The 144,179-nt window shown below is 42.0% G+C and overlaps 5 protein-coding genes and 1 pseudogene across 5 annotated transcripts; all 6 read right to left on the bottom strand.

Moving 5' to 3' along the window:
• LOC132820287 (lysozyme g-like) overlaps positions 1-12,226 on the bottom strand; it is a 14,705-nt pseudogene extending 2,479 nt beyond the window's left edge.
• A 13,323-nt stretch (positions 12,227-25,549) lies between these two features.
• LOC132820093 (lysozyme g-like) lies at positions 25,550-36,955 on the bottom strand. Its single transcript, XM_060832013.1, has 5 exons — positions 36,899-36,955; positions 34,552-34,638; positions 32,296-32,492; positions 28,847-28,985; positions 25,550-25,879 (listed from the first exon to the last, which is right to left on the bottom strand). Exons 1-5 carry the CDS (start codon positions 36,912-36,914, stop codon positions 25,746-25,748), a joined length of 573 nt encoding a protein of 190 aa, XP_060687996.1. The 5' UTR covers positions 36,915-36,955; the 3' UTR covers positions 25,550-25,745.
• A 13,334-nt stretch (positions 36,956-50,289) lies between these two features.
• LOC132820092 (lysozyme g-like) lies at positions 50,290-61,695 on the bottom strand. Its single transcript, XM_060832012.1, has 5 exons — positions 61,639-61,695; positions 59,292-59,378; positions 57,036-57,232; positions 53,587-53,725; positions 50,290-50,619 (listed from the first exon to the last, which is right to left on the bottom strand). Exons 1-5 carry the CDS (start codon positions 61,652-61,654, stop codon positions 50,486-50,488), a joined length of 573 nt encoding a protein of 190 aa, XP_060687995.1. The 5' UTR covers positions 61,655-61,695; the 3' UTR covers positions 50,290-50,485.
• Positions 61,696-75,031: 13,336 nt separating this feature from the next.
• On the bottom strand, positions 75,032-86,840 carry LOC132820091 (lysozyme g-like). The gene is made up of 5 exons (XM_060832011.1): positions 86,777-86,840; positions 84,034-84,120; positions 81,778-81,974; positions 78,329-78,467; positions 75,032-75,361 (listed from the first exon to the last, which is right to left on the bottom strand). The coding sequence occupies exons 1-5, from the start codon at positions 86,790-86,792 to the stop codon at positions 75,228-75,230; spliced, it is 573 nt and encodes a 190-aa protein (XP_060687994.1). The 5' UTR covers positions 86,793-86,840; the 3' UTR covers positions 75,032-75,227.
• Positions 86,841-101,470: 14,630 nt separating this feature from the next.
• Positions 101,471-119,006, bottom strand: LOC132820090 (lysozyme g-like). The gene is made up of 5 exons (XM_060832010.1): positions 118,950-119,006; positions 116,604-116,690; positions 108,225-108,421; positions 104,742-104,880; positions 101,471-101,770 (listed from the first exon to the last, which is right to left on the bottom strand). The coding sequence occupies exons 1-5, from the start codon at positions 118,963-118,965 to the stop codon at positions 101,637-101,639; spliced, it is 573 nt and encodes a 190-aa protein (XP_060687993.1). The 5' UTR covers positions 118,966-119,006; the 3' UTR covers positions 101,471-101,636.
• Positions 119,007-132,343: 13,337 nt separating this feature from the next.
• LOC132820089 (lysozyme g-like) lies at positions 132,344-143,756 on the bottom strand. Its single transcript, XM_060832009.1, has 5 exons — positions 143,693-143,756; positions 141,346-141,432; positions 139,090-139,286; positions 135,641-135,779; positions 132,344-132,673 (listed from the first exon to the last, which is right to left on the bottom strand). Exons 1-5 carry the CDS (start codon positions 143,706-143,708, stop codon positions 132,540-132,542), a joined length of 573 nt encoding a protein of 190 aa, XP_060687992.1. The 5' UTR covers positions 143,709-143,756; the 3' UTR covers positions 132,344-132,539.
• Between the last annotated feature and the right edge of the window lie 423 nt (positions 143,757-144,179).

Below are 144,179 nucleotides of genomic sequence, written 5' to 3'. Positions count from 1 at the left end.
TCATCATTCCTTCTTCAGTGCTGACACCAGGAATGAATGACTAGAAGTAAAATGCCATTGAAAACAGTAACTCCAAACCTACCCGCCTGCTGGTAACAATGCACGAAGGATCTTTTTCAACATTTTACCAACATGCCTCTGCTCACCTCACAGGGTGAAACTAAAATGAGTCACGACCTATGAAGTGAATTAAGAGAAAATGAGAAAATCAAGAAGGAATCCTGCTTAGTTCTTCTGATATCTTGCAACTTAAAAGCACTTTTGCACGTTGTATATTTAAATGCCTCTGCGTTTCCAATATGAGGGTACAGCTAGCTGGATTGTAATATGCAAAATTCAATATATGAATCTATGCTTATATTTTCAAATGACTTCAACCCAAGAATGATCCTGATCTGTGGGCTGATGCCTTGTATAATTGTAATTAGGACATGGTATTTAATGATCTACTCATTCCTCTAGAATATCCATTTTGAAAAGAAATAAACTATTCCTTACTCTTTTCACATCAATGAAACACTTTCCTCTGTGTAACTCCATACCTTAGCCTCATGAATGCCCCAGAATCAAGGAACAACTTGCACGTTTTGTCTTTGGTGTGTGGAAGGGCACTGCATCATTGTCATACCCAATCACTGCTTTCACACCAATTTTCCCCCTCCATGGTTTAGCAGAAACAGAAAATCTACCATCGAACCTAGCTCGTAGCTGGGTTTGAGGAGGAAACAATAAAGACTGCAGATGCTGGAAGCCAGCTGAAGGATTCCTGATGAAGTATTGACATTCCTGCTCCTCAGATGCTTTCTGACCTGCTGTGTGCACTCATAGCTGGGTTTATAATGGATTACATGATCAGGGAGTCACTGGTTATTGAAGGAGGAATATGGAGTCGGAGGTCACAATCCGATCAACCATGGTCCATCTGAATGCCCAGACTCTTCTAGAAAGGCTGAATAGCCTAACTCTGTTCCTAATATCTGTGTATTTATGTAGATCTGCTTTACAGGGTTTTGTAAAGTGACTTGCTGCCTACCTGCATGAGACCAAAAGCATTTCCGTTGTCTCCCCATCCATTTATTAAGACATTGCCACCACGGGATTCCCGGGAGATGAGAGCACCAATTATGGCTGGATCGATCTGGTTGGCACAGGCAACTTTATCGATCAAAGTCTTGTACTTGTTCACTCTGTTCAAATCCATGCTCATCATCTTATGAGAGGCAGCAACACCTGAAAAAGAAATTCAACCAAAAATCCAATGCACTGCACTTGGCATAAACCTGTGTGTTGTGTGCTGTAACCATCAGACACAGAAAACTTACGTCTCTGTTAATTAAAACTAAACGTCCAGAAAAATTTGCCTCACCTCGTAATCTGTTAACAGTGTGAGGGAGTGAAAGATACCTCCTAATTTCCAATATGTAAAGAAAGATAACTTATTTTCCGAATGGAAGATTAGATTCCCTACAGTATGGAAACAGGCCATTTGGCCCAACAAGTGCACACCGACCCTCTGAAAACTAACCCACCCAGACCCATTTCTCTCTGACTAATGCACTTAACACTATTGTCAATTTAGCATGGTCAATCCACCCTAATCTGCACGTCTTTGGACTGTGGAAGGTTGCCAGGGTTGGAAGATTTGAGCTACAGGGAGAGACTGAACAGGCTGGGGCTGCTTTCATTGGAGCGTCGGAGACTGAGGGGTGACCTTATGGAGGTTTACAAAATTATGAGGGGCATGGATAAGGCAGCACCATGGCACAGTGGTTAGCGCTGCTGTCTCACAGCGCCTGAGACCCGGGTTCAATTCCCGACTCAGGCGACTGACTGTGTGGAGTTTGCACGTTCTCCCCGTGTCTGCGTGGGTTTCCTCCGGGTGCTCCGGTTTCCTCCCACAGTCCAAAGATGTGCGGGTCAGGTGAATTGGCCATGCTAAATTGCCCTTAGTGTTAGGTAGGGAGTAAATGTAGGAGTATGGGTGGGTTGCGCTTCGGCGGGTCGGTGTGGACTTGTTGGGCCGAAGGGCCTGTTTCCACACTGTAAATAATCTAATCTAAATAGGCAAAGTATTTTCCCTGGGGTCGGGGAGTGTAGAACTAAAGGTCATAGGTTTAGGGTGTGAGAGCAAAGATATAAAAGACACCTAAGGGGCAACTTTTTCATGCAGAGGGTGGTACGTGTATGGAATGAGATGCCAGAGGATGTGGTGGAGGTGGTCCAATTGCAACATTTAAGAGGCATCTAGATGGGTATATGAATAGGAAGGGTTTGGAGGGATATGGTCGGGTGCTGGCAGGTGTGACAAGATTGGGTTGGGATATCTGGTCGGCATAAACAGGTTGGACTGAAGGGTCTGTTTCCATGCTGTACGTCTCTATGACTCTATGACTCTATGAAGGAAACTGGACTACCCAGAGGAATCCCATACAGATACACAGGAAATGTGTGAACTCCACACAGACAGAGTGGAATTGAACATTGAACAGTTTCTGGCTCTGTGAGGTTGCAGTGCTAACCACTGAACCACCTTGCAGTCCTGAAATAAACAGCACTATTAAAAATCTGAACATTTTTTCGCCTAACTGAACACAACCTATTAACATTCTGTTCCAATAAGACAACTATTAGATGTTACATTAACTTAATTTCATGTCCACAGAGTCTCTGGGTTCTCTGATGTCTTCAGTCTTCCATCTGCTGATCTCCCTAGGTGTTCCACTTTCTGTTTGCTGTGAGTATGAGTTACAAGAAAAGGTTCCTTTTGATATAGTGTGTCTCCTAATTTCTTTGAGAGCAAGATTTTAGATGGGCAGTTAGGTCTCCGGCTCTGTAGTAGTTGCTCTGCTGTTCGTGGCAGTTGCTCAATTTTCAAAAGGCCTGTGTTTTTTATACCCCCAACATCATTCCTTCTCATTGGTCCAATGTCATTAAAACAATAACTTCAAACTCAATTGAGTTTTAGTATCCTGGGCATAATTTGAAGTCATTGGCTAAATTTGAATCATTGTCAAAACAGTAACCAAAACTCGGGTATCACTTTAACAGCCAATTGTTTCATGAAACTATTTTGGAACAGCCCGTGTCCCAGCCTTTCCATTCGGGCAGCTAAGCCTGCACTTTAAGTTTTCTTCAATCTTCAGAAAACACATGCTTTCAACGTGACAATTAAAACTGACCCCACCATCCCAAATAAATGATTGGAAATTGTACTCTTTTCGTCCAGTTCTCTGGCTTCTTATAAATTTGTTCATGGATGTCAGAGAGTCATAGAGATGTACAACATGGAAACAGACACTTTGGTCCAACCCATCCATGCCAACCAGATATCCCAACCCAATCTAGTCCCACCTGCCTGCACCCAGCCAATATCCCTCCAAAACTTTCTTATTCATATACCCATCCAAATGCCTCTTAAATGTTGCAATTGTACTAGCCTCCACCACATCTTCTGGCAGCTCATTCCATACATGTACCACCCTGCACATGAAAACGTTGACCCTTAGGTCTCTGTTATATCTTTCCCCTCTCACCCTAAACCTATACCCTCTAGTTCTGCACTCCCCGACCCCAGGGAAAATACTTTGCCTATTTATCCTTTCCATGCCCCTCATAATTTTGTAAACCTCGATAAGGTCACCCCTCAGCCTCTGACGCTCCAGGGAAAACAGCCCCAGCCTATTCAGCCTCTCCCTGTAGCTCAGATCCTCCAACCCTGGCAACATCCTTGTAAATCTTTTCTGAACCCTTTCAAGTTTCACATCTTTCTGTTCGGAAGAAGGAGACCAGAATTGCACACAATATTCCAACAGTGGCCTAACTAATGTCCTGAACAGCCGCAATATGACCTCCCAACTCCTGTACTTTGGGGTGACACAGTGGCTCAATGGTTAGCACAGCTGCCTCACCACACCAGCGTCCCAGGTTCGATTCCAGTCTTGGGCAACTGTCTGTGTGGAGTTTACACATTCTCCCTGTGTCTGTGTGGGTTTCCACCGGGTGCTCCGGTTTCCTCCCACAGTCACAAAGATGTGCAGATCAGATGAATTGGCCATGTTAAATTTCCCATAGTGTTAGGTGCATTAGTCAGAGGGAAATGGGTCTGGTGGGTTACTTTTCAGAGGGTCGATGTGGACTGGTTGGGCCGCAGAGCCTGTTTCCACACTGTAGGGAATCTAATCTAATACTCTGACTAATAGAGGAATGCATACCAAACGCCTTCTTCACTATCCTATCTACCTGCGACTCCAATTTCAAGGAACTATGAACTGCACTACAAGGTCTCTTTGTTCAGCAACACTCCCTAGGACCTTACCATTAGGTGTATAAGTCCTGCTGAGATTCGCTTTCCCAAAATGCAGCACCTCGCAGTTATCTGAATTAAACTCCATCTGCCACTTCTCAGCTCATTGGCCCACCTGGTCCAGATCCTGTTGTAATCTGAGGTAACCCTCTTCACTGTCCACTACACCTCCAATTTTGGTGTCATCTGCAAACTTACTAACTGTACCTCTTATGCTCGCATCCAAATCATTTATGTAAATAACAATAAGTAAAGGACCCAGCACCGTATCCATGTAGCACTCCACTGGTCACAGGCCTCCAGTCTGAAAAACATCCCTCCATCTCCACCCTCTGTCTTCTACCTTTGAGCCAGTTCTGTATCCAAACAGCTAGTTCTTGATTACATGTCCAATGATATTACCCTCCCCTTAATGTGATTGAAGGTTCAGACAGCTCTCAGTCATTCACCACGCATTCTTTTGTGTCTGACTCTGGTGGAGATGTGAAGGCATAAAAATGTAGCCAAGTCCCAATCCAACCTCTGTCCAAATCATATCTGACTACCGGTTATCTTCTTACTACAAAGGACACATTTATTCCTCATCAACAATGAACATATTAAGGACTAGTTTTTGGGGAACAGGGAGTTTGGGATCCTGGAGATTACATTAGAGTACAGTATTTTAAGATAAACAGCTAATAAAGCACAGACTATGTTGTTTGCCACCACCTTTAAGGATTTGGTCAGGATTTGAAAGGTTAGAGTACCCAATGCCAAGCCCAGGTGTCTATGGTTATCTGACTTGTCTCTCAATACAGACACAGAAAGTGCTGGAGAAACTCAGCAGGTCTGGTACCAATTTTTTTAGATTAGATTAGATTACTTACAGTGTGGAAACAGGCCCTTCGGCCCAACAAGTCTACACCGACCCATCGAAGTGCAACCCACCCATACCCCTACATTTACCCTTTACCTAACACTACGGGCAATTTAGCACGGCCAATTCACCTGACCCGCACATCTTTGGACTGTGGGAGGAAACCGGAGCACCCGGAGGAAACCCACGCAGACACGGGGCGAACGTGCAAACTCCCCACAGTCAGTCGCCTGAGTCGGGAATTGAACCCAGGTCTCAGGCGCTGTGAGGCAGCAGTGCTAACCACTGTGCCACCGTGCCGCCCGCCTTTCTGAAGAGAAAGCAGAATTAATGTTTTGGCGACAGTAACTCTTCTTCAGAATTGAAAGGGCTGGAAATAGTGAGAAAAAAATGAGCAGATTGTTCCTCTGGCTTTTCGTTGGATGAGTGACAGGCCCACAATCCTCTGGACAGAGTTGATGCATTCCACAAAGGACTCATCCAGTCTGTTTTTGATCTTGCCAATGTAAAGGAGACCACATTATGAGTAGCAATTGCAGTATATTAGACAAAAGGAAGTGTAAGTAAAACACTGCTTCACCTTTTGACAGTGAGGAAGGAGGAGGTGAAAGGCCACACATTAAACACATGCAAAAACGTAAAACGTTGTTTGTGTTGCATTTCATTGGAATGCTATGGCCGGCCCAGGACAGAAATGTTAAAGTCTGAGTGAAGATTTGTAGCTCGGATGTCGGTTGTTGTGGTTTTGTTCGCCGAGCTGGAAGTTTTTGCTGCAAACGTTTCGTCCCCTGGCTAGGAGGCATCATTAGTGCTGTGGGAGCCTCCTGTGAAGCGCTGCTTTGATGTTTCTTCCGGTAATTATAGTGGTTTGTTCTTGCCGCTTCCGGGTGTCAGTTTCAGCTGTCCGTTGTAGTGGTTTGTATATGGGGTCCAGGTCGATGTGTCTGTTGATGGAGTTTGTGGATGAATGCCATGCTTCTAGGAATTCCCTGGCTGTTCTCTGTCTGGCTTGCCCTATGATAGTAGTGTTTTCCCAGTCGAATTCATGTTGCTGGTTGTCTGAGTGTATGGCTACTAGGGATAGCTGGTCGTGTCGTTTTGTGGCTAGCTGATGTTCATGGATGAGGATTGTTAGCTGTCTTCCTGTTTGTCCTATATAGTGTTTTGTGCAGTCCCTGCATGGTATCTTGTAAACTATGTTAGTTTGGCTCGTGCTGGGTATTGGGTCCTTTGTTCTAGTAAGTTGTTGTCTGAGCGTGGATGTTGGCTTGTGTGCCGTTATGAGTGCTAAGGGTCGCAGTAGAGTGGCTGTCAGTTCTGAGACACTCCTGACGTATGGTAGTGTGGCTAGTCCTTTTGGTTGTGGCATGTCCTCGTACCTCGGTCTATCTCTTAGGCATCTAGTGATAAAGTTGCGTGGGTATCCGTTTTTGGCGAATACCTTGTATAGGTGTTCCTCTTCCTCTTTTCGCAGTTCTGGTGTACTGCGCAAAAAAACGGCACTAAAAGAAAAAATGGCCAAACTAACACACAAAAAGGAGGACACTACAACACACACCTGGGTTAAAAACCTCTCCCACAGACAGCTCACAGACATGGAAAGAACTATACTTGCCAAGGGACTTAAATACAACCACAGGGATGCCAACACAGCAGACTTCCTAGCAGCTCTAGAATGCACACTCAGGAACAATGGACTGACAGAAGAGACACAACAAACAGTGAGACAAACGGTCGTACCTATGATGATAAGAAAACGACAAACACATAACGTCAACACCAAGGAGAGGGAAGCACTGAAAGCACTGAAAAATGACAAGAACATAATCATACTACCGGCAGATAAGGCAGAATGACGGTCATCCTAGATAAATCAGACTACATCAATAAAGCACAACAACTACTTGCAGACACCAACACCTACCAAATGAAGGATTCCGACCCCACACCACAACTCACCAATAGAATAAACAACACACTAAGGAATCTACAAAAAAACGGACAGATAACCAAAGCGGACCTACAAAGAATGAAACCTGAAAGCAACAACACCCCCAGATTCTATGGACTACCCAAAGTACACAAACCAGACATCCCACTGAGACCCATAGTATCACTACCAGGGATACCAGCATACAAACTGGCCAAAGAACTACAACAAAAACTGAAACACCTGGTCAGCGGATCCAAACACTTCATACAATCAACACAGGAATTCTTGGACATCATCAGGAATACACACATAGACAAAGAAGAAACCATGATCTCATTCGACGTGACGGCACTGTTCACTTCAATTGACAAAACCCTAGCCAGAGAAACTATAGCCAACCTACTGGACATACATAACAGAACACAGGAGGCCGAACCTATCAACAAGGACGGCATACTGAAACTACTGGACCTATGCCCCACCACACACTTTACATTCAACAATCAGATATACGAACAAATCAACGGAACACCCATGGGGTCACCAATCTCGGGACTCATAGCAGAGGCAGTTATGCAAAGGTTAGAACATACAGCCCTACCACAAATCCAACCCAAACTCTGGATCAGATATGTAGATGACACCTTTGTAATCATCAAAAAACACAGAAATACAAAAAACACACCGGATCATCAACGCCACACTCACAGGAATCCGATTCACGATAGAAGAGGAAAAGGATAGCCAACTCCCGTTCCTAGACGTGTTAGTAGAGAGAACACCTAACGGAGAATTCACCACAAGGGTACACAGGAAACCAACACACACAGACCAAGTCCTAAACTATGAAAGTAACCACCCCAACACACACAAACGAAGCTGCATCAGGACACTATTCAAAAGAGCCACAACACACTGCAGTACACCAGAACTGCGAAAAGAGGAAGAGGAACACCTATACAAGGTATTCGCCAAAAACGGATACCCACGCAACTTTATCACCAGATGCCTAAGAGATAGACCACGGAACGAGGACATGCCACAACCAAAAGGACTAGCCACACTACCATACGTCAGGAGCGTCTCAGAACTGACAGCCAGACTACTGCGACCCTTAGCACTCATAACGGCACACAAGCCAACATCCACGCTCAGACAACAACTTACTAGGACAAAGGACCCAATACCCAGCACGAGCCAAACTAACGTAGTTTACAAGATACCATGCAGGGACTGCACAAAACACTATATAGGACAAACAGGAAGACAGCTAACAATCCGCATCCATGAACATCAGCTAGCCACAAAACGACACGACCAGCTATCCCTAGTAGCCATACACTCAGACAACCAGCAACATGAATTCGACTGGGAAAACACTACTATCATAGGGCAAGCCAGACAGAGAACAGGCAGGAAATTCCTAGAAGCATGGTATTCAACCACAAACTCCATCAACAGACACATCGACCTGGACCCCATATACAAACCACTACAACGGACAGCTGAAACTGACACCCGAAGCGGCAAGAACAAACCACTATAAATACCGGAAGAAACATCAAAGCAGCGCTTCACAGGAGGCTCCCACTGCACTGATGATGTCTCCTAGCCAGGGGACGAAACGTTTGCAGCAAAAACTTCCAGCTCGGCGAACAGAACCACAACAACAGAAATGTTAGCCTGGCAACAAAGTGGTTTATTGTAGTGGTAATACAACTGGAAGGCCTGAGTCAGTCTTATCTCTCAATGTAGATTAGATTCCCCTACAGTGTGGAAACAGACCCTTCAGCCCAACAATTCCACAAAGACCCTCTGAAGAATAACCCACCCAGTCCCATTTCCCTTTGACTAATGCACCTAATGCCATAGGCAATTTAGCATGGCCAATTCACCTGACCTGCACATCTTTGGACTGCAGGAGGAAACTTGAACACCCAAAGGAAACCCACGCAGATGTGGAGAGAATATGTAAACTCCACACAGACAGTCGCCTGAGGCTGAAATCGAACCAGGGAACCCTGGTGCTGTAAGGCAACAGTGCTAACCACTGAGCCACCATGTAAATGATAGTGCTGTGGGTAAGGGATAATGGTCAGATTGTGAGCCCATGCATCATCTCATTAAAACTATGTTCAAAAGAATTCCTGATAGGACCAACATAATTTTCCAATAAAGGTCTCAATTTTGAATGCAAATTGCAGAATGAGTAAAACTTGATAAAACAACTGTGAATGGGAATTCACTTTCAAAGTATCCCTATACATTGCAGATGCATACCAATCATGGAAATGTTAAGTTATGTTGATTCCTCACCTGTTACACTCAGCTTGTCCTGTTTTGCTGTTTTATCAGAAGCACCAGTTGTATCAACCTTTGTGATATCACCATAGATGGAGGTATCTAGCACAATGAAGACAAAATGGCTGAGTTATGGAAAAGTGGCAAACACCAAGCAAATGCAGCAGTAGTGCCCATAATGTATCCTCTGATCCTGAGTGAGGTGAAGGCTAAAGCAGCTTCTGGGGAGTATTTGACCCAGGAGTGCTCCCCACATTGAGGTAACTGACTCTAGTCAAGCAGAAGAAACATCTCCATTCTCAGTGGAGATACAGTCTCACTGAAGTGTTACAGCACAGAAGGAAGTGACTTGGCCCATTGTGCCTGCTCCAGTTCTATTACTTAATGCCAATTTCCTTCCCATTCGCCATATTCCTGCGCAGCTTCACAATCCAAATAATCACCCCTTGAATGCTGCAATTGAACCTGCCTCCACCACACTTCCAGACAGTGCATTTCATACCCTAACTACAAACTATGTGACAAAGATTTTTCTGAAATTGTTTGCGCAGCACTGTAGATCGATGCCGTCTCACTCCTTGTATGCACAGGAACAGCTTCTCTCTATCTTATGTCCTGTCTGCTCTATATGACATTCTGTATATCAACTTTCATTAAAAATTCAAAGATTAACAATTAGTAGAGCTATGAGGGAAGAGCCAGGGAGTGGCATTATTTATTAAATGTTGCCTTTAAAATATAACTTTTAATCAGTACAAGTGAACTCCAGGATGTTTCAAATATTGGATGGAAAATTAAGGTTACCCTGATTGTTGGACAAAGGGGATGCAATTCATGACAAGACCCCTCCAAGTTGTCCCTGTGTGCAGTTGGGGAAGCTTTGGTTACTGACCAGAGGTACAGCAGCCTGTTCCTCTTCAAGGCAATGGGGTTGGGGGTGGTGGGCGATTGTTAGAGGAGATTCCGTGCTGGAGGAAGTTGGGTTGCTAGCTCTGACATCCCTAGTGGTGACTCGCTTTACCTCAAAAATCCTTACTCCCTGGATTATCACTGGGAGGTTACCTCCCTTTGTTGCTGGTGCCTCGATCGTAATGGAGAAATGGGGTGGGGTCAACCTATATTGACACGTTGTCTGTAATTGGACTTTTAATCATGGAAATTGCCTATCCACCTATGTTCCTGTCCTTTTCCAACTGTGTCATTGTTAAGATGCCCCAATCTGTGTTGTCGTGGGAAGGGACAATGAACCAACATGGCTGCCAGATCCATCTCAGCTCCTGTTGCCTATAAACTTCAGGGCTATGGGATGCACAGACCGTCAGATAAAGCAGACAGATCAACTGCCAACATAATGTCATGTGATCTAAAGAGGCTGGACTGGTGCAATCACTGCTGAAAATGTGTTGCTGGTTAAAGCACAAATTCCTTAGATGCTGCCTAACCTGCTGTGCTTTAACCAGCAACACATTTTCAGCATGTGATCTCCAGCATCTGCAGACCTCATTTTTTACTGGTGCAATCACTGGGCAATCTTGGCACTTATCTATAGTGGCAAATGTATGGGGGTTAGCGAGGGTGGCATAAACTCAATTAACCAATCCCTCAGCGATGGGATTAGATTTGCTGATATGCATGCCATAAATGCAGCCTACAGACTGTAGGCTTTCCCAAAATGTCATATATTCTTTCATCCATTTGTGCAACAGTTTCAGAAACTTGTAGATTTATTCCAAAAACTGTGAATCACTGTATTGTATCAAAGAGCATCATTTAAATCACTGCCATGATTATTGATTGTGTAAATTGTACATAACATCATTGAGCAACTGTTACTGCAACATCCAGTGCTGCAAACTTTCAATCTTCCACACTTGCACATGCATTTCTTTTCACACAAATGTTGTGACCAGTGTAGCATAATGAGACTATACAACTAGTTACCCAATGTTCTCCTTTACCATACCAAATAAAGTTGGAATGATAAGTGCAAAAGTATAGGACAGCATGAAACTGGCGAGTGCTTAATACTCTCTGACTGGCTCAGTAAAGAGAACAAAGAAATGAGCTAACATCCTGAGTTCCCTTTGTTTCCTCCTCATCATTTCATGCCTCCTGTCCATATCCCAAATGTTTTTCCTTCTGTATTACAGATTATAGGGGCATTTGAAGTAGCTTTGCTTCTGGCTAACGTTCCCTGCCCCTCTGTATCTGTCGGGGCAGAGGAGGGAACTACAGTGTGACTGTTAGCGTAGAGCAATGCCATGAGGAGTGACACCTTTGGAGGAGAAGGGGACCTTTGGAGGGGAAAGGGACTTTTGAGTCTGCTGGGCAATTGACTTCAGCCAGAATTGTTGTTATTGGAGTAAATTCTTTCATCAGTTTCATAGCTATGAGAGTACAGAAACAGTACTTACTCCTTGTAAAACATTATTTCCCGCCATCTTAAAATTACATTTTAATGTTAACTTTCAAATTAATGCATAGAAAATGGCATTAAAAGCAAAAGTACAGGAACAAGGCATTTGATCTGTCTGTTCTATCCTCGCATTTAAGATTCTCAATGCTTGCCTCCTTAAGACGGGTTACATCTGAAACATCGACTTCTCCACCTCCGGCTGCTGGCTTGCTGTGTTCTTGCAGCCCCCTACCTGTCTATCCTACAATTCTTGAACTTACTGATCAGAATATGCTACCCATTGCATATTTTGACTCTTAACATTAATTTGAAAAATGAATGCCTAACGGAATATCAGAAGAAATACTCACCAATTACTGTGCACATTGCTGCTGTCACACAGGAAATCAAATGAGCTGGGCTGTGGCTGGAAGTTACACAAATACAAGATGTGTGATCAGAATGGAATGCTCTTGGAAATTATTCAGAATCTTTTCATACTGAAGTTCTCCCCTATTTTTAAAGAAAGATTTACAGTGAAGTGTGAAGAGCAGTAACTTACCAATTCCATCAAATATGATAGTTGTGGCAGGAGGGGTGATGTGTGCTGGGCTGAACACCAATCAATCTAGGATGAACACATTTCTAGTAAATGTTTGCAACTTGAGACCTTTAGATCCGTGTCGAGAAGCTGGATTTTGAGCTTCAGACGTTGCACAACATTAGAGAAGGGGATAGTTAGCTAGACCCTTTACTTCAGAAAGCCTACACACCTCTGGGTAATTTAAATTCAAATTTGGTCTGTGGTTATGGACCAGTGTGGGGTTAGGGCAGCTGACTGCAAGTGGGGTAGATATGGAATGCAGGGAGTCACATGTGAAGAGTCTTCACCTCACAATTGTCCAGCAGGTACCAGGTTCCTACAAGCTGTATGGATGAGATGGAGATTGCAGGAAGGATGAGCAAACTGACCAGTTCACCATGATGCAGGGTGCCATTCAAAAGTGTAAAGGAATCGGGAATGTAGTAGTGGTAAGGAAAAGTCTAATTGTATAATTTGGCGTCTAAGCCCTTTTGATGTAGTGATGAGCATGTGTTCCAAAGGCCTTGTTGCTTGTCAAGTGTCAGGGTTAAGGAAATTTCCTGATGACTGGAGAAGAACTTTGATTGAGGTGGACAAAGGATCCACTGGTTGTTATAGGCATTGATACCAATGACATTGATAAGACTAGAAAGGAGGTTCTGCTGAAAGAATTTCAACACTTAGGAACTAAATTCGAAAGCAGTGCCTCCAAGTTAATAATTTTCAGATTACTGCCTGAGGTTTGGACATCCTGTCATAGGGTAAATAAAGTCAAGGCTTTAAATGTCTGGCTCAAAAGCTTGGCAGGGGTGGAATGGGTTTCAGTTCATGAGGCAATAGCAGTACAGATGTAGAATGGAACTTTTCTGGTTGGATGAGTTTCACTTAAACTGTTTTGGGACTAGTGACCTGTCTGAATTGAATAATTAGAGTATTAGAGAAGGCTTTAAAATAACCAGGTGGAGGATAGGTCTTGGTAGAATATTACAAAGAGAAAGACGTGGCAGAATTCCAAGGCAGCTATTTAGATAATGTTCCCAGAGTGGGATTGCAAGAGACAGAAGATACAAACAAAAGTAACAAATAGGGTCAAAATTAAAAAAAAATAAATGGCAAAAAGACAAACTTAATGACTGTTTTCTCAAATAAATGAATTAATGGCACAAATGAGAGGTTGATTTCTATGATCTTGTAGCTGTTATATAGAAATGGTAATGAGGAGCTCAAAGCTGAGAATTAAATATTTCGGGGAAGGTGGCATTTGAAAAGGACAAGAGAAAGGAACACGTGTTGGGTGGCTTTGTTAGGACAAGTTGGAATAAGTATGATAACAATAAATTGTCTTTGATTGAAGGTGTAGAATATATATAGGTGGAGGTAAGTACAAACGAGCAGAGGAAGGCACTTGTGGGAGCAACTATTGGCTCCCTAACAGCAGCTATTCTGTAGGACTGAAAATAAATCAGGTGATAATGCAAGACATAATAAAGGGAGTACATTAATCAGAGTGATTTCAATCTTCATATAAATTAGGAAAATCAAATTGGCAGAGGTAACAACGAGGAAAAACTCACAGAGTCTATTCTGAGAACAATAGATTAGATTAGATTCCCTAGAGTGTGGCAACAGGCCTTTCAGCCCAACCAGTCCTCATCGACCCTCCAAAGAGAAACCCACCCAGACCCATTTTCCCTCTGACTAATGCATCTAACACTATGGGCAATTTAGCATGGCCAATCCACCTGACCTGCACACCTTTGGACTGTGGGAGGAAACCAGAACACCAGGAGGAAACCCACAGACACGGGGAGAACGTGCAAACTCCACACAGACAGTTGCCCAAGGCAGGAATTGAACCTGGGACGCTGGTCCTGTGAGGCAGCAGTGCTAGCCACAGTGCCACCCATAATATATTGTGGAATAGCTAGCAGTCAACCTATTTGGAATCTCATAATGTGACAAGTTTAATAAATGATCTCAGAGTAAAGAATTCCCTCAGAACCCGTGACTATAAATTGTGTCACATGCTATTTAGTTTGACAGTGAGAAACATTGGTCAGAAACAACTGTGCTAAACTTAAATAAGGGAAATTACAAAAAAATGGGGGCAGAGCTGGCAGAAGCAGACTGAGAAATGACTTTAGAGGAAAAGTAGTTGAGGATCAATGGCAGCCATCTTTTTCCAAAAATGGTAAAAAGGCAAACTAAAGGCTGTTTCCTCAAATGGATATAGTATTCGGAATAAAATGAATTCATGGCACAAATGGCGGTTGATGTGCTCAATGTTAGAAATTTATAACTTGTTAATTTTAATTTAAAATGAGAAAATATTTGTCACTTACTGTAAAATGTAATTTTCTGTTAAAGCCCACTTGTGCAGCTATTGGAATAATCAAATCCTTACAGTGTGGAAACAGGCCATTTGGCCCAACAAGTCCACACCGACTCTTGAAAGAGCATCCAACTCAGACTTAGCCCCATAACCTATCCCTGTGTTTCCCTTGGCTAATTCACCAAGCCTGCACACCATGGACAACTCAGCCTGGCCCATCCACCTCACCTGCACACCCCTGGACTGTGGGAGAAAACCAGAGCACCTGGAAGAAACCCATGCAGACACAGGGAGAATGTGCAAACTCCAAACAGGCTGGAATCGAACCTGGCTCCCTACTGCTGTCAGGCCTTCCAGCCTCTGGCAACTCTCTGTGTGAAGATTGTACATACTCCCCATGTCTGCATGTGTTTTCTCCAGCTGCTCCAGTTACTCCCACAGTCCAAAGATGTGCAGGTCAGGTGGATAGGCCATGCTGAGTTGCCCATGGTGTGCAGGCTCAATGAATTAGCTGTGGGAAATATAGGGATGTGGTGAGGGGCTACGTCTGGGTGGGATTTCAGAGACTCAGTGTCGACCTGTTGGGCCAAATGGCTTGTTTCATACTGGAGGAATTCTCTGACAATATCAAATTAATGCACATTTATTAGAAAAAATGGCATTTTAAAACTTGAAAGTAAAACCAGTAACTATGTGCTAAGTGGATGTGCCAATCTGAGTTCAATATATTCACATTTGTATGTGGGGTTTCTGTTTGCAGTACTTGTGAAGTTCAAGTCTTTTGGATGTTGCTATCTGGATATTGCTTAAGTTTCAAAGATGCAGAGCGGACTGCAGAATATGAATTATGTGTAATGTATGTTTGGAAAGTATATGAGACTGAAAGCTGTTGGTTTGCTCGCTGAACTGGTGGGCTTGTTTTCAGATGTTTCGTCATCATGCTCGGTAATATCATCAGTGAGCCTCCAGTGAAGCATTGGTGTACTGTCCCATTTGCTATATGGGTCTTGGTTTGTTGTGGTGCGTGATATCATTCCCAGTTCTGTTTATGAGAGGTCAGTAAAAGAGGGTCAAATCTATACATTTGTTTTTTTTTATAGATATTTTTATTAGAAATTTAACATTTTAACAAATTTACAAAAATAAACAAAACTCTCAAGTACAAACATTAATATAGAAGTAAATCTTAAATATACAATCATCAAAATTTGACAAAAGAAAAATACTGAAAGAGAAAAAACAAAACTCAATTAACTACTAATCTAACCTACAATTAGCCAGAGTGTGTAATTGAGTCACTTACATCTTTCAAATAAGAGAAAATGAGAGAAAACAAATAGAGGTGGGGGTCTAAAAACCCCCCAACGATTAACATAGAAGTTGGATATTAAAATACTTGCTCGGAATGTGTTAACATCATATATAACAAAACCCGTATTCATATGGGATTCCTCTCCCAAGGGGCCCCGGACCAGCCATATCTGTAATCTCAATTAGATAAAAGCCCTTGTTAGGATAGCCAAAATATCTATGTAAAAGGGCTGCCATATTTTATAAAAAAATAATTCGGTCTTTCGGTGCACCATATTTATAAGGAAGTCAAGGGGAGTACATTCCATGATTAATCTATGCCAATTTGAAAATCCAGGGGAACCTTCAACCACCCAGTTTACCAAAATATTTTTCCTTATATGGAAAGAGAGAACAGAAAATAATCTCTTCCTATTTGACATTCCAGGTGTACCACTTTGCCGACTGATCAACCATAATTATCCAGGTAAATCCGAGACCCCCCGGGAGGGGAGACCCTATCTAAAACATCCCGAGCAAAGAGCATATAGAATTTACAAAAATAAAGGTTCTCTAATACACTCATAACAGTATGATAAAAAGGAAACTATTTCTCAATAATAAAAAAAATTATAAAACATATTTGAATGGAGATTATCCCCCTTGTTCCCAGGGGGTATCACTTCTTTTCCAACAGTCCATCATATCCTCCCCCTACCAGTGCCCCACCCTTGACCCAGGCGCTCCTTAATAGGATGAGGAGAATTCAGATATAATACCGAGCTAGAGTTAACAGTGAGCATCCCACCCCCCCCCCCCCACCCACACCTAAGTATATTTGGTAGTATCAATACCATGTATAAACATATATAACTATAGAATTACAACTTCAACAAATTATAATTAAATATAATAATATAAAATAGCAAGGGAAAATAACCCCGCTCCTAGAGGCAAAACTAAAATAGAATAAGGTAACCACCTCTCCCCACCAACCTTAACTAAACCCCCCGGTTTATATATATACATATATACACATACATGCATACACATATATATATACATACACACATACATACGTATAATAATAAAATTTTTAAAAAAACCCTAAGGGGGATGGAGAAAATCGTTAAATGGAGAGCAAATAAGTAATTCCCTCTTCCCCCCCCCCGAGATAATAATAAACAGTAAGATAGGAAAAAGAAAAAAAGTCGGGGGGATATAAATCGGAGTGGGGAAAAGGCAAGCCAACATACATTGTCTGTTACAATTTATTTAAGAGAGTCCAAAAATTCCTTAGCCTTTTCTGGCAATCTAAAATTATACCTGGATCCTTCGTGGTTAAAACATAACGTCGCTGGGTAGCGTAAGGTGTATTGAATATTTGAGTCCCTTAAACACTTCTTCACCTCATCGAACGTCTTCCTCCTTTGGGCCAAAGCCGGGGAGAAGTCCTGAAATAACATGATCTTGGATCCTTTATAGATCATGGCTTTAGGATCTTTTCCAAGATTTCTAGAGGCATCTAGGAGTATCTGCCTCTCCCTATAGCTCTGCAGCCGGAACAGGACCGGGCGTGGGCGCTGGTTCGAGCCAGGCCCGCGTATTGCAACCCGGTAGGCCCATTCTACCCACACCTGGCCTGATCCACCCTCCAGATCCAAAAATTGTGGCAACCACTGCTCCAGGAATGCTGTGAGCTGGCCTTTCTCTTCCCGTTCGGGTCGGGAAGGCCCAGCAAACGAATATTTTTCGACGACCTCGATTATCGAGGGCGTCGATGTAATTCTCTAAGGTCCGGACTCGTTGTTCGAGAGTCTGGACCTGGTCGGCAGCCGATTGAGCTGCGGTCTCCGAGGTCGCGGCCTTTAACTCCGCCCCTCCGACTCGGCGCTCCAGTTCCTGAATGTCTCGGCCGTGCTTCTGCAGTGCGGCCGAGAGCGATTCCCAGCGATGTCGGGACTCCTCGATGAAGGCATCGATCTTCGCATCCAGCTTGGTAATCATCTCTACAAGGCTTGTTTCCATCGGTAAGTCCCCCGGGGCGGCTGTGGATGCCTCTGCTGCAGCTGGAGAGAGAGAAGGTAGGGGAGGGGTCCCTGCTTTCTGAGAGCTGTGGGCTCTCCTCCCTTTAGTCATTTTTCCTAAGAGATTAGATTATTTAAATTTAATACTAACACTACCAAACAACTAATTATATTAAATAAGAGCTATTTTAGATAATTTGGTGAGTGTGGTGGGGGTGGGAGATCCACTTTGCCCAAGTCTTGGAAGGAGCACTATAGGCTCAGACTTGCTGAGTTGCCGCCATCTTGAATCTCCTATACATTTGTTAATGGACTTCCGGTTTGAATGCCAGGCTTTTTGGAGTTCCCATGCATGTCTCTGTTTGGCCTGTCTTAGGATGGATGTATTGTCCCAGCTGAACTGGTGTCCCTCTTTATCTGTGTGTATGGATGACAATGATAGTTGACCATGTCTTTTGGAGGCTAGTTGGTGTTTGTGTAACCTGGTGGCTGGTTTCTGCCGGTTTGTCAAATGTAATGTTTGGTGCAGTCCTTGCAGGGTATTTTGTATATCACGTTCATTTTGCTGGCTGTGGGTACGGGGTCCTTTAACTTCATGAGGAATTGTCTAAGTATGCTAACTCACAAACCTACTACCACACTGAAACAACTACTGATGAATTTCAAGGACCCCTATACCCACAGCCAGCATAACGAACTCAATAAACAAAATACCCTGCAAGGAATGCACCAAACATTACATTGGACAAACCAGCAGGAAACCAGCCACCAGGATACACGAACACCAACTAGCCACGAAATGACATGACCAACTATCACAGGTTTCCATAAACACAGACGAAGAGCTACACCAGTTCGACTGGGACAATACATCCTGGGAAAAGCTAAACAAAGGCAAGGGTAGGAATTCCTAGAGGCCTGACATTCAAACCGGAACTCCATTGACAAACGCATAGATTTGAATCTCTTTAACCAACTTCTCAGAAACAGAACCGGAAATGATATCACCCACCACAACAAACAAGGACCCATAAGTAGCAAGTGGGACAGAACACCAATGCTTCACTGGAGGCTCACTGATGATATTACCTAGTATGGTAATGAAACATCTGAGAACAAACCCACCAGCTTAGCGAGCAAATTAACAACCTGATCCACCTCCTGAGCTACAAATCTTCTCCCAAATCTCAAACTTTTGAGAGACTTTGTAAGTATAAGCACAGAGTGAAAAACTGAAAAGATTTTGCTGAACTTCTATAGAACAGTTTGATCTTATTCTCACTGGGCTTTCTACTTCAGAGGCTTTAGTGAGGGTTTAGAAGGGTTTCACTGGAATAGCTCCAGGGATGAGGGATTACAAATAAACTGGAGTTGCCTCTGCTTTGAGCCAAGAATCCTGAGGGTTTCTAAAGAAGGCTTACTGGACTCGGTTTTCTCTCCACTGATGCTGCCAGACCTGCTGAGTTTCTCCAGCACTTTCTGTTTGTGTTTGAGAGTAGAATAGATTTCATTGTATATTGAAGCTGAGCCTGCAGTTTAAAAGGATTTTAATTTATGCATTCAAACTGTACAGCGAATTAGGAGTGAATGTTCCTATTTTTGTCAAATGGTGCTTAACTGGCTTTCTATATTAAGTAAATGCCTGTGTATTGACTCAGCTTGGAAACTGCTTAAATTCTTCCCCTTCACAGGACTATCTCCCAGGATTAGCTGCTGTTTTCTGTGAATGTTATGACCAGATAATACAATAGAGTAAGATGTCATCAGCATCAGCAAAATGTGCATTCCAATCATTCCTTTCTTGTTATTGTTGTTAATGTTTCGCATCAGATCTGAGAGATAATGCTATCCAGGATCTGGAACTCTCCTAGTGTCACTTTATTGCTCAACCCACAGCCGAAAAAAAAGTTGGATTATCTCGTCATTTTTACATTCTTGTTTGTTGCATCTATGCTGTCAGCATCACAATAGGAAATATGCTGCAAAATGTATTTCTTTGGTTGTCAAGCACTTTAGGACACGTGGAGGTCAAGAAAGATGCAAAAAAAATGAAATATTTTCTTTCAGATATGTAAGAAAGATTTAGAATAAGAATATAGGAGTAGGAGTAGGCCACTCGGCCCATCGAGCTTCCTCCACCATTCAACATGATCATGGATCATTAACCAAATCAGGACTCTGTTCCTACTTTCTCCCCATATCCTCAGAAATTTGTGGAGGATAGTCTCAGGGAAGGGAATGTCGAATTTCTAAGCCAAAAGTAAGAGGTGGCCTGTGCCTTAAAATGAATTCAGGTAGAGTGCCTGGGTTCTGATGGGATCGATCCCAGAATGTTGAGGGAAGCAAGAGAACTAATTGGTGGAGCATTGAAAGACATCTTTGTATCCTCTTTGGCCACAAGTGAATCCCAGAGGACTGGAGAATAGACCATAGAACATAGGAGCCACAATTAGACCATTCAGTACATCGAGTCTTCTCCACCATTCAATCATGGCTGATAAGTTTCTCAAACCCATTCTCTCACCTTCTCCCCATAACCTTTGATCCCATTGATAATAAAAACCTATCTATCTCTGTTTTAAATATATCAGTGACCTGGCCTCCAGCCTTCTGTGGTAGTGAATTCCACAGATTCACCACCCTCTGGCTGAAGAAGTTTCTCCTCATTTCTGTTCAAAAGCTGTGCCGTTGGGTCCTAGTCTCTCCTGCCAATGGAAACATCTTCCCAATGTCCACTCTGTCCAGGCCATTCAGCATTCTGTAAGTTTCAATTAGATCCCTCCTCATCCCACTAAATTTCATCCAATTTTTACCCAGAGTCTTCATCCAGGGACCCGGGTTTGATCCAGTATCGGGTGACAGTGTGTGTGGAGTTTCCACGTTCTTCCTGAGCACGCATTGGTTTCCTCGGGATTTTCTGGTTTTCTCCCTCATTCAAAGGTGTGCAGGTCAGGTGAATTGGCCTTGGTAAATTGCCTGTAGTGTTCAGGGGTGTGTAGGTTAGGTGCATTAAAGAGGGGAAATGTAGAGTAATGGCAGGGAACAGGTCTGGTTGGGTTACACTTTGGAGGGTCGGTATGGACTTGTTGGGCCAAGTGGCCTGTTTCCACACTAGGGATTCTATGATTCAATGATATGTTAAGCCTTTCATCCCTGGGTCATTCTCATGAATCTCCTCTGCACCTGCGTCAGGGCTAGTGCATCCTGTCTGAGAGATGGGATCCTAAATTACTCACAAAACTCTAAATGTGGTCTGACCAGAGCCTTTCAAAGCCTTAGACGTACATCCATGCTTTACATTTTAGTCCTCTTGAAATAAATGCTAACATTGCATTGGCCTTTCTAAACTCAACCTGCAAGTTTACCTTAATAGAATCCTGGACCAGGACTCCCAAGTCCCTTTGCACTTCACATTTCTGAATTTTATCCCCATTTAGAAAATAGTCTATGCCCCTATTCTTCCGACCAAACTGCATGACCTCCCACTTTCCCATATTATATTCCATAGTTAATGTTGTTTCATTGTTTAAGAAAGATAGCAGGGATAATCCTGGAAATTACAGGCCTATAAGGCCCATGCTGCTGGTGTGGAAATTATTGGAAAAGATTCTCAGGAACAAGATCTATACACATTTAGAAGCAAGTTGACTTATTGATGATGGACAGCATGGTTTTGTGTGGGGGAGGTCATGCCTCACCAAATTGATTGAGTTTGTTTGAGGAAGTGACAGAGATGATTGATGAGGGAAAAGCAGTTGATGTTGTTCACATGGACTTCACTAAAGCCTTTGACAAGGTTCCTCATGGCAGACTAGGACAGAAGGTGAAGTCAAATGATCTTGGAGTGAGCTGGCAAGATGGCTTCATCACAGGAGACAGAGGGTAGCGGTGGAAAAATGCATTTTGGAATGGAGTGTTGTGACTCCAGGATCAGTGCTGGGATCTCTGCTGTTCATTGTGCACATAAATAATTTGGAGGAAAACATAGCTGGTCGAATTAGGAAGTTGTGGATGATACAAAGATTGGTGGAGTTGCTGATAGTGAGCAAGATTGGGCAGAAAAATGGCAGATGGAGTATAATCCAGAGAAATGTGAGGTGATGCATTTTAGAAGGCCAAGTAGAGGTGGAAATTGTATAGTGAATACCAGAACCCTTAGAAGTATTGAAATAAGACATAAGACACAGGAGCAGAAAATAGGCTACCGAGTCTGCTCTACTTTTCAACCATGGCCGTGAAGTTTCTCAACCCCATTTTCCTGCTTTCTCCTGTAACCCTTGATCCTTTTGACAACCAAGAACCTATCTGTTTCTGTTTTAAATGTACTCAATGACCTGGCCTCCACAACTTTCTGTGATAGTGAATTCCTTTGATTCACCACCCTCTGCCTGAGAAAGATTCTCCTCAACTCCATTCTAAAAGGTCTTCACTTTAAGGCTGTGCCCTCTGGTCCTCATCTCTCCTCCCAATTGAAACATCTTTCCAACATCCATTCTGTCCAGGCCATGCAATAGTCTGAAAGTTTCAATTAGATCCCACCTCATCCTCCTAAACTCCATCATATATCGATGCAGAGTCCTCAAAAGTTCCTCATATGTTAAGCTTTTCATTCCTGGGACCATTCTCACACACCTTCTCTGAACATGGTCCATGGCCAGTACATGCTTCCTGAGATATGGAGCACAAAACTGCACACGATACTCCAATTGTGATCTGACCAGAGCCTTATAGAGCCTCGGAAGCAGATCTCTGCTTTTGTAGTCAGGTCTTCGCAAACTAAATGCCAGCATTGTATTTGCCTTCCTAACTAATGACTCAATCTGCAGGTTTACCTTGAGAGAATCCTGGACTAGAACTGAAAATGTGTTGCTGGAAAAACGCAGCAGGTCAGGCAGCATCCAAGGAGCAGGAGAGTCTACGTTTCGGGCATGAGCCCTTCTTCAGGAATGAGGAAAGTGTGTCCAGCAGGCTAAGATAAAAGGTAGGGAGGAGGGACTTGGGGGAGGGGCGTTGGAAATGCGATAGGTGGAAGGAGGTCAAGGTGAGTCACCTATCGAATTTCCAACGCCCCTCCCCCAAGTCCCTCCTCCCTACCTTTTATCTTAGCCTGCTGGACACACTTTCCTCATTCCTGAAGAAGGGCTCATGACTGAAACATTGACTCTCTTCTCCTTGAATGCTGCCTGACCTGCTGCGCTTTTCCAGCAACACATTTTCAGCTCTGATCTCCAGCATCTGCAGTCCTCACTTTCTCCTGGACTAGAACTCCCAAGTTTCTTTGCACTTCAGATGTCTGAATTTCTTCCCCCATTTGAAAATAGCCCATGCTCCTACTCTTCTTATCAAAGTACACGGCCTCACACTTTCCCGTGTTGTACTCCATCTACCATTTCTTTGCCCACTCTCCTAACCTGTCCAAATCCTTCAGCAGCCTCCCCATCTCCTCAATATTACCTGTCCCTCTACCTATCTTTGTATTGCCTATAAAATTACCTAGAATGCCCTCAGTCATAGAGTCATAGAATCATAGAGATGTACAGCATGGAAACAGACCCTTCGGTCCAACCCGTCCATGCCGACCAGGTATCCGAACCCAAACTAATCCCACCTGCCAGCATCCAGCCCATATCGCTCCAACCCCTTCCTGTTCATATACTCATCCAGATATTTTTTAAATGTTGCAATTGTACCAGCCTCCACCACATCCTCTGGCAGCTCTTTCCTACATGTACCACCCTCTGTGTGAAAAAGTTGCCCCGTAGGTCTCGTTTATATCTTTCACCTCTCACCCCAAACCTATGCTCTCTAGTTCTGGACTCCCCCAACCCAGGGAAAAGACTTTGTCTGTTTATCCTATCCATGCCCCTCATAATTTTGTAAACCTCTATAAGGTCACCCCTCAGCCTCCGATGCTCCAGGGAAAATAGCCCCAACCTGTTCAGCCTTTCCCTATAGCTCAAATCCTCCAACCCTGGCAACGTCCTTGTCAATCTTTTTTGAATCCTCAAGTTTCACAACATCTTTCCAACAGGAAGGAGACCAGAATTGCATGCAATACTCCAACAGTGGCCAAACCAATGTCCTGTACAGCCACAACATGACCTCCCAACACCTGTACTCAACACTCTGAACAATAAAGGAAAGCATACCAAACGCCTTCTTCACTATCCTATCCACCTGTGACTCCACTTTCAAGGAGCTATGAACCTGCATTCCAAGGTCCCTTTGTTCAGCAACAATCCCTAGGACCTTACCATTAAGTGTATAAGTCCTGCTAAGATTTGCTTTCCCAAAACACAGCACCTTGCATTTATCTGAATTAAACTCTATCTGCTACTTCTCAGCCCATTGGCCCATCTGGTCCAGACCCCTGTAGTAATCTAAGGTAACCCTCTTCGATTTTCACTACACCTCCAATTTTGGTGTCATCTGCAAACTTACTAACTGTACCTCTTATGCTCGCATCCTAATCATTTATGTAAATGACGAAAAATAGAGGGCCCAGCACCGATCCCAGTCCCTTCATCTAGATCATTAGTGGATAGAGTGAAAGATTGTGGTCTCAACACTGATCCTTGCAGAACACCACAGTTTGCCATCCATATGTCAGAGGGATCTCAGTGTGCAGGTCTACAGATCACTGAAGTCAGCAGTGCAGATAGATAAGATAGTAAACAAGGCCTATGGCATGTTTCCCTTCATTGGGAGTATAAGGATAGGCAAGTTATTCTGCGGTTTTATAGAACTTTAGTTAAGCCACACTTGGAATATTGCATACAGTTCTGGTTACAACAGTACCAGAAGAACATGGACGCTTTGGTATGGGGATTTTAGCTATGAGGAAAGATTGGATAGACTGGGTTTGTTTTCACTGGAATGCAGCAAGTTGAGGGGTGAGCTGATAGAAGTTTGTAAGATTGTAAATGGCATGGATAGAATGGAAAGAATGAGGCATTTTCCCAGGGTGGAGGTGTCAATTACTAGGGGAAATAGGTTCAAGGTATGGGAGAAAGGAGCTTCAAAGAGATGTGCAAGGCACATTTTTCACACACAGAGTGGTGAGTGCCTAGAATGCACTGTCAGAGGAGGTGGTGGAAGCAGACACAACAGCAGCATTCCAGAAGCACCTGGATGAATACATGAATAGGAAGGGAATAGAGGGAAATGGGATCCTGTAAATGAAAACAGTTATAGTATGAAAGGACAAAATGTGTCAGCACAGGCTTGGAGGGCTGAAGGGCCTGTTCCTGTGCCGTATTGCTCTTAGTTCTTTGACCTGTACGATTGAGTTATCCATAAACTCGATGCATAATGGAGCATCTCTCGATTTTCTGTCTCACCAATTGGCTTGGCCCAGATTGACATGAAGTCTAGATGTATCTGGGCAAATTCAACCTTGAGCTAACTTAACAAATAGTAGAAAGTGCGAATCTAAGTGGTTTTGACATAATCTCTTGCTTTTAAATAATCCCTACTCCTTTCAGCCCAATTTGCATGGACATCACTAATGAAAATTACAAGTGTACTTTTTATGTTTGATGTCTATATTTATTACCAATGCATTTTAGGTGATTACATCTCTTTGAGATCCAAGTTTAATTGACTTTACTTAATAATACTGTATGAGGATTAAAAAGTATTCTGATGTTTTATAGACTGCAATGTTAAGGGAATTATTGCCAGAGATAGACCAGTATCAATGGAAAGAAAAATGTTGATGAATTAATATCCATTACTCTTCAGCCATTGGGCTCTTGCAGTCACATCATTAGCATAATCATCTCCAGTGGTACCAATATCCATTCTTTCATAAGTGTGAACATTTCTTGTCCCAGCATTATATGCTGAAATCCCACCTGTAATATAGGGACAAGAACATGCATTTACTGCAATAACAACATGCATTCAATAGCATTATAGTGAAATGTCTTGTAGTGCTTTGTGGGAGATATTATCAAGCAAAATTAAACTCATCAGGGTTGGAAGGTTTGAGTGATAGGGAGTATAGGCTGGGGCTATTTTCTCTGGAGGGTCAGAGGCTGAGGGTTGACCTTATAGAAGTTTATAAAATCATGAGGGACACAGATAGAGTAAATAGTCAAGGTCTTTTTAAGAGGGTGGGGAGTCCAACAAAAGAGGGCATTGGTTAAAATAAGAGGGGAAAGATTTAAAAGGGACCTCAGGGAAAAATAAATTTCACACACAAGGTGATACCATGTATGGAATGAACTGCTGCAGGAAGTGGTGCAGGCTGGTACAATTACAGCACTTGAAGGCATCTGGATGGGTATATGAATAGGAAGGGTTTGGAGAGATATGGGCCAAAAACTGCAAAATGGGATTAAATTAATGTAGGACATCCAGTTGGCATAGATGAGCTGGACTGAAGAGTCTGTACCTCTCGATGACTGTTTATATATATATATATAGAGGAAAGATACTACAATTATCATGGTCAATTTAAATCTGCATCTTGTCTAGATAAATCAGATGAATAAGGGTAACACTGAAGCAAGTTTGTTGAGATCAAGGATCATTTCTTAAACCAATACATTGCACAACTGCTGTATGACTGTATGACTCTATTTTAGATCTAATAATGTTTAATGAGGTAGCTTTAATTAAAGGTTAAGAATAATCTAAAGAATAGCAAACAGTACAAGGCAAAACTACAAATTCACCTTGAAGGTGAGCAACTTAGGTCTCAATACAGTGTTCTCAATTTAAATAAACACAATCAAAAAGTTATGAAGAAAGAGTTATCTAAAGTGGGTTGCTAAATAAGAGGGAAATCAATGGATGAGCAATGGCAGATATTTAAACAGTTATTTCATTATGCTGAACAAAAATTTATCCTGGTCAAAAAGAAGGACTTAATGAGAAGGAAGAACTACTCGTGATTAACAAAGCCAGTCCAGGAGAGCAGCCAATCAAAGACATGCAACATGGCAACGAATTGCGGTAGGCTGAAGGATTGGGCTTCTTCTTTGAGAAAACAGCAGTAGATGACTGAAAAGCAGGGGAGAATTCATTACGAAGGTAAACTGTTAATAAAATAACAGCAAGTAGTAAGAGCTTCTCCAGGTATATACAAAGAAAGAGATTAGCTAAAGTAAGTGTGGGATTTGCAAGATGCAATTTGGGGTTAATAACAGGGAAATGGAAAGTAATTAAGACCAAGATTTCAGATTGGTTTTCCCAATAGCAGATATTACAAATATCCCAAAGTAACACACAAGCAAAACGCCAATATTACAAAAGGTTTTATAACAGTCTTTATCATGTAAGAAGAAGTATTTGATGAATTAATGGTACTAAAGGTGGACAAGTCACGAAGACTTGAAGCCCGCTTCTAAGAGTTTCAAAGGAAGTGCCGGTAGAGATAGTGGAAGGAAGATTTCAGAACTCACTGGTTTTTGGGAGGACTTTAGCAGACTGACAAACTGTTAATGTAACACCTCTGTTCAAGAAGGGAGGGAAATAGAAAGCAGGAAACAATAGGCTACCCAAACAATATCTGTCATTGGGACAATGTTACAATCCATTATTAAGGAAGAAATAGTATGGCATTGAGAAAAGCATAATGCAACCAGAGTCACCATAGTTCTGTTAAAAGAAAATCATATTTGACAACTATCTTTGGGCTCTTTGAGGAGTTGATCAAGGTGAATCGCTCAATGTGATGCATTTGGATTTCCAGAAGGCATTTTTGAAGATGTCACATAAAAGTTTATTGCAAAGGTAGAAGCTCACAAAATTGGGGTAATGGATTAAGCATTGGGTAACACGAAGGAAAAAAGAGAGTTGAGATTAATGGGTCTTTTTCAGGTTGGAAAGATGTAACACTTGGAGTGTCATGAGGATCAGTCCTTAGGCCTCAATTATTTACTGTCTGTATGCTAATGTGGAAGAGGACACAGACTGTCATAAATCCATGTTGACTGATAATACAAGGAGGGCATGATGAAAATGTGAGTTGTCTGCAAGGAGATTTGAATGGGTTGAGTGAATGTCTATAAAGATGGTATTGAATGTGGGGAGGTGTGAGGTCATGCACTGTGAAGGAAGAATAACAAAGCACAGTATCACTAAAGAAAGTTCAGCTCAGAGGGATCTGATTTTCCCTGTGCATGAAATACAAATAGTTGCGTGCAGATTCAACAAGTAGTTAAGAAGGCAAATGGAATTTTGACCTTTGTTTCTTGGTGGTTGGAGTTTAATGGTAAGTTTTACTACAACAATACAGGCTCTTTGTTCTGGCCACACCTGTACTACTGTGTTCAGTTTTGGTCACCCGTTTTTACGCAAAGGAGATAATGCAACAGCGCCTCAATTAGTTGATTCTTGGTATGAATAATTGATATTGCAAGAACAGCCAAGCAGATGAGGCCTCTGTTCATTGGTATTTAGAAGAATAACGAGTAATTTTATAGACAGATTTCAAATTCGGAGGGGCCCTGATAGGCTGGATGTCATGAAGATGTTTCTGCTAGTTAGTGAATCACAAACTAGGTGACATAGTTACAGAACAGCAGAACACGCATTAAAACTGAGAAGCGAAGGAATTCCTTTCCGCCAGAGAGTGTGAATGTCTGAAATTCTCTACCCCAGGGGTATGTTAAAGCTAGACTATTGAAAATATAGGAGGGAGTTGATACATAACAGCATTTGAGACATAAGGCAGATCAAAATGGTGGGGCAGACTTGGGGAGATGAATGGCTTACTTATGACCTTAAGCAGTACATACATCTTTAATGTTGGAATGAATTCTTATTGATAAATTCCTTGCTATCGGACTATATGTAAACGAAAAGTCTCAAACCTTTGAGCTGCTGTTCTTTGGTCCAAGTTGGGAACTTTGCTGCTATTGATTTAATCATGTCTATCAGTATCTCAGTAGCCTGTTGTAGGTGCTCCACGCTGTCCCACTCTCCAACTATTCTGTGCCACCTTTTGTCAACCTGAAATAAACATTACATTTCTTTTCCATGCACAGAGATCTTAGAGCAATGAGAATATATTCAAACATAAATATCAGGATGATTTCAATGTTGTATTCTGGATTTCATTGTATTCTTGCATGAGATGTGGATGTCACTGACATGGTCAATATTTGTTGATTTTAAACAGAGTCTGCACCAGGCCATTTCCAAGGGCAATTGAGAGTCATTGCTCAGATCTGGAGTTTCTTGTAAGTTCGACATACATTTTCCTACCCGAAAGGACACTCGTGAATCAGATGGGTTTTTTTTATTGACATTCAACAACATCAGGAGGTGATGGCCTAATGATATTATCACTGGATTACTCATCCAGAGACTCAATGCTCTAGGGACCAGGATTTAAATCCTACCATAGCAGATGGTGGAATTTGAATTCACTTTATAAAAAAAAATCTGGAATTAAAAGTCTAATGATAACTGTGAATTGGTTGTTGGAAAACCTCATCTGGTTCACTAGTTTCCTTTAAGGAAGGAAACTATCATCCTTACCTGGGAGTTGCTGAGAGATAAATGATAGGCGTGTGGGTGTGGGGAGAAAGTAGCATAGAGTACAATAGTGAGTGGGGGAGGGGATGAAGGTGATAGGTCGAGGTGTGGGGGGGAAGGGGGAGTGAATAGGTGGAAAGGAAGATAGGCAGGTAGAACAAGTCATGGGGACAGTGCTGAGCTGGAAGTTTGGAATGGCCTACATGTGACTACAGACCCACAGCAAGGTGGTTAGTTCTCAACTGTCCTCTGGGCAATAAGTAGCTGTCAATGCCCTCATCCTGTGAATGATTGAAGAGAAAAAAAACAACAGTTTCATGTCCATCATTAACACCTTAATTCCAGATTTGTTATTGAATTGAGATTCCACCATGTGTCATGACAAGGCCCCAGAAAATTATTTGTTTCTGCCTCAGAAGTGCAGTAACAATGCTGAAGGGCAAGGCCTTCCCTAAATGTTGCAGGACAATTGGAACTTTCAAGACTGGATTGATGGAATTCTGTTATGTAAGTGATACAGAGATAATGCTGAGATATAGATCTGTCACAATCTCATTGAATGTGGAAAACTGACTAGATTGAATGGCTTACTCATGTCGTTGATATTTCTGTCATGCAGGCTGTCACTGAAGGACTGACCTTTGCCTGATGGTTTATGATTTTGCTGTGTGTTGATCAGTTTTTTAAACTGGTGTCACTACCTCCCTGGCTCCAAAACAGAGGCGAAGTGGTTACATCTCAGGATCTGAGATGGAATTAAATTAAATTCTAAAATTCTAACTGAAGAATCCACAACATTTGAAAGAGTACTTCGATTGATTAAAAAAATCAATTTATTGCAATAATCTTTAAATCCTTGTAAGAAAATGCATCTGTACTCATAGTCCCACTTTGGAGAATTAACAATCCCTTGGAGCTGTCAATCAAACTCTGAACTGACAAAGATCCCACTGAGATAATGATAGGTTACAAAATGCAGCTTTAATCCTGCAATGATAATCCCCAGGCTTATGTCAACAGGCAGAATGAAATGGCAAGCATTGTTCTTTTTAATGCTATGGAGTTGCCTTTTTCAAAAATTTAAATAGCAAAGATTTAAATGTCCTGACACATTGACAACATTTTTTCAGATCCTCTGTTCCAAATTCTCAGACTTGCGTTGCCACCTACTCTCCCTGCAATCAGCCCTACCCCAGCTCAGGGTCATACTGTCCCAAACCTGCAAAAGACCTCTGCTGTTCTTTATCCCGAGAAGGTTCCACACACTCAACAACGCTTCTTCTCTAGCTCGCCTCCTGACTTCCTTTAACAGCTCCACTCTACTTGACAAATTCAATGCGTTTATTTCCCTTTTATTCCTATCAATGTTACCTTCAACTCTCCCAAAAGAGCAATTTCTCTCTCTCAAGAGTTACATGATGTTTCCCAAAAGAGACATGGGACCATTTCTAAAGGGGTGCTTGGTCTAGTTTGTCTGCAAAAATGAATCCATTAATATTTATCTCTAACATCAACTTAAAATATACTTCCTTCACTATTCGTGTGCCATTGATGACACATATCAATAACTCAATAAGTCTTCTTCAACAATATATCTTTACCATCTAGAAAGACAAGGACAGATACAAGTGATACAAGCACCAGCATGTTCCCCTTCAAAGTCACAGATCTTTCTGACTTAGAATTATATTACCATTCCTTAACAGTTGCAGTGTGAAAATCTTGGCTCTCCCTTGCTAATAGTATTGTGGGTGCAACCACAGTCCGAGGAATGCACCTTTTCATCATTCCTTCTTCAGTGCTGACACCAGGAATGAATGACTAGAAATAAAATGCCATTGAAAACAGTAACTCTAAACCTACTCGCCTGCTGGTAACAATGCAAGAAGGATCTTTTTCAGCATTTTACCAATATGCCTCTGCTCACCTCTCAGGGTGAAACTAAAATGAGCCATGACCTATGAAGTGAATTAAGAGATAATGAGAAAATCAAGAAGGAATCCTGCTTAGTTTTTCTGATATCTTGCAACTTAAAAGCCCTTTTGCACGTTGTATATTTAAATGCATCTGCGTTTCCAATATGAGGGTACAGCTAGCTGGATTGTAATATGCAAGAATCAATATATGAATCTATGCTTATATTTTCAAATGACTTCAACCCAAGAATGATCCTGATCTGTGGGCTGATGCCTTGTATAATTGTAATTAGGGCATGGTATTTAATGATCTACTCATTCCTCTAGAATATCCACTTTGAAAAGAAATAAACTATTTCTTACTCTTTTCACATCAATGAAACACTTTCCTCTGTGTAACTCCATACCTTAGCCTCATGAATGCCCCAGAATCAAGGAACAACTTGCATGTTTTGTCTTTGGTGTGTGGAAGGGCACTGCATCATTGTCATACCCAATCACTGCTTTCACACCAATTTTCCCCCTCCATGGTTTAGCAGAAACAGAAAATCTACCATCGAACCTAGCTCGCAGCTGGGTTTGAGGAGGAAACAATAAAGACTGCAGATGCTGGAAGCCAGCTGAAGGATTCCTGATGAAGTATTGACATTCCTGCTCCTCAGATGCTGTCTGACCTGCTGGGTGCACTCATAGCTGGGTTTGTAATGATCAGGGAGTCACTGGTTATTGAAGGAGGAATATGGAGTTGGAGGTCACAATCCGATCAACCATGGTACAGAAAGGCTGAATAGCCTAACTCTGTTCCTAATATCTGTGTATTTATGTAGATCTGCTTGCAGGGTTTCGTAAAGTGACTTGCTGCCTACCTGCATGAGACCAAAACCATTTTCGTTGTCTCCCCATCCATTTACTAAGGCATTGCCACCACGGGATTCCCGGGAGATGATAGCACCAATTATGGCTGGATCGATCTGCTTGGCACAGGCAACTTTATCAATCAAAGTCTTGTACTTGTTCACTCTGTTCAAATCCATGCTCATCATCTTATGAGAGGCAGCAACACCTGAAAAAGAAATTCAAATAAAAATCTAATGCACTGCACTTGGCATTAACATGTGTGTTGTGTGCTGTAACCACCAGACAGAGAAATAGAACCTCTCTGTTAATTAAAACTAAACGTCCAGAAAAATTTGCCTCACCTCGTAATCCGTTAACAGTGTGAAGGAGTGAAAGATACCTCCTAATTTCCAATATGTAAAGAAAGATAACTTATTTTCCGAATGGAAGATTAGATTCCCTACAGTATGGAAACAGGCCATTTGGCCCAACAAGTGCACACCGACCCTCTGAAAACTAACCTACCCAGACCCATTTCTCTCTGACTAATGCACTTAACACTATTGTCAATTTAGCATGGTCAATCCACCCTAATCTGCACATCTTTGGACTTTGGAGGATTTGAGCTATAGGGAGATGCTGAACAGACTGGGCTGCTTTCATTGGAGCGTCGGAGACTGAGGGGTGACCTTACGGAGGTTTACAAAATTATGTGGGGCATGAATAGGGTAAATAGGCAAAGTATTTTCCCTGGGGTCGGGTAGTGCAGAACTAGAGGGCATGGATTTAGGGTGTGAGGGGAAAGATATAAAAGAGACCTAAGGGGCAACTTTTTCATGCGGAGGGTGCTACGTGAATAGAATGAGCTGCCAGAGGAAGTGGTGGAGGCTGGTACAATTGCAACATTTAAGAGGCATCTGGATGGGTATATGAATAGGAAGCGTTTGGAGGGATATGGGCTGTGTGCTGGCAGGTGGGACTAGATTGGGTTGGGATATCTGGTCGGCATGGACAGGATGGACTGAAGGGTCTGTTTCCGTGCTGTACATCTCTTTGACTCTATGACTCTATGAAGGAAACTGGACTACCCAGAGGAATCCCATGCAGACACACAGAAAATGTGTGAACTCCACACAGACAGAGTGGAATTGAACATTGCTCTCTGGCTCTGTGAGGTTGCAGTGCTAACCACTGAACCACCTTGCAGTTCTGAAATAAACAGCACTATTAAAAACTGAACATTGTTTTGCCTAACTGAACACAACCTATTAACATTCTGTTCCAATAAGACAACTATTAGATGTTACATTAACTTAATTTCATGTCCACAGAGTCTCTGGGTTCTCTGATGTCTTCAGTCTTCCATGTGCTGATCTCCCTAGGTGTTTCACTTTCTGTTTGCTGTGAGTATGAGTTACAAGAAAAGGTTCCTTTTGATATAGTGTGTCTCCTAATTTCTTTGAGAGCATGATTTTAGATGGGCAGTTAGGTCTCCGGCTCTGTAGTAGTTGCTCTGCTGTTCGTGGCAGTTGCTCAATTTTCAAAAGGCCTGTGTTTTTTATACCCCCAACATCATTCCTTCTCATTGATCCAATGTCATTAAAATAATAAATTCAAACTCAATTGAGTTTTAGTATCCTGGGCATAATTTGAAGTCATTGGCTAAATTTGAATCATTGTCAAAACAGTAACCAAAACTCGGGTATCACTTTAACAGCCAATTGTTTCATGAAACTATTTTGGAACAGCCCGTGTCCCAGCCTTTCCATTCGGGCAGCTAAGCCTGCACTTTAAGTTTGCTTCAATATTCAGAAAATACATGCTTTCAACGTGACAATTAAAACTGACCCCACCATCCCAAATAAATGATTGGAAATTGTACTCTTTTTGTCCAGTTCTCTGGCTTCTTATAAATTTGTTCATGGATTTCAGAGAGTCATAGAGATGTACAACATGGAAACAGACACTTTGGTCCAACCCTCCTGGTGCAGTGAGGCAACAGTGCTAACCACTGAGCCACCATGCCACCATGTAAAGGATAGTGCTGTGGGTAAGGGATAAAGGTCAGATTGTGAGCCCAAGCATCATCTCATTAAAACTATGTTCAAAAGAATTCCTGATAGGACCAACATAATTTTCCAATAAAGGTCTCAATTTTGAATGCAAATTGCAGAATGAGTAAAACTTGATAAAACAACTGTGAATGGGAATTCACTTTCAAAGTATCCCTATACATTGCAGATGCATACCAATCATGGAAATGTTAAGTTATGTTGATTCCTCACCTGTTACACTCAGCTTGTCCTGTTTTGCTGTTTTATCAGAAGCACCAGTTGTATCAACCTTTGTGATATCACCATAGATGGAGGTATCTAGCACAATGAAGATAAAATGGCTGAGTTATGGAAAAGTGGCAAACACCAAGCAAATGCAGCAGTAGTGCCCATAATGTATCCTCTGATCCTGAGTGAGGTGAAGGCTAAAGCAGCTTCTGGGGAGTATTTGACCCAGGAGTGCTCCCCACATTGAGGTAACTGACTCTAGTCAAGCAGAAGAAACATCTCCATTCTCAGTGGAGATACAGTCTCACTGAAGTGTTACAGCACAGAAGGAAGTGACTTGGCCCATTGTGCCTGCTCCAGTTCTATTACTTAATGCCAATTTCCTTCCCTTTCACCATATTCCTGCGCAGCTTCACAATCCAAATAATCACCCCTTGAATGCTGCAATTGAACCTGCCTCCACCACACTTCCAGACAGTGCATTTCATACCCTAACTACAAACTATGTGACAAAGATTTTTCTGAAATTGTTTGCGCAGCACTGTAGATCGATGCCGTCTCACTCCTTGTATGCACAGGAACAGCTTCTCTCTATCTTATGTCCTGTCTGCTCTATATGACATTCTGTATATCACCTTTCATTAAAAATTCAAAGATTAACAATTAGTAGAGCTATGAGGGAAGAGCCAGGGAGTGGCATTATTTATTAAATGTTGCTTTTAAAATATAAGTTTTAATCAGTACAAGTGAACTCTAGAATGTTTCAAATATTGGATGGAAAATTAAGGTTACCCTGATTTTTGGACAAAGGGGTTGCAATTCATGACAAGACCCCTCCAAGTTGTCCCCGTGTGCAGTTGGGGAAGCTTTGGTTACTGACCAGAGGTACAGCAGCCTGTTCCTCTTCAAGGCAATGGGGTTGGGGGTGGTGGGCGATTGTTAGAGGGGATTCTGCGCTGGAGGAAGTTGGGTTGCTAGCTCTGACATCCCTAGTGGTGACTCACTTTACCTCAAAAATCCTTAATCCCTGGATTATCACTGGGAGGTTACCTCCCTTTATTCCTGGTGCCTCGATCATAAAGGAGAAATGGGGTGGGGTCAACCTATATTGACACATCGTCTGTAATTGGATTTTTAATCATGGAAATTACCTATCCACCTATGTTCCTGTCCTTTTCCAACTGTGTCATTGTTAAGATGCCCCAATCTGTGTTGTCGTGGGAAGGGACAATGAACCAACATGGCTGCCAGATCCATCTCAGCTCCTGTTGCCTATAAACATCAGGGCTATGGGATGCACAGACCGTCAGATAAAGCAGACAGATCAACTGCCAATATAATGTCTTGTGATCTAAAGAGGCTGCACTGCCATGATTATTGATTGTGTAAATTGGACATAACATCATTGAGCAACTGTTACTGCAACATCCAGTGCTACAAACTTTCAATCTTCCACACTTGTTTGCATTTCTTTTCACACAAATGTTGTGACCAGTGTAGCATAATGAGACTATACAACTAGTTACGCAATATTCTCCTTTACCATACCAAATAAAGTTGGAATGATAAGTGCAAAAGTATAGGACAGCATGAAACTGGCGAGTGCTTAATACTCTCTGACTGGCTCAGTAAAGAGAACAAAGAAATGAGCTAACATCCTGAGTTCCCTTTGTTTCCTCCTCATCATTTCATGCCTCCTGTCCATATCCCAAAGTTTTTCCTTCTGTATTACCGATTATAGGGGCATTTGAAGTAGCTTTGCTTCTGGCTAACGTTCCCTGCCCCTCTGTATCTGTCGGGGCAGAGGAGGGAACTACAGTGTGACTGTTAGCGTAGAGCAATGCCATGAGGAGTGACACCTTTGGAGGAGAAGGGGACCTTTGGAGGGGAAAGGGACTTTTGACTCTGCTGGGCAATTGATTTCAGCCAGAATTGTTGTTATTGGAGTAAATTCTTTCATCAGTTTCATAGCTATGAGAGTACAGAAACAGTACTTACTCCTTGTAAAACATTATTTCCCGCCATCTTAAAATTACATTTTAATGTTAACTTTCAAATTAATGCATAGAAAATGGCATTAAAAGCAAAAGTACAGGAACAAGGCATTTGATCTGTCTGTTCTATCCCCGCATTTAAGATTCTCAATGCTTGCCTCCTTAAGACGGGTTACATCTGAAACATCGACTTCTCCACCTCCGGCTGCTGGCTTGCTGTGTTCTTGCAGCCCCCTACCTGTCTATCCTACAATTCTTGAACTTACTGATCAGAATATGCTACCCATTGCATATTTTGACTCTTAACATTAATTTGAAATATGAATGCCTAACGGAATATCAGAAGAAATACTCACCAATTACTGTGCACATTGCTGCTGTCACATAGGAAATCAAATGAACTGGGCTGTGGCTGGAAGTTACACAAATACCGGATATGTCATCAGAATAGAATGCTCTTGGTAATTATTCAGAATCTTTTCACACTGAAGTTCCCCCCTATTTTTAAAGAAAGATTTACAGTAAAGTGTGAAGAGCAGTAACTTACCAATTCCATCAAATATGATAGTTGTGGCAGGAGGGGTGATGTGTGCTGGGCTGAATACCAATCGATCGAGGCTGAACACATTTCTAGTAAATGTTTGCAACTTGAGACCTTTAGATCCGTGTCGAGAAGCTGGATTTTGAGCTTCAGACGTTGCACAACATTAGAGAAGGGGATAGTTAGCTAGACCCTTTACTTCAGAAAGCCTACACACCTCTGGGTAATTTAAATTCAAATTTGGTCTGTGGTTATGGACCAGTGTGGGGTTAGGGCAGCTGACTGCAAGTGGGGTAGATATGGAATGCAGGGAGTCACATGTGAAGAGTCTTCACCTCACAATTGTCCAGCAGGTACCAGGTTCCTACAAGCTGTATGGATGAGATGGAGATTGCAGGAAGGATGAGCAAACTGACCAGTTCACCATGATGCAGGGTGCCATTCAAAAGGCTAAAGGAATCAGGAATGGAGTAGTGGTAAGGAAAAGTCTAATTGTATAATTTGGCGTCTAAGCCCTTTTGATGTAGTGATGAGCATGTGTTCCAAAGGCCTTGTTGCTTGTCAAGTGTCAGGGTTAAGGAAATTTCCTGATGACTGGAGAAGAACTTTGATTGAGGTGGACAAAGGATCCACTGGTTGTTATAGACATTGATACCAATGACATTGATAAGACTAGAAAGGAGGTTCTGCTGAAAGAATTTCAACACTTAGGAACTAAATTCGAAAGCAGTGCCTCCAAGTTAATAATTTTCAGATTACTGCCTGAGGTTTGGACATCCTGTCATAGGGTAAATAAAGTCAAGGCTTTAAATGTCTGGCTCAAAAGCTTGGCAGGGGTGGAATGGGTTTCAGTTCATGAGGCAATAGCAGTACAGGTGTACAATGGAACTTTTCTGATTGGATGAGTTTCACTTAAACTGTTTTGGGACTAGTGACCTGTCTGAATTGAATAATTAGAGTATTAGAGAAGGCTTTAAAATAACCAGGTGGAGGATAGGTATTGGTAGAATATTACAAAGAGAAAGACGTGGCAGAATTCCAAGGCAGCTATTTAGATAATGTTCCCAGAGTGGGATTGCAAGAGACAGAAGATACAAACAAAAGTAACAAATAGGGTCAAAATTTAAAAAAAATAAATGGCAAAAAGGCAAACTTAATGGCTGCTTTCTCAAATAAATGAATTAATGGCACAAATGAGAGGTTGATTTCTATGATCTTGTAGCTGTTATATAGAAATGGTAATGAGGAGCTCAAAGCTGAGAACTAAATATTTCGGGGAGGGTGGCATTTCAAAAGGACAAGAGAAAGGAACACGTGTTGGGTGGCTTTGTTAGGACAAGTTGGAATAAGTATGATAACAATAAATTGTCTTTGATTGAAGGTTTAGAATATATATAGGTGGAGGTAAGTACAAACGAGCAGAGGAAGGCACTTGTGGGAGCAACTATTGGCTCCCTAACAGCAGCTATTCTGTAGGACTGAAAATAAATCAGGTGATAATGCAAGACATAATAAAGGGAGTACATTAATCAGAGTGATTTCAATCTCCATATAAATTAGGAAAATCAAATTGGCAGAGGTAACAACGAGGAAAAACTCACAGAGTCTATTCTGAGAACAATAGATTAGATTAGATTCCCTAGAGTGTGGCAACAGGCCTTTCAGCCCAACCAGTCCTCATCGACCCTCCAAAGAGAAACCCACCCAGACCCATTTTCCCTCTGACTAATGCATCTAACACTATGGGCAATTTAGCATGGCCAATCCACCTGACCTGCACACCTTTGGACTGTGGGAGGAAACCAGAACACCAGGAGGAAACCCATGCAGACACGGGGAGAACGTGCAAACTCCACACAGACAGTTGCCCAAGGCAGGAATTGAACCTGGGACGCTGGTCCTGTGAGGCAGCAGTGCTAGCCACAGTGCCACCCATAATATATTGTGGAATAGCTAGCAGTCAACCTAGTTGGAATCTCATAATGTGACAAGTTTATTAAATGATCTCAGAGTAAAGAATTCCCTCAGAACCCGTGACTATAAATTGTGTCACATGCTATTTAGTTTGACAGTGAGAAACATTGGTCAGAAACAACTGTGCTAAACTTAAATAAGGGAAATTACAAAAAAATGGGGGCAGAGCTGCCAGGAGCAGACTGAGAAATGACTTTAGAGGAAAAGTAGTTGAGGATCAATGGCCGCAATCTTTTTCCAAAACTGGTAAAAAGGCAAACCTAAAGGCTGTTTCCTCAAAGGGATATAGTATTCGGAATAAAATGAATTCATGGCACAAATGGCGGTTGATGTGCTCAATGTTAGAAATTTATAACTTGTTAATTTTAATTTAAAATGAGAAAATATTTGTCACTTACTGTAAAATGTAATTTTCTGTTAAAGCCCACTTGTGCAGCTATTGGAATAATCAAATCCTTACAGTGTGGAAACAGGCCCTTTGGCCCAACAAGTCCACACCGACTCTTGAAAGAGCATCCAACTCAGACTTAGCCCCATAACCTATCCCTGTGTTTCCCATGGCTAATTCACCAAGCCTGCACACCATGGACAACTCAGCCTGGCCCATCCACCTCACCAGCACACCCCTGGACTGTGGGAGAAAACCAGAGCACCTGGAAGAAACCCATGCGGACACAGGGAGAATGTGCAAACTCCAAACAGGCTGGAATCGAACCTGGCTCCCTACTGCTGTCAGGCCTTCCAGCCTCTGGCAACTCTCTGTGTGAAGTTTGTACATACTCCCCATGTCTGCATGTGTTTTCTCCAGCTGCTCCAGTTACTCCCACAGTCCAAAGATGTGCAGGTCAGGTGGATAGGCCATGCTGAGTTGCCCATGGTGTGCAGGCTCAATGAATTAGCTGTGGGAAATATAGGGATGTGGTGAGGGGCTAAGTCTGGGTGGGATTTCAGAGACTCAGTGTCGACCTGTTGGGCCAAATGGCTTGTTTCATACTGGAGGAATTCTCTGACAATAACAAATTAATGCACATTTATCAGAAAAAATGGCATTTTAGAACTTGAAAGTGAAACCAGTAACTATGTGCTAAGTGGATGTGCCAATCTGAGTTCAATATATTCACATTTGTATGTGGGGTTTCTGTTTGCAGTACTTGTGTAGTTCAAGTCTTTTGGATGTTGCTATCTGGATATTGCTTAAATTTCAAAGATGCAGAGCGGACTGCAGAATATGAATTATGTGTAATGTATGTTTGGAAAGTATATGAGACTGAAAGCTGTTGGTTTGCTCGCTGAACTGGTGGGCTTGTTTTCAGATGTTTCGTCATCATGCTCGGTAATATCATCAGTGAGCCTCCAGTGAAGCATTGGTGTACTGTCCCATTTGCTATATGGGTCTTGGTTTGTTGTGGTGCGTGATATCATTCCCAGTTCTGTTTATGAGAGATCAGTAAAAGAGGGTCAAATCTATGCATTTGTTTTTTTTTATAGATATTTTTATTAGAAATTTAACATTTTAACAAATTTACAAAAATAAACAAAACTCTCAAGTACAAACATTAATATAGAAGTAAATCTTAAATATACAATCATCAAAATTTGACAAAAGAAAAATACTGAAAGAGAAAAAACAAAACTCAATTAACTACTAATCTAACCTACAATTAGCCAGAGTGTGTAATTGAGTCACTTACATCTTTCAAATAAGAGAAAATGAGAGAAAACAAATAGAGGTGGGGGTCTAAAAACCCCCCAACGATTAACATAGAAGTTGGATATTAAAATACTTGCTCGGAATGTGTTAACATCATATATAACAAAACCCGTATTCATATGGGATTCCTCTCCCAAGGGGCCCCGGACCAGCCATATCTGTAATCTCAATTAGATAAAAGCCCTTGTTAGGATAGCCAAAATATCTATGTAAAAGGGCTGCCATATTTTATAAAAAAATAATTCGGTCTTTCGGTGCACCATATTTATAAGGAAGTCAAGGGGAGTACATTCCATGATTAATCTATGCCAATTTGAAAATCCAGGGGAACCTTCAACCACCCAGTTTACCAAAATATTTTTCCTTATATGCAAAGAGAGAACAGAAAATAATCTCTTCCTATTTGACATTCCAGGTGTACCACTTTGCCGACTGATCAACCATAATTATCCAGGTAAATCCGAGACCCCCCGGGAGGGGAGACCCTATCTAAAACATCCCGAGCAAAGAGCATATAGAATTTACAAAAATAAAGGTTCTCTAATACACTCATAACAGTATGATAAAAAGGAAACTATTTCTCAATAATAAAAAAAATTATAAAACATATTTGAATGGAGATTATCCCCCTTGTTCCCAGGGGGTATCACTTCTTTTCCAACAGTCCATCATATCCTCTCCCAACCAGTGCCCCACCCTTGACCCAGGCGCTCCTTAATAGGATGAGGAGAATTCAGATATAATACCGAGCTAGAGTTAACAGTGAGCATCCCACCCCCCCACCCCCCACCCACACCTAAGTATATTTGGTAGTATCAATACCATGTATAAACATATATAACTATAGAATTACAACTTCAACAAATTACAATTAAATATAATAATATAAAATAGCAAGGGAAAATAACCCCGCTCCTAGAGGCAAAACTAAAATAGAATAAGGTAACCACCTCTCCCCACCAACCTTAACTAAACCCCCCGGTTTATATATATACATATATACACATACATGCATACACATATATATATACATACACACATACATACGTATAATAATAAAATTTTAAAAAAACCCTAAGGGGGATGGAGAAAATCGTTAAATGGAGAGCAAATAAGTAATTCCCTCTTCCCCCCCCCCCGAGATAATAATAAACAGTAAGATAGGAAAAAGAAAAAAAGTCGGGGGGATATAAATCGGAGTGGGGAAAAGGCAAGCCAACATACATTGTCTGTTACAATTTATTTAAGAGAGTCCAAAAATTCCTTAGCCTTTTCTGGCAATCTAAAATTATACCTGGATCCTTCGTGGTTAAAACATAACGTCGCTGGGTAGCGTAAGGTGTATTGAATATTTGAGTCCCTTAAACACTTCTTCACCTCATCGAACGTCTTCCTCCTTTGGGCCAAAGCCGGGGAGAAGTCCTGAAATAACATGATCTTGGATCCTTTATAGATCATGGCTTTAGGATCTTTTCCAAGATTTCTAGAGGCATCTAGGAGTATCTGCCTCTCCCTATAGCTCTGCAGCCGGAACAGGACCGGGCGTGGGCGCTGGTTCGAGCCAGGCCCGCGTATTGCAACCCGGTAGGCCCATTCTACCCACACCTGGCCTGATCCACCCTCCAGATCCAAAAATTGTGGCAACCACTGCTCCAGGAATGCTGTGAGCTGGCCTTTCTCTTCCCGTTCGGGTCGGGAAGGCCCAGCAAACGAATATTTTTCGACGACCTCGATTATCGAGGGCGTCGATGTAATTCTCTAAGGTCCGGACTCGTTGTTCGAGAGTCTGGACCTGGTCGGCAGCCGATTGAGCTGCGGTCTCCGAGGTCGCGGCCTTTAACTCAGCCCCTCCGACTCGGCGCTCCAGTTCCTGAATGTCTCGGCCGTGCATCTGCAGTGCGGCCGAGAGCGATTCTCAGCGATGTTGGGACTCCTCGATGAAGGCATCGATCTTCGCATCCAGCTTGGTAATCATCTCTACAAGGCTTGTTTCCATCGGTAAGTCCCCCGGGGCGGCTGTGGATGCCTCTGCTGCAGCTGGAGAGAGAGAAGGTAGGGGAGGGGTCCCTGCTTTCTGAGAGCTGTGGGCTCTCCTCCCTTTAGTCATTTTTCCTAAGAGATTAGATTATTTAAATTTAATACTAACACTACCAAACAACTAATTATATTAAATAAGAGCTATTTTAGATAATTTGGTGAGTGTGGTGGGGGTGGGAGATCCACTTTGCCCAAGTCTTGGAAGGAGCACTATAGGCTCAGACTTGCTGAGTCGCCGCCATCTTGAATCTCCTATACATTTGTTAATGGACTTCCGGTTTGAATGCCAGGCTTTTCGGAGTTCCCATGCATGTCTCTGTTTGGCCTGTCTTAGGATGGATGTATTGTCCCAGCTGAACTGGTGTCCCTCTTTATCTGTGTGTATGGATGACAATGATAGTTGACCATGTCTTTTGGAGGCTAGTTGGTGTTTGTGTAACCTGGTGGCTGGTTTCTGCCGGTTTGTCAAATGTAATGTTTGGTGCAGTCCTTGCAGGGTATTTTGTATATCACGTTCATTTTGCTGGCTGTGGGTACGGGGTCCTTTAACTTCATGAGGAATTGTCTAAGTATGCTAACTCACAAACCTACTACCACACTGAAACAACTACTGATGAATTTCAAGGACCCCTATACCCACAGCCAGCATAACGAACTCAATAAACAAAATACCCTGCAAGGAATGCACCAAACATTACATTGGACAAACCAGCAGGAAACCAGCCACCAGGATACACGAACACCAACTAGCCACGAAATGACATGACCAACTATCACAGGTTTCCATAAACACAGACGAAGAGCTACACCAGTTCGACTGGGACAATACATCCTGGGAAAAGCTAAACAAAGGCAAGGGTAGGAATTCCTAGAGGCCTGACATTCAAACCGGAACTCCATTGACAAACGCATAGATTTGAATCTCTTTAACCAACTTCTCAGAAACAGAACCGGAAATGATATCACCCACCACAACAAACAAGGACCCATAAGTAGCAAGTGGGACAGAACACCAATGCTTCACTGGAGGCTCACTGATGATATTACCTAGTATGGTAATGAAACATCTGAGAACAAACCCACCAGCTTAGCGAGCAAATTAACAACCTGATCCACCTCCTGAGCTACAAATCTTCTCCAAAATCTCAAACTTTTGAGAGACTTCATAAGTATAAGCACAGAGTGAAAAACTGAAAAGATTTTGCTGAACTTCTATAGAACAGTTTGATCTTATTCTCACTGGGCTTTCTACTTCAGAGGCTTTAGTGAGGGTTTAGAAGGGTTTCACTGGAATAGCTCCAGGGATGAGGGATTACAAATAAACTGGAGTTGCCTCTGCTTTGAGCCAAGAATCCTGAGGGTTTCTAAAGAAGGCTTACTGGACTCGGTTTTCTCTCCACTGATGCTGCCAGACCTGCTGAGTTTCTCCAGCACTTTCTGTTTGTGTTTGAGAGTAGAATAGATTTCATTGTATATTGAAGCTGAGCCTGCAGTTTAAAAGGATTTTAATTTATGCATTCAAACTGTACAGCGAATTAGGAGTGAATGTTCCTATTTTTGTCAAATGGTGCTTAACTGGCTTTCTATATTAAGTAAATGCCTGTGTATTGACTCAGCTTGGAAACTGCTTAAATTCTTCCCCTTCACAGGACTATCTCCCAGGATTAGCTGCTGTTTTCTGTGAATGTTATGACCAGATAATACAATAGAGTAAGATGTCATCAGCATCAGCAAAATGTGCATTCCAATCATTCCTTTCTTGTTATTGTTGTTAATGTTTCGCATCAGATCTGAGAGATAATGCTATCCAGGATCTGGAACTCTCCTAGTGTCACTTTATTGCTCAACCCACAGCCGAAAAAAAAGTTGGATTATCTCGTCATTTTTACATTCTTGTTTGTTGCATCTATGCTGTCAGCATCACAATAGGAAATATGCTGCAAAATGTATTTCTTTGGTTGTCAAGCACTTTAGGACACGTGGAGGTCAAGAAAGATGCAAAAAAAATGAAATATTTTCTTTCAGATATGTAAGAAAGATTTAGAATAAGAATATAGGAGTAGGAGTAGGCCACTCGGCCCATCGAGCTTCCTCCACCATTCAACATGATCATGGATCATTAACCAAATCAGGACTCTGTTCCTACTTTCTCCCCATATCCTCAGAAATTTGTGGAGGATAGTCTCAGGGAAGGGAATGTCGAATTTCTAAGCCAAAAGTAAGAGGTGGCCTGTGCCTTAAAATGAATTCAGGTAGAGTGCCTGGGTTCTGATGGGATCGATCCCAGAATGTTGAGGGAAGCAAGAGAACTAATTGGTGGAGCATTGAAAGACATCTTTGTATCCTCTTTGGCCACAAGTGAATCCCAGAGGACTGGAGAATAGACCATAGAACATAGGAGCCACAATTAGACCATTCAGTACATCGAGTCTTCTCCACCATTCAATCATGGCTGATAAGTTTCTCAAACCCATTCTCTCACCTTCTCCCCATAACCTTTGATCCCATTGATAATAAAAACCTATCTATCTCTGTTTTAAATATATCAGTGACCTGGCCTCCAGCCTTCTGTGGTAGTGAATTCCACAGATTCACCACCCTCTGGCTGAAGAAGTTTCTCCTCATTTCTGTTCAAAAGCTGTGCCGTTGGGTCCTAGTCTCTCCTGCCAATGGAAACATCTTCCCAATGTCCACTCTGTCCAGGCCATTCAGCATTCTGTAAGTTTCAATTAGATCCCTCCTCATCCCACTAAATTTCATCCAATTTTTACCCAGAGTCTTCATCCAGGGACCCGGGTTTGATCCAGTATCGGGTGACAGTGTGTGTGGAGTTTCCACGTTCTTCCTGAGCACGCATTGGTTTCCTCGGGATTTTCTGGTTTTCTCCCTCATTCAAAGGTGTGCAGGTCAGGTGAATTGGCCTTGGTAAATTGCCTGTAGTGTTCAGGGGTGTGTAGGTTAGGTGCATTAAAGAGGGGAAATGTAGAGTAATGGCAGGGAACAGGTCTGGTTGGGTTACACTTTGGAGGGTCGGTATGGACTTGTTGGGCCAAGTGGCCTGTTTCCACACTAGGGATTCTATGATTCAATGATATGTTAAGCCTTTCATCCCTGGGTCATTCTCATGAATCTCCTCTGCACCTGCGTCAGGGCTAGTGCATCCTGTCTGAGAGATGGGATCCTAAATTACTCACAAAACTCTAAATGTGGTCTGACCAGAGCCTTTCAAAGCCTTAGACGTACATCCATGCTTTACATTTTAGTCCTCTTGAAATAAATGCTAACATTGCATTGGCCTTTCTAAACTCAACCTGCAAGTTTACCTTAATAGAATCCTGGACCAGGACTCCCAAGTCCCTTTGCACTTCACATTTCTGAATTTTATCCCCATTTAGAAAATAGTCTATGCCCCTATTCTTCCGACCAAACTGCATGACCTCCCACTTTCCCATATTATATTCCATAGTTAATGTTGTTTCATTGTTTAAGAAAGATAGCAGGGATAATCCTGGAAATTACAGGCCTATAAGGCCCATGCTGCTGGTGTGGAAATTATTGGAAAAGATTCTCAGGAACAAGATCTATACACATTTAGAAGCAAGTTGACTTATTGATGATGGACAGCATGGTTTTGTGTGGGGGAGGTCATGCCTCACCAAATTGATTGAGTTTGTTTGAGGAAGTGACAGAGATGATTGATGAGGGAAAAGCAGTTGATGTTGTTCACATGGACTTCACTAAAGCCTTTGACAAGGTTCCTCATGGCAGACTAGGACAGAAGGTGAAGTCAAATGATCTTGGAGTGAGCTGGCAAGATGGCTTCATCACAGGAGACAGAGGGTAGCGGTGGAAAAATGCATTTTGGAATGGAGTGTTGTGACTCCAGGATCAGTGCTGGGATCTCTGCTGTTCATTGTGCACATAAATAATTTGGAGGAAAACATAGCTGGTCGAATTAGGAAGTTGTGGATGATACAAAGATTGGTGGAGTTGCTGATAGTGAGCAAGATTGGGCAGAAAAATGGCAGATGGAGTATAATCCAGAGAAATGTGAGGTGATGCATTTTAGAAGGCCAAGTAGAGGTGGAAATTGTATAGTGAATACCAGAACCCTTAGAAGTATTGAAATAAGACATAAGACACAGGAGCAGAAAATAGGCTACCGAGTCTGCTCTACTTTTCAACCATGGCCGTGAAGTTTCTCAACCCCATTTTCCTGCTTTCTCCTGTAACCCTTGATCCTTTTGACAACCAAGAACCTATCTGTTTCTGTTTTAAATGTACTCAATGACCTGGCCTCCACAACTTTCTGTGATAGTGAATTCCTTTGATTCACCACCCTCTGCCTGAGAAAGATTCTCCTCAACTCCATTCTAAAAGGTCTTCACTTTAAGGCTGTGCCCTCTGGTCCTCATCTCTCCTCCCAATTGAAACATCTTTCCAACATCCATTCTGTCCAGGCCATGCAATAGTCTGAAAGTTTCAATTAGATCCCACCTCATCCTCCTAAACTCCATCATATATCGATGCAGAGTCCTCAAAAGTTCCTCATATGTTAAGCTTTTCATTCCTGGGACCATTCTCACACACCTTCTCTGAACATGGTCCATGGCCAGTACATGCTTCCTGAGATATGGAGCACAAAACTGCACACGATACTCCAATTGTGATCTGACCAGAGCCTTATAGAGCCTCGGAAGCAGATCTCTGCTTTTGTAGTCAGGTCTTCGCAAACTAAATGCCAGCATTGTATTTGCCTTCCTAACTAATGACTCAATCTGCAGGTTTACCTTGAGAGAATCCTGGACTAGAACTGAAAATGTGTTGCTGGAAAAACGCAGCAGGTCAGGCAGCATCCAAGGAGCAGGAGAGTCTACGTTTCGGGCATGAGCCCTTCTTCAGGAATGAGGAAAGTGTGTCCAGCAGGCTAAGATAAAAGGTAGGGAGGAGGGACTTGGGGGAGGGGCGTTGGAAATGCGATAGGTGGAAGGAGGTCAAGGTGAGTCACCTATCGAATTTCCAACGCCCCTCCCCCAAGTCCCTCCTCCCTACCTTTTATCTTAGCCTGCTGGACACACTTTCCTCATTCCTGAAGAAGGGCTCATGACTGAAACATTGACTCTCTTCTCCTTGAATGCTGCCTGACCTGCTGCGCTTTTCCAGCAACACATTTTCAGCTCTGATCTCCAGCATCTGCAGTCCTCACTTTCTCCTGGACTAGAACTCCCAAGTTTCTTTGCACTTCAGATGTCTGAATTTCTTCCCCCATTTGAAAATAGCCCATGCTCCTACTCTTCTTATCAAAGTACACGGCCTCACACTTTCCCGTGTTGTACTCCATCTACCATTTCTTTGCCCACTCTCCTAACCTGTCCAAATCCTTCAGCAGCCTCCCCATCTCCTCAATATTACCTGTCCCTCTACCTATCTTTGTATTGCCTACAAAATTACCTAGAATGCCCTCAGTCATAGAGTCATAGAATCATAGAGATGTACAGCATGGAAACAGACCCTTCGGTCCAACCCGTCCATGCCGACCAGGTATCCGAACCCAAACTAATCCCACCTGCCAGCATCCAGCCCATATCGCTCCAACCCCTTCCTGTTCATATACTCATCCAGATATTTTTTAAATGTTGCAATTGTACCAGCCTCCACCACATCCTCTGGCAGCTCTTTCCTACATGTACCACCCTCTGTGTGAAAAAGTTGCCCCGTAGGTCTCGTTTATATCTTTCACCTCTCACCCCAAACCTATGCTCTCTAGTTCTGGACTCCCCCAACCCAGGGAAAAGACTTTGTCTGTTTATCCTATCCATGCCCCTCATAATTTTGTAAACCTCTATAAGGTCACCCCTCAGCCTCCGATGCTCCAGGGAAAATAGCCCCAACCTGTTCAGCCTTTCCCTATAGCTCAAATCCTCCAACCCTGGCAACGTCCTTGTCAATCTTTTTTGAATCCTCAAGTTTCACAACATCTTTCCAACAGGAAGGAGACCAGAATTGCATGCAATACTCCAACAGTGGCCAAACCAATGTCCTGTACAGCCACAACATGACCTCCCAACACCTGTACTCAACACTCTGAACAATAAAGGAAAGCATACCAAACGCCTTCTTCACTATCCTATCCACCTGTGACTCCACTTTCAAGGAGCTATGAACCTGCATTCCAAGGTCCCTTTGTTCAGCAACAATCCCTAGGACCTTACCATTAAGTGTATAAGTCCTGCTAAGATTTGCTTTCCCAAAACACAGCACCTTGCATTTATCTGAATTAAACTCTATCTGCTACTTCTCAGCCCATTGGCCCATCTGGTCCAGACCCCTGTAGTAATCTAAGGTAACCCTCTTCGATTTTCACTACACCTCCAATTTTGGTGTCATCTGCAAACTTACTAACTGTACCTCTTATGCTCGCATCCTAATCATTTATGTAAATGACGAAAAATAGAGGGCCCAGCACCGATCCCAGTCCCTTCATCTAGATCATTAGTGGATAGAGTGAAAGATTGTGGTCTCAACACTGATCCTTGCAGAACACCACAGTTTGCCATCCATATGTCAGAGGGATCTCAGTGTGCAGGTCTACAGATCACTGAAGTCAGCAGTGCAGATAGATAAGATAGTAAACAAGGCCTATGGCATGTTTCCCTTCATTGGGAGTATAAGGATAGGCAAGTTATTCTGCGGTTTTATAGAACTTTAGTTAAGCCACACTTGGAATATTGCATACAGTTCTGGTTACAACAGTACCAGAAGAACATGGACGCTTTGGTATGGGGATTTTAGCTATGAGGAAAGATTGGATAGACTGGGTTTGTTTTCACTGGAATGCAGCAAGTTGAGGGGTGAGCTGATAGAAGTTTGTAAGATTGTAAATGGCATGGATAGAATGGAAAGAATGAGGCATTTTCCCAGGGTGGAGGTGTCAATTACTAGGGGAAATAGGTTCAAGGTATGGGAGAAAGGAGCTTCAAAGAGATGTGCAAGGCACATTTTTCACACACAGAGTGGTGAGTGCCTAGAATGCACTGTCAGAGGAGGTGGTGGAAGCAGACACAACAGCAGCATTCCAGAAGCACCTGGATGAATACATGAATAGGAAGGGAATAGAGGGAAATGGGATCCTGTAAATGAAAACAGTTATAGTATGAAAGGACAAAATGTGTCAGCACAGGCTTGGAGGGCTGAAGGGCCTGTTCCTGTGCCGTATTGCTCTTAGTTCTTTGACCTGTACGATTGAGTTATCCATAAACTCGATGCATAATGGAGCATCTCTCGATTTTCTGTCTCACCAATTGGCTTGGCCCAGATTGACATGAAGTCTAGATGTATCTGGGCAAATTCAACCTTGAGCTAACTTAACAAATAGTAGAAAGTGCGAATCTAAGTGGTTTTGACATAATCTCTTGCTTTTAAATAATCCCTACTCCTTTCAGCCCAATTTGCATGGACATCACTAATGAAAATTACAAGTGTACTTTTTATGTTTGATGTCTATATTTATTACCAATGCATTTTAGGTGATTACATCTCTTTGAGATCCAAGTTTAATTGACTTTACTTAATAATACTGTATGAGGATTAAAAAGTATTCTGATGTTTTATAGACTGCAATGTTAAGGGAATTATTGCCAGAGATAGACCAGTATCAATGGAAAGAAAAATGTTGATGAATTAATATCCATTACTCTTCAGCCATTGGGCTCTTGCAGTCACATCATTAGCATAATCATCTCCAGTGGTACCAATATCCATTCTTTCATAAGTGTGAACATTTCTTGTCCCAGCATTATATGCTGAAATCCCACCTGTAATATAGGGACAAGAACATGCATTTACTGCAATAACAACATGCATTCAATAGCATTATAGTGAAATGTCTTGTAGTGCTTTGTGGGAGATATTATCAAGCAAAATTAAACTCATCAGGGTTGGAAGGTTTGAGTGATAGGGAGTATAGGCTGGGGCTATTTTCTCTGGAGGGTCAGAGGCTGAGGGTTGACCTTATAGAAGTTTATAAAATCATGAGGGACACAGATAGAGTAAATAGTCAAGGTCTTTTTAAGAGGGTGGGGAGTCCAACAAAAGAGGGCATTGGTTAAAATAAGAGGGGAAAGATTTAAAAGGGACCTCAGGGAAAAATAAATTTCACACACAAGGTGATACCATGTATGGAATGAACTGCTGCAGGAAGTGGTGCAGGCTGGTACAATTACAGCACTTGAAGGCATCTGGATGGGTATATGAATAGGAAGGGTTTGGAGAGATATGGGCCAAAAACTGCAAAATGGGATTAAATTAATGTAGGACATCCAGTTGGCATAGATGAGCTGGACTGAAGAGTCTGTACCTCTCGATGACTGTTTATATATATATATATAGAGGAAAGATACTACAATTATCATGGTCAATTTAAATCTGCATCTTGTCTAGATAAATCAGATGAATAAGGGTAACACTGAAGCAAGTTTGTTGAGATCAAGGATCATTTCTTAAACCAATACATTGCACAACTGCTGTATGACTGTATGACTCTATTTTAGATCTAATAATGTTTAATGAGGTAGCTTTAATTAAAGGTTAAGAATAATCTAAAGAATAGCAAACAGTACAAGGCAAAACTACAAATTCACCTTGAAGGTGAGCAACTTAGGTCTCAATACAGTGTTCTCAATTTAAATAAACACAATCAAAAAGTTATGAAGAAAGAGTTATCTAAAGTGGGTTGCTAAATAAGAGGGAAATCAATGGATGAGCAATGGCAGATATTTAAACAGTTATTTCATTATGCTGAACAAAAATTTATCCTGGTCAAAAAGAAGGACTTAATGAGAAGGAAGAACTACTCGTGATTAACAAAGCCAGTCCAGGAGAGCAGCCAATCAAAGACATGCAACATGGCAACGAATTGCGGTAGGCTGAAGGATTGGGCTTCTTCTTTGAGAAAACAGCAGTAGATGACTGAAAAGCAGGGGAGAATTCATTACGAAGGTAAACTGTTAATAAAATAACAGCAAGTAGTAAGAGCTTCTCCAGGTATATACAAAGAAAGAGATTAGCTAAAGTAAGTGTGGGATTTGCAAGATGCAATTTGGGGTTAATAACAGGGAAATGGAAAGTAATTAAGACCAAGATTTCAGATTGGTTTTCCCAATAGCAGATATTACAAATATCCCAAAGTAACACACAAGCAAAACGCCAATATTACAAAAGGTTTTATAACAGTCTTTATCATGTAAGAAGAAGTATTTGATGAATTAATGGTACTAAAGGTGGACAAGTCACGAAGACTTGAAGCCCGCTTCTAAGAGTTTCAAAGGAAGTGCCGGTAGAGATAGTGGAAGGAAGATTTCAGAACTCACTGGTTTTTGGGAGGACTTTAGCAGACTGACAAACTGTTAATGTAACACCTCTGTTCAAGAAGGGAGGGAAATAGAAAGCAGGAAACAATAGGCTACCCAAACAATATCTGTCATTGGGACAATGTTACAATCCATTATTAAGGAAGAAATAGTATGGCATTGAGAAAAGCATAATGCAACCAGAGTCACCATAGTTCTGTTAAAAGAAAATCATATTTGACAACTATCTTTGGGCTCTTTGAGGAGTTGATCAAGGTGAATCGCTCAATGTGATGCATTTGGATTTCCAGAAGGCATTTTTGAAGATGTCACATAAAAGTTTATTGCAAAGGTAGAAGCTCACAAAATTGGGGTAATGGATTAAGCATTGGGTAACACGAAGGAAAAAAGAGAGTTGAGATTAATGGGTCTTTTTCAGGTTGGAAAGATGTAACACTTGGAGTGTCATGAGGATCAGTCCTTAGGCCTCAATTATTTACTGTCTGTATGCTAATGTGGAAGAGGACACAGACTGTCATAAATCCATGTTGACTGATAATACAAGGAGGGCATGATGAAAATGTGAGTTGTCTGCAAGGAGATTTGAATGGGTTGAGTGAATGTCTATAAAGATGGTATTGAATGTGGGGAGGTGTGAGGTCATGCACTGTGAAGGAAGAATAACAAAGCACAGTATCACTAAAGAAAGTTCAGCTCAGAGGGATCTGATTTTCCCTGTGCATGAAATACAAATAGTTGCGTGCAGATTCAACAAGTAGTTAAGAAGGCAAATGGAATTTTGACCTTTGTTTCTTGGTGGTTGGAGTTTAATGGTAAGTTTTACTACAACAATACAGGCTCTTTGTTCTGGCCACACCTGTACTACTGTGTTCAGTTTTGGTCACCCGTTTTTACGCAAAGGAGATAATGCAACAGCGCCTCAATTAGTTGATTCTTGGTATGAATAATTGATATTGCAAGAACAGCCAAGCAGATGAGGCCTCTGTTCATTGGTATTTAGAAGAATAACGAGTAATTTTATAGACAGATTTCAAATTCGGAGGGGCCCTGATAGGCTGGATGTCATGAAGATGTTTCTGCTAGTTAGTGAATCACAAACTAGGTGACATAGTTACAGAACAGCAGAACACGCATTAAAACTGAGAAGCGAAGGAATTCCTTTCCGCCAGAGAGTGTGAATGTCTGAAATTCTCTACCCCAGGGGTATGTTAAAGCTAGACTATTGAAAATATAGGAGGGAGTTGATACATAACAGCATTTGAGACATAAGGCAGATCAAAATGGTGGGGCAGACTTGGGGAGATGAATGGCTTACTTATGACCTTAAGCAGTACATACATCTTTAATGTTGGAATGAATTCTTATTGATAAATTCCTTGCTATCGGACTATATGTAAACGAAAAGTCTCAAACCTTTGAGCTGCTGTTCTTTGGTCCAAGTTGGGAACTTTGCTGCTATTGATTTAATCATGTCTATCAGTATCTCAGTAGCCTGTTGTAGGTGCTCCACGCTGTCCCACTCTCCAACTATTCTGTGCCACCTTTTGTCAACCTGAAATAAACATTACATTTCTTTTCCATGCACAGAGATCTTAGAGCAATGAGAATATATTCAAACATAAATATCAGGATGATTTCAATGTTGTATTCTGGATTTCATTGTATTCTTGCATGAGATGTGGATGTCACTGACATGGTCAATATTTGTTGATTTTAAACAGAGTCTGCACCAGGCCATTTCCAAGGGCAATTGAGAGTCATTGCTCAGATCTGGAGTTTCTTGTAAGTTCGACATACATTTTCCTACCCGAAAGGACACTCGTGAATCAGATGGGTTTTTTTTATTGACATTCAACAACATCAGGAGGTGATGGCCTAATGATATTATCACTGGATTACTCATCCAGAGACTCAATGCTCTAGGGACCAGGATTTAAATCCTACCATAGCAGATGGTGGAATTTGAATTCACTTTATAAAAAAAAATCTGGAATTAAAAGTCTAATGATAACTGTGAATTGGTTGTTGGAAAACCTCATCTGGTTCACTAGTTTCCTTTAAGGAAGGAAACTATCATCCTTACCTGGGAGTTGCTGAGAGATAAATGATAGGCGTGTGGGTGTGGGGAGAAAGTAGCATAGAGTACAATAGTGAGTGGGGGAGGGGATGAAGGTGATAGGTCGAGGTGTGGGGGGGAAGGGGGAGTGAATAGGTGGAAAGGAAGATAGGCAGGTAGAACAAGTCATGGGGACAGTGCTGAGCTGGAAGTTTGGAATGGCCTACATGTGACTACAGACCCACAGCAAGGTGGTTAGTTCTCAACTGTCCTCTGGGCAATAAGTAGCTGTCAATGCCCTCATCCTGTGAATGATTGAAGAGAAAAAAAACAACAGTTTCATGTCCATCATTAACACCTTAATTCCAGATTTGTTATTGAATTGAGATTCCACCATGTGTCATGACAAGGCCCCAGAAAATTATTTGTTTCTGCCTCAGAAGTGCAGTAACAATGCTGAAGGGCAAGGCCTTCCCTAAATGTTGCAGGACAATTGGAACTTTCAAGACTGGATTGATGGAATTCTGTTATGTAAGTGATACAGAGATAATGCTGAGATATAGATCTGTCACAATCTCATTGAATGTGGAAAACTGACTAGATTGAATGGCTTACTCATGTCGTTGATATTTCTGTCATGCAGGCTGTCACTGAAGGACTGACCTTTGCCTGATGGTTTATGATTTTGCTGTGTGTTGATCAGTTTTTTAAACTGGTGTCACTACCTCCCTGGCTCCAAAACAGAGGCGAAGTGGTTACATCTCAGGATCTGAGATGGAATTAAATTAAATTCTAAAATTCTAACTGAAGAATCCACAACATTTGAAAGAGTACTTCGATTGATTAAAAAAATCAATTTATTGCAATAATCTTTAAATCCTTGTAAGAAAATGCATCTGTACTCATAGTCCCACTTTGGAGAATTAACAATCCCTTGGAGCTGTCAATCAAACTCTGAACTGACAAAGATCCCACTGAGATAATGATAGGTTACAAAATGCAGCTTTAATCCTGCAATGATAATCCCCAGGCTTATGTCAACAGGCAGAATGAAATGGCAAGCATTGTTCTTTTTAATGCTATGGAGTTGCCTTTTTCAAAAATTTAAATAGCAAAGATTTAAATGTCCTGACACATTGACAACATTTTTTCAGATCCTCTGTTCCAAATTCTCAGACTTGCGTTGCCACCTACTCTCCCTGCAATCAGCCCTACCCCAGCTCAGGGTCATACTGTCCCAAACCTGCAAAAGACCTCTGCTGTTCTTTATCCCGAGAAGGTTCCACACACTCAACAACGCTTCTTCTCTAGCTCGCCTCCTGACTTCCTTTAACAGCTCCACTCTACTTGACAAATTCAATGCGTTTATTTCCCTTTTATTCCTATCAATGTTACCTTCAACTCTCCCAAAAGAGCAATTTCTCTCTCTCAAGAGTTACATGATGTTTCCCAAAAGAGACATGGGACCATTTCTAAAGGGGTGCTTGGTCTAGTTTGTCTGCAAAAATGAATCCATTAATATTTATCTCTAACATCAACTTAAAATATACTTCCTTCACTATTCGTGTGCCATTGATGACACATATCAATAACTCAATAAGTCTTCTTCAACAATATATCTTTACCATCTAGAAAGACAAGGACAGATACAAGTGATACAAGCACCAGCATGTTCCCCTTCAAAGTCACAGATCTTTCTGACTTAGAATTATATTACCATTCCTTAACAGTTGCAGTGTGAAAATCTTGGCTCTCCCTTGCTAATAGTATTGTGGGTGCAACCACAGTCCGAGGAATGCACCTTTTCATCATTCCTTCTTCAGTGCTGACACCAGGAATGAATGACTAGAAATAAAATGCCATTGAAAACAGTAACTCTAAACCTACTCGCCTGCTGGTAACAATGCAAGAAGGATCTTTTTCAGCATTTTACCAATATGCCTCTGCTCACCTCTCAGGGTGAAACTAAAATGAGCCATGACCTATGAAGTGAATTAAGAGATAATGAGAAAATCAAGAAGGAATCCTGCTTAGTTTTTCTGATATCTTGCAACTTAAAAGCCCTTTTGCACGTTGTATATTTAAATGCATCTGCGTTTCCAATATGAGGGTACAGCTAGCTGGATTGTAATATGCAAGAATCAATATATGAATCTATGCTTATATTTTCAAATGACTTCAACCCAAGAATGATCCTGATCTGTGGGCTGATGCCTTGTATAATTGTAATTAGGGCATGGTATTTAATGATCTACTCATTCCTCTAGAATATCCACTTTGAAAAGAAATAAACTATTTCTTACTCTTTTCACATCAATGAAACACTTTCCTCTGTGTAACTCCATACCTTAGCCTCATGAATGCCCCAGAATCAAGGAACAACTTGCATGTTTTGTCTTTGGTGTGTGGAAGGGCACTGCATCATTGTCATACCCAATCACTGCTTTCACACCAATTTTCCCCCTCCATGGTTTAGCAGAAACAGAAAATCTACCATCGAACCTAGCTCGCAGCTGGGTTTGAGGAGGAAACAATAAAGACTGCAGATGCTGGAAGCCAGCTGAAGGATTCCTGATGAAGTATTGACATTCCTGCTCCTCAGATGCTGTCTGACCTGCTGGGTGCACTCATAGCTGGGTTTGTAATGATCAGGGAGTCACTGGTTATTGAAGGAGGAATATGGAGTTGGAGGTCACAATCCGATCAACCATGGTACAGAAAGGCTGAATAGCCTAACTCTGTTCCTAATATCTGTGTATTTATGTAGATCTGCTTGCAGGGTTTCGTAAAGTGACTTGCTGCCTACCTGCATGAGACCAAAACCATTTTCGTTGTCTCCCCATCCATTTACTAAGGCATTGCCACCACGGGATTCCCGGGAGATGATAGCACCAATTATGGCTGGATCGATCTGCTTGGCACAGGCAACTTTATCAATCAAAGTCTTGTACTTGTTCACTCTGTTCAAATCCATGCTCATCATCTTATGAGAGGCAGCAACACCTGAAAAAGAAATTCAAATAAAAATCTAATGCACTGCACTTGGCATTAACATGTGTGTTGTGTGCTGTAACCACCAGACAGAGAAATAGAACCTCTCTGTTAATTAAAACTAAACGTCCAGAAAAATTTGCCTCACCTCGTAATCCGTTAACAGTGTGAAGGAGTGAAAGATACCTCCTAATTTCCAATATGTAAAGAAAGATAACTTATTTTCCGAATGGAAGATTAGATTCCCTACAGTATGGAAACAGGCCATTTGGCCCAACAAGTGCACACCGACCCTCTGAAAACTAACCTACCCAGACCCATTTCTCTCTGACTAATGCACTTAACACTATTGTCAATTTAGCATGGTCAATCCACCCTAATCTGCACATCTTTGGACTTTGGAGGATTTGAGCTATAGGGAGATGCTGAACAGACTGGGCTGCTTTCATTGGAGCGTCGGAGACTGAGGGGTGACCTTACGGAGGTTTACAAAATTATGTGGGGCATGAATAGGGTAAATAGGCAAAGTATTTTCCCTGGGGTCGGGTAGTGCAGAACTAGAGGGCATGGATTTAGGGTGTGAGGGGAAAGATATAAAAGAGACCTAAGGGGCAACTTTTTCATGCGGAGGGTGCTACGTGAATAGAATGAGCTGCCAGAGGAAGTGGTGGAGGCTGGTACAATTGCAACATTTAAGAGGCATCTGGATGGGTATATGAATAGGAAGCGTTTGGAGGGATATGGGCTGTGTGCTGGCAGGTGGGACTAGATTGGGTTGGGATATCTGGTCGGCATGGACAGGATGGACTGAAGGGTCTGTTTCCGTGCTGTACATCTCTTTGACTCTATGACTCTATGAAGGAAACTGGACTACCCAGAGGAATCCCATGCAGACACACAGAAAATGTGTGAACTCCACACAGACAGAGTGGAATTGAACATTGCTCTCTGGCTCTGTGAGGTTGCAGTGCTAACCACTGAACCACCTTGCAGTTCTGAAATAAACAGCACTATTAAAAACTGAACATTGTTTTGCCTAACTGAACACAACCTATTAACATTCTGTTCCAATAAGACAACTATTAGATGTTACATTAACTTAATTTCATGTCCACAGAGTCTCTGGGTTCTCTGATGTCTTCAGTCTTCCATGTGCTGATCTCCCTAGGTGTTTCACTTTCTGTTTGCTGTGAGTATGAGTTACAAGAAAAGGTTCCTTTTGATATAGTGTGTCTCCTAATTTCTTTGAGAGCATGATTTTAGATGGGCAGTTAGGTCTCCGGCTCTGTAGTAGTTGCTCTGCTGTTCGTGGCAGTTGCTCAATTTTCAAAAGGCCTGTGTTTTTTATACCCCCAACATCATTCCTTCTCATTGATCCAATGTCATTAAAATAATAAATTCAAACTCAATTGAGTTTTAGTATCCTGGGCATAATTTGAAGTCATTGGCTAAATTTGAATCATTGTCAAAACAGTAACCAAAACTCGGGTATCACTTTAACAGCCAATTGTTTCATGAAACTATTTTGGAACAGCCCGTGTCCCAGCCTTTCCATTCGGGCAGCTAAGCCTGCACTTTAAGTTTGCTTCAATATTCAGAAAATACATGCTTTCAACGTGACAATTAAAACTGACCCCACCATCCCAAATAAATGATTGGAAATTGTACTCTTTTTGTCCAGTTCTCTGGCTTCTTATAAATTTGTTCATGGATTTCAGAGAGTCATAGAGATGTACAACATGGAAACAGACACTTTGGTCCAACCCTCCTGGTGCAGTGAGGCAACAGTGCTAACCACTGAGCCACCATGCCACCATGTAAAGGATAGTGCTGTGGGTAAGGGATAAAGGTCAGATTGTGAGCCCAAGCATCATCTCATTAAAACTATGTTCAAAAGAATTCCTGATAGGACCAACATAATTTTCCAATAAAGGTCTCAATTTTGAATGCAAATTGCAGAATGAGTAAAACTTGATAAAACAACTGTGAATGGGAATTCACTTTCAAAGTATCCCTATACATTGCAGATGCATACCAATCATGGAAATGTTAAGTTATGTTGATTCCTCACCTGTTACACTCAGCTTGTCCTGTTTTGCTGTTTTATCAGAAGCACCAGTTGTATCAACCTTTGTGATATCACCATAGATGGAGGTATCTAGCACAATGAAGATAAAATGGCTGAGTTATGGAAAAGTGGCAAACACCAAGCAAATGCAGCAGTAGTGCCCATAATGTATCCTCTGATCCTGAGTGAGGTGAAGGCTAAAGCAGCTTCTGGGGAGTATTTGACCCAGGAGTGCTCCCCACATTGAGGTAACTGACTCTAGTCAAGCAGAAGAAACATCTCCATTCTCAGTGGAGATACAGTCTCACTGAAGTGTTACAGCACAGAAGGAAGTGACTTGGCCCATTGTGCCTGCTCCAGTTCTATTACTTAATGCCAATTTCCTTCCCTTTCACCATATTCCTGCGCAGCTTCACAATCCAAATAATCACCCCTTGAATGCTGCAATTGAACCTGCCTCCACCACACTTCCAGACAGTGCATTTCATACCCTAACTACAAACTATGTGACAAAGATTTTTCTGAAATTGTTTGCGCAGCACTGTAGATCGATGCCGTCTCACTCCTTGTATGCACAGGAACAGCTTCTCTCTATCTTATGTCCTGTCTGCTCTATATGACATTCTGTATATCACCTTTCATTAAAAATTCAAAGATTAACAATTAGTAGAGCTATGAGGGAAGAGCCAGGGAGTGGCATTATTTATTAAATGTTGCTTTTAAAATATAAGTTTTAATCAGTACAAGTGAACTCTAGAATGTTTCAAATATTGGATGGAAAATTAAGGTTACCCTGATTTTTGGACAAAGGGGTTGCAATTCATGACAAGACCCCTCCAAGTTGTCCCCGTGTGCAGTTGGGGAAGCTTTGGTTACTGACCAGAGGTACAGCAGCCTGTTCCTCTTCAAGGCAATGGGGTTGGGGGTGGTGGGCGATTGTTAGAGGGGATTCTGCGCTGGAGGAAGTTGGGTTGCTAGCTCTGACATCCCTAGTGGTGACTCGCTTTACCTCAAAAATCCTTAATCCCTGGATTATCACTGGGAGGTTACCTCCCTTTGTTGCTGGTGCCTCGATCGTAATGGAGAAATGGGGTGGGGTCAACCTATATTGACACATCGTCTGTAATTGGATTTTTAATCATGGAAATTGCCTATCCACCTATGTTCCTGTCCTTTTCCAACTGTGTCATTGTTAAGATGCCCCAATCTGTGTTGTCGTGGGAAGGGACAATGAACCAACATGGCTGCCAGATCCATCTCAGCTCCTGTTGCCTATAAACATCAGGGCTATGGGATGCACAGACCGTCAGATAAAGCAGACAGATCAACTGCCAATATAATGTCTTGTGATCTAAAGAGGCTGCACTGCCATGATTATTGATTGTGTAAATTGGACATAACATCATTGAGCAACTGTTACTGCAACATCCAGTGCTACAAACTTTCAATCTTCCACACTTGTTTGCATTTCTTTTCACACAAATGTTGTGACCAGTGTAGCATAATGAGACTATACAACTAGTTACCCAATGTTCTCCTTTACCATACCAAATAAAGTTGGAATGATAAGTGCAAAAGTATAGGACAGCATGAAACTGGCGAGTGCTTAATACTCTCTGACTGGCTCAGTAAAGAGAACAAAGAAATGAGCTAACATCCTGAGTTCCCTTTGTTTCCTCCTCATCATTTCATGCCTCCTGTCCATATCCCAAAGTTTTTCCTTCTGTATTACCGATTATAGGGGCATTTGAAGTAGCTTTGCTTCTGGCTAACGTTCCCTGCCCCTCTGTATCTGTCGGGGCAGAGGAGGGAACTACAGTGTGACTGTTAGCGTAGAGCAATGCCATGAGGAGTGACACCTTTGGAGGAGAAGGGGACCTTTGGAGGGGAAAGGGACTTTTGACTCTGCTGGGCAATTGATTTCAGCCAGAATTGTTGTTATTGGAGTAAATTCTTTCATCAGTTTCATAGCTATGAGAGTACAGAAACAGTACTTACTCCTTGTAAAACATTATTTCCCGCCATCTTAAAATTACATTTTAATGTTAACTTTCAAATTAATGCATAGAAAATGGCATTAAAAGCAAAAGTACAGGAACAAGGCATTTGATCTGTCTGTTCTATCCCCGCATTTAAGATTCTCAATGCTTGCCTCCTTAAGACGGGTTACATCTGAAACATCGACTTCTCCACCTCCGGCTGCTGGCTTGCTGTGTTCTTGCAGCCCCCTACCTGTCTATCCTACAATTCTTGAACTTACTGATCAGAATATGCTACCCATTGCATATTTTGACTCTTAACATTAATTTGAAATATGAATGCCTAACGGAATATCAGAAGAAATACTCACCAATTACTGTGCACATTGCTGCTGTCACATAGGAAATCAAATGAACTGGGCTGTGGCTGGAAGTTACACAAATACCGGATATGTCATCAGAATAGAATGCTCTTGGTAATTATTCAGAATCTTTTCACACTGAAGTTCCCCCCTATTTTTAAAGAAAGATTTACAGTAAAGTGTGAAGAGCAGTAACTTACCAATTCCATCAAATATGATAGTTGTGGCAGGAGGGGTGATGTGTGCTGGGCTGAATACCAATCGATCGAGGCTGAACACATTTCTAGTAAATGTTTGCAACTTGAGACCTTTAGATCCGTGTCGAGAAGCTGGATTTTGAGCTTCAGACGTTGCACAACATTAGAGAAGGGGATAGTTAGCTAGACCCTTTACTTCAGAAAGCCTACACACCTCTGGGTAATTTAAATTCAAATTTGGTCTGTGGTTATGGACCAGTGTGGGGTTAGGGCAGCTGACTGCAAGTGGGGTAGATATGGAATGCAGGGAGTCACATGTGAAGAGTCTTCACCTCACAATTGTCCAGCAGGTACCAGGTTCCTACAAGCTGTATGGATGAGATGGAGATTGCAGGAAGGATGAGCAAACTGACCAGTTCACCATGATGCAGGGTGCCATTCAAAAGGCTAAAGGAATCAGGAATGGAGTAGTGGTAAGGAAAAGTCTAATTGTATAATTTGGCGTCTAAGCCCTTTTGATGTAGTGATGAGCATGTGTTCCAAAGGCCTTGTTGCTTGTCAAGTGTCAGGGTTAAGGAAATTTCCTGATGACTGGAGAAGAACTTTGATTGAGGTGGACAAAGGATCCACTGGTTGTTATAGACATTGATACCAATGACATTGATAAGACTAGAAAGGAGGTTCTGCTGAAAGAATTTCAACACTTAGGAACTAAATTCGAAAGCAGTGCCTCCAAGTTAATAATTTTCAGATTACTGCCTGAGGTTTGGACATCCTGTCATAGGGTAAATAAAGTCAAGGCTTTAAATGTCTGGCTCAAAAGCTTGGCAGGGGTGGAATGGGTTTCAGTTCATGAGGCAATAGCAGTACAGGTGTACAATGGAACTTTTCTGGTTGGATGAGTTTCACTTAAACTGTTTTGGGACTAGTGACCTGTCTGAATTGAATAATTAGAGTATTAGAGAAGGCTTTAAAATAACCAGGTGGAGGATAGGTATTGGTAGAATATTACAAAGAGAAAGACGTGGCAGAATTCCAAGGCAGCTATTTAGATAATGTTCCCAGAGTGGGATTGCAAGAGACAGAAGATACAAACAAAAGTAACAAATAGGGTCAAAATTTAAAAAAAATAAATGGCAAAAAGGCAAACTTAATGGCTGCTTTCTCAAATAAATGAATTAATGGCACAAATGAGAGGTTGATTTCTATGATCTTGTAGCTGTTATATAGAAATGGTAATGAGGAGCTCAAAGCTGAGAACTAAATATTTCGGGGAGGGTGGCATTTGAAAAGGACAAGAGAAAGGAACACGTGTTGGGTGGCTTTGTTAGGACAAGTTGGAATAAGTATGATAACAATAAATTGTCTTTGATTGAAGGTTTAGAATATATATAGGTGGAGGTAAGTACAAACGAGCAGAGGAAGGCACTTGTGGGAGCAACTATTGGCTCCCTAACAGCAGCTATTCTGTAGGACTGAAAATAAATCAGGTGATAATGCAAGACATAATAAAGGGAGTACATTAATCAGAGTGATTTCAATCTCCATATAAATTAGGAAAATCAAATTGGCAGAGGTAACAACGAGGAAAAACTCACAGAGTCTATTCTGAGAACAATAGATTAGATTAGATTCCCTAGAGTGTGGCAACAGGCCTTTCAGCCCAACCAGTCCTCATCGACCCTCCAAAGAGAAACCCACCCAGACCCATTTTCCCTCTGACTAATGCATCTAACACTATGGGCAATTTAGCATGGCCAATCCACCTGACCTGCACACCTTTGGACTGTGGGAGGAAACCAGAACACCAGGAGGAAACCCATGCAGACACGGGGAGAACGTGCAAACTCCACACAGACAGTTGCCCAAGGCAGGAATTGAACCTGGGACGCTGGTCCTGTGAGGCAGCAGTGCTAGCCACAGTGCCACCCATAATATATTGTGGAATAGCTAGCAGTCAACCTAGTTGGAATCTCATAATGTGACAAGTTTATTAAATGATCTCAGAGTAAAGAATTCCCTCAGAACCCGTGACTATAAATTGTGTCACATGCTATTTAGTTTGACAGTGAGAAACATTGGTCAGAAACAACTGTGCTAAACTTAAATAAGGGAAATTACAAAAAAATGGGGGCAGAGCTGCCAGGAGCAGACTGAGAAATGACTTTAGAGGAAAAGTAGTTGAGGATCAATGGCCGCAATCTTTTTCCAAAACTGGTAAAAAGGCAAACCTAAAGGCTGTTTCCTCAAAGGGATATAGTATTCGGAATAAAATGAATTCATGGCACAAATGGCGGTTGATGTGCTCAATGTTAGAAATTTATAACTTGTTAATTTTAATTTAAAATGAGAAAATATTTGTCACTTACTGTAAAATGTAATTTTCTGTTAAAGCCCACTTGTGCAGCTATTGGAATAATCAAATCCTTACAGTGTGGAAACAGGCCCTTTGGCCCAACAAGTCCACACCGACTCTTGAAAGAGCATCCAACTCAGACTTAGCCCCATAACCTATCCCTGTGTTTCCCATGGCTAATTCACCAAGCCTGCACACCATGGACAACTCAGCCTGGCCCATCCACCTCACCAGCACACCCCTGGACTGTGGGAGAAAACCAGAGCACCTGGAAGAAACCCATGCAGACACAGGGAGAATGTGCAAACTCCAAACAGGCTGGAATCGAACCTGGCTCCCTACTGCTGTCAGGCCTTCCAGCCTCTGGCAACTCTCTGTGTGAAGTTTGTACATACTCCCCATGTCTGCATGTGTTTTCTCCAGCTGCTCCAGTTACTCCCACAGTCCAAAGATGTGCAGGTCAGGTGGATAGGCCATGCTGAGTTGCCCATGGTGTGCAGGCTCAATGAATTAGCTGTGGGAAATATAGGGATGTGGTGAGGGGCTAAGTCTGGGTGGGATTTCAGAGACTCAGTGTCGACCTGTTGGGCCAAATGGCTTGTTTCATACTGGAGGAATTCTCTGACAATAACAAATTAATGCACATTTATCAGAAAAAATGGCATTTTAGAACTTGAAAGTGAAACCAGTAACTATGTGCTAAGTGGATGTGCCAATCTGAGTTCAATATATTCACATTTGTATGTGGGGTTTCTGTTTGCAGTACTTGTGTAGTTCAAGTCTTTTGGATGTTGCTATCTGGATATTGCTTAAATTTCAAAGATGCAGAGCGGACTGCAGAATATGAATTATGTGTAATGTATGTTTGGAAAGTATATGAGACTGAAAGCTGTTGGTTTGCTCGCTGAACTGGTGGGCTTGTTTTCAGATGTTTCGTCATCATGCTCGGTAATATCATCAGTGAGCCTCCAGTGAAGCATTGGTGTACTGTCCCATTTGCTATATGGGTCTTGGTTTGTTGTGGTGCGTGATATCATTCCCAGTTCTGTTTATGAGAGGTCAGTAAAAGAGGGTCAAATCTATGCATTTGTTTTTTTTTATAGATATTTTTATTAGAAATTTAACATTTTAACAAATTTACAAAAATAAACAAAACTCTCAAGTACAAACATTAATATAGAAGTAAATCTTAAATATACAATCATCAAAATTTGACAAAAGAAAAATACTGAAAGAGAAAAAACAAAACTCAATTAACTACTAATCTAACCTACAATTAGCCAGAGTGTGTAATTGAGTCACTTACATCTTTCAAATAAGAGAAAATGAGAGAAAACAAATAGAGGTGGGGGTCTAAAAACCCCCCAACGATTAACATAGAAGTTGGATATTAAAATACTTGCTCGGAATGTGTTAACATCATATATAACAAAACCCGTATTCATATGGGATTCCTCTCCCAAGGGGCCCCGGACCAGCCATATCTGTAATCTCAATTAGATAAAAGCCCTTGTTAGGATAGCCAAAATATCTATGTAAAAGGGCTGCCATATTTTATAAAAAAATAATTCGGTCTTTCGGTGCACCATATTTATAAGGAAGTCAAGGGGAGTACATTCCATGATTAATCTATGCCAATTTGAAAATCCAGGGGAACCTTCAACCACCCAGTTTACCAAAATATTTTTCCTTATATGCAAAGAGAGAACAGAAAATAATCTCTTCCTATTTGACATTCCAGGTGTACCACTTTGCCGACTGATCAACCATAATTATCCAGGTAAATCCGAGACCCCCCGGGAGGGGAGACCCTATCTAAAACATCCCGAGCAAAGAGCATATAGAATTTACAAAAATAAAGGTTCTCTAATACACTCATAACAGTATGATAAAAAGGAAACTATTTCTCAATAATAAAAAAAATTATAAAACATATTTGAATGGAGATTATCCCCCTTGTTCCCAGGGGGTATCACTTCTTTTCCAACAGTCCATCATATCCTCTCCCAACCAGTGCCCCACCCTTGACCCAGGCGCTCCTTAATAGGATGAGGAGAATTCAGATATAATACCGAGCTAGAGTTAACAGTGAGCATCCCACCCCCCCACCCCCCACCCACACCTAAGTATATTTGGTAGTATCAATACCATGTATAAACATATATAACTATAGAATTACAACTTCAACAAATTACAATTAAATATAATAATATAAAATAGCAAGGGAAAATAACCCCGCTCCTAGAGGCAAAACTAAAATAGAATAAGGTAACCACCTCTCCCCACCAACCTTAACTAAACCCCCCGGTTTATATATATACATATATACACATACATGCATACACATATATATATACATACACACATACATACGTATAATAATAAAATTTTAAAAAAACCCTAAGGGGGATGGAGAAAATCGTTAAATGGAGAGCAAATAAGTAATTCCCTCTTCCCCCCACCCCCGAGATAATAATAAACAGTAAGATAGGAAAAAGAAAAAAAGTCGGGGGGATATAAATCGGAGTGGGGAAAAGGCAAGCCAACATACATTGTCTGTTACAATTTATTTAAGAGAGTCCAAAAATTCCTTAGCCTTTTCTGGCAATCTAAAATTATACCTGGATCCTTCGTGGTTAAAACATAACGTCGCTGGGTAGCGTAAGGTGTATTGAATATTTGAGTCCCTTAAACACTTCTTCACCTCATCGAACGTCTTCCTCCTTTGGGCCAAAGCCGGGGAGAAGTCCTGAAATAACATGATCTTGGATCCTTTATAGATCATGGCTTTAGGATCTTTTCCAAGATTTCTAGAGGCATCTAGGAGTATCTGCCTCTCCCTATAGCTCTGCAGCCGGAACAGGACCGGGCGTGGGCGCTGGTTCGAGCCAGGCCCGCGTATTGCAACCCGGTAGGCCCATTCTACCCACACCTGGCCTGATCCACCCTCCAGATCCAAAAATTGTGGCAACCACTGCTCCAGGAATGCTGTGAGCTGGCCTTTCTCTTCCCGTTCGGGTCGGGAAGGCCCAGCAAACGAATATTTTTCGACGACCTCGATTATCGAGGGCGTCGATGTAATTCTCTAAGGTCCGGACTCGTTGTTCGAGAGTCTGGACCTGGTCGGCAGCCGATTGAGCTGCGGTCTCCGAGGTCGCGGCCTTTAACTCAGCCCCTCCGACTCGGCGCTCCAGTTCCTGAATGTCTCGGCCGTGCATCTGCAGTGCGGCCGAGAGCGATTCTCAGCGATGTTGGGACTCCTCGATGAAGGCATCGATCTTCGCATCCAGCTTGGTAATCATCTCTACAAGGCTTGTTTCCATCGGTAAGTCCCCCGGGGCGGCTGTGGATGCCTCTGCTGCAGCTGGAGAGAGAGAAGGTAGGGGAGGGGTCCCTGCTTTCTGAGAGCTGTGGGCTCTCCTCCCTTTAGTCATTTTTCCTAAGAGATTAGATTATTTAAATTTAATACTAACACTACCAAACAACTAATTATATTAAATAAGAGCTATTTTAGATAATTTGGTGAGTGTGGTGGGGGTGGGAGATCCACTTTGCCCAAGTCTTGGAAGGAGCACTATAGGCTCAGACTTGCTGAGTCGCCGCCATCTTGAATCTCCTATACATTTGTTAATGGACTTCCGGTTTGAATGCCAGGCTTTTCGGAGTTCCCATGCATGTCTCTGTTTGGCCTGTCTTAGGATGGATGTATTGTCCCAGCTGAACTGGTGTCCCTCTTTATCTGTGTGTATGGATGACAATGATAGTTGACCATGTCTTTTGGAGGCTAGTTGGTGTTTGTGTAACCTGGTGGCTGGTTTCTGCCGGTTTGTCAAATGTAATGTTTGGTGCAGTCCTTGCAGGGTATTTTGTATATCACGTTCATTTTGCTGGCTGTGGGTACGGGGTCCTTTAACTTCATGAGGAATTGTCTAAGTATGCTAACTCACAAACCTACTACCACACTGAAACAACTACTGATGAATTTCAAGGACCCCTATACCCACAGCCAGCATAACGAACTCAATAAACAAAATACCCTGCAAGGAATGCACCAAACATTACATTGGACAAACCAGCAGGAAACCAGCCACCAGGATACACGAACACCAACTAGCCACGAAATGACATGACCAACTATCACAGGTTTCCATAAACACAGACGAAGAGCTACACCAGTTCGACTGGGACAATACATCCTGGGAAAAGCTAAACAAAGGCAAGGGTAGGAATTCCTAGAGGCCTGACATTCAAACCGGAACTCCATTGACAAACGCATAGATTTGAATCTCTTTAACCAACTTCTCAGAAACAGAACCGGAAATGATATCACCCACCACAACAAACAAGGACCCATAAGTAGCAAGTGGGACAGAACACCAATGCTTCACTGGAGGCTCACTGATGATATTACCTAGTATGGTAATGAAACATCTGAGAACAAACCCACCAGCTTAGCGAGCAAATTAACAACCTGATCCACCTCCTGAGCTACAAATCTTCTCCAAAATCTCAAACTTTTGAGAGACTTCATAAGTATAAGCACAGAGTGAAAAACTGAAAAGATTTTGCTGAACTTCTATAGAACAGTTTGATCTTATTCTCACTGGGCTTTCTACTTCAGAGGCTTTAGTGAGGGTTTAGAAGGGTTTCACTGGAATAGCTCCAGGGATGAGGGATTACAAATAAACTGGAGTTGCCTCTGCTTTGAGCCAAGAATCCTGAGGGTTTCTAAAGAAGGCTTACTGGACTCGGTTTTCTCTCCACTGATGCTGCCAGACCTGCTGAGTTTCTCCAGCACTTTCTGTTTGTGTTTGAGAGTAGAATAGATTTCATTGTATATTGAAGCTGAGCCTGCAGTTTAAAAGGATTTTAATTTATGCATTCAAACTGTACAGCGAATTAGGAGTGAATGTTCCTATTTTTGTCAAATGGTGCTTAACTGGCTTTCTATATTAAGTAAATGCCTGTGTATTGACTCAGCTTGGAAACTGCTTAAATTCTTCCCCTTCACAGGACTATCTCCCAGGATTAGCTGCTGTTTTCTGTGAATGTTATGACCAGATAATACAATAGAGTAAGATGTCATCAGCATCAGCAAAATGTGCATTCCAATCATTCCTTTCTTGTTATTGTTGTTAATGTTTCGCATCAGATCTGAGAGATAATGCTATCCAGGATCTGGAACTCTCCTAGTGTCACTTTATTGCTCAACCCACAGCCGAAAAAAAAGTTGGATTATCTCGTCATTTTTACATTCTTGTTTGTTGCATCTATGCTGTCAGCATCACAATAGGAAATATGCTGCAAAATGTATTTCTTTGGTTGTCAAGCACTTTAGGACACGTGGAGGTCAAGAAAGATGCAAAAAAAAATGAAATATTTTCTTTCAGATATGTAAGAAAGATTTAGAATAAGAATATAGGAGTAGGAGTAGGCCACTCGGCCCATCGAGCTTCCTCCACCATTCAACATGATCATGGATCATTAACCAAATCAGGACTCTGTTCCTACTTTCTCCCCATATCCTCAGAAATTTGTGGAGGATAGTCTCAGGGAAGGGAATGTCGAATTTCTAAGCCAAAAGTAAGAGGTGGCCTGTGCCTTAAAATGAATTCAGGTAGAGTGCCTGGGTTCTGATGGGATCGATCCCAGAATGTTGAGGGAAGCAAGAGAACTAATTGGTGGAGCATTGAAAGACATCTTTGTATCCTCTTTGGCCACAAGTGAATCCCAGAGGACTGGAGAATAGACCATAGAACATAGGAGCCACAATTAGACCATTCAGTACATCGAGTCTTCTCCACCATTCAATCATGGCTGATAAGTTTCTCAAACCCATTCTCTCACCTTCTCCCCATAACCTTTGATCCCATTGATAATAAAAACCTATCTATCTCTGTTTTAAATATATCAGTGACCTGGCCTCCAGCCTTCTGTGGTAGTGAATTCCACAGATTCACCACCCTCTGGCTGAAGAAGTTTCTCCTCATTTCTGTTCAAAAGCTGTGCCGTTGGGTCCTAGTCTCTCCTGCCAATGGAAACATCTTCCCAATGTCCACTCTGTCCAGGCCATTCAGCATTCTGTAAGTTTCAATTAGATCCCTCCTCATCCCACTAAATTTCATCCAATTTTTACCCAGAGTCTTCATCCAGGGACCCGGGTTTGATCCAGTATCGGGTGACAGTGTGTGTGGAGTTTCCACGTTCTTCCTGAGCACGCATTGGTTTCCTCGGGATTTTCTGGTTTTCTCCCTCATTCAAAGGTGTGCAGGTCAGGTGAATTGGCCTTGGTAAATTGCCTGTAGTGTTCAGGGGTGTGTAGGTTAGGTGCATTAAAGAGGGGAAATGTAGAGTAATGGCAGGGAACAGGTCTGGTTGGGTTACACTTTGGAGGGTCGGTATGGACTTGTTGGGCCAAGTGGCCTGTTTCCACACTAGGGATTCTATGATTCAATGATATGTTAAGCCTTTCATCCCTGGGTCATTCTCATGAATCTCCTCTGCACCTGCGTCAGGGCTAGTGCATCCTGTCTGAGAGATGGGATCCTAAATTACTCACAAAACTCTAAATGTGGTCTGACCAGAGCCTTTCAAAGCCTTAGACGTACATCCATGCTTTACATTTTAGTCCTCTTGAAATAAATGCTAACATTGCATTGGCCTTTCTAAACTCAACCTGCAAGTTTACCTTAATAGAATCCTGGACCAGGACTCCCAAGTCCCTTTGCACTTCACATTTCTGAATTTTATCCCCATTTAGAAAATAGTCTATGCCCCTATTCTTCCGACCAAACTGCATGACCTCCCACTTTCCCATATTATATTCCATAGTTAATGTTGTTTCATTGTTTAAGAAAGATAGCAGGGATAATCCTGGAAATTACAGGCCTATAAGGCCCATGCTGCTGGTGTGGAAATTATTGGAAAAGATTCTCAGGAACAAGATCTATACACATTTAGAAGCAAGTTGACTTATTGATGATGGACAGCATGGTTTTGTGTGGGGGAGGTCATGCCTCACCAAATTGATTGAGTTTGTTTGAGGAAGTGACAGAGATGATTGATGAGGGAAAAGCAGTTGATGTTGTTCACATGGACTTCACTAAAGCCTTTGACAAGGTTCCTCATGGCAGACTAGGACAGAAGGTGAAGTCAAATGATCTTGGAGTGAGCTGGCAAGATGGCTTCATCACAGGAGACAGAGGGTAGCGGTGGAAAAATGCATTTTGGAATGGAGTGTTGTGACTCCAGGATCAGTGCTGGGATCTCTGCTGTTCATTGTGCACATAAATAATTTGGAGGAAAACATAGCTGGTCGAATTAGGAAGTTGTGGATGATACAAAGATTGGTGGAGTTGCTGATAGTGAGCAAGATTGGGCAGAAAAATGGCAGATGGAGTATAATCCAGAGAAATGTGAGGTGATGCATTTTAGAAGGCCAAGTAGAGGTGGAAATTGTATAGTGAATACCAGAACCCTTAGAAGTATTGAAATAAGACATAAGACACAGGAGCAGAAAATAGGCTACCGAGTCTGCTCTACTTTTCAACCATGGCCGTGAAGTTTCTCAACCCCATTTTCCTGCTTTCTCCTGTAACCCTTGATCCTTTTGACAACCAAGAACCTATCTGTTTCTGTTTTAAATGTACTCAATGACCTGGCCTCCACAACTTTCTGTGATAGTGAATTCCTTTGATTCACCACCCTCTGCCTGAGAAAGATTCTCCTCAACTCCATTCTAAAAGGTCTTCACTTTAAGGCTGTGCCCTCTGGTCCTCATCTCTCCTCCCAATTGAAACATCTTTCCAACATCCATTCTGTCCAGGCCATGCAATAGTCTGAAAGTTTCAATTAGATCCCACCTCATCCTCCTAAACTCCATCATATATCGATGCAGAGTCCTCAAAAGTTCCTCATATGTTAAGCTTTTCATTCCTGGGACCATTCTCACACACCTTCTCTGAACATGGTCCATGGCCAGTACATGCTTCCTGAGATATGGAGCACAAAACTGCACACGATACTCCAATTGTGATCTGACCAGAGCCTTATAGAGCCTCGGAAGCAGATCTCTGCTTTTGTAGTCAGGTCTTCGCAAACTAAATGCCAGCATTGTATTTGCCTTCCTAACTAATGACTCAATCTGCAGGTTTACCTTGAGAGAATCCTGGACTAGAACTGAAAATGTGTTGCTGGAAAAACGCAGCAGGTCAGGCAGCATCCAAGGAGCAGGAGAGTCTACGTTTCGGGCATGAGCCCTTCTTCAGGAATGAGGAAAGTGTGTCCAGCAGGCTAAGATAAAAGGTAGGGAGGAGGGACTTGGGGGAGGGGCGTTGGAAATGCGATAGGTGGAAGGAGGTCAAGGTGAGTCACCTATCGAATTTCCAACGCCCCTCCCCCAAGTCCCTCCTCCCTACCTTTTATCTTAGCCTGCTGGACACACTTTCCTCATTCCTGAAGAAGGGCTCATGACTGAAACATTGACTCTCTTCTCCTTGAATGCTGCCTGACCTGCTGCGCTTTTCCAGCAACACATTTTCAGCTCTGATCTCCAGCATCTGCAGTCCTCACTTTCTCCTGGACTAGAACTCCCAAGTTTCTTTGCACTTCAGATGTCTGAATTTCTTCCCCCATTTGAAAATAGCCCATGCTCCTACTCTTCTTATCAAAGTACACGGCCTCACACTTTCCCGTGTTGTACTCCATCTACCATTTCTTTGCCCACTCTCCTAACCTGTCCAAATCCTTCAGCAGCCTCCCCATCTCCTCAATATTACCTGTCCCTCTACCTATCTTTGTATTGCCTACAAAATTACCTAGAATGCCCTCAGTCATAGAGTCATAGAATCATAGAGATGTACAGCATGGAAACAGACCCTTCGGTCCAACCCGTCCATGCCGACCAGGTATCCGAACCCAAACTAATCCCACCTGCCAGCATCCAGCCCATATCGCTCCAACCCCTTCCTGTTCATATACTCATCCAGATATTTTTTAAATGTTGCAATTGTACCAGCCTCCACCACATCCTCTGGCAGCTCTTTCCTACATGTACCACCCTCTGTGTGAAAAAGTTGCCCCGTAGGTCTCGTTTATATCTTTCACCTCTCACCCCAAACCTATGCTCTCTAGTTCTGGACTCCCCCAACCCAGGGAAAAGACTTTGTCTGTTTATCCTATCCATGCCCCTCATAATTTTGTAAACCTCTATAAGGTCACCCCTCAGCCTCCGATGCTCCAGGGAAAATAGCCCCAACCTGTTCAGCCTTTCCCTATAGCTCAAATCCTCCAACCCTGGCAACGTCCTTGTCAATCTTTTTTGAATCCTCAAGTTTCACAACATCTTTCCAACAGGAAGGAGACCAGAATTGCATGCAATACTCCAACAGTGGCCAAACCAATGTCCTGTACAGCCACAACATGACCTCCCAACACCTGTACTCAACACTCTGAACAATAAAGGAAAGCATACCAAACGCCTTCTTCACTATCCTATCCACCTGTGACTCCACTTTCAAGGAGCTATGAACCTGCATTCCAAGGTCCCTTTGTTCAGCAACAATCCCTAGGACCTTACCATTAAGTGTATAAGTCCTGCTAAGATTTGCTTTCCCAAAACACAGCACCTTGCATTTATCTGAATTAAACTCTATCTGCTACTTCTCAGCCCATTGGCCCATCTGGTCCAGACCCCTGTAGTAATCTAAGGTAACCCTCTTCGATTTTCACTACACCTCCAATTTTGGTGTCATCTGCAAACTTACTAACTGTACCTCTTATGCTCGCATCCTAATCATTTATGTAAATGACGAAAAATAGAGGGCCCAGCACCGATCCCAGTCCCTTCATCTAGATCATTAGTGGATAGAGTGAAAGATTGTGGTCTCAACACTGATCCTTGCAGAACACCACAGTTTGCCATCCATATGTCAGAGGGATCTCAGTGTGCAGGTCTACAGATCACTGAAGTCAGCAGTGCAGATAGATAAGATAGTAAACAAGGCCTATGGCATGTTTCCCTTCATTGGGAGTATAAGGATAGGCAAGTTATTCTGCGGTTTTATAGAACTTTAGTTAAGCCACACTTGGAATATTGCATACAGTTCTGGTTACAACAGTACCAGAAGAACATGGACGCTTTGGTATGGGGATTTTAGCTATGAGGAAAGATTGGATAGACTGGGTTTGTTTTCACTGGAATGCAGCAAGTTGAGGGGTGAGCTGATAGAAGTTTGTAAGATTGTAAATGGCATGGATAGAATGGAAAGAATGAGGCATTTTCCCAGGGTGGAGGTGTCAATTACTAGGGGAAATAGGTTCAAGGTATGGGAGAAAGGAGCTTCAAAGAGATGTGCAAGGCACATTTTTCACACACAGAGTGGTGAGTGCCTAGAATGCACTGTCAGAGGAGGTGGTGGAAGCAGACACAACAGCAGCATTCCAGAAGCACCTGGATGAATACATGAATAGGAAGGGAATAGAGGGAAATGGGATCCTGTAAATGAAAACAGTTATAGTATGAAAGGACAAAATGTGTCAGCACAGGCTTGGAGGGCTGAAGGGCCTGTTCCTGTGCCGTATTGCTCTTAGTTCTTTGACCTGTACGATTGAGTTATCCATAAACTCGATGCATAATGGAGCATCTCTCGATTTTCTGTCTCACCAATTGGCTTGGCCCAGATTGACATGAAGTCTAGATGTATCTGGGCAAATTCAACCTTGAGCTAACTTAACAAATAGTAGAAAGTGCGAATCTAAGTGGTTTTGACATAATCTCTTGCTTTTAAATAATCCCTACTCCTTTCAGCCCAATTTGCATGGACATCACTAATGAAAATTACAAGTGTACTTTTTATGTTTGATGTCTATATTTATTACCAATGCATTTTAGGTGATTACATCTCTTTGAGATCCAAGTTTAATTGACTTTACTTAATAATACTGTATGAGGATTAAAAAGTATTCTGATGTTTTATAGACTGCAATGTTAAGGGAATTATTGCCAGAGATAGACCAGTATCAATGGAAAGAAAAATGTTGATGAATTAATATCCATTACTCTTCAGCCATTGGGCTCTTGCAGTCACATCATTAGCATAATCATCTCCAGTGGTACCAATATCCATTCTTTCATAAGTGTGAACATTTCTTGTCCCAGCATTATATGCTGAAATCCCACCTGTAATATAGGGACAAGAACATGCATTTACTGCAATAACAACATGCATTCAATAGCATTATAGTGAAATGTCTTGTAGTGCTTTGTGGGAGATATTATCAAGCAAAATTAAACTCATCAGGGTTGGAAGGTTTGAGTGATAGGGAGTATAGGCTGGGGCTATTTTCTCTGGAGGGTCAGAGGCTGAGGGTTGACCTTATAGAAGTTTATAAAATCATGAGGGACACAGATAGAGTAAATAGTCAAGGTCTTTTTAAGAGGGTGGGGAGTCCAACAAAAGAGGGCATTGGTTAAAATAAGAGGGGAAAGATTTAAAAGGGACCTCAGGGAAAAATAAATTTCACACACAAGGTGATACCATGTATGGAATGAACTGCTGCAGGAAGTGGTGCAGGCTGGTACAATTACAGCACTTGAAGGCATCTGGATGGGTATATGAATAGGAAGGGTTTGGAGAGATATGGGCCAAAAACTGCAAAATGGGATTAAATTAATGTAGGACATCCAGTTGGCATAGATGAGCTGGACTGAAGAGTCTGTACCTCTCGATGACTGTTTATATATATATATATAGAGGAAAGATACTACAATTATCATGGTCAATTTAAATCTGCATCTTGTCTAGATAAATCAGATGAATAAGGGTAACACTGAAGCAAGTTTGTTGAGATCAAGGATCATTTCTTAAACCAATACATTGCACAACTGCTGTATGACTGTATGACTCTATTTTAGATCTAATAATGTTTAATGAGGTAGCTTTAATTAAAGGTTAAGAATAATCTAAAGAATAGCAAACAGTACAAGGCAAAACTACAAATTCACCTTGAAGGTGAGCAACTTAGGTCTCAATACAGTGTTCTCAATTTAAATAAACACAATCAAAAAGTTATGAAGAAAGAGTTATCTAAAGTGGGTTGCTAAATAAGAGGGAAATCAATGGATGAGCAATGGCAGATATTTAAACAGTTATTTCATTATGCTGAACAAAAATTTATCCTGGTCAAAAAGAAGGACTTAATGAGAAGGAAGAACTACTCGTGATTAACAAAGCCAGTCCAGGAGAGCAGCCAATCAAAGACATGCAACATGGCAACGAATTGCGGTAGGCTGAAGGATTGGGCTTCTTCTTTGAGAAAACAGCAGTAGATGACTGAAAAGCAGGGGAGAATTCATTACGAAGGTAAACTGTTAATAAAATAACAGCAAGTAGTAAGAGCTTCTCCAGGTATATACAAAGAAAGAGATTAGCTAAAGTAAGTGTGGGATTTGCAAGATGCAATTTGGGGTTAATAACAGGGAAATGGAAAGTAATTAAGACCAAGATTTCAGATTGGTTTTCCCAATAGCAGATATTACAAATATCCCAAAGTAACACACAAGCAAAACGCCAATATTACAAAAGGTTTTATAACAGTCTTTATCATGTAAGAAGAAGTATTTGATGAATTAATGGTACTAAAGGTGGACAAGTCACGAAGACTTGAAGCCCGCTTCTAAGAGTTTCAAAGGAAGTGCCGGTAGAGATAGTGGAAGGAAGATTTCAGAACTCACTGGTTTTTGGGAGGACTTTAGCAGACTGACAAACTGTTAATGTAACACCTCTGTTCAAGAAGGGAGGGAAATAGAAAGCAGGAAACAATAGGCTACCCAAACAATATCTGTCATTGGGACAATGTTACAATCCATTATTAAGGAAGAAATAGTATGGCATTGAGAAAAGCATAATGCAACCAGAGTCACCATAGTTCTGTTAAAAGAAAATCATATTTGACAACTATCTTTGGGCTCTTTGAGGAGTTGATCAAGGTGAATCGCTCAATGTGATGCATTTGGATTTCCAGAAGGCATTTTTGAAGATGTCACATAAAAGTTTATTGCAAAGGTAGAAGCTCACAAAATTGGGGTAATGGATTAAGCATTGGGTAACACGAAGGAAAAAAGAGAGTTGAGATTAATGGGTCTTTTTCAGGTTGGAAAGATGTAACACTTGGAGTGTCATGAGGATCAGTCCTTAGGCCTCAATTATTTACTGTCTGTATGCTAATGTGGAAGAGGACACAGACTGTCATAAATCCATGTTGACTGATAATACAAGGAGGGCATGATGAAAATGTGAGTTGTCTGCAAGGAGATTTGAATGGGTTGAGTGAATGTCTATAAAGATGGTATTGAATGTGGGGAGGTGTGAGGTCATGCACTGTGAAGGAAGAATAACAAAGCACAGTATCACTAAAGAAAGTTCAGCTCAGAGGGATCTGATTTTCCCTGTGCATGAAATACAAATAGTTGCGTGCAGATTCAACAAGTAGTTAAGAAGGCAAATGGAATTTTGACCTTTGTTTCTTGGTGGTTGGAGTTTAATGGTAAGTTTTACTACAACAATACAGGCTCTTTGTTCTGGCCACACCTGTACTACTGTGTTCAGTTTTGGTCACCCGTTTTTACGCAAAGGAGATAATGCAACAGCGCCTCAATTAGTTGATTCTTGGTATGAATAATTGATATTGCAAGAACAGCCAAGCAGATGAGGCCTCTGTTCATTGGTATTTAGAAGAATAACGAGTAATTTTATAGACAGATTTCAAATTCGGAGGGGCCCTGATAGGCTGGATGTCATGAAGATGTTTCTGCTAGTTAGTGAATCACAAACTAGGTGACATAGTTACAGAACAGCAGAACACGCATTAAAACTGAGAAGCGAAGGAATTCCTTTCCGCCAGAGAGTGTGAATGTCTGAAATTCTCTACCCCAGGGGTATGTTAAAGCTAGACTATTGAAAATATAGGAGGGAGTTGATACATAACAGCATTTGAGACATAAGGCAGATCAAAATGGTGGGGCAGACTTGGGGAGATGAATGGCTTACTTATGACCTTAAGCAGTACATACATCTTTAATGTTGGAATGAATTCTTATTGATAAATTCCTTGCTATCGGACTATATGTAAACGAAAAGTCTCAAACCTTTGAGCTGCTGTTCTTTGGTCCAAGTTGGGAACTTTGCTGCTATTGATTTAATCATGTCTATCAGTATCTCAGTAGCCTGTTGTAGGTGCTCCACGCTGTCCCACTCTCCAACTATTCTGTGCCACCTTTTGTCAACCTGAAATAAACATTACATTTCTTTTCCATGCACAGAGATCTTAGAGCAATGAGAATATATTCAAACATAAATATCAGGATGATTTCAATGTTGTATTCTGGATTTCATTGTATTCTTGCATGAGATGTGGATGTCACTGACATGGTCAATATTTGTTGATTTTAAACAGAGTCTGCACCAGGCCATTTCCAAGGGCAATTGAGAGTCATTGCTCAGATCTGGAGTTTCTTGTAAGTTCGACATACATTTTCCTACCCGAAAGGACACTCGTGAATCAGATGGGTTTTTTTTATTGACATTCAACAACATCAGGAGGTGATGGCCTAATGATATTATCACTGGATTACTCATCCAGAGACTCAATGCTCTAGGGACCAGGATTTAAATCCTACCATAGCAGATGGTGGAATTTGAATTCACTTTATAAAAAAAAATCTGGAATTAAAAGTCTAATGATAACTGTGAATTGGTTGTTGGAAAACCTCATCTGGTTCACTAGTTTCCTTTAAGGAAGGAAACTATCATCCTTACCTGGGAGTTGCTGAGAGATAAATGATAGGCGTGTGGGTGTGGGGAGAAAGTAGCATAGAGTACAATAGTGAGTGGGGGAGGGGATGAAGGTGATAGGTCGAGGTGTGGGGGGGAAGGGGGAGTGAATAGGTGGAAAGGAAGATAGGCAGGTAGAACAAGTCATGGGGACAGTGCTGAGCTGGAAGTTTGGAATGGCCTACATGTGACTACAGACCCACAGCAAGGTGGTTAGTTCTCAACTGTCCTCTGGGCAATAAGTAGCTGTCAATGCCCTCATCCTGTGAATGATTGAAGAGAAAAAAAACAACAGTTTCATGTCCATCATTAACACCTTAATTCCAGATTTGTTATTGAATTGAGATTCCACCATGTGTCATGACAAGGCCCCAGAAAATTATTTGTTTCTGCCTCAGAAGTGCAGTAACAATGCTGAAGGGCAAGGCCTTCCCTAAATGTTGCAGGACAATTGGAACTTTCAAGACTGGATTGATGGAATTCTGTTATGTAAGTGATACAGAGATAATGCTGAGATATAGATCTGTCACAATCTCATTGAATGTGGAAAACTGACTAGATTGAATGGCTTACTCATGTCGTTGATATTTCTGTCATGCAGGCTGTCACTGAAGGACTGACCTTTGCCTGATGGTTTATGATTTTGCTGTGTGTTGATCAGTTTTTTAAACTGGTGTCACTACCTCCCTGGCTCCAAAACAGAGGCGAAGTGGTTACATCTCAGGATCTGAGATGGAATTAAATTAAATTCTAAAATTCTAACTGAAGAATCCACAACATTTGAAAGAGTACTTCGATTGATTAAAAAAATCAATTTATTGCAATAATCTTTAAATCCTTGTAAGAAAATGCATCTGTACTCATAGTCCCACTTTGGAGAATTAACAATCCCTTGGAGCTGTCAATCAAACTCTGAACTGACAAAGATCCCACTGAGATAATGATAGGTTACAAAATGCAGCTTTAATCCTGCAATGATAATCCCCAGGCTTATGTCAACAGGCAGAATGAAATGGCAAGCATTGTTCTTTTTAATGCTATGGAGTTGCCTTTTTCAAAAATTTAAATAGCAAAGATTTAAATGTCCTGACACATTGACAACATTTTTTCAGATCCTCTGTTCCAAATTCTCAGACTTGCGTTGCCACCTACTCTCCCTGCAATCAGCCCTACCCCAGCTCAGGGTCATACTGTCCCAAACCTGCAAAAGACCTCTGCTGTTCTTTATCCCGAGAAGGTTCCACACACTCAACAACGCTTCTTCTCTAGCTCGCCTCCTGACTTCCTTTAACAGCTCCACTCTACTTGACAAATTCAATGCGTTTATTTCCCTTTTATTCCTATCAATGTTACCTTCAACTCTCCCAAAAGAGCAATTTCTCTCTCTCAAGAGTTACATGATGTTTCCCAAAAGAGACATGGGACCATTTCTAAAGGGGTGCTTGGTCTAGTTTGTCTGCAAAAATGAATCCATTAATATTTATCTCTAACATCAACTTAAAATATACTTCCTTCACTATTCGTGTGCCATTGATGACACATATCAATAACTCAATAAGTCTTCTTCAACAATATATCTTTACCATCTAGAAAGACAAGGACAGATACAAGTGATACAAGCACCAGCATGTTCCCCTTCAAAGTCACAGATCTTTCTGACTTAGAATTATATTACCATTCCTTAACAGTTGCAGTGTGAAAATCTTGGCTCTCCCTTGCTAATAGTATTGTGGGTGCAACCACAGTCCGAGGAATGCACCTTTTCATCATTCCTTCTTCAGTGCTGACACCAGGAATGAATGACTAGAAATAAAATGCCATTGAAAACAGTAACTCTAAACCTACTCGCCTGCTGGTAACAATGCAAGAAGGATCTTTTTCAGCATTTTACCAATATGCCTCTGCTCACCTCTCAGGGTGAAACTAAAATGAGCCATGACCTATGAAGTGAATTAAGAGATAATGAGAAAATCAAGAAGGAATCCTGCTTAGTTTTTCTGATATCTTGCAACTTAAAAGCCCTTTTGCACGTTGTATATTTAAATGCATCTGCGTTTCCAATATGAGGGTACAGCTAGCTGGATTGTAATATGCAAGAATCAATATATGAATCTATGCTTATATTTTCAAATGACTTCAACCCAAGAATGATCCTGATCTGTGGGCTGATGCCTTGTATAATTGTAATTAGGGCATGGTATTTAATGATCTACTCATTCCTCTAGAATATCCACTTTGAAAAGAAATAAACTATTTCTTACTCTTTTCACATCAATGAAACACTTTCCTCTGTGTAACTCCATACCTTAGCCTCATGAATGCCCCAGAATCAAGGAACAACTTGCATGTTTTGTCTTTGGTGTGTGGAAGGGCACTGCATCATTGTCATACCCAATCACTGCTTTCACACCAATTTTCCCCCTCCATGGTTTAGCAGAAACAGAAAATCTACCATCGAACCTAGCTCGCAGCTGGGTTTGAGGAGGAAACAATAAAGACTGCAGATGCTGGAAGCCAGCTGAAGGATTCCTGATGAAGTATTGACATTCCTGCTCCTCAGATGCTGTCTGACCTGCTGGGTGCACTCATAGCTGGGTTTGTAATGATCAGGGAGTCACTGGTTATTGAAGGAGGAATATGGAGTTGGAGGTCACAATCCGATCAACCATGGTACAGAAAGGCTGAATAGCCTAACTCTGTTCCTAATATCTGTGTATTTATGTAGATCTGCTTGCAGGGTTTCGTAAAGTGACTTGCTGCCTACCTGCATGAGACCAAAACCATTTTCGTTGTCTCCCCATCCATTTACTAAGGCATTGCCACCACGGGATTCCCGGGAGATGATAGCACCAATTATGGCTGGATCGATCTGCTTGGCACAGGCAACTTTATCAATCAAAGTCTTGTACTTGTTCACTCTGTTCAAATCCATGCTCATCATCTTATGAGAGGCAGCAACACCTGAAAAAGAAATTCAAATAAAAATCTAATGCACTGCACTTGGCATTAACATGTGTGTTGTGTGCTGTAACCACCAGACAGAGAAATAGAACCTCTCTGTTAATTAAAACTAAACGTCCAGAAAAATTTGCCTCACCTCGTAATCCGTTAACAGTGTGAAGGAGTGAAAGATACCTCCTAATTTCCAATATGTAAAGAAAGATAACTTATTTTCCGAATGGAAGATTAGATTCCCTACAGTATGGAAACAGGCCATTTGGCCCAACAAGTGCACACCGACCCTCTGAAAACTAACCTACCCAGACCCATTTCTCTCTGACTAATGCACTTAACACTATTGTCAATTTAGCATGGTCAATCCACCCTAATCTGCACATCTTTGGACTTTGGAGGATTTGAGCTATAGGGAGATGCTGAACAGACTGGGCTGCTTTCATTGGAGCGTCGGAGACTGAGGGGTGACCTTACGGAGGTTTACAAAATTATGTGGGGCATGAATAGGGTAAATAGGCAAAGTATTTTCCCTGGGGTCGGGTAGTGCAGAACTAGAGGGCATGGATTTAGGGTGTGAGGGGAAAGATATAAAAGAGACCTAAGGGGCAACTTTTTCATGCGGAGGGTGCTACGTGAATAGAATGAGCTGCCAGAGGAAGTGGTGGAGGCTGGTACAATTGCAACATTTAAGAGGCATCTGGATGGGTATATGAATAGGAAGCGTTTGGAGGGATATGGGCTGTGTGCTGGCAGGTGGGACTAGATTGGGTTGGGATATCTGGTCGGCATGGACAGGATGGACTGAAGGGTCTGTTTCCGTGCTGTACATCTCTTTGACTCTATGACTCTATGAAGGAAACTGGACTACCCAGAGGAATCCCATGCAGACACACAGAAAATGTGTGAACTCCACACAGACAGAGTGGAATTGAACATTGCTCTCTGGCTCTGTGAGGTTGCAGTGCTAACCACTGAACCACCTTGCAGTTCTGAAATAAACAGCACTATTAAAAACTGAACATTGTTTTGCCTAACTGAACACAACCTATTAACATTCTGTTCCAATAAGACAACTATTAGATGTTACATTAACTTAATTTCATGTCCACAGAGTCTCTGGGTTCTCTGATGTCTTCAGTCTTCCATGTGCTGATCTCCCTAGGTGTTTCACTTTCTGTTTGCTGTGAGTATGAGTTACAAGAAAAGGTTCCTTTTGATATAGTGTGTCTCCTAATTTCTTTGAGAGCATGATTTTAGATGGGCAGTTAGGTCTCCGGCTCTGTAGTAGTTGCTCTGCTGTTCGTGGCAGTTGCTCAATTTTCAAAAGGCCTGTGTTTTTTATACCCCCAACATCATTCCTTCTCATTGATCCAATGTCATTAAAATAATAAATTCAAACTCAATTGAGTTTTAGTATCCTGGGCATAATTTGAAGTCATTGGCTAAATTTGAATCATTGTCAAAACAGTAACCAAAACTCGGGTATCACTTTAACAGCCAATTGTTTCATGAAACTATTTTGGAACAGCCCGTGTCCCAGCCTTTCCATTCGGGCAGCTAAGCCTGCACTTTAAGTTTGCTTCAATATTCAGAAAATACATGCTTTCAACGTGACAATTAAAACTGACCCCACCATCCCAAATAAATGATTGGAAATTGTACTCTTTTTGTCCAGTTCTCTGGCTTCTTATAAATTTGTTCATGGATTTCAGAGAGTCATAGAGATGTACAACATGGAAACAGACACTTTGGTCCAACCCTCCTGGTGCAGTGAGGCAACAGTGCTAACCACTGAGCCACCATGCCACCATGTAAAGGATAGTGCTGTGGGTAAGGGATAAAGGTCAGATTGTGAGCCCAAGCATCATCTCATTAAAACTATGTTCAAAAGAATTCCTGATAGGACCAACATAATTTTCCAATAAAGGTCTCAATTTTGAATGCAAATTGCAGAATGAGTAAAACTTGATAAAACAACTGTGAATGGGAATTCACTTTCAAAGTATCCCTATACATTGCAGATGCATACCAATCATGGAAATGTTAAGTTATGTTGATTCCTCACCTGTTACACTCAGCTTGTCCTGTTTTGCTGTTTTATCAGAAGCACCAGTTGTATCAACCTTTGTGATATCACCATAGATGGAGGTATCTAGCACAATGAAGATAAAATGGCTGAGTTATGGAAAAGTGGCAAACACCAAGCAAATGCAGCAGTAGTGCCCATAATGTATCCTCTGATCCTGAGTGAGGTGAAGGCTAAAGCAGCTTCTGGGGAGTATTTGACCCAGGAGTGCTCCCCACATTGAGGTAACTGACTCTAGTCAAGCAGAAGAAACATCTCCATTCTCAGTGGAGATACAGTCTCACTGAAGTGTTACAGCACAGAAGGAAGTGACTTGGCCCATTGTGCCTGCTCCAGTTCTATTACTTAATGCCAATTTCCTTCCCATTCGCCATATTCCTGCGCAGCTTTACTATCCAAATAATCACCCCTTGAATGCTGCAATTGAACCTGCCTCCACCACACTTCCAGACAGTGCATTTCATACCCTAACTACAAACTATGTGACAAAGATTTTTCTGAAATTGTTTGCGCAGCACTGTAGATCGATGCCGTCTCACTCCTTGTATGCACAGGAACAGCTTCTCTCTATCTTATGTCCTGTCTGCTCTATATGACATTCTGTATATCACCTTTCATTAAAAATTCAAAGATTAACAATTAGTAGAGCTATGAGGGAAGAGCCAGGGAGTGGCATTATTTATTAAATGTTGCCTTTAAAATATAAGTTTTAATCAGTACAAGTGAACTCCAGGATGTTTCAAATATTGGATGGAAAATTAAGGTTACCCTGATTGTTGGACAAAGGGGATGCAATTCATGACAAGACCCCTCCAAGTTGTCCCCGTGTGCAGTTGGGGAAGCTTTGGTTACTGACCAGAGGTACAGCAGCCTGTTCCTCTTCAAGGCAATGGGGTTGGGGGTGGTGGGCGATTGTTAGAGGAGATTCCGTGCTGGAGGAAGTTGGGTTGCTAGCTCTGACATCCCTAGTGGTGACTCGCTTTACCTCAAAAATCCTTACTTCCTGTATTATCATTGGGAGGTTACCTCCCTTTGTTGCTGGTGCCTCGATCGTAATGGGGTGGGGTCAATCTATATTGACACATTGTCTGTAATTGGACTTTTAATCATGGAAATTGCCTATCCACCTATGTTCCTGTCCTTTTCCAACTGTGTCATTGTCAAGATGCCCCAATCTGTGTTGTCGTGGGAAGGGACAATGAACCAACATGGCTGCCAGATCCATCTCAGCTCCTGTTGCCTATAAACTTCAGGGCTATGGGATGCACAGACCGTCAGATAAAGCAGACAGATCAACTGCCAACATAATGTCATGTGATCTAAAGAGGCTGGACTGGTGCAATCACTGCTGAAAATGTGTTGCTGGTTAAAGCACAAATTCCTTAGATGCTGCCTAACCTGCTGTGCTTTAACCAGCAACACATTTTCAGCATGTGATCTCCAGCATCTGCAGACCTCATTTTTTACTGGTGCAATCACTGGGCAATCTTGGCACTTACCTGTAGTGGCAAATGTATGGGGGTTAGCGAGGGTGGCATAAACTCAATTAACCAATCCCTCAGCGATGGGATTAGATTTACTGATATGCATGCCATAAATGCAGCCTACAGACTGTAGGCTTTCCCAAAATGTCATATATTCTTTCATCCATTTGTGCAACAGTTTCAGAAACTTGTAGATTTATTCCAAAAACTGTGAATCACTGTATTGTATCAAAGAGCATCATTTAAATCACTGCCATGATTATTGATTGTGTAAATTGTACATAACATCATTGAGCAACTGTTACTGCAACATCCAGTGCTACAAACTTTCAATCTTCCACACTTGCACATGCATTTCTTTTCACACAAATGTTGTGACCAGTGTAGCATAATGAGACTATACAACTAGTTACCCAATGTTCTCCTTTACCATACCAAATAAAGTTGGAATGATAAGTGCAAAAGTATAGGACAGCATGAAACTGGCGAGTGCTTAATACTCTCTGACTGGCTCAGTAAAGAGAACAAAGAAATGAGCTAACATCCTGAGTTCCCTTTGTTTCCTCCTCATCATTTCATGCCTCCCGTCCATATCCCAAATGTTTTTCCTTCTGTATTACAGATTATAGGGGCATTTGAAGTAGCTTTGCTTCTTGCTAACGTTCCCTGCCCCTCTGTATCTGTCGGGGCAGAGGAGGGAACTACAGTGTGACTTTTAGCGTAGAGCAATGCCATGAGGAGTGACACCTTTGGAGGAGAAGGGGACCTTTGGAGGGGAAAGGGACTTTTGACTCTGCTGGGCAATTGACTTCAGCCAGAATTGTTGTTATTGGAGTAAATTCTTTCATCAGTTTCATAGCTATGAGAGTACAGAAACAGTACTTACTCCTTGTAAAACATTATTTCCCGCCATCTTAAAATTACATTTTAATGTTAACTTTCAAATTAATGCATAGAAAATGGCATTAAAAGCAAAAGTACAGGAACAAGGCATTTGATCTGTCTGTTCTATCCTCGCATTTAAGATTCTCAATGCTTGCCTCCTTAAGACGGGTTACATCTGAAACATCGACTTCTCCACCTCCGGCTGCTGGCTTGCTGTGTTCTTGCAGCCCCCTACCTGTCTATCCTACAATTCTTGAACTTACTGATCAGAATATGCTACCCATTGCATATTTTGACTCTTAACATTAATTTGAAAAATGAATGCCTAACGGAATATCAGAAGAAATACTCACCAATTACTGTGCACATTGCTGCTGTCACACAGGAAATCAAATGAGCTGGGCTGTGGCTGGAAGTTACACAAATACAAGATGTGTGATCAGAATGGAATGCTCTTGGAAATTATTCAGAATCTTTTCATACTGAAGTTCTCCCCTATTTTTAAAGAAAGATTTACTGTGAAGTGTGAAGAGCAGTAACTTACCAATTCCATCAAATATGATAGTTGTGGCAGGAGGGGTGATGTGTGCTGGGCTGAACACCAATCAATCTAGGATGAACACATTTCTAGTAAATGTTTGCAACTTGAGACCTTTAGATCCGTGTCGAGAAGCTGGATTTTGAGCTTCAGACGTTGCACAACATTAGAGAAGGGGATAGTTAGCTAGACCCTTTACTTCAGAAAGCCTACACACCTCTGGGTAATTTAAATTCAAATTTGGTCTGTGGTTATGGACCAGTGTGGGGTTAGGGCAGCTGACTGCAAGTGGGGTAGATATGGAATGCAGGGAGTCACATGTGAAGAGTCTTCACCTCACAATTGTCCAGCAGGTACCAGGTTCCTACAAGCTGTATGGATGAGATGGAGATTGCAGGAAGGATGAGCAAACTGACCAGTTCACCATGATGCAGGGTGCCATTCAAAAGTGTAAAGGAATCGGGAATGTAGTAGTGGTAAGGAAAAGTCTAATTGTATAATTTGGCGTCTAAGCCCTTTTGATGTAGTGATGAGCATGTGTTCCAAAGGCCTTGTTGCTTGTCAAGTGTCAGGGTTAAGGAAATTTCCTGATGACTGGAGAAGAACTTTGATTGAGGTGGACAAAGGATCCACTGGTTGTTATAGGCATTGATACCAATGACATTGATAAGACTAGAAAGGAGGTTCTGCTGAAAGAATTTCAACACTTAGGAACTAAATTCGAAAGCAGTGCCTCCAAGTTAATAATTTTCAGATTACTGCCTGAGGTTTGGACATCCTGTCATAGGGTAAATAAAGTCAAGGCTTTAAATGTCTGGCTCAAAAGCTTGGCAGGGGTGGAATGGGTTTCAGTTCATGAGGCAATAGCAGTACAGATGTAGAATGGAACTTTTCTGGTTGGATGAGTTTCACTTAAACTGTTTTGGGACTAGTGACCTGTCTGAATTGAATAATTAGAGTATTAGAGAAGGCTTTAAAATAACCAGGTGGAGGATAGGTCTTGGTAGAATATTACAAAGAGAAAGACGTGGCAGAATTCCAAGGCAGCTATTTAGATAATGTTCCCAGAGTGGGATTGCAAGAGACAGAAGATACAAACAAAAGTAACAAATAGGGTCAAAATTAAAAAAAAAATAAATGGCAAAAAGACAAACTTAATGACTGTTTTCTCAAATAAATGAATTAATGGCACAAATGAGAGGTTGATTTCTATGATCTTGTAGCTGTTATATAGAAATGGTAACGAGGAGCTCAAAGCTGAGAATTAAATATTTCGGGGAAGGTGGCATTTGAAAAGGACAAGAGAAAGGAACACGTGTTGGGTGGCTTTGTTAGGACAAGTTGGAATAAGTATGATAACAATAAATTGTCTTTGATTGAAGGTGTAGAATATATATAGGTGGAGGTAAGTACAAACGAGCAGAGGAAGGCACTTGTGGGAGCAACTATTGGCTCCCTAACAGCAGCTATTCTGTAGGACTGAAAATAAATCAGGTGATAATGCAAGACATAATAAAGGGAGTACATTAATCAGAGTGATTTCAATCTTCATATAAATTAGGAAAATCAAATTGGCAGAGGTAACAACGAGGAAAAACTCACAGAGTCTATTCTGAGAACAATAGATTAGATTAGATTCCCTAGAGTGTGGCAACAGGCCTTTCAGCCCAACCAGTCCTCATCGACCCTCCAAAGAGAAACCCACCCAGACCCATTTTCCCTCTGACTAATGCATCTAACACTATGGGCAATTTAGCATGGCCAATCCACCTGACATGCACACCTTTGGACTGTGGGAGGAAACCAGAACACCAGGAGGAAACCCACGCAGACACGGGGAGAACGTGCAAACTCCACACAGACAGTTGCCCAAGGCAGGAATTGAACCTGGGACGCTGGTCCTGTGAGGCAGCAGTGCTAGCCACAGTGCCACCCATAATATATTGTGGAATAGCTAGCAGTCAACCTAGTTGGAATCTCATAATGTGACAAGTTTAATAAATGATCTCAGAGTAAAGAATTCCCTCAGAACCCGTGACTATAAATTGTGTCACATGCTATTTAGTTTGACAGTGAGAAACATTGGTCAGAAACAACTGTGCTAAACTTAAATAAGGGAAATTACAAAAAAATGGGGGCAGAGCTGGCAGAAGCAGACTGAGAAATGACTTTAGAGGAAAAGTAGTTGAGGATCAATGGCAGCCATCTTTTTCCAAAAATGGTAAAAAGGCAAACTAAAGGCTGTTTCCTCAAATGGATATAGTATTCGGAATAAAATGAATTCATGGCACAAATGGCGGTTGATGTGCTCAATGTTAGAAATTTATAACTTGTTAATTTTAATTTAAAATGAGAAAATATTTGTCACTTACTGTAAAATGTAATTTTCTGTTAAAGCCCACTTGTGCAGCTATTGGAATAATCAAATCCTTACAGTGTGGAAACAGGCCATTTGGCCCAACAAGTCCACACCGACTCTTGAAAGAGCATCCAACTCAGACTTAGCCCCATAACCTATCCCTGTGTTTCCCTTGGCTAATTCACCGAGCCTGCACACCATGGACAACTCAGCCTGGCCCATCCACCTCACCTGCACACCCCTGGACTGTGGGAGAAAACCAGAGCACCTGGAAGAAACCCACGCAGACACAGGGAGAATGTGCAAACTCCAAACAGGCTGGAATCGAACCTGGCTCCCTACTGCTGTCAGGCCTTCCAGCCTCTGGCAACTCTCTGTGTGAAGATTGTACATACTCCCCATGTCTGCATGTGTTTTCTCCAGCTGCTCCAGTTACTCCCACAGTCCAAAGATGTGCAGGTCAGGTGGATAGGCCATGCTGAGTTGCCCATGGTGTGCAGGCTCAATGAATTAGCTGTGGGAAATATAGGGATGTGGTGAGGGGCTACGTCTGGGTGGGATTTCAGAGACTCAGTGTCGACCTGTTGGGCCAAATGGCTTGTTTCATACTGGAGGAATTCTCTGACAATATCAAATTAATGCACATTTATTAGAAAAAATGGCATTTTAAAACTTGAAAGTAAAACCAGTAACTATGTGCTAAGTGGATGTGCCAATCTGAGTTCAATATATTCACATTTGTATGTGGGGTTTCTGTTTGCAGTACTTGTGAAGTTCAAGTCTTTTGGATGTTGCTATCTGGATATTGCTTAAGTTTCAAAGATGCAGAGCGGACTGCAGAATATGAATTATGTGTAATGTATGTTTGGAAAGTATATGAGACTGAAAGCTGTTGGTTTGCTCGCTGAACTGGTGGGCTTGTTTTCAGATGTTTCGTCATCATGCTCGGTAATATCATCAGTGAGCCTCCAGTGAAGCATTGGTGTACTGTCCCATTTGCTATATGGGTCTTGGTTTGTTGTGGTGCGTGATATCATTCCCAGTTCTGTTTATGAGAGGTCAGTAAAAGAGGGTCAAATCTATACATTTGTTTTTTTTTATAGATATTTTTATTAGAAATTTAACATTTTAACAAATTTACAAAAATAAACAAAACTCTCAAGTACAAACATTAATATAGAAGTAAATCTTAAATATACAATCATCAAAATTTGACAAAAGAAAAATACTGAAAGAGAAAAAACAAAACTCAATTAACTACTAATCTAACCTACAATTAGCCAGAGTGTATAATTGAGTCACTTACATCTTTCAAATAAGAGAAAATGAGAGAAAACAAATAGAGGTGGGGGTCTAAAAACCCCCCAACGATTAACATAGAAGTTGGATATTAAAATACTTGCTCGGAATGTGTTAACATCATATATAACAAAACCCGTATTCATATGGGATTCCTCTCCCAAGGGGCCCCGGACCAGCCATATCTGTAATCTCAATTAGATAAAAGCCCTTGTTAGGATAGCCAAAATATCTATGTAAAAGGGCTGCCATATTTTATAAAAAAATAATTCGGTCTTTCGGTGCACCATATTTATAAGGAAGTCAAGGGGAGTACATTCCATGATTAATCTATGCCAATTTGAAAATCCAGGGGAACCTTCAACCACCCAGTTTACCAAAATATTTTTCCTTATATGGAAAGAGAGAACAGAAAATAATCTCTTCCTATTTGACATTCCAGGTGTACCACTTTGCCGACTGATCAACCATAGTTATCCAGGTAAATCCGAGACCCCCCGGGACGGGAGACCCTATCTAAAACATCCCGAGCAAAGAGCATATAGAATTTACAAAAATAAAGGTTCTCTAATACACTCATAACAGTATGATAAAAAGGAAACTATTTCTAAATAATAAAAAAAATTATAAAACATATTTGAATAGAGATTATCCCCCTTGTTCCCAGGGGGTATCACTTCTTTTCCAACAGTCCATCATATCCTCCCCCTACCAGTGCCCCACCCTTGACCCAGGCGCTCCTTAATCGGATGAGGAGAATTCAGATATAATACCGAGCTAGAGTTAACAGTGAGCATCCCACCTCCTCCCCCCCCCCCCCCCCCCACCCACACCTAAGTATATTTGGTAGTATCAATACCATGTATAAACATATATAACTATAGAATTACAACTTCAACAAATTATAATTAAATATAATAATATAAAATAGCAAGGGAAAATAACCCCGCTCCTAGAGGCAAAAATAAAATAGAATAAGGTAACCACCTCTCCCCACCAACCTTAACTAAACCCCCCGGTTTATATATATACATATATACACATACATGCATACACATATATATATACATACACACATACATACGTATAATAATAAAATTATAAAAAAACCCTAAGGGGGAGGAGAAAATCGTTAAATGGAGAGCAAATAAGTAATTCCCTCTTCCCCCCACCCGAGATAATAATAAACAGTAAGATAGGAAAAAGAAAAAAAGTGGGGGGGATATAAATCGGAGTGGGGAAAAGGCAAGCCAACATACATTGTCTCTTACGATTTATTTAAGAGAGTCCAAAAATTCCTTAGCCTTTTCTGGCAATCTAAAATTATACCCGGATCCTTCGTGGTTAAAATATAACGTCGCTGGGTAGCGTAAGGTGTATTGAATATTTGAGTCCCTTAAACACTTCTTCACCTCATCGAACGTCTTCCTCCTTTGGGCCAAAGCCGGGGAGAAGTTCTGAAATAACATGATCTTGGATCCTTTATAGATCATGGCTTTAGGATCTTTTCCAAGATTTCTAGAGGCATCTAGGAGTATCTGCCTCTCCCTATAGCTCTGCAGCCGGAACAGGACCGGGCGTGGGCGCTGGTTCGAGCCAGGCCCGCGTATTGCGACCCGGTAGGCCCATTCTACCCACACCTGGCCCGATCCACCCTCCAGATCCAAAAATTGTGGCAACCACTGCTCCAGGAATGCTGTGAGCTGGCCTTTCTCTTCCCGTTCGGGAAGGCCCAGCAAACGAATATTTTTCGACGACCTCGATTATTGAGGGCGTCGATGTAATTCTCTAAGGTCCGGACTCGTTGTTCGAGAGTCCGGACCTGGTCGGCAGCCGATTGAGCTGCAGTCTCCGAGGTCGCGGCCTTTAACTCCGCCCCTCCGACTCGGCGCTCCAGTTCCTGAATGTCTCGGCCGTGCTTCTGCAGCGCGGCCGAGAGCGATTCCCAGCGATGTCGGGACTCCTCGATGAAGGCATCGATCTTCGCATCCAGCTTGGTAATCATCTCTACAAGGCTTGTTTCCATCGGTAAGTCCCCCGGGGCAGCTGTGGATGCCTCTGCTGCAGCTGGAGAGAGAGAAGGTGGGGGAGGGGTCCCTGCTTTCTGAGAGCTGTGGGCTCTCCTCCCTTTAGTCATTTTTCCTAAGAGATTAGATTATTTAAATTTAATACTAACACTACCAAACAACTAATTATATTAAATAAGAGCTATTTTAGATAATTTGGTGAGTGTGGTGGGGGTGGGAGATCCACTTTGCCCAAGTCTTGGAAGGAGCACTATAGGCTCAGACTTGCTGAGTTGCCGCCATCTTGAATCTCCTATACATTTGTTAATGGACTTCCGGTTTGAATGCCAGGCTTTTTGGAGTTCCCATGCATGTCTCTGTTTGGCCTGTCTTAGGATGGATGTATTGTCCCAGCTGAACTGGTGTCCCTCTTTATCTGTGTGTATGGATAACAATGATAGTTGACCATGTCTTTTGGAGGCTAGTTGGTGTTTGTGTAACCTGGTGGCTGGTTTCTGCCGGTTTGTCAAATGTAATGTTTGGTGCAGTCCTTGCAGGGTATTTTGTATATCACGTTCATTTTGCTGGCTGTGGGTACGGGGTCCTTTAACTTCATGAGGAATTGTCTAAGTATGCTAACTCACAAACCTACTACCACACTGAAACAACTACTGATGAATTTCAAGGACCCCTATACCCACAGCCAGCATAACGAACTCAATAAACAAAATACAATGCAAGGAATGCACCAAACATTACATTGGACAAACCAGCAGGAAACCAGCCACCAGGATACACGAACACCAACTAGCCACGAAATGACATGACCAACTATCACAGGTTTCCATAAACACAGACGAAGAGTTACACCAGTTCGACTGGGACAATACATACTGGGAAAAGCTAAACAAAGGCAAGGGTAGGAATTCCTAGAGGCCTGACATTCAAACCGGAACTCCATTGACAAACGCATAGATTTGAATCTCTTTAACCAACTTCTCAGAAACAGAACCGGAAATGATATCACCCACCACAACAAACAAGGACCCAAAAGTAGCAAGTGGGACAGAACACCAATGCTTCACTGGAGGCTCACTGATGATATTACCTAGTATGGTAATGAAACATCTGAGAACAAACCCACCAGCTTAGCGAGCAAATTAACAACCTGATCCACCTCCTGAGCTACAAATCTTCTCCCAAATCTCAAACTTTTGAGAGACTTCATAAGTATAAGCACAGAGTGAAAAACTGAAAAGATTTTGCTGAACTTCTATAGAACAGTTTGATCTTATTCTCACTGGGCTTTCTACTTCAGAGGCTTTAGTGAGGGTTTAGAAGGGTTTCACTGGAATAGCTCCAGGGATGAGGGATTACAAATAAACTGGAGTTGCCTCTGCTTTGAGCCAAGAATCCTGAGGGTTTCTAAAGAAGCTGCAAATGTGTTGCTGGTCAAAGCACAGCAGGTTAGGCAGCATCTCAGGAATAGAGAATTCGACATTTCGAGCATAAGCCCTTCATCAGGAATAAGAGAGAGAGAGCCAAGCAGGCTGAGATAAAAGGTAGGGAGGAGGGACTAGGGGGAGGGGCGATGGAGGTGGGATAGGTGGAAGGAGGTCAAGGTGAGGGTGATAGGCCGGAGTGGGGTGGGGGCGGAGAGGTCAGGAAGAGGATTGCAGGTTAGGAGGGCGGTGCTGAGTTGAGGGAACCGACTGAGACAAGGTGGGGGGAGGGGAAATGAGGAAGCTGGAGAAATCTGAATTCATACCTTGTGGTTGGAGGGTTCCCAGGCGGAAGATGAGGCGCTCCTCCTCCAGCCGTCGTGTAGTTGTGTTCTGCCGGTGGAGGAGTCCAAGGACCTGCATGTCCTCGGTGGAGTGGGAGGGGGAGTTAAAGTGTTGAGCCACGGGGTGATTGGGTTGGTTGGTTCGGGCGGCCCAGAGGTGTTCTCTGAAGCGTTCCGCAAGTAAGCGGCCTGTCTCACCAATATAGAGGAGGCCACATCGGGTGCAGCGGATGCAATAGATGATGTGTGTGGACCTGTACCTCCACACACATCATCTATTGCATCCGCTGCACCTGATGTGGCCTCCTCTATATTGGTGAGACAGGCCGCTTACTTGCGGAACGCTTCAGAGAACACCTCTGGGCCGCCCGAACCAACCAACCCAATCACCCCGTGGCTCAACACTTTAACTCCCCCTCCCACTCCACCGAGGACATGCAGGTCCTTGGACTCCTCCACCGGCAGAACACAACTACACGACGGCTGGAGGAGGAGCGCCTCATCTTCCGCCTGGGAACCCTCCAACCACAAGGTATGAATTCAGATTTCTCCAGCTTCCTCATTTCCCCTCCCCCCACCTTGTCTCAGTCGGTTCCCTCAACTCAGCACCGCCCTCCTAACCTGCAATCCTCTTCCTGACCTCTCCGCCCCCACCCCACTCCGGCCTATCACCCTCACCTTGACCTCCTTCCACCTATCCCACCTCCATCGCCCCTCCCCCTAGTCCCTCCTCCCTACCTTTTATCTCAGCCTGCTTGGCTCTCTCTCTCTTATTCCTGATGAAGGGCTTATGCTCGAAACGTCGAATTCTCTATTCCTGAGATGCTGCCTGGCCTGCTGTGCTTTGACCAGCAACACATTTGCAGCTGTGATCTCCAGCATCTGCAGACCTCATTTTTTACTCGGTTTCTAAAGAAGGCTTACTGGACTCGGTTTTCTCTCCAGTGATGCTGCCAGACCTGCTGAGTTTCTCCAGCACTTTCTGTTTCTGTTTGAGAGTAGAATAGATTTCATTGTATATTGAAGCTGAGCCTGCAGTTTAAAAGGATTTTAATTTATGCATTCAAACTGTACAGCGAATTAGGAGTGAATGTTCCTATTTTTGTCAAATGGTGCTTAACTGGCTTTCTATATTAAGTAAATGCCTGTGTATTGACTCAGCTTGGAAACTGCTTAAATTCTTCCCCTTCACAGGACTATCTCCCAGGATTAGCTGCTGTTTTCTGTGAATGTTATGACCAGATAATACAATAGAGTAAGATGTCATCAGCATCAGCAAAATGTGCATTCCAATCATTCCTTTCTTGTTATTGTTGTTAATGTTTCGCATCAGATCTGAGAGATAATGCTATCCAGGATCTGGAACTCTCCTAGTGTCACTTTATTGCTCAACCCACAGCCGAAAAAAAAGTTGGATTATCTCGTCATTTTTACATTCTTGTTTGTTGCATCTATGCTGTCAGCATCACAATAGGAAATATGCTGCAAAATGTATTTCTTTGGTTGTCAAGCACTTTAGGACACGTGGAGGTCAAGAAAGATGCAAAAAAAATGAAATATTTTCTTTCAGATATGTAAGAAAGATTTAGAATAAGAATATAGGAGTAGGAGTAGGCCACTCGGCCCATCGAGCTTCCTCCACCATTCAACATGATCATGGATCATTAACCAAATCAGGACTCTGTTCCTACTTTCTCCCCATATTCTCAGAAATTTGTGGAGGATAGTCTCAGGGAAGGGAATGTCGAATTTCTAAGCCAAAAGTAAGAGGTGGCCTGTGCCTTAAAATGAATTCAGGTAGAGTGCCTGGGTTCTGATGGGATCGATCCCAGAATGTTGAGGGAAGCAAGAGAACTAATTGGTGGAGCATTGAAAGACATCTTTGTATCCTCTTTGGCCACAAGTGAATCCCAGAGGACTGGAGAATAGACCATAGAACATAGGAGCCACAATTAGACCATTCAGTACATCGAGTCTTCTCCACCATTCAATCATGGCTGATAAGTTTCTCAAACCCATTCTCTCACCTTCTCCCCATAACCTTTGATCCCATTGATAATAAAAACCTATCTATCTCTGTTTTAAATATATCAGTGACCTGGCCTCCAGCCTTCTGTGGTAGTGAATTCCACAGATTCACCACCCTCTGGCTGAAGAAGTTTCTCCTCATTTCTGTTCAAAAGCTGTGCCGTTGGGTCCTAGTCTCTCCTACCAATGGAAACATCTTCCCAATGTCCACTCTGTCCAGGCCATTCAGCATTCTGTAAGTTTCAATTAGATCCCTCCTCATCCCACTAAATTTCATCCAATTTTTACCCAGAGTCTTCATCCAGGGACCCGGGTTTGATCCAGTATCGGGTGACAGTGTGTGTGGAGTTTCCACGTTCTTCCTGAGCACGCATTGGTTTCCTCGGGATTTTCTGGTTTTCTCCCTCATTCAAAGGTGTGCAGGTCAGGTGAATTGGCCTTGGTAAATTGCCTGTAGTGTTCAGGGGTGTGTAGGTTAGGTGCATTAAAGAGGGGAAATGTAGAGTAATGGCAGGGAACAGGTCTGGGTGGGTTACACTTTGGAGGGTCGGTATGGACTTGTTGGGCCAAGTGGCCTGTTTCCACACTAGGGATTCTATGATTCAATGATATGTTAAGCCTTTCATCCCTGGGTCATTCTCATGAATCTCCTCTGCACCTGCGTCAGGGCTAGTGCATCCTGTCTGAGAGATGGGATCCTAAATTACTCACAAAACTCTAAATGTGGTCTGACCAGAGCCTTTCAAAGCCTTAGACGTACATCCATGCTTTACATTTTAGTCCTCTTGAAATAAATGCTAACATTGCATTGGCCTTTCTAAACTCAACCTACAAGTTTACCTTAATAGAATCCTGGACCAGGACTCCCAAGTCCCTTTGCACTTCACATTTCTGAATTTTATCCCCATTTAGAAAATAGTCTATGCCCCTATTCTTCCGACCAAACTGCATGACCTCCCACTTTCCCATATTATATTCCATCGTTAATGTTGTTTCATTGTTTAAGAAAGATAGCAGGGATAATCCTGGAAATTACAGGCCTATAAGGCCCATGCTGCTGGTGTGGAAATTATTGGAAAAGATTCTCAGGAACAAGATCTATACACATTTAGAAGCAAGTTGACTTATTGATGATGGACAGCATGGTTTTGTGTGGGGGAGGTCATGCCTCACCAAATTGATTGAGTTTGTTTGAGGAAGTGACAGAGATGATTGATGAGGGAAAAGCAGTTGATGTTGTTCACATGGACTTCACTAAAGCCTTTGACAAGGTTCCTCATGGCAGACTAGGACAGAAGGTGAAGTCAAATGATCTTGGAGTGAGCTGGCAAGATGGCTTCATCACAGGAGACAGAGGGTAGCGGTGGAAAAATGCATTTTGGAATGGAGTGTTGTGACTCCAGGATCAGTGCTGGGATCTCTGCTGTTCATTGTGCACATAAATAATTTGGAGGAAAACATAGCTGGTCGAATTAGGAAGTTGTGGATGATACAAACATTGGTGGAGTTGCTGATAGTGAGCAAGATTGGGCAGAAAAATGGCAGATGGAGTATAATCCAGAGAAATGTGAGGTGATGCATTTTAGAAGGCCAAGTAGAGGTGGAAATTGTATAGTGAATACCAGAACCCTTAGAAGTATTGAAATAAGACATAAGACACAGGAGCAGAAAATAGGCTACCGAGTCTGCTCTACTTTTCAACCATGGCCGTGAAGTTTCTCAACCCCATTTTCCTGCTTTCTCCTGTAACCCTTGATCCTTTTGACAACCAAGAACCTATCTGTTTCTGTTTTAAATGTACTCAATGACCTGGCCTCCACAACTTTCTGTGATAGTGAATTCCTTTGATTCACCACCCTCTGCCTAAGAAAGATTCTCCTCAACTCCATTCTAAAAGGTCTTCACTTTAAGGCTGTGCCCTCTGGTCCTCATCTCTCCTCCCAATTGAAACATCTTTCCAACATCCATTCTGTCCAGGCCATGCAATAGTCTGAAAGTTTCAATTAGATCCCCACCTCATCCTCCTAAACTCCATCATATATCGATGCAGAGTCCTCAAAAGTTCCTCATATGTTAAGCTTTTCATTCCTGGGACCATTCTCACACACCTTCTCTGAACATGGTCCATGGCCAGTACATGCTTCCTGAGATATGGAGCACAAAACTGCACACGATACTCCAATTGTGATCTGACCAGAGCCTTATAGAGCCTCGGAAGCAGATCTCTGCTTTTGTAGTCAGGTCTTCGCAAACTAAATGCCAGCATTGTATTTGCCTTCCTAACTAATGACTCAATCTGCAGGTTTACCTTGAGAGAATCCTGGACTAGAACTGAAAATGTGTTGCTGGAAAAACGCAGCAGGTCAGGCAGCATCCAAGGAGCAGGAGAGTCTACGTTTCGGGCATGAGCCCTTCTTCAGGAATGAGGAAAGTGTGTCCAGCAGGCTAAGATAAAAGGTAGGGAGGAGGGACTTGGGGGAGGGGCGTTGGAAATGCGATAGGTGGAAGGAGGTCAAGGTGAGTCACCTATCGAATTTCCAACGCCCCTCCCCCAAGTCCCTCCTCCCTACCTTTTATCTTAGCCTGCTGGACACACTTTCCTCATTCCTGAAGAAGGGCTCATGACTGAAACATTGACTCTCTTCTCCTTGAATGCTGCCTGACCTGCTGCGCTTTTCCAGCAACACATTTTCAGCTCTGATCTCCAGCATCTGCAGTCCTCACTTTCTCCTGGACTAGAACTCCCAAGTTTCTTTGCACTTCAGATGTCTGAATTTCTTCCCCCATTTGAAAATAGCCCATGCTCCTACTCTTCTTATCAAAGTACACGGCCTCACACTTTCCCGTGTTGTACTCCATCTACCATTTCTTTGCCCACTCTCCTAACCTGTCCAAATCCTTCAGCAGCCTCCCCATCTCCTCAATATTACCTGTCCCTCTACCTATCTTTGTATTGCCTACAAAATTACCTAGAATGCCCTCAGTCATAGAGTCATAGAATCATAGAGATGTACAGCATGGAAACAGACCCTTCGGTCCAACCCGTCCATGCCGACCAGGTATCCGAACCCAAACTAATCCCACCTGCCAGCATCCAGCCCATATCGCTCCAACCCCTTCCTGTTCATATACTCATCCAGATATTTTTTAAATGTTGCAATTGTACCAGCCTCCACCACATCCTCTGGCAGCTCTTTCCTACATGTACCACCCTCTGTGTGAAAAAGTTGCCCCGTAGGTCTCGTTTATATCTTTCACCTCTCACCCCAAACCTATGCTCTCTAGTTCTGGACTCCCCCAACCCAGGGAAAAGACTTTGTCTGTTTATCCTATCCATGCCCCTCATAATTTTGTAAACCTCTATAAGGTCACCCCTCAGCCTCCGATGCTCCAGGGAAAATAGCCCCAACCTGTTCAGCCTTTCCCTATAGCTCAAATCCTCCAACCCTGGCAACGTCCTTGTCAATCTTTTTTGAATCCTCAAGTTTCACAACATCTTTCCAACAGGAAGGAGACCAGAATTGCATGCAATACTCCAACAGTGGCCAAACCAATGTCCTGTACAGCCACAACATGACCTCCCAACACCTGTACTCAACACTCTGAACAATAAAGGAAAGCATACCAAACGCCTTCTTCACTATCCTATCCACCTGTGACTCCACTTTCAAGGAGCTATGAACCTGCATTCCAAGGTCCCTTTGTTCAGCAACAATCCCTAGGACCTTACCATTAAGTGTATAAGTCCTGCTAAGATTTGCTTTCCCAAAACACAGCACCTTGCATTTATCTGAATTAAACTCTATCTGCTACTTCTCAGCCCATTGGCCCATCTGGTCCAGACCCCTGTAGTAATCTAAGGTAACCCTCTTCGATTTTCACTACACCTCCAATTTTGGTGTCATCTGCAAACTTACTAACTGTACCTCTTATGCTCGCATCCTAATCATTTATGTAAATGACGAAAAATAGAGGGCCCAGCACCGATCCCAGTCCCTTCATCTAGATCATTAGTGGATAGAGTGAAAGATTGTGGTCTCAACACTGATCCTTGCAGAACACCACAGTTTGCCATCCATATGTCAGAGGGATCTCAGTGTGCAGGTCTACAGATCACTGAAGTCAGCAGTGCAGATAGATAAGATAGTAAACAAGGCCTATGGCATGTTTCCCTTCATTGGGAGTATAAGGATAGGCAAGTTATTCTGCGGTTTTATAGAACTTTAGTTAAGCCACACTTGGAATATTGCATACAGTTCTGGTTACAACAGTACCAGAAGAACATGGACGCTTTGGTATGGGGATTTTAGCTATGAGGAAAGATTGGATAGACTGGGTTTGTTTTCACTGGAATGCAGCAAGTTGAGGGGTGAGCTGATAGAAGTTTGTAAGATTGTAAATGGCATGGATAGAATGGAAAGAATGAGGCATTTTCCCAGGGTGGAGGTGTCAATTACTAGGGGAAATAGGTTCAAGGTATGGGAGAAAGGAGCTTCAAAGAGATGTGCAAGGCACATTTTTCACACACAGAGTGGTGAGTGCCTAGAATGCACTGTCAGAGGAGGTGGTGGAAGCAGACACAACAGCAGCATTCCAGAAGCACCTGGATGAATACATGAATAGGAAGGGAATAGAGGGAAATGGGATCCTGTAAATGAAAACAGTTATAGTATGAAAGGACAAAATGTGTCAGCACAGGCTTGGAGGGCTGAAGGGCCTGTTCCTGTGTCGTATTGCTCTTAGTTCTTTGACCTGTACGATTGAGTTATCCATAAACTCGATGCATAATGGAGCATCTCTCGATTTTCTGTCTCACCAATTGGCTTGGCCCAGATTGACATGAAGTCTAGATGTATCTGGGCAAATTCAACCTTGAGCTAACTTAACAAATAGTAGAAAGTGCGAATCTAAGTGGTTTTGACATAATCTCTTGCTTTTAAATAATCCCTACTCCTTTCAGCCCAATTTGCATGGACATCACTAATGAAAATTACAAGTGTACTTTTTATGTTTGATGTCTATATTTATTACCAATGCATTTGAGGTGATTACATCTCTTTGAGATCCAAGTTTAATTGACTTTACTTAATAATATTGTATGAGGATAAAAAGTATTCTGATGTTTTATAGACTGCAATGTTCAGGGAATTATTGCCAGAGATAGACCAGTATCAATGGAAAGAAAAATGTTGATGAATTAATATCCATTACTCTTCAGCCATTGGGCTCTTGCAGTCACATCATTAGCATAATCATCTCCAGGGGTACCAATATCCATTCTTTCATAAGAGTGAACATTTCTTGTCCCAGCATTGTATGCTGAAATCCCACCTGTAATATAGGGAGAAGAAAATGCATTTACTGCAATAACAACATGCATTCAATAGCATCATAGTGAAATGTCTTGTAGTGCTTTGTGGGAGATATTATGAAGCAAAATTAAACTCGCCAGGGTTGGAAGGTTTGATTGATAGGGAGAGGCTGTATAGGCTGGGGCTATTTTCTCTGGAGGGTCAGAGGCTGAGGGTTGACCTTATAGAAGTTTATAAAATCATGAGGGACACAGATAGAGTAAATAGTCAAGGTCTTTTTAAGAGGGTGGGGAGTCCAACAATAGAGGGCATTGGTAAAAATAAGAGGGGAAAGATTTAAAAGGGACCTCAGGGAAAAATAAATTTCACACACAAGGTGATACCATGTATGGAATGAACTGCTGCAGGAAGTGGTGCAGGCTGGTACAATTACAGCACTTGAAGGCATCTGGATGGGTATATGAATAGGAAGGGTTTGGAGAGATATGGGCCAAAAACTGCAAAATGGGATTAAATTAATGTAGGACATCCAGTTGGCATAGATGAGCTGGACTGAAGAGTCTGTACCTCTCGATGACTGTTTATATATATATATAGAGGAAAGATACTACAATTATCATGGTCAATTTAAATCTGCATCTTGTCTAGATAAATCAGATGAATAAGGGTAACACTGAAGCAAGTTTGTTGAGATCAAGGATCATTTCTTAAACCAATACATTGCACAACTGCTGTATGACTGTATGACTCTATTTTAGATCTAATAATGTTTAATGAGGTAGCTTTAATTAAAGGTTAAGAATAATCTAAAGAATAGCAAACAGTACAAGGCAAAACTACAAATTCACCTTGAAGGTGAGCAACTTACGTCTCAATACAGTGTTCTCAATTTAAATAAACACAATCAAAAAGTTATGAAGAAAGAGTTATCTAAAGTGGGTTGCTAAATAAGAGGGAAATCAATGGATGAGCAATGGCAGATATTTAAACAGTTATTTCATTATGCTGAACAAAAATTTATCCTGGTCAAAAAGAAGGACTTAATGAGAAGGAAGAACTACTCGTGATTAACAAAGCCAGTCCAGGAGAGCAGCCAATCAAAGACATGCAACATGGCAACGAATTGCGGTAGGCTGAAGGATTGGGCTTCTTCTTTGAGAAAACAGCGGTAGATGACTGAAAAGCAGGGGAGAATTCATTACGAAGGTAAACTGTTAATAAAATAACAGCAAGTAGTAAGAGCTTCTCCAGGTATATACAAAGAAAGAGATTAGCTAAAGTAAGTGTGGGATTTGCAAGATGCAATTTGGGGTTAATAACAGGGAAATGGAAAGTAATTAAGACCAAGATTTCAGATTGGTTTTCCCAATAGCAGATATTACAAATATCCCAAAGTAACACACAAGCAAAACGCCAATATTACAAAAGGTTTTATAACAGTCTTTATCATGTAAGAAGAAGTATTTGATGAATTAATGGTACTAAAGGTGGACAAGTCACGAAGACTTGAAGCCCGCTTCTAAGAGTTTCAAAGGAAGTGCCGGTAGAGATAGTGGAAGGAAGATTTCAGAACTCACTGGTTTTTGGGAGGACTTTAGCAGACTGACAAACTGTTAATGTAACACCTCTGTTCAAGAAGGGAGGGAAATAGAAAGCAGGAAACAATAGGCTACCCAAACAATATCTGTCATTGGGACAATGTTACAATCCATTATTAAGGAAGAAATAGTATGGCATTGAGAAAAGCATAATGCAACCAGAGTCACCATAGTTCTGTTAAAAGAAAATCATATTTGACAACTATCTTTGGGCTCTTTGAGGAGTTGATCAAGGTGAATCGCTCAATGTGATGCATTTGGATTTCCAGAAGGCATTTTTGAAGATGTCACATAAAAGTTTATTGCAAAGGTAGAAGCTCACAAAATTGGGGTAATGGATTAAGCATTGGGTAACACGAAGGAAAAAAGAGAGTTGAGATTAATGGGTCTTTTTCAGGTTGGAAAGATGTAACACTTGGAGTGTCACGAGGATCAGTCCTTAGGCCTCAATTATTTACTGTCTGTATGCTAATGTGGAAGAGGACACAGACTGTCATAAATCCATGTTGACTGATAATACAAGGAGGGCATGATGAAAATGTGAGTTGTCTGCAAGGAGATTTGAATGGGTTGAGTGAATGTCTATAAAGATGGTATTGAATGTGGGGAGGTGTGAGGTCATGCACTGTGAAGGAAGAATAACAAAGCACAGTATCACTAAAGAAAGTTCAGCTCAGAGGGATCTGATTTTCCCTGTGCATGAAATACAAATAGTTGCGTGCAGATTCAACAAGTAGTTAAGAAGGCAAATGGAATTTTGACCTTTGTTTCTTGGTGGTTGGAGTTTAATGGTAAGTTTTACTACAACAATACAGGCTCTTTGTTCTGGCCACACCTGTACTACTGTGTTCAGTTTTGGTCACCCGTTTTTACGCAAAGGAGATAATGCAACAGCGCCTCAATTAGTTGATTCTTGGTATGAATAATTGATATTGCAAGAACAGCCAAGCAGATGAGGCCTCTGTTCATTGGTATTTAGAAGAATAACGAGTAATTTTATAGACAGATTTCAAATTCGGAGGGGCCCTGATAGGCTGGATGTCATGAAGATGTTTCTGCTAGTTAGTGAATCACAAACTAGGTGACATAGTTACAGAACAGCAGAACACGCATTAAAACTGAGAAGCGAAGGAATTCCTTTCCGCCAGAGAGTGTGAATGTCTGAAATTCTCTACCCCAGGGGTATGTTAAAGCTAGACTATTGAAAATATAGGAGGGAGTTGATACATAACAGCATTTGAGACATAAGGCAGATCAAAATGGTGGGGCAGACTTGGGGAGATGAATGGCTTACTTATGACCTTAAGCAGTACATACATCTTTAATGTTGGAATGAATTCTTATTGATAAATTCCTTGCTATCGGACTATATGTAAACGAAAAGTCTCAAACCTTTGAGCTGCTGTTCTTTGGTCCAAGTTGGGAACTTTGCTGCTATTGATTTAATCATGTCTATCAGTATCTCAGTAGCCTGTTGTAGGTGCTCCACGCTGTCCCACTCTCCAACTATTCTGTGCCACCTTTTGTCAACCTGAAATAAACATTACATTTCTTTTCCATGCACAGAGATCTTAGAGCAATGAGAATATATTCAAACATAAATATCAGGATGATTTCAATGTTGTATTCTGGATTTCATTGTATTCTTGCATGAGATGTGGATGTCACTGACATGGTCAATATTTGTTGATTTTAAACAGAGTCTGCACCAGGCCATTTCCAAGGGCAATTGAGAGTCATTGCTCAGATCTGGAGTTTCTTGTAAGTTCGACATACATTTTCCTACCCGAAAGGACACTCGTGAATCAGATGGGTTTTTTTTATTGACATTCAACAACATCAGGAGGTGATGGCCTAATGATATTATCACTGGATTACTCATCCAGAGACTCAATGCTCTAGGGACCAGGATTTAAATCCTACCATAGCAGATGGTGGAATTTGAATTCACTTTATAAAAAAAAATCTGGAATTAAAAGTCTAATGATAACTGTGAATTGGTTGTTGGAAAACCTCATCTGGTTCACTAGTTTCCTTTAAGGAAGGAAACTATCATCCTTACCTGGGAGTTGCTGAGAGATAAATGATAGGCGTGTGGGTGTGGGGAGAAAGTAGCATAGAGTACAATAGTGAGTGGGGGAGGGGATGAAGGTGATAGGTCGAGGTGTGGGGGGGAAGGGGGAGTGAATAGGTGGAAAGGAAGATAGGCAGGTAGAACAAGTCATGGGGACAGTGCTGAGCTGGAAGTTTGGAATGGCCTACATGTGACTACAGACCCACAGCAAGGTGGTTAGTTCTCAACTGTCCTCTGGGCAATAAGTAGCTGTCAATGCCCTCATCCTGTGAATGATTGAAGAGAAAAAAAACAACAGTTTCATGTCCATCATTAACACCTTAATTCCAGATTTGTTATTGAATTGAGATTCCACCATGTGTCATGACAAGGCCCCAGAAAATTATTTGTTTCTGCCTCAGAAGTGCAGTAACAATGCTGAAGGGCAAGGCCTTCCCTAAATGTTGCAGGACAATTGGAACTTTCAAGACTGGATTGATGGAATTCTGTTATGTAAGTGATACAGAGATAATGCTGAGATATAGATCTGTCACAATCTCATTGAATGTGGAAAACTGACTAGATTGAATGGCTTACTCATGTCGTTGATATTTCTGTCATGCAGGCTGTCACTGAAGGACTGACCTTTGCCTGATGGTTTATGATTTTGCTGTGTGTTGATCAGTTTTTTAAACTGGTGTCACTACCTCCCTGGCTCCAAAACAGAGGCGAAGTGGTTACATCTCAGGATCTGAGATGGGATTAAATTAAATTCTAAAATTCTAACTGAAGAATCCACAACATTTGAAAGAGTACTTCGATTGATTAAAAAAATCAATTTATTGCAATAATCTTTAAATCCTTGTAAGAAAATGCATCTGTACTCATAGTCCCACTTTGGAGAATTAACAATCCCTTGGAGCTGTCAATCAAACTCTGAACTGACAAAGATCCCACTGAGATAATGATAGGTTACAAAATGCAGCTTTAATCCTGCAATGATAATCCCCAGGCTTATGTCAACAGGCAGAATGAAATGGCAAGCATTGTTCTTTTTAATGCTATGGAGTTTCCTTTTTCAAAAATTTAAATAGCAAAGATTTAAATGTCCTGACACCTTGACAACATTTTTTCGGATCCTCTGTTCCAAATTCTCAGACATGTGTTGTCACCTACTCTCCCTGCAATCAGCCCTACCCCAGATCAGGGTCATACTGTCCCAAACCTGCAAAAGACCTCTGCTGTTCTTTATCCTGTGAAGGTTCCACACACTCAACAACGCTTCTTCTCTAGCTCGCCTCCTGACTTCCTTTAACAGCTCCACTCTACTTGACAAATTCAATGCGTTTATTTCCCTTTTATTCCTATCAATGTTACCTTCAACTCTCCCAAAAGAGCAATTTCTCTCTCTCTCAAGAGTTTCATGATGTTTCCCAAAAGAGACATGGGACCATTTCTAAAGGGGTGCTTGGTCTAGTTTGTCTGCAAAAAAGAATCCATTAATATTTATCTCTAACATCATCTTAAAATATACTTCCTTCACTATTCGTGTGCCATTGATGACACATATCAATAACTCAATAAGTCTTCTTCAACAATATATCTTTACTATCTAGAAAGACAAGGGCAGATACAAGTGATACAAGCACCAGCATGTTCCCCTTCAAAGTCACAGATCTTTCTGACTTAGAATTATATTACCATTCCTTAACAGTTGCAGTGTGAAAATCTTGGCTCTCCCTTCCTAATAGTATTGTGGGTGCAACCACAGTCCGAGGAATGCACCTTTTCATCATTCCTTCTTCAGTGCTGACACCAGGAATGAATGACTAGAAGTAAAATGCCATTGAAAACAGTAACTCCAAACCTACCCGCCTGCTGGTAACAATGCACGAAGGATCTTTTTCAACATTTTACCAACATGCCTCTGCTCACCTCACAGGGTGAAACTAAAATGAGTCACGACCTATGAAGTGAATTAAGAGAAAATGAGCAAATCAAGAAGGAATCCTGCTTAGTTCTTCTGATATCTTGCAACTTAAAAGCACTTCTGCACGTTGTATATTTAAATGCCTCTGCGTTTCCAATATGAGGGTACAGCTAGCTGGATTGTAATATGCAAAATTCAATATATTAATCTATGCTTATATTTTCAAATGACTTCAACCCAAGAATGATCCTGATCTGTGGGCTGATGCCTTGTATAATTGTAATTAGGACATGGTATTTAATGATCTACTCATTCCTCTAGAATATCCATTTTGAAAAGAAATAAACTATTCCTTACTCTTTTCACATCAATGAAACACTTTCCTCTGTGTAACTCCATACCTTAGCCTCATGAATGCCCCAGAATCAAGGAACAACTTGCACGTTTTGTCTTTGGTGTGTGGAAGGGCACTGCATCATTGTCATACCCAATCACTGCTTTCACACCAATTTTCCCCCTCCATGGTTTAGCAGAAACAGAAAATCTACCATCGAACCTAGCTCGTAGCTGGGTTTGAGGAGGAAACAATAAAGACTGCAGATGCTGGAAGCCAGCTGAAGGATTCCTGATGAAGTATTGACATTCCTGCTCCTCAGATGCTTTCTGACCTGCTGTGTGCACTCATAGCTGGGTTTATAATGGATTACATGATCAGGGAGTCACTGGTTATTGAAGGAGGAATATGGAGTCGGAGGTCACAATCCGATCAACCATGGTCCATCTGAATGCCCAGACTCTTCTAGAAAGGCTGAATAGCCTAACTCTGTTCCTAATATCTGTGTATTTATGTAGATCTGCTTTACAGGGTTTTGTAAAGTGACTTGCTGCCTACCTGCATGAGACCAAAAGCATTTCCGTTGTCTCCCCATCCATTTATTAAGACATTGCCACCACGGGATTCCCGGGAGATGAGAGCACCAATTATGGCTGGATCGATCTGGTTGGCACAGGCAACTTTATCGATCAAAGTCTTGTACTTGTTCACTCTGTTCAAATCCATGCTCATCATCTTATGAGAGGCAGCAACACCTGAAAAAGAAATTCAACCAAAAATCCAATGCACTGCACTTGGCATAAACCTGTGTGTTGTGTGCTGTAACCATCAGACACAGAAAACTTACGTCTCTGTTAATTAAAACTAAACGTCCAGAAAAATTTGCCTCACCTCGTAATCTGTTAACAGTGTGAGGGAGTGAAAGATACCTCCTAATTTCCAATATGTAAAGAAAGATAACTTATTTTCCGAATGGAAGATTAGATTCCCTACAGTATGGAAACAGGCCATTTGGCCCAACAAGTGCACACCGACCCTCTGAAAACTAACCCACCCAGACCCATTTCTCTCTGACTAATGCACTTAACACTATTGTCAATTTAGCATGGTCAATCCACCCTAATCTGCACGTCTTTGGACTGTGGAAGGTTGCCAGGGTTGGAAGATTTGAGCTACAGGGAGAGACTGAACAGGCTGGGGCTGCTTTCATTGGAGCGTCGGAGACTGAGGGGTGACCTTATGGAGGTTTACAAAATTATGAGGGGCATGGATAAGGCAGCACCATGGCACAGTGGTTAGCGCTGCTGTCTCACAGCGCCTGAGACCCGGGTTCAATTCCCGACTCAGGCGACTGACTGTGTGGAGTTTGCACGTTCTCCCCGTGTCTGCGTGGGTTTCCTCCGGGTGCTCCGGTTTCCTCCCACAGTCCAAAGATGTGCGGGTCAGGTGAATTGGCCATGCTAAATTGCCCTTAGTGTTAGGTAGGGAGTAAATGTAGGAGTATGGGTGGGTTGCGCTTCGGCGGGTCGGTGTGGACTTGTTGGGCCGAAGGGCCTGTTTCCACACTGTAAATAATCTAATCTAAATAGGCAAAGTATTTTCCCTGGGGTCGGGGAGTGTAGAACTAAAGGTCATAGGTTTAGGGTGTGAGAGCAAAGATATAAAAGACACCTAAGGGGCAACTTTTTCATGCAGAGGGTGGTACGTGTATGGAATGAGATGCCAGAGGATGTGGTGGAGGTGGTCCAATTGCAACATTTAAGAGGCATCTAGATGGGTATATGAATAGGAAGGGTTTGGAGGGATATGGTCGGGTGCTGGCAGGTGTGACAAGATTGGGTTGGGATATCTGGTCGGCATAAACAGGTTGGACTGAAGGGTCTGTTTCCATGCTGTACGTCTCTATGACTCTATGACTCTATGAAGGAAACTGGACTACCCAGAGGAATCCCATACAGATACACAGGAAATGTGTGAACTCCACACAGACAGAGTGGAATTGAACATTGAACAGTTTCTGGCTCTGTGAGGTTGCAGTGCTAACCACTGAACCACCTTGCAGTCCTGAAATAAACAGCACTATTAAAAATCTGAACATTTTTTCGCCTAACTGAACACAACCTATTAACATTCTGTTCCAATAAGACAACTATTAGATGTTACATTAACTTAATTTCATGTCCACAGAGTCTCTGGGTTCTCTGATGTCTTCAGTCTTCCATCTGCTGATCTCCCTAGGTGTTCCACTTTCTGTTTGCTGTGAGTATGAGTTACAAGAAAAGGTTCCTTTTGATATAGTGTGTCTCCTAATTTCTTTGAGAGCAAGATTTTAGATGGGCAGTTAGGTCTCCGGCTCTGTAGTAGTTGCTCTGCTGTTCGTGGCAGTTGCTCAATTTTCAAAAGGCCTGTGTTTTTTATACCCCCAACATCATTCCTTCTCATTGGTCCAATGTCATTAAAACAATAACTTCAAACTCAATTGAGTTTTAGTATCCTGGGCATAATTTGAAGTCATTGGCTAAATTTGAATCATTGTCAAAACAGTAACCAAAACTCGGGTATCACTTTAACAGCCAATTGTTTCATGAAACTATTTTGGAACAGCCCGTGTCCCAGCCTTTCCATTCGGGCAGCTAAGCCTGCACTTTAAGTTTTCTTCAATCTTCAGAAAACACATGCTTTCAACGTGACAATTAAAACTGACCCCACCATCCCAAATAAATGATTGGAAATTGTACTCTTTTCGTCCAGTTCTCTGGCTTCTTATAAATTTGTTCATGGATGTCAGAGAGTCATAGAGATGTACAACATGGAAACAGACACTTTGGTCCAACCCATCCATGCCAACCAGATATCCCAACCCAATCTAGTCCCACCTGCCTGCACCCAGCCAATATCCCTCCAAAACTTTCTTATTCATATACCCATCCAAATGCCTCTTAAATGTTGCAATTGTACTAGCCTCCACCACATCTTCTGGCAGCTCATTCCATACATGTACCACCCTGCACATGAAAACGTTGACCCTTAGGTCTCTGTTATATCTTTCCCCTCTCACCCTAAACCTATACCCTCTAGTTCTGCACTCCCCGACCCCAGGGAAAATACTTTGCCTATTTATCCTTTCCATGCCCCTCATAATTTTGTAAACCTCGATAAGGTCACCCCTCAGCCTCTGACGCTCCAGGGAAAACAGCCCCAGCCTATTCAGCCTCTCCCTGTAGCTCAGATCCTCCAACCCTGGCAACATCCTTGTAAATCTTTTCTGAACCCTTTCAAGTTTCACATCTTTCTGTTCGGAAGAAGGAGACCAGAATTGCACACAATATTCCAACAGTGGCCTAACTAATGTCCTGAACAGCCGCAATATGACCTCCCAACTCCTGTACTTTGGGGTGACACAGTGGCTCAATGGTTAGCACAGCTGCCTCACCACACCAGCGTCCCAGGTTCGATTCCAGTCTTGGGCAACTGTCTGTGTGGAGTTTACACATTCTCCCTGTGTCTGTGTGGGTTTCCACCGGGTGCTCCGGTTTCCTCCCACAGTCACAAAGATGTGCAGATCAGATGAATTGGCCATGTTAAATTTCCCATAGTGTTAGGTGCATTAGTCAGAGGGAAATGGGTCTGGTGGGTTACTTTTCAGAGGGTCGATGTGGACTGGTTGGGCCGCAGAGCCTGTTTCCACACTGTAGGGAATCTAATCTAATACTCTGACTAATAGAGGAATGCATACCAAACGCCTTCTTCACTATCCTATCTACCTGCGACTCCAATTTCAAGGAACTATGAACTGCACTACAAGGTCTCTTTGTTCAGCAACACTCCCTAGGACCTTACCATTAGGTGTATAAGTCCTGCTGAGATTCGCTTTCCCAAAATGCAGCACCTCGCAGTTATCTGAATTAAACTCCATCTGCCACTTCTCAGCTCATTGGCCCACCTGGTCCAGATCCTGTTGTAATCTGAGGTAACCCTCTTCACTGTCCACTACACCTCCAATTTTGGTGTCATCTGCAAACTTACTAACTGTACCTCTTATGCTCGCATCCAAATCATTTATGTAAATAACAATAAGTAAAGGACCCAGCACCGTATCCATGTAGCACTCCACTGGTCACAGGCCTCCAGTCTGAAAAACATCCCTCCATCTCCACCCTCTGTCTTCTACCTTTGAGCCAGTTCTGTATCCAAACAGCTAGTTCTTGATTACATGTCCAATGATATTACCCTCCCCTTAACGTGATTGAAGGTTCAGACAGCTCTCAGTCATTCACCACGCATTCTTTTGTGTCTGACTCTGGTGGAGATGTGAAGGCATAAAAATGTAGCCAAGTCCCAATCCAACCTCTGTCCAAATCATATCTGACTACCGGTTATCTTCTTACTACAAAGGACACATTTATTCCTCATCAACAATGAACATATTAAGGACTAGTTTTTGGGGAACAGGGAGTTTGGGATCCTGGAGATTACATTAGAGTACAGTATTTTAAGATAAACAGCTAATAAAGCACAGACTATGTTGTTTGCCACCACCTTTAAGGATTTGGTCAGGATTTGAAAGGTTAGAGTACCCAATGCCAAGCCCAGGTGTCTATGGTTATCTGACTTGTCTCTCAATACAGACACAGAAAGTGCTGGAGAAACTCAGCAGGTCTGGTACCAATTTTTTTAGATTAGATTAGATTACTTACAGTGTGGAAACAGGCCCTTCGGCCCAACAAGTCTACACCGACCCATCGAAGTGCAACCCACCCATACCCCTACATTTACCCTTTACCTAACACTACGGGCAATTTAGCACGGCCAATTCACCTGACCCGCACATCTTTGGACTGTGGGAGGAAACCGGAGCACCCGGAGGAAACCCACGCAGACACGGGGCGAACGTGCAAACTCCCCACAGTCAGTCGCCTGAGTCGGGAATTGAACCCAGGTCTCAGGCGCTGTGAGGCAGCAGTGCTAACCACTGTGCCACCGTGCCGCCCGCCTTTCTGAAGAGAAAGCAGAATTAATGTTTTGGCGACAGTAACTCTTCTTCAGAATTGAAAGGGCTGGAAATAGTGAGAAAAAAATGAGCAGATTGTTCCTCTGGCTTTTCGTTGGATGAGTGACAGGCCCACAATCCTCTGGACAGAGTTGATGCATTCCACAAAGGACTCATCCAGTCTGTTTTTGATCTTGCCAATGTAAAGGAGACCACATTATGAGTAGCAATTGCAGTATATTAGACAAAAGGAAGTGTAAGTAAAACACTGCTTCACCTTTTGACAGTGAGGAAGGAGGAGGTGAAAGGCCACACATTAAACACATGCAAAAACGTAAAACGTTGTTTGTGTTGCATTTCATTGGAATGCTATGGCCGGCCCAGGACAGAAATGTTAAAGTCTGAGTGAAGATTTGTAGCTCGGATGTCGGTTGTTGTGGTTTTGTTCGCCGAGCTGGAAGTTTTTGCTGCAAACGTTTCGTCCCCTGGCTAGGAGGCATCATTAGTGCTGTGGGAGCCTCCTGTGAAGCGCTGCTTTGATGTTTCTTCCGGTAATTATAGTGGTTTGTTCTTGCCGCTTCCGGGTGTCAGTTTCAGCTGTCCGTTGTAGTGGTTTGTATATGGGGTCCAGGTCGATGTGTCTGTTGATGGAGTTTGTGGATGAATGCCATGCTTCTAGGAATTCCTTGGCTGTTCTCTGTCTGGCTTGCCCTATGATAGTAGTGTTTTCCCAGTCGAATTCATGTTGCTGGTTGTCTGAGTGTATGGCTACTAGGGATAGCTGGTCGTGTCGTTTTGTGGCTAGCTGATGTTCATGGATGAGGATTGTTAGCTGTCTTCCTGTTTGTCCTATATAGTGTTTTGTGCAGTCCCTGCATGGTATCTTGTAAACTATGTTAGTTTGGCTCGTGCTGGGTATTGGGTCCTTTGTTCTAGTAAGTTGTTGTCTGAGCGTGGATGTTGGCTTGTGTGCCGTTATGAGTGCTAAGGGTCGCAGTAGAGTGGCTGTCAGTTCTGAGACACTCCTGACGTATGGTAGTGTGACTAGTCCTTTTGGTTGTGGCATGTCCTCGTACCTCGGTCTATCTCTTAGGCATCTAGTGATAAAGTTGCGTGGGTATCCGTTTTTGGCGAATACCTTGTATAGGTGTTCCTCTTCCTCTTTTCGCAGTTCTGGTGTACTGCGCAAAAAAACGGCACTAAAAGAAAAAATGGCCAAACTAACACACAAAAAGGAGGACACTACAACACACACCTGGGTTAAAAACCTCTCCCACAGACAGCTCACAGACATGGAAAGAACTATACTTGCCAAGGGACTTAAATACAACCACAGGGATGCCAACACAGCAGACTTCCTAGCAGCTCTAGAATGCACACTCAGGAACAATGGACTGACAGAAGAGACACAACAAACAGTGAGACAAACGGTCGTACCTATGATGATAAGAAAACGACAAACACATAACGTCAACACCAAGGAGAGGGAAGCACTGAAAGCACTGAAAAATGACAAGAACATAATCATACTACCGGCAGATAAAGGCAGAATGACGGTCATCCTAGATAAATCAGACTACATCAATAAAGCACAACAACTACTTGCAGACACCAACACCTACCAAATGAAGGATTCCGACCCCACACCACAACTCACCAATAGAATAAACAACACACTAAGGAATCTACAAAAAAACGGACAGATAACCAAAGCGGACCTACAAAGAATGAAACCTGAAAGCAACAACACCCCCAGATTCTATGGACTACCCAAAGTACACAAACCAGACATCCCACTGAGACCCATAGTATCACTACCAGGGATACCAGCATACAAACTGGCCAAAGAACTACAACAAAAACTGAAACACCTGGTCAGCGGATCCAAACACTTCATACAATCAACACAGGAATTCTTGGACATCATCAGGAATACACACATAGACAAAGAAGAAACCATGATCTCATTCGACGTGACGGCACTGTTCACTTCAATTGACAAAACCCTAGCCAGAGAAACTATAGCCAACCTACTGGACATACATAACAGAACACAGGAGGCCGAACCTATCAACAAGGACGGCATACTGAAACTACTGGACCTATGCCCCACCACACACTTTACATTCAACAATCAGATATACGAACAAATCAACGGAACACCCATGGGGTCACCAATCTCGGGACTCATAGCAGAGGCAGTTATGCAAAGGTTAGAACATACAGCCCTACCACAAATCCAACCCAAACTCTGGATCAGATATGTAGATGACACCTTTGTAATCATCAAAAACACAGAAATACAAAAAACACACCGGATCATCAACGCCACACTCACAGGAATCCGATTCACGATAGAAGAGGAAAAGGATAGCCAACTCCCGTTCCTAGACGTGTTAGTAGAGAGAACACCTAACGGAGAATTCACCACAAGGGTACACAGGAAACCAACACACACAGACCAAGTCCTAAACTATGAAAGTAACCACCCCAACACACACAAACGAAGCTGCATCAGGACACTATTCAAAAGAGCCACAACACACTGCAGTACACCAGAACTGCGAAAAGAGGAAGAGGAACACCTATACAAGGTATTCGCCAAAAACGGATACCCACGCAACTTTATCACCAGATGCCTAAGAGATAGACCACGGAACGAGGACATGCCACAACCAAAAGGACTAGCCACACTACCATACGTCAGGAGCGTCTCAGAACTGACAGCCAGACTACTGCGACCCTTAGCACTCATAACGGCACACAAGCCAACATCCACGCTCAGACAACAACTTACTAGGACAAAGGACCCAATACCCAGCACGAGCCAAACTAACGTAGTTTACAAGATACCATGCAGGGACTGCACAAAACACTATATAGGACAAACAGGAAGACAGCTAACAATCCTCATCCATGAACATCAGCTAGCCACAAAACGACACGACCAGCTATCCCTAGTAGCCATACACTCAGACAACCAGCAACATGAATTCGACTGGGAAAACACTACTATCATAGGGCAAGCCAGACAGAGAACAGGCAGGAAATTCCTAGAAGCATGGTATTCAACCACAAACTCCATCAACAGACACATCGACCTGGACCCCATATACAAACCACTACAACGGACAGCTGAAACTGACACCCGGAAGCGGCAAGAACAAACCACTATAAATACCGGAAGAAACATCAAAGCAGCGCTTCACAGGAGGCTCCCACTGCACTGATGATGTCTCCTAGCCAGGGGACGAAACGTTTGCAGCAAAAACTTCCAGCTCGGCGAACAGAACCACAACAACAGAAATGTTAGCCTGGCAACAAAGTGGTTTATTGTAGTGGTAATACAACTGGAAGGCCTGAGTCAGTCTTATCTCTCAATGTAGATTAGATTCCCCTACAGTGTGGAAACAGACCCTTCAGCCCAACAATTCCACAAAGACCCTCTGAAGAATAACCCACCCAGTCCCATTTCCCTTTGACTAATGCACCTAATGCCATAGGCAATTTAGCATGGCCAATTCACCTGACCTGCACATCTTTGGACTGCAGGAGGAAACTTGAACACCCAAAGGAAACCCACGCAGATGTGGAGAGAATATGTAAACTCCACACAGACAGTCGCCTGAGGCTGAAATCGAACCAGGGAACCCTGGTGCTGTAAGGCAACAGTGCTAACCACTGAGCCACCATGTAAATGATAGTGCTGTGGGTAAGGGATAATGGTCAGATTGTGAGCCCATGCATCATCTCATTAAAACTATGTTCAAAAGAATTCCTGATAGGACCAACATAATTTTCCAATAAAGGTCTCAATTTTGAATGCAAATTGCAGAATGAGTAAAACTTGATAAAACAACTGTGAATGGGAATTCACTTTCAAAGTATCCCTATACATTGCAGATGCATACCAATCATGGAAATGTTAAGTTATGTTGATTCCTCACCTGTTACACTCAGCTTGTCCTGTTTTGCTGTTTTATCAGAAGCACCAGTTGTATCAACCTTTGTGATATCACCATAGATGGAGGTATCTAGCACAATGAAGACAAAATGGCTGAGTTATGGAAAAGTGGCAAACACCAAGCAAATGCAGCAGTAGTGCCCATAATGTATCCTCTGATCCTGAGTGAGGTGAAGGCTAAAGCAGCTTCTGGGGAGTATTTGACCCAGGAGTGCTCCCCACATTGAGGTAACTGACTCTAGTCAAGCAGAAGAAACATCTCCATTCTCAGTGGAGATACAGTCTCACTGAAGTGTTACAGCACAGAAGGAAGTGACTTGGCCCATTGTGCCTGCTCCAGTTCTATTACTTAATGCCAATTTCCTTCCCATTCGCCATATTCCTGCGCAGCTTTACTATCCAAATAATCACCCCTTGAATGCTGCAATTGAACCTGCCTCCACCACACTTCCAGACAGTGCATTTCATACCCTAACTACAAACTATGTGACAAAGATTTTTCTGAAATTGTTTGCGCAGCACTGTAGATCGATGCCGTCTCACTCCTTGTATGCGCGGAACAGCTTCTCTCTATCTTATGTCCTGTCTGCTCTATATGACATTCTGTATATCACCTTTCATTAAAAATTCAAAGATTAACAATTAGTAGAGCTATGAGGGAAGAGCCAGGGAGTGGCATTATTTATTAAATGTTGCTTTTAAAATATAACTTTTAATCAGTACAAGTGAACTCCAGGATGTTTCAAATATTGGATGGAAAATTAAGGTTACCCTGATTTTTGGACAAAGGGGTTGCAATTCATGACAAGACCCCTCCAAGTTGTCCCCGTGTGCAGTTGGGGAAGCTTTGGTTACTGACCAGAGGTACAGCAGCCTGTTCCTCTTCAAGGCAATGGGGTTGGGGGTGGTGGGCGATTGTTAGAGGGGATTCTGCGCTGGAGGAAGTTGGGTTGCTAGCTCTGACATCCCTAGTGGTGACTCACTTTACCTCAAAAATCCTTAATCCCTGGATTATCACTGGGAGGTTACCTCCCTTTATTCCTGGTGCCTCGATCATAAAGGAGAAATGGGGTGGGGTCAACCTATATTGACACATCGTCTGTAATTGGATTTTTAATCATGGAAATTACCTATCCACCTATGTTCCTGTCCTTTTCCAACTGTGTCATTGTTAAGATGCCCCAATCTGTGTTGTCGTGGGAAGGGACAATGAACCAACATGGCTGCCAGATCCATCTCAGCTCCTGTTGCCTATAAACATCAGGGCTATGGGATGCACAGACCGTCAGATAAAGCAGACAGATCAACTGCCAATATAATGTCTTGTGATCTAAAGAGGCTGCACTGCCATGATTATTGATTGTGTAAATTGGACATAACATCATTGAGCAACTGTTACTGCAACATCCAGTGCTACAAACTTTCAATCTTCCACACTTGTTTGCATTTCTTTTCACACAAATGTTGTGACCAGTGTAGCATAATGAGACTATACAACTAGTTACGCAATATTCTCCTTTACCATACCAAATAAAGTTGGAATGATAAGTGCAAAAGTATAGGACAGCATGAAACTGGCGAGTGCTTAATACTCTCTGACTGGCTCAGTAAAGAGAACAAAGAAATGAGCTAACATCCTGAGTTCCCTTTGTTTCCTCCTCATCATTTCATGCCTCCTGTCCATATCCCAAAGTTTTTCCTTCTGTATTACCGATTATAGGGGCATTTGAAGTAGCTTTGCTTCTGGCTAACGTTCCCTGCCCCTCTGTATCTGTCGGGGCAGAGGAGGGAACTACAGTGTGACTGTTAGCGTAGAGCAATGCCATGAGGAGTGACACCTTTGGAGGAGAAGGGGACCTTTGGAGGGGAAAGGGACTTTTGACTCTGCTGGGCAATTGATTTCAGCCAGAATTGTTGTTATTGGAGTAAATTCTTTCATCAGTTTCATAGCTATGAGAGTACAGAAACAGTACTTACTCCTTGTAAAACATTATTTCCCGCCATCTTAAAATTACATTTTAATGTTAACTTTCAAATTAATGCATAGAAAATGGCATTAAAAGCAAAAGTACAGGAACAAGGCATTTGATCTGTCTGTTCTATCCCCGCATTTAAGATTCTCAATGCTTGCCTCCTTAAGACGGGTTACATCTGAAACATCGACTTCTCCACCTCCGGCTGCTGGCTTGCTGTGTTCTTGCAGCCCCCTACCTGTCTATCCTACAATTCTTGAACTTACTGATCAGAATATGCTACCCATTGCATATTTTGACTCTTAACATTAATTTGAAATATGAATGCCTAACGGAATATCAGAAGAAATACTCACCAATTACTGTGCACATTGCTGCTGTCACATAGGAAATCAAATGAACTGGGCTGTGGCTGGAAGTTACACAAATACCGGATATGTCATCAGAATAGAATGCTCTTGGTAATTATTCAGAATCTTTTCACACTGAAGTTCCCCCCTATTTTTAAAGAAAGATTTACAGTAAAGTGTGAAGAGCAGTAACTTACCAATTCCATCAAATATGATAGTTGTGGCAGGAGGGGTGATGTGTGCTGGGCTGAATACCAATCGATCGAGGCTGAACACATTTCTAGTAAATGTTTGCAACTTGAGACCTTTAGATCCGTGTCGAGAAGCTGGATTTTGAGCTTCAGACGTTGCACAACATTAGAGAAGGGGATAGTTAGCTAGACCCTTTACTTCAGAAAGCCTACACACCTCTGGGTAATTTAAATTCAAATTTGGTCTGTGGTTATGGACCAGTGTGGGGTTAGGGCAGCTGACTGCAAGTGGGGTAGATATGGAATGCAGGGAGTCACATGTGAAGAGTCTTCACCTCACAATTGTCCAGCAGGTACCAGGTTCCTACAAGCTGTATGGATGAGATGGAGATTGCAGGAAGGATGAGCAAACTGACCAGTTCACCATGATGCAGGGTGCCATTCAAAAGGCTAAAGGAATCAGGAATGGAGTAGTGGTAAGGAAAAGTCTAATTGTATAATTTGGCGTCTAAGCCCTTTTGATGTAGTGATGAGCATGTGTTCCAAAGGCCTTGTTGCTTGTCAAGTGTCAGGGTTAAGGAAATTTCCTGATGACTGGAGAAGAACTTTGATTGAGGTGGACAAAGGATCCACTGGTTGTTATAGACATTGATACCAATGACATTGATAAGACTAGAAAGGAGGTTCTGCTGAAAGAATTTCAACACTTAGGAACTAAATTCGAAAGCAGTGCCTCCAAGTTAATAATTTTCAGATTACTGCCTGAGGTTTGGACATCCTGTCATAGGGTAAATAAAGTCAAGGCTTTAAATGTCTGGCTCAAAAGCTTGGCAGGGGTGGAATGGGTTTCAGTTCATGAGGCAATAGCAGTACAGGTGTACAATGGAACTTTTCTGATTGGATGAGTTTCACTTAAACTGTTTTGGGACTAGTGACCTGTCTGAATTGAATAATTAGAGTATTAGAGAAGGCTTTAAAATAACCAGGTGGAGGATAGGTATTGGTAGAATATTACAAAGAGAAAGACGTGGCAGAATTCCAAGGCAGCTATTTAGATAATGTTCCCAGAGTGGGATTGCAAGAGACAGAAGATACAAACAAAAGTAACAAATAGGGTCAAAATTTAAAAAAAATAAATGGCAAAAAGGCAAACTTAATGGCTGCTTTCTCAAATAAATGAATTAATGGCACAAATGAGAGGTTGATTTCTATGATCTTGTAGCTGTTATATAGAAATGGTAATGAGGAGCTCAAAGCTGAGAACTAAATATTTCGGGGAGGGTGGCATTTCAAAAGGACAAGAGAAAGGAACACGTGTTGGGTGGCTTTGTTAGGACAAGTTGGAATAAGTATGATAACAATAAATTGTCTTTGATTGAAGGTTTAGAATATATATAGGTGGAGGTAAGTACAAACGAGCAGAGGAAGGCACTTGTGGGAGCAACTATTGGCTCCCTAACAGCAGCTATTCTGTAGGACTGAAAATAAATCAGGTGATAATGCAAGACATAATAAAGGGAGTACATTAATCAGAGTGATTTCAATCTCCATATAAATTAGGAAAATCAAATTGGCAGAGGTAACAACGAGGAAAAACTCACAGAGTCTATTCTGAGAACAATAGATTAGATTAGATTCCCTAGAGTGTGGCAACAGGCCTTTCAGCCCAACCAGTCCTCATCGACCCTCCAAAGAGAAACCCACCCAGACCCATTTTCCCTCTGACTAATGCATCTAACACTATGGGCAATTTAGCATGGCCAATCCACCTGACCTGCACACCTTTGGACTGTGGGAGGAAACCAGAACACCAGGAGGAAACCCATGCAGACACGGGGAGAACGTGCAAACTCCACACAGACAGTTGCCCAAGGCAGGAATTGAACCTGGGACGCTGGTCCTGTGAGGCAGCAGTGCTAGCCACAGTGCCACCCATAATATATTGTGGAATAGCTAGCAGTCAACCTAGTTGGAATCTCATAATGTGACAAGTTTATTAAATGATCTCAGAGTAAAGAATTCCCTCAGAACCCGTGACTATAAATTGTGTCACATGCTATTTAGTTTGACAGTGAGAAACATTGGTCAGAAACAACTGTGCTAAACTTAAATAAGGGAAATTACAAAAAAATGGGGGCAGAGCTGCCAGGAGCAGACTGAGAAATGACTTTAGAGGAAAAGTAGTTGAGGATCAATGGCCGCAATCTTTTTCCAAAACTGGTAAAAAGGCAAACCTAAAGGCTGTTTCCTCAAAGGGATATAGTATTCGGAATAAAATGAATTCATGGCACAAATGGCGGTTGATGTGCTCAATGTTAGAAATTTATAACTTGTTAATTTTAATTTAAAATGAGAAAATATTTGTCACTTACTGTAAAATGTAATTTTCTGTTAAAGCCCACTTGTGCAGCTATTGGAATAATCAAATCCTTACAGTGTGGAAACAGGCCCTTTGGCCCAACAAGTCCACACCGACTCTTGAAAGAGCATCCAACTCAGACTTAGCCCCATAACCTATCCCTGTGTTTCCCATGGCTAATTCACCAAGCCTGCACACCATGGACAACTCAGCCTGGCCCATCCACCTCACCAGCACACCCCTGGACTGTGGGAGAAAACCAGAGCACCTGGAAGAAACCCATGCGGACACAGGGAGAATGTGCAAACTCCAAACAGGCTGGAATCGAACCTGGCTCCCTACTGCTGTCAGGCCTTCCAGCCTCTGGCAACTCTCTGTGTGAAGTTTGTACATACTCCCCATGTCTGCATGTGTTTTCTCCAGCTGCTCCAGTTACTCCCACAGTCCAAAGATGTGCAGGTCAGGTGGATAGGCCATGCTGAGTTGCCCATGGTGTGCAGGCTCAATGAATTAGCTGTGGGAAATATAGGGATGTGGTGAGGGGCTAAGTCTGGGTGGGATTTCAGAGACTCAGTGTCGACCTGTTGGGCCAAATGGCTTGTTTCATACTGGAGGAATTCTCTGACAATAACAAATTAATGCACATTTATCAGAAAAAATGGCATTTTAGAACTTGAAAGTGAAACCAGTAACTATGTGCTAAGTGGATGTGCCAATCTGAGTTCAATATATTCACATTTGTATGTGGGGTTTCTGTTTGCAGTACTTGTGTAGTTCAAGTCTTTTGGATGTTGCTATCTGGATATTGCTTAAATTTCAAAGATGCAGAGCGGACTGCAGAATATGAATTATGTGTAATGTATGTTTGGAAAGTATATGAGACTGAAAGCTGTTGGTTTGCTCGCTGAACTGGTGGGCTTGTTTTCAGATGTTTCGTCATCATGCTCGGTAATATCATCAGTGAGCCTCCAGTGAAGCATTGGTGTACTGTCCCATTTGCTATATGGGTCTTGGTTTGTTGTGGTGCGTGATATCATTCCCAGTTCTGTTTATGAGAGATCAGTAAAAGAGGGTCAAATCTATGCATTTGTTTTTTTTTATAGATATTTTTATTAGAAATTTAACATTTTAACAAATTTACAAAAATAATCAAAACTCTCAAGTACAAACATTAATATAGAAGTAAATCTTAAATATACAATCATCAAAATTTGACAAAAGAAAAATACTGAAAGAGAAAAAACAAAACTCAATTAACTACTAATCTAACCTACAATTAGCCAGAGTGTGTAATTGAGTCACTTACATCTTTCAAATAAGAGAAAATGAGAGAAAACAAATAGAGGTGGGGGTCTAAAAACCCCCCAACGATTAACATAGAAGTTGGATATTAAAATACTTGCTCGGAATGTGTTAACATCATATATAACAAAACCCGTATTCATATGGGATTCCTCTCCCAAGGGGCCCCGGACCAGCCATATCTGTAATCTCAATTAGATAAAAGCCCTTGTTAGGATAGCCAAAATATCTATGTAAAAGGGCTGCCATATTTTATAAAAAAATAATTCGGTCTTTCGGTGCACCATATTTATAAGGAAGTCAAGGGGAGTACATTCCATGATTAATCTATGCCAATTTGAAAATCCAGGGGAACCTTCAACCACCCAGTTTACCAAAATATTTTTCCTTATATGCAAAGAGAGAACAGAAAATAATCTCTTCCTATTTGACATTCCAGGTGTACCACTTTGCCGACTGATCAACCATAATTATCCAGGTAAATCCGAGACCCCCCGGGAGGGGAGACCCTATCTAAAACATCCCGAGCAAAGAGCATATAGAATTTACAAAAATAAAGGTTCTCTAATACACTCATAACAGTATGATAAAAAGGAAACTATTTCTCAATAATAAAAAAAATTATAAAACATATTTGAATGGAGATTATCCCCCTTGTTCCCAGGGGGTATCACTTCTTTTCCAACAGTCCATCATATCCTCTCCCAACCAGTGCCCCACCCTTGACCCAGGCGCTCCTTAATAGGATGAGGAGAATTCAGATATAATACCGAGCTAGAGTTAACAGTGAGCATCCCACCCCCCCACCCCCCACCCACACCTAAGTATATTTGGTAGTATCAATACCATGTATAAACATATATAACTATAGAATTACAACTTCAACAAATTACAATTAAATATAATAATATAAAATAGCAAGGGAAAATAACCCCGCTCCTAGAGGCAAAACTAAAATAGAATAAGGTAACCACCTCTCCCCACCAACCTTAACTAAACCCCCCGGTTTATATATATACATATATACACATACATGCATACACATATATATATACATACACACATACATACGTATAATAATAAAATTTTAAAAAAAACCCTAAGGGGGATGGAGAAAATCGTTAAATGGAGAGCAAATAAGTAATTCCCTCTTCCCCCCCACCCCCGAGATAATAATAAACAGTAAGATAGGAAAAAGAAAAAAAGTCGGGGGGATATAAATCGGAGTGGGGAAAAGGCAAGCCAACATACATTGTCTGTTACAATTTATTTAAGAGAGTCCAAAAATTCCTTAGCCTTTTCTGGCAATCTAAAATTATACCTGGATCCTTCGTGGTTAAAACATAACGTCGCTGGGTAGCGTAAGGTGTATTGAATATTTGAGTCCCTTAAACACTTCTTCACCTCATCGAACGTCTTCCTCCTTTGGGCCAAAGCCGGGGAGAAGTCCTGAAATAACATGATCTTGGATCCTTTATAGATCATGGCTTTAGGATCTTTTCCAAGATTTCTAGAGGCATCTAGGAGTATCTGCCTCTCCCTATAGCTCTGCAGCCGGAACAGGACCGGGCGTGGGCGCTGGTTCGAGCCAGGCCCGCGTATTGCAACCCGGTAGGCCCATTCTACCCACACCTGGCCTGATCCACCCTCCAGATCCAAAAATTGTGGCAACCACTGCTCCAGGAATGCTGTGAGCTGGCCTTTCTCTTCCCGTTCGGGTCGGGAAGGCCCAGCAAACGAATATTTTTCGACGACCTCGATTATCGAGGGCGTCGATGTAATTCTCTAAGGTCCGGACTCGTTGTTCGAGAGTCTGGACCTGGTCGGCAGCCGATTGAGCTGCGGTCTCCGAGGTCGCGGCCTTTAACTCAGCCCCTCCGACTCGGCGCTCCAGTTCCTGAATGTCTCGGCCGTGCATCTGCAGTGCGGCCGAGAGCGATTCTCAGCGATGTTGGGACTCCTCGATGAAGGCATCGATCTTCGCATCCAGCTTGGTAATCATCTCTACAAGGCTTGTTTCCATCGGTAAGTCCCCCGGGGCGGCTGTGGATGCCTCTGCTGCAGCTGGAGAGAGAGAAGGTAGGGGAGGGGTCCCTGCTTTCTGAGAGCTGTGGGCTCTCCTCCCTTTAGTCATTTTTCCTAAGAGATTAGATTATTTAAATTTAATACTAACACTACCAAACAACTAATTATATTAAATAAGAGCTATTTTAGATAATTTGGTGAGTGTGGTGGGGGTGGGAGATCCACTTTGCCCAAGTCTTGGAAGGAGCACTATAGGCTCAGACTTGCTGAGTCGCCGCCATCTTGAATCTCCTATACATTTGTTAATGGACTTCCGGTTTGAATGCCAGGCTTTTCGGAGTTCCCATGCATGTCTCTGTTTGGCCTGTCTTAGGATGGATGTATTGTCCCAGCTGAACTGGTGTCCCTCTTTATCTGTGTGTATGGATGACAATGATAGTTGACCATGTCTTTTGGAGGCTAGTTGGTGTTTGTGTAACCTGGTGGCTGGTTTCTGCCGGTTTGTCAAATGTAATGTTTGGTGCAGTCCTTGCAGGGTATTTTGTATATCACGTTCATTTTGCTGGCTGTGGGTACGGGGTCCTTTAACTTCATGAGGAATTGTCTAAGTATGCTAACTCACAAACCTACTACCACACTGAAACAACTACTGATGAATTTCAAGGACCCCTATACCCACAGCCAGCATAACGAACTCAATAAACAAAATACCCTGCAAGGAATGCACCAAACATTACATTGGACAAACCAGCAGGAAACCAGCCACCAGGATACACGAACACCAACTAGCCACGAAATGACATGACCAACTATCACAGGTTTCCATAAACACAGACGAAGAGCTACACCAGTTCGACTGGGACAATACATCCTGGGAAAAGCTAAACAAAGGCAAGGGTAGGAATTCCTAGAGGCCTGACATTCAAACCGGAACTCCATTGACAAACGCATAGATTTGAATCTCTTTAACCAACTTCTCAGAAACAGAACCGGAAATGATATCACCCACCACAACAAACAAGGACCCATAAGTAGCAAGTGGGACAGAACACCAATGCTTCACTGGAGGCTCACTGATGATATTACCTAGTATGGTAATGAAACATCTGAGAACAAACCCACCAGCTTAGCGAGCAAATTAACAACCTGATCCACCTCCTGAGCTACAAATCTTCTCCAAAATCTCAAACTTTTGAGAGACTTCATAAGTATAAGCACAGAGTGAAAAACTGAAAAGATTTTGCTGAACTTCTATAGAACAGTTTGATCTTATTCTCACTGGGCTTTCTACTTCAGAGGCTTTAGTGAGGGTTTAGAAGGGTTTCACTGGAATAGCTCCAGGGATGAGGGATTACAAATAAACTGGAGTTGCCTCTGCTTTGAGCCAAGAATCCTGAGGGTTTCTAAAGAAGGCTTACTGGACTCGGTTTTCTCTCCACTGATGCTGCCAGACCTGCTGAGTTTCTCCAGCACTTTCTGTTTGTGTTTGAGAGTAGAATAGATTTCATTGTATATTGAAGCTGAGCCTGCAGTTTAAAAGGATTTTAATTTATGCATTCAAACTGTACAGCGAATTAGGAGTGAATGTTCCTATTTTTGTCAAATGGTGCTTAACTGGCTTTCTATATTAAGTAAATGCCTGTGTATTGACTCAGCTTGGAAACTGCTTAAATTCTTCCCCTTCACAGGACTATCTCCCAGGATTAGCTGCTGTTTTCTGTGAATGTTATGACCAGATAATACAATAGAGTAAGATGTCATCAGCATCAGCAAAATGTGCATTCCAATCATTCCTTTCTTGTTATTGTTGTTAATGTTTCGCATCAGATCTGAGAGATAATGCTATCCAGGATCTGGAACTCTCCTAGTGTCACTTTATTGCTCAACCCACAGCCGAAAAAAAAGTTGGATTATCTCGTCATTTTTACATTCTTGTTTGTTGCATCTATGCTGTCAGCATCACAATAGGAAATATGCTGCAAAATGTATTTCTTTGGTTGTCAAGCACTTTAGGACACGTGGAGGTCAAGAAAGATGCAAAAAAAATGAAATATTTTCTTTCAGATATGTAAGAAAGATTTAGAATAAGAATATAGGAGTAGGAGTAGGCCACTCGGCCCATCGAGCTTCCTCCACCATTCAACATGATCATGGATCATTAACCAAATCAGGACTCTGTTCCTACTTTCTCCCCATATCCTCAGAAATTTGTGGAGGATAGTCTCAGGGAAGGGAATGTCGAATTTCTAAGCCAAAAGTAAGAGGTGGCCTGTGCCTTAAAATGAATTCAGGTAGAGTGCCTGGGTTCTGATGGGATCGATCCCAGAATGTTGAGGGAAGCAAGAGAACTAATTGGTGGAGCATTGAAAGACATCTTTGTATCCTCTTTGGCCACAAGTGAATCCCAGAGGACTGGAGAATAGACCATAGAACATAGGAGCCACAATTAGACCATTCAGTACATCGAGTCTTCTCCACCATTCAATCATGGCTGATAAGTTTCTCAAACCCATTCTCTCACCTTCTCCCCATAACCTTTGATCCCATTGATAATAAAAACCTATCTATCTCTGTTTTAAATATATCAGTGACCTGGCCTCCAGCCTTCTGTGGTAGTGAATTCCACAGATTCACCACCCTCTGGCTGAAGAAGTTTCTCCTCATTTCTGTTCAAAAGCTGTGCCGTTGGGTCCTAGTCTCTCCTGCCAATGGAAACATCTTCCCAATGTCCACTCTGTCCAGGCCATTCAGCATTCTGTAAGTTTCAATTAGATCCCTCCTCATCCCACTAAATTTCATCCAATTTTTACCCAGAGTCTTCATCCAGGGACCCGGGTTTGATCCAGTATCGGGTGACAGTGTGTGTGGAGTTTCCACGTTCTTCCTGAGCACGCATTGGTTTCCTCGGGATTTTCTGGTTTTCTCCCTCATTCAAAGGTGTGCAGGTCAGGTGAATTGGCCTTGGTAAATTGCCTGTAGTGTTCAGGGGTGTGTAGGTTAGGTGCATTAAAGAGGGGAAATGTAGAGTAATGGCAGGGAACAGGTCTGGTTGGGTTACACTTTGGAGGGTCGGTATGGACTTGTTGGGCCAAGTGGCCTGTTTCCACACTAGGGATTCTATGATTCAATGATATGTTAAGCCTTTCATCCCTGGGTCATTCTCATGAATCTCCTCTGCACCTGCGTCAGGGCTAGTGCATCCTGTCTGAGAGATGGGATCCTAAATTACTCACAAAACTCTAAATGTGGTCTGACCAGAGCCTTTCAAAGCCTTAGACGTACATCCATGCTTTACATTTTAGTCCTCTTGAAATAAATGCTAACATTGCATTGGCCTTTCTAAACTCAACCTGCAAGTTTACCTTAATAGAATCCTGGACCAGGACTCCCAAGTCCCTTTGCACTTCACATTTCTGAATTTTATCCCCATTTAGAAAATAGTCTATGCCCCTATTCTTCCGACCAAACTGCATGACCTCCCACTTTCCCATATTATATTCCATAGTTAATGTTGTTTCATTGTTTAAGAAAGATAGCAGGGATAATCCTGGAAATTACAGGCCTATAAGGCCCATGCTGCTGGTGTGGAAATTATTGGAAAAGATTCTCAGGAACAAGATCTATACACATTTAGAAGCAAGTTGACTTATTGATGATGGACAGCATGGTTTTGTGTGGGGGAGGTCATGCCTCACCAAATTGATTGAGTTTGTTTGAGGAAGTGACAGAGATGATTGATGAGGGAAAAGCAGTTGATGTTGTTCACATGGACTTCACTAAAGCCTTTGACAAGGTTCCTCATGGCAGACTAGGACAGAAGGTGAAGTCAAATGATCTTGGAGTGAGCTGGCAAGATGGCTTCATCACAGGAGACAGAGGGTAGCGGTGGAAAAATGCATTTTGGAATGGAGTGTTGTGACTCCAGGATCAGTGCTGGGATCTCTGCTGTTCATTGTGCACATAAATAATTTGGAGGAAAACATAGCTGGTCGAATTAGGAAGTTGTGGATGATACAAAGATTGGTGGAGTTGCTGATAGTGAGCAAGATTGGGCAGAAAAATGGCAGATGGAGTATAATCCAGAGAAATGTGAGGTGATGCATTTTAGAAGGCCAAGTAGAGGTGGAAATTGTATAGTGAATACCAGAACCCTTAGAAGTATTGAAATAAGACATAAGACACAGGAGCAGAAAATAGGCTACCGAGTCTGCTCTACTTTTCAACCATGGCCGTGAAGTTTCTCAACCCCATTTTCCTGCTTTCTCCTGTAACCCTTGATCCTTTTGACAACCAAGAACCTATCTGTTTCTGTTTTAAATGTACTCAATGACCTGGCCTCCACAACTTTCTGTGATAGTGAATTCCTTTGATTCACCACCCTCTGCCTGAGAAAGATTCTCCTCAACTCCATTCTAAAAGGTCTTCACTTTAAGGCTGTGCCCTCTGGTCCTCATCTCTCCTCCCAATTGAAACATCTTTCCAACATCCATTCTGTCCAGGCCATGCAATAGTCTGAAAGTTTCAATTAGATCCCACCTCATCCTCCTAAACTCCATCATATATCGATGCAGAGTCCTCAAAAGTTCCTCATATGTTAAGCTTTTCATTCCTGGGACCATTCTCACACACCTTCTCTGAACATGGTCCATGGCCAGTACATGCTTCCTGAGATATGGAGCACAAAACTGCACACGATACTCCAATTGTGATCTGACCAGAGCCTTATAGAGCCTCGGAAGCAGATCTCTGCTTTTGTAGTCAGGTCTTCGCAAACTAAATGCCAGCATTGTATTTGCCTTCCTAACTAATGACTCAATCTGCAGGTTTACCTTGAGAGAATCCTGGACTAGAACTGAAAATGTGTTGCTGGAAAAACGCAGCAGGTCAGGCAGCATCCAAGGAGCAGGAGAGTCTACGTTTCGGGCATGAGCCCTTCTTCAGGAATGAGGAAAGTGTGTCCAGCAGGCTAAGATAAAAGGTAGGGAGGAGGGACTTGGGGGAGGGGCGTTGGAAATGCGATAGGTGGAAGGAGGTCAAGGTGAGTCACCTATCGAATTTCCAACGCCCCTCCCCCAAGTCCCTCCTCCCTACCTTTTATCTTAGCCTGCTGGACACACTTTCCTCATTCCTGAAGAAGGGCTCATGACTGAAACATTGACTCTCTTCTCCTTGAATGCTGCCTGACCTGCTGCGCTTTTCCAGCAACACATTTTCAGCTCTGATCTCCAGCATCTGCAGTCCTCACTTTCTCCTGGACTAGAACTCCCAAGTTTCTTTGCACTTCAGATGTCTGAATTTCTTCCCCCATTTGAAAATAGCCCATGCTCCTACTCTTCTTATCAAAGTACACGGCCTCACACTTTCCCGTGTTGTACTCCATCTACCATTTCTTTGCCCACTCTCCTAACCTGTCCAAATCCTTCAGCAGCCTCCCCATCTCCTCAATATTACCTGTCCCTCTACCTATCTTTGTATTGCCTATAAAATTACCTAGAATGCCCTCAGTCATAGAGTCATAGAATCATAGAGATGTACAGCATGGAAACAGACCCTTCGGTCCAACCCGTCCATGCCGACCAGGTATCCGAACCCAAACTAATCCCACCTGCCAGCATCCAGCCCATATCGCTCCAACCCCTTCCTGTTCATATACTCATCCAGATATTTTTTAAATGTTGCAATTGTACCAGCCTCCACCACATCCTCTGGCAGCTCTTTCCTACATGTACCACCCTCTGTGTGAAAAAGTTGCCCCGTAGGTCTCGTTTATATCTTTCACCTCTCACCCCAAACCTATGCTCTCTAGTTCTGGACTCCCCCAACCCAGGGAAAAGACTTTGTCTGTTTATCCTATCCATGCCCCTCATAATTTTGTAAACCTCTATAAGGTCACCCCTCAGCCTCCGATGCTCCAGGGAAAATAGCCCCAACCTGTTCAGCCTTTCCCTATAGCTCAAATCCTCCAACCCTGGCAACGTCCTTGTCAATCTTTTTTGAATCCTCAAGTTTCACAACATCTTTCCAACAGGAAGGAGACCAGAATTGCATGCAATACTCCAACAGTGGCCAAACCAATGTCCTGTACAGCCACAACATGACCTCCCAACACCTGTACTCAACACTCTGAACAATAAAGGAAAGCATACCAAACGCCTTCTTCACTATCCTATCCACCTGTGACTCCACTTTCAAGGAGCTATGAACCTGCATTCCAAGGTCCCTTTGTTCAGCAACAATCCCTAGGACCTTACCATTAAGTGTATAAGTCCTGCTAAGATTTGCTTTCCCAAAACACAGCACCTTGCATTTATCTGAATTAAACTCTATCTGCTACTTCTCAGCCCATTGGCCCATCTGGTCCAGACCCCTGTAGTAATCTAAGGTAACCCTCTTCGATTTTCACTACACCTCCAATTTTGGTGTCATCTGCAAACTTACTAACTGTACCTCTTATGCTCGCATCCTAATCATTTATGTAAATGACGAAAAATAGAGGGCCCAGCACCGATCCCAGTCCCTTCATCTAGATCATTAGTGGATAGAGTGAAAGATTGTGGTCTCAACACTGATCCTTGCAGAACACCACAGTTTGCCATCCATATGTCAGAGGGATCTCAGTGTGCAGGTCTACAGATCACTGAAGTCAGCAGTGCAGATAGATAAGATAGTAAACAAGGCCTATGGCATGTTTCCCTTCATTGGGAGTATAAGGATAGGCAAGTTATTCTGCGGTTTTATAGAACTTTAGTTAAGCCACACTTGGAATATTGCATACAGTTCTGGTTACAACAGTACCAGAAGAACATGGACGCTTTGGTATGGGGATTTTAGCTATGAGGAAAGATTGGATAGACTGGGTTTGTTTTCACTGGAATGCAGCAAGTTGAGGGGTGAGCTGATAGAAGTTTGTAAGATTGTAAATGGCATGGATAGAATGGAAAGAATGAGGCATTTTCCCAGGGTGGAGGTGTCAATTACTAGGGGAAATAGGTTCAAGGTATGGGAGAAAGGAGCTTCAAAGAGATGTGCAAGGCACATTTTTCACACACAGAGTGGTGAGTGCCTAGAATGCACTGTCAGAGGAGGTGGTGGAAGCAGACACAACAGCAGCATTCCAGAAGCACCTGGATGAATACATGAATAGGAAGGGAATAGAGGGAAATGGGATCCTGTAAATGAAAACAGTTATAGTATGAAAGGACAAAATGTGTCAGCACAGGCTTGGAGGGCTGAAGGGCCTGTTCCTGTGCCGTATTGCTCTTAGTTCTTTGACCTGTACGATTGAGTTATCCATAAACTCGATGCATAATGGAGCATCTCTCGATTTTCTGTCTCACCAATTGGCTTGGCCCAGATTGACATGAAGTCTAGATGTATCTGGGCAAATTCAACCTTGAGCTAACTTAACAAATAGTAGAAAGTGCGAATCTAAGTGGTTTTGACATAATCTCTTGCTTTTAAATAATCCCTACTCCTTTCAGCCCAATTTGCATGGACATCACTAATGAAAATTACAAGTGTACTTTTTATGTTTGATGTCTATATTTATTACCAATGCATTTTAGGTGATTACATCTCTTTGAGATCCAAGTTTAATTGACTTTACTTAATAATACTGTATGAGGATTAAAAAGTATTCTGATGTTTTATAGACTGCAATGTTAAGGGAATTATTGCCAGAGATAGACCAGTATCAATGGAAAGAAAAATGTTGATGAATTAATATCCATTACTCTTCAGCCATTGGGCTCTTGCAGTCACATCATTAGCATAATCATCTCCAGTGGTACCAATATCCATTCTTTCATAAGTGTGAACATTTCTTGTCCCAGCATTATATGCTGAAATCCCACCTGTAATATAGGGACAAGAACATGCATTTACTGCAATAACAACATGCATTCAATAGCATTATAGTGAAATGTCTTGTAGTGCTTTGTGGGAGATATTATCAAGCAAAATTAAACTCATCAGGGTTGGAAGGTTTGAGTGATAGGGAGTATAGGCTGGGGCTATTTTCTCTGGAGGGTCAGAGGCTGAGGGTTGACCTTATAGAAGTTTATAAAATCATGAGGGACACAGATAGAGTAAATAGTCAAGGTCTTTTTAAGAGGGTGGGGAGTCCAACAAAAGAGGGCATTGGTTAAAATAAGAGGGGAAAGATTTAAAAGGGACCTCAGGGAAAAATAAATTTCACACACAAGGTGATACCATGTATGGAATGAACTGCTGCAGGAAGTGGTGCAGGCTGGTACAATTACAGCACTTGAAGGCATCTGGATGGGTATATGAATAGGAAGGGTTTGGAGAGATATGGGCCAAAAACTGCAAAATGGGATTAAATTAATGTAGGACATCCAGTTGGCATAGATGAGCTGGACTGAAGAGTCTGTACCTCTCGATGACTGTTTATATATATATATATAGAGGAAAGATACTACAATTATCATGGTCAATTTAAATCTGCATCTTGTCTAGATAAATCAGATGAATAAGGGTAACACTGAAGCAAGTTTGTTGAGATCAAGGATCATTTCTTAAACCAATACATTGCACAACTGCTGTATGACTGTATGACTCTATTTTAGATCTAATAATGTTTAATGAGGTAGCTTTAATTAAAGGTTAAGAATAATCTAAAGAATAGCAAACAGTACAAGGCAAAACTACAAATTCACCTTGAAGGTGAGCAACTTAGGTCTCAATACAGTGTTCTCAATTTAAATAAACACAATCAAAAAGTTATGAAGAAAGAGTTATCTAAAGTGGGTTGCTAAATAAGAGGGAAATCAATGGATGAGCAATGGCAGATATTTAAACAGTTATTTCATTATGCTGAACAAAAATTTATCCTGGTCAAAAAGAAGGACTTAATGAGAAGGAAGAACTACTCGTGATTAACAAAGCCAGTCCAGGAGAGCAGCCAATCAAAGACATGCAACATGGCAACGAATTGCGGTAGGCTGAAGGATTGGGCTTCTTCTTTGAGAAAACAGCAGTAGATGACTGAAAAGCAGGGGAGAATTCATTACGAAGGTAAACTGTTAATAAAATAACAGCAAGTAGTAAGAGCTTCTCCAGGTATATACAAAGAAAGAGATTAGCTAAAGTAAGTGTGGGATTTGCAAGATGCAATTTGGGGTTAATAACAGGGAAATGGAAAGTAATTAAGACCAAGATTTCAGATTGGTTTTCCCAATAGCAGATATTACAAATATCCCAAAGTAACACACAAGCAAAACGCCAATATTACAAAAGGTTTTATAACAGTCTTTATCATGTAAGAAGAAGTATTTGATGAATTAATGGTACTAAAGGTGGACAAGTCACGAAGACTTGAAGCCCGCTTCTAAGAGTTTCAAAGGAAGTGCCGGTAGAGATAGTGGAAGGAAGATTTCAGAACTCACTGGTTTTTGGGAGGACTTTAGCAGACTGACAAACTGTTAATGTAACACCTCTGTTCAAGAAGGGAGGGAAATAGAAAGCAGGAAACAATAGGCTACCCAAACAATATCTGTCATTGGGACAATGTTACAATCCATTATTAAGGAAGAAATAGTATGGCATTGAGAAAAGCATAATGCAACCAGAGTCACCATAGTTCTGTTAAAAGAAAATCATATTTGACAACTATCTTTGGGCTCTTTGAGGAGTTGATCAAGGTGAATCGCTCAATGTGATGCATTTGGATTTCCAGAAGGCATTTTTGAAGATGTCACATAAAAGTTTATTGCAAAGGTAGAAGCTCACAAAATTGGGGTAATGGATTAAGCATTGGGTAACACGAAGGAAAAAAGAGAGTTGAGATTAATGGGTCTTTTTCAGGTTGGAAAGATGTAACACTTGGAGTGTCATGAGGATCAGTCCTTAGGCCTCAATTATTTACTGTCTGTATGCTAATGTGGAAGAGGACACAGACTGTCATAAATCCATGTTGACTGATAATACAAGGAGGGCATGATGAAAATGTGAGTTGTCTGCAAGGAGATTTGAATGGGTTGAGTGAATGTCTATAAAGATGGTATTGAATGTGGGGAGGTGTGAGGTCATGCACTGTGAAGGAAGAATAACAAAGCACAGTATCACTAAAGAAAGTTCAGCTCAGAGGGATCTGATTTTCCCTGTGCATGAAATACAAATAGTTGCGTGCAGATTCAACAAGTAGTTAAGAAGGCAAATGGAATTTTGACCTTTGTTTCTTGGTGGTTGGAGTTTAATGGTAAGTTTTACTACAACAATACAGGCTCTTTGTTCTGGCCACACCTGTACTACTGTGTTCAGTTTTGGTCACCCGTTTTTACGCAAAGGAGATAATGCAACAGCGCCTCAATTAGTTGATTCTTGGTATGAATAATTGATATTGCAAGAACAGCCAAGCAGATGAGGCCTCTGTTCATTGGTATTTAGAAGAATAACGAGTAATTTTATAGACAGATTTCAAATTCGGAGGGGCCCTGATAGGCTGGATGTCATGAAGATGTTTCTGCTAGTTAGTGAATCACAAACTAGGTGACATAGTTACAGAACAGCAGAACACGCATTAAAACTGAGAAGCGAAGGAATTCCTTTCCGCCAGAGAGTGTGAATGTCTGAAATTCTCTACCCCAGGGGTATGTTAAAGCTAGACTATTGAAAATATAGGAGGGAGTTGATACATAACAGCATTTGAGACATAAGGCAGATCAAAATGGTGGGGCAGACTTGGGGAGATGAATGGCTTACTTATGACCTTAAGCAGTACATACATCTTTAATGTTGGAATGAATTCTTATTGATAAATTCCTTGCTATCGGACTATATGTAAACGAAAAGTCTCAAACCTTTGAGCTGCTGTTCTTTGGTCCAAGTTGGGAACTTTGCTGCTATTGATTTAATCATGTCTATCAGTATCTCAGTAGCCTGTTGTAGGTGCTCCACGCTGTCCCACTCTCCAACTATTCTGTGCCACCTTTTGTCAACCTGAAATAAACATTACATTTCTTTTCCATGCACAGAGATCTTAGAGCAATGAGAATATATTCAAACATAAATATCAGGATGATTTCAATGTTGTATTCTGGATTTCATTGTATTCTTGCATGAGATGTGGATGTCACTGACATGGTCAATATTTGTTGATTTTAAACAGAGTCTGCACCAGGCCATTTCCAAGGGCAATTGAGAGTCATTGCTCAGATCTGGAGTTTCTTGTAAGTTCGACATACATTTTCCTACCCGAAAGGACACTCGTGAATCAGATGGGTTTTTTTTATTGACATTCAACAACATCAGGAGGTGATGGCCTAATGATATTATCACTGGATTACTCATCCAGAGACTCAATGCTCTAGGGACCAGGATTTAAATCCTACCATAGCAGATGGTGGAATTTGAATTCACTTTATAAAAAAAAATCTGGAATTAAAAGTCTAATGATAACTGTGAATTGGTTGTTGGAAAACCTCATCTGGTTCACTAGTTTCCTTTAAGGAAGGAAACTATCATCCTTACCTGGGAGTTGCTGAGAGATAAATGATAGGCGTGTGGGTGTGGGGAGAAAGTAGCATAGAGTACAATAGTGAGTGGGGGAGGGGATGAAGGTGATAGGTCGAGGTGTGGGGGGGAAGGGGGAGTGAATAGGTGGAAAGGAAGATAGGCAGGTAGAACAAGTCATGGGGACAGTGCTGAGCTGGAAGTTTGGAATGGCCTACATGTGACTACAGACCCACAGCAAGGTGGTTAGTTCTCAACTGTCCTCTGGGCAATAAGTAGCTGTCAATGCCCTCATCCTGTGAATGATTGAAGAGAAAAAAAACAACAGTTTCATGTCCATCATTAACACCTTAATTCCAGATTTGTTATTGAATTGAGATTCCACCATGTGTCATGACAAGGCCCCAGAAAATTATTTGTTTCTGCCTCAGAAGTGCAGTAACAATGCTGAAGGGCAAGGCCTTCCCTAAATGTTGCAGGACAATTGGAACTTTCAAGACTGGATTGATGGAATTCTGTTATGTAAGTGATACAGAGATAATGCTGAGATATAGATCTGTCACAATCTCATTGAATGTGGAAAACTGACTAGATTGAATGGCTTACTCATGTCGTTGATATTTCTGTCATGCAGGCTGTCACTGAAGGACTGACCTTTGCCTGATGGTTTATGATTTTGCTGTGTGTTGATCAGTTTTTTAAACTGGTGTCACTACCTCCCTGGCTCCAAAACAGAGGCGAAGTGGTTACATCTCAGGATCTGAGATGGAATTAAATTAAATTCTAAAATTCTAACTGAAGAATCCACAACATTTGAAAGAGTACTTCGATTGATTAAAAAAATCAATTTATTGCAATAATCTTTAAATCCTTGTAAGAAAATGCATCTGTACTCATAGTCCCACTTTGGAGAATTAACAATCCCTTGGAGCTGTCAATCAAACTCTGAACTGACAAAGATCCCACTGAGATAATGATAGGTTACAAAATGCAGCTTTAATCCTGCAATGATAATCCCCAGGCTTATGTCAACAGGCAGAATGAAATGGCAAGCATTGTTCTTTTTAATGCTATGGAGTTGCCTTTTTCAAAAATTTAAATAGCAAAGATTTAAATGTCCTGACACATTGACAACATTTTTTCAGATCCTCTGTTCCAAATTCTCAGACTTGCGTTGCCACCTACTCTCCCTGCAATCAGCCCTACCCCAGCTCAGGGTCATACTGTCCCAAACCTGCAAAAGACCTCTGCTGTTCTTTATCCCGAGAAGGTTCCACACACTCAACAACGCTTCTTCTCTAGCTCGCCTCCTGACTTCCTTTAACAGCTCCACTCTACTTGACAAATTCAATGCGTTTATTTCCCTTTTATTCCTATCAATGTTACCTTCAACTCTCCCAAAAGAGCAATTTCTCTCTCTCAAGAGTTACATGATGTTTCCCAAAAGAGACATGGGACCATTTCTAAAGGGGTGCTTGGTCTAGTTTGTCTGCAAAAATGAATCCATTAATATTTATCTCTAACATCAACTTAAAATATACTTCCTTCACTATTCGTGTGCCATTGATGACACATATCAATAACTCAATAAGTCTTCTTCAACAATATATCTTTACCATCTAGAAAGACAAGGACAGATACAAGTGATACAAGCACCAGCATGTTCCCCTTCAAAGTCACAGATCTTTCTGACTTAGAATTATATTACCATTCCTTAACAGTTGCAGTGTGAAAATCTTGGCTCTCCCTTGCTAATAGTATTGTGGGTGCAACCACAGTCCGAGGAATGCACCTTTTCATCATTCCTTCTTCAGTGCTGACACCAGGAATGAATGACTAGAAATAAAATGCCATTGAAAACAGTAACTCTAAACCTACTCGCCTGCTGGTAACAATGCAAGAAGGATCTTTTTCAGCATTTTACCAATATGCCTCTGCTCACCTCTCAGGGTGAAACTAAAATGAGCCATGACCTATGAAGTGAATTAAGAGATAATGAGAAAATCAAGAAGGAATCCTGCTTAGTTTTTCTGATATCTTGCAACTTAAAAGCCCTTTTGCACGTTGTATATTTAAATGCATCTGCGTTTCCAATATGAGGGTACAGCTAGCTGGATTGTAATATGCAAGAATCAATATATGAATCTATGCTTATATTTTCAAATGACTTCAACCCAAGAATGATCCTGATCTGTGGGCTGATGCCTTGTATAATTGTAATTAGGGCATGGTATTTAATGATCTACTCATTCCTCTAGAATATCCACTTTGAAAAGAAATAAACTATTTCTTACTCTTTTCACATCAATGAAACACTTTCCTCTGTGTAACTCCATACCTTAGCCTCATGAATGCCCCAGAATCAAGGAACAACTTGCATGTTTTGTCTTTGGTGTGTGGAAGGGCACTGCATCATTGTCATACCCAATCACTGCTTTCACACCAATTTTCCCCCTCCATGGTTTAGCAGAAACAGAAAATCTACCATCGAACCTAGCTCGCAGCTGGGTTTGAGGAGGAAACAATAAAGACTGCAGATGCTGGAAGCCAGCTGAAGGATTCCTGATGAAGTATTGACATTCCTGCTCCTCAGATGCTGTCTGACCTGCTGGGTGCACTCATAGCTGGGTTTGTAATGATCAGGGAGTCACTGGTTATTGAAGGAGGAATATGGAGTTGGAGGTCACAATCCGATCAACCATGGTACAGAAAGGCTGAATAGCCTAACTCTGTTCCTAATATCTGTGTATTTATGTAGATCTGCTTGCAGGGTTTCGTAAAGTGACTTGCTGCCTACCTGCATGAGACCAAAACCATTTTCGTTGTCTCCCCATCCATTTACTAAGGCATTGCCACCACGGGATTCCCGGGAGATGATAGCACCAATTATGGCTGGATCGATCTGCTTGGCACAGGCAACTTTATCAATCAAAGTCTTGTACTTGTTCACTCTGTTCAAATCCATGCTCATCATCTTATGAGAGGCAGCAACACCTGAAAAAGAAATTCAAATAAAAATCTAATGCACTGCACTTGGCATTAACATGTGTGTTGTGTGCTGTAACCACCAGACAGAGAAATAGAACCTCTCTGTTAATTAAAACTAAACGTCCAGAAAAATTTGCCTCACCTCGTAATCCGTTAACAGTGTGAAGGAGTGAAAGATACCTCCTAATTTCCAATATGTAAAGAAAGATAACTTATTTTCCGAATGGAAGATTAGATTCCCTACAGTATGGAAACAGGCCATTTGGCCCAACAAGTGCACACCGACCCTCTGAAAACTAACCTACCCAGACCCATTTCTCTCTGACTAATGCACTTAACACTATTGTCAATTTAGCATGGTCAATCCACCCTAATCTGCACATCTTTGGACTTTGGAGGATTTGAGCTATAGGGAGATGCTGAACAGACTGGGCTGCTTTCATTGGAGCGTCGGAGACTGAGGGGTGACCTTACGGAGGTTTACAAAATTATGTGGGGCATGAATAGGGTAAATAGGCAAAGTATTTTCCCTGGGGTCGGGTAGTGCAGAACTAGAGGGCATGGATTTAGGGTGTGAGGGGAAAGATATAAAAGAGACCTAAGGGGCAACTTTTTCATGCGGAGGGTGCTACGTGAATAGAATGAGCTGCCAGAGGAAGTGGTGGAGGCTGGTACAATTGCAACATTTAAGAGGCATCTGGATGGGTATATGAATAGGAAGCGTTTGGAGGGATATGGGCTGTGTGCTGGCAGGTGGGACTAGATTGGGTTGGGATATCTGGTCGGCATGGACAGGATGGACTGAAGGGTCTGTTTCCGTGCTGTACATCTCTTTGACTCTATGACTCTATGAAGGAAACTGGACTACCCAGAGGAATCCCATGCAGACACACAGAAAATGTGTGAACTCCACACAGACAGAGTGGAATTGAACATTGCTCTCTGGCTCTGTGAGGTTGCAGTGCTAACCACTGAACCACCTTGCAGTTCTGAAATAAACAGCACTATTAAAAACTGAACATTGTTTTGCCTAACTGAACACAACCTATTAACATTCTGTTCCAATAAGACAACTATTAGATGTTACATTAACTTAATTTCATGTCCACAGAGTCTCTGGGTTCTCTGATGTCTTCAGTCTTCCATGTGCTGATCTCCCTAGGTGTTTCACTTTCTGTTTGCTGTGAGTATGAGTTACAAGAAAAGGTTCCTTTTGATATAGTGTGTCTCCTAATTTCTTTGAGAGCATGATTTTAGATGGGCAGTTAGGTCTCCGGCTCTGTAGTAGTTGCTCTGCTGTTCGTGGCAGTTGCTCAATTTTCAAAAGGCCTGTGTTTTTTATACCCCCAACATCATTCCTTCTCATTGATCCAATGTCATTAAAATAATAAATTCAAACTCAATTGAGTTTTAGTATCCTGGGCATAATTTGAAGTCATTGGCTAAATTTGAATCATTGTCAAAACAGTAACCAAAACTCGGGTATCACTTTAACAGCCAATTGTTTCATGAAACTATTTTGGAACAGCCCGTGTCCCAGCCTTTCCATTCGGGCAGCTAAGCCTGCACTTTAAGTTTGCTTCAATATTCAGAAAATACATGCTTTCAACGTGACAATTAAAACTGACCCCACCATCCCAAATAAATGATTGGAAATTGTACTCTTTTTGTCCAGTTCTCTGGCTTCTTATAAATTTGTTCATGGATTTCAGAGAGTCATAGAGATGTACAACATGGAAACAGACACTTTGGTCCAACCCTCCTGGTGCAGTGAGGCAACAGTGCTAACCACTGAGCCACCATGCCACCATGTAAAGGATAGTGCTGTGGGTAAGGGATAAAGGTCAGATTGTGAGCCCAAGCATCATCTCATTAAAACTATGTTCAAAAGAATTCCTGATAGGACCAACATAATTTTCCAATAAAGGTCTCAATTTTGAATGCAAATTGCAGAATGAGTAAAACTTGATAAAACAACTGTGAATGGGAATTCACTTTCAAAGTATCCCTATACATTGCAGATGCATACCAATCATGGAAATGTTAAGTTATGTTGATTCCTCACCTGTTACACTCAGCTTGTCCTGTTTTGCTGTTTTATCAGAAGCACCAGTTGTATCAACCTTTGTGATATCACCATAGATGGAGGTATCTAGCACAATGAAGATAAAATGGCTGAGTTATGGAAAAGTGGCAAACACCAAGCAAATGCAGCAGTAGTGCCCATAATGTATCCTCTGATCCTGAGTGAGGTGAAGGCTAAAGCAGCTTCTGGGGAGTATTTGACCCAGGAGTGCTCCCCACATTGAGGTAACTGACTCTAGTCAAGCAGAAGAAACATCTCCATTCTCAGTGGAGATACAGTCTCACTGAAGTGTTACAGCACAGAAGGAAGTGACTTGGCCCATTGTGCCTGCTCCAGTTCTATTACTTAATGCCAATTTCCTTCCCTTTCACCATATTCCTGCGCAGCTTTACTATCCAAATAATCACCCCTTGAATGCTGCAATTGAACCTGCCTCCACCACACTTCCAGACAGTGCATTTCATACCCTAACTACAAACTATGTGACAAAGATTTTTCTGAAATTGTTTGCGCAGCACTGTAGATCGATGCCGTCTCACTCCTTGTATGCACAGGAACAGCTTCTCTCTATCTTATGTCCTGTCTGCTCTATATGACATTCTGTATATCACCTTTCATTAAAAATTCAAAGATTAACAATTAGTAGAGCTATGAGGGAAGAGCCAGGGAGTGGCATTATTTATTAAATGTTGCTTTTAAAATATAAGTTTTAATCAGTACAAGTGAACTCTAGAATGTTTCAAATATTGGATGGAAAATTAAGGTTACCCTGATTTTTGGACAAAGGGGTTGCAATTCATGACAAGACCCCTCCAAGTTGTCCCCGTGTGCAGTTGGGGAAGCTTTGGTTACTGACCAGAGGTACAGCAGCCTGTTCCTCTTCAAGGCAATGGGGTTGGGGGTGGTGGGCGATTGTTAGAGGGGATTCTGCGCTGGAGGAAGTTGGGTTGCTAGCTCTGACATCCCTAGTGGTGACTCGCTTTACCTCAAAAATCCTTAATCCCTGGATTATCACTGGGAGGTTACCTCCCTTTGTTGCTGGTGCCTCGATCGTAATGGAGAAATGGGGTGGGGTCAACCTATATTGACACATCGTCTGTAATTGGATTTTTAATCATGGAAATTGCCTATCCACCTATGTTCCTGTCCTTTTCCAACTGTGTCAATGTTAAGATGCCCCAATCTGTGTTGTCGTGGAAAGGGACAATGAACCAACATGGCTGCCAGATCCATCTCAGCTCCTGTTGCCTATAAACATCAGGGCTATGGGATGCACAGACCGTCAGATAAAGCAGACAGATCAACTGCCAACATAATGTCTTGTGATCTAAAGAGGCTGCACTGCCATGATTATTGATTGTGTAAATTGGACATAACATCATTGAGCAACTGTTACTGCAACATCCAGTGCTACAAACTTTCAATCTTCCACACTTGTTTGCATTTCTTTTCACACAAATGTTGTGACCAGTGTAGCATAATGAGACTATACAACTAGTTACCCAATGTTCTCCTTTACCATACCAAATAAAGTTGGAATGATAAGTGCAAAAGTATAGGACAGCATGAAACTGGCGAGTGCTTAATACTCTCTGACTGGCTCAGTAAAGAGAACAAAGAAATGAGCTAACATCCTGAGTTCCCTTTGTTTCCTCCTCATCATTTCATGCCTCCTGTCCATATCCCAAAGTTTTTCCTTCTGTATTACCGATTATAGGGGCATTTGAAGTAGCTTTGCTTCTGGCTAACGTTCCCTGCCCCTCTGTATCTGTCGGGGCAGAGGAGGGAACTACAGTGTGACTGTTAGCGTAGAGCAATGCCATGAGGAGTGACACCTTTGGAGGAGAAGGGGACCTTTGGAGGGAAAAGGGACTTTTGACTCTGCTGGGCAATTGATTTCAGCCAGAATTGTTGTTATTGGAGTAAATTCTTTCATCAGTTTCATAGCTATGAGAGTACAGAAACAGTACTTACTCCTTGTAAAACATTATTTCCCGCCATCTTAAAATTACATTTTAATGTTAACTTTCAAATTAATGCATAGAAAATGGCATTAAAAGCAAAAGTACAGGAACAAGGCATTTGATCTGTCTGTTCTATCCCCGCATTTAAGATTCTCAATGCTTGCCTCCTTAAGACGGGTTACATCTGAAACATCGACTTCTCCACCTCCGGCTGCTGGCTTGCTGTGTTCTTGCAGCCCCCTACCTGTCTATCCTACAATTCTTGAACTTACTGATCAGAATATGCTACCCATTGCATATTTTGACTCTTAACATTAATTTGAAATATGAATGCCTAACGGAATATCAGAAGAAATACTCACCAATTACTGTGCACATTGCTGCTGTCACACAGGAAATCAAATGAGCTGGGCTGTGGCTGGAAGTTACACAAATACCGGATATGTCATCAGAATAGAATGCTCTTGGTAATTATTCAGAATCTTTTCACACTGAAGTTCCCCCCTATTTTTAAAGAAAGATTTACAGTAAAGTGTGAAGAGCAGTAACTTACCAATTCCATCAAATATGATAGTTGTGGCAGGAGGGGTGATGTGTGCTGGGCTGAATACCAATCGATCGAGGCTGAACACATTTCTAGTAAATGTTTGCAACTTGAGACCTTTAGATCCGTGTCGAGAAGCTGGATTTTGAGCTTCAGACGTTGCACAACATTAGAGAAGGGGATAGTTAGCTAGACCCTTTACTTCAGAAAGCCTACACACCTCTGGGTAATTTAAATTCAAATTTGGTCTGTGGTTATGGACCAGTGTGGGGTTAGGGCAGCTGACTGCAAGTGGGGTAGATATG

Source organism: Hemiscyllium ocellatum, chromosome 11 (genome assembly GCF_020745735.1).
Source record: "Hemiscyllium ocellatum isolate sHemOce1 chromosome 11, sHemOce1.pat.X.cur, whole genome shotgun sequence".
Classification (NCBI taxonomy): Eukaryota; Metazoa; Chordata; class Chondrichthyes; order Orectolobiformes; family Hemiscylliidae; genus Hemiscyllium; species Hemiscyllium ocellatum.
The sequence above is the reverse complement of the archived record's forward strand: the minus strand, read 5'-3'. Positions and strand labels throughout refer to the sequence as shown.

Bases quoted from the DNA above. Each gene is read 5' to 3' on its own strand.
- LOC132820093 (XM_060832013.1), bottom strand. The intron at 32,493-34,551 runs GTGAGGAATCAA...TTTCTTTTTCAG, and splicing joins GGACAAGCTGAGTGTAACAG to GTGTTGCTGCCTCTCATAAG. The intron at 25,880-28,846 runs GTTTGAGACTTT...CCTATATTACAG, and splicing joins CAAAGAACAGCAGCTCAAAG to GTGGGATTTCAGCATATAAT.
- LOC132820092 (XM_060832012.1), bottom strand. The intron at 57,233-59,291 runs GTGAGGAATCAA...TTTCTTTTTCAG, and splicing joins GGACAAGCTGAGTGTAACAG to GTGTTGCTGCCTCTCATAAG. The intron at 53,726-57,035 runs GTAGGCAGCAAG...TGTTTATTTCAG, and splicing joins ATGGTTTTGGTCTCATGCAG to GTTGACAAAAGGTGGCACAG.
- LOC132820091 (XM_060832011.1), bottom strand. The intron at 81,975-84,033 runs GTGAGGAATCAA...TTTCTTTTTCAG, and splicing joins GGACAAGCTGAGTGTAACAG to GTGTTGCTGCCTCTCATAAG. The intron at 78,468-81,777 runs GTAGGCAGCAAG...TGTTTATTTCAG, and splicing joins ATGGTTTTGGTCTCATGCAG to GTTGACAAAAGGTGGCACAG.
- LOC132820090 (XM_060832010.1), bottom strand. The intron at 108,422-116,603 runs GTGAGGAATCAA...TTTCTTTTTCAG, and splicing joins GGACAAGCTGAGTGTAACAG to GTGTTGCTGCCTCTCATAAG. The intron at 101,771-104,741 runs GTTTGAGACTTT...CCTATATTACAG, and splicing joins CAAAGAACAGCAGCTCAAAG to GTGGGATTTCAGCATACAAT.
- LOC132820089 (XM_060832009.1), bottom strand. The intron at 139,287-141,345 runs GTGAGGAATCAA...TTTCTTTTTCAG, and splicing joins GGACAAGCTGAGTGTAACAG to GTGTTGCTGCCTCTCATAAG. The intron at 132,674-135,640 runs GTTTGAGACTTT...CCTATATTACAG, and splicing joins CAAAGAACAGCAGCTCAAAG to GTGGGATTTCAGCATATAAT.